Source organism: Bufo bufo, chromosome 2 (assembly GCF_905171765.1).
Source record: "Bufo bufo chromosome 2, aBufBuf1.1, whole genome shotgun sequence".
Lineage (NCBI taxonomy): Eukaryota > Metazoa > Chordata > Amphibia > Anura > Bufonidae > Bufo > Bufo bufo.
Window position 1 is genome coordinate 257,168,656 of NC_053390.1, and position 112,620 is coordinate 257,281,275.

The 112,620-nt window shown below is 44.9% G+C and overlaps 3 protein-coding genes and 1 long non-coding RNA gene across 14 annotated transcripts in view; 3 read left to right on the forward strand and 1 right to left on the reverse strand.

The window, feature by feature from the left end:
* PATZ1 (POZ/BTB and AT hook containing zinc finger 1) overlaps positions 1-14,432 on the forward strand; it is a 23,046-nt gene extending 8,614 nt beyond the window's left edge. For 2 of the 3 annotated variants that reach the window (XM_040416471.1, XM_040416470.1), the window contains exons 4-7: positions 2,738-2,909; positions 9,111-9,248; positions 13,568-14,199; positions 14,247-14,432. In XM_040416471.1, the coding sequence (XP_040272405.1) occupies positions 2,738-2,909; positions 9,111-9,248; positions 13,568-14,091 (834 nt within the window). In that variant the 3' untranslated portion in view covers positions 14,092-14,199; positions 14,247-14,432. The remainder of the gene's footprint in view (positions 1-2,737; positions 2,910-9,110; positions 9,249-13,567; positions 14,200-14,246) is intronic. The other variant, XM_040416472.1, reaches the window with a different exon arrangement.
* An 11,260-nt stretch (positions 14,433-25,692) lies between these two features.
* Positions 25,693-29,296, forward strand: PIK3IP1 (phosphoinositide-3-kinase interacting protein 1). Its single transcript, XM_040416482.1, has 4 exons — positions 25,693-25,856; positions 27,991-28,182; positions 28,271-28,349; positions 28,436-29,296. Exons 1-4 carry the CDS (start codon positions 25,799-25,801, stop codon positions 28,638-28,640), a joined length of 534 nt encoding a protein of 177 aa, XP_040272416.1. The 5' UTR covers positions 25,693-25,798; the 3' UTR covers positions 28,641-29,296.
* A 6,739-nt stretch (positions 29,297-36,035) lies between these two features.
* LIMK2 (LIM domain kinase 2) lies at positions 36,036-111,051 on the reverse strand. 9 transcript variants are annotated; one of them, XM_040416477.1, is made up of 18 exons: positions 110,972-111,051; positions 105,268-105,339; positions 94,436-94,506; positions 91,998-92,061; positions 89,624-89,720; positions 79,973-80,082; positions 79,425-79,589; positions 52,634-52,724; positions 52,335-52,498; positions 51,270-51,444; positions 51,072-51,158; positions 50,826-50,954; positions 50,619-50,675; positions 44,512-44,577; positions 44,223-44,397; positions 43,372-43,427; positions 38,460-38,617; positions 36,036-37,590 (listed from the first exon to the last, which is right to left on the reverse strand). In XM_040416477.1, exons 4-18 carry the CDS (start codon positions 92,015-92,017, stop codon positions 37,425-37,427), a joined length of 1,716 nt encoding a protein of 571 aa, XP_040272411.1. In that variant the 5' UTR covers positions 92,018-92,061; positions 94,436-94,506; positions 105,268-105,339; positions 110,972-111,051; the 3' UTR covers positions 36,036-37,424. The 9 variants fall into 9 exon arrangements, with proteins under 9 accessions (XP_040272411.1, XP_040272415.1, XP_040272414.1 ...); XM_040416481.1 differs by having other exon boundaries at positions 94,436-94,480; positions 110,972-111,030; XM_040416480.1 differs by having other exon boundaries at positions 94,436-94,480; positions 110,877-110,999.
* On the forward strand, positions 57,118-57,434 carry LOC120988777. The gene is made up of 2 exons (XR_005776178.1): positions 57,118-57,156; positions 57,321-57,434. It is a non-coding gene; the product is annotated as an uncharacterized LOC120988777 (long non-coding RNA).
* Positions 111,052-112,620: the final 1,569 nt, after the last annotated feature.

Here is a 112,620-nt window from a genome sequence, read left to right on the forward strand (position 1 = left end):
CCAGGACTGGATTCAAATAAACAGGAAAGGCCACTCCCAAGTGACAAGAACAAGCAAAAAGGGGTCTTGTGACTTTTTTTTAGGCCAAAAACTGGCATAGCGATGTTAGTAAATTACTTCTCTCTTCCAGACACAGATTTTGGCTTCAAAAACTGTATCAAAGAACCGGAATGTGTGGCAGCACCCAGACTTCCATGCATTTCATTAGAGAACAGGGAGTTTGGTGTTTTATTGGAAACCCCTTTAGCAATATACACTCACCTAAAGAATTATTAGGAACACCATACTAATACGGTGTTGGACCCCCTTTTGCCTTCTGAACTGCCTTAATTCTACGTGGCATTGATTCAACAAGTTGCTGATAGCATTCTTTAGAAATGTTGGCCCATATTGATAGGATAGCATCTTGCAGTTGATAGAGATTTGAGGGATGCACATCCAGGGCACGAAGCTCCCGTTCCACCACATCCCTCTATTGGGTTGAGATCTGGTGACTGTGGGGGCCATTTTAGTACAGTGAACTCATTGTCATGTTCAAGAAACCAATTTGAAATGATTCGAGCTTTGTGACATGGTGCATTATCCTGCTGGAAGTAGCCATCAGAGGATGGATACATGTTCTCATTCTGTTTACGCCAAATTCGGACTCTACCATTTGAATGTCTCAACAGAAATCGAGACTCATCAGACCAGGCAACATTTTTCCAGTCTTCAACAGTCCAATTTTGGTGAGCTTGTGCAAATTGTAGCCTCTTTTTCCTATTTGTAGTGGAGATGAGTGGTACCCGGTGGGGTCTTCTGCTGTTGTAGCCCATCCGCCTCAAGGTTGTGCGTGTTGTGGCTTCACAAATGCTTTGCTGCATACCTCGGTTGTAACGAGTGGTTATTTCAGTCAACGTTGCTCTTCTATCAGCTTGAATCAGTCGGCCCATTCTCCTCTGACCTCTAGCATCCACAAGGCATTTTGGCCCACAGGACTGCCGCATACTAGATGTTTTTCCCTTTTCACACCATTCTTTGTAAACCCTAGAAATGGTTGTGCATGAAAATCCCAGTAACTGAGCAGATTGTGAAATACTCAGACCGGCCTGTCTGGCACCAACAACCATGCCACGCTCAAAATTGCTTAAATCACCTTTCTTTCCCATTCTGACATTCAGTTTGGAGTTCAGGAGATTGTCTTGACTAGGAGCACCCCCTACATGCATTGAAGCAACTGCCATGTGATTGGTTGACTAGATAATTGCATTAATGAGAAATAGAACAGGTGTTCCTAATAATTCTTTAGGTGAGTGTATGTTTGCTTTCCATTTACAGACCATATAGACAGCCATCAAAAGACTCTGTGTGACAAGGAATCTATGGTCAGACTACAGCTTCCTGTATTGTAGAGCTAAGGGTAGAGATTTTGAAATGATCTGCTGCGCTACAGGTTTTTATCAAAATGTTGATGCGGCTAAAGGGAATTTGGCAATAAAAAAAAATCCTCTAAGGGTCCATTCACACGTCCGCAAAATGGGTCCGGATCCGTTCCGCAACGTTGCGGAACGGATCCGGACCCATTATTTTTCAATGGGGCCGCAAAAGATGCAGGCAGCACACAGTGTGCTGTCCGCATCCAAACTTCCGTTCCTCAAAAAATAGAACATGTCCTATTCTTGTCCGCAGACACGGACAAGAAAATGCATTTCTATTTAAAGTGCCGGCCATGTGTCTCGTTGTTTTGCGGATCTGCAACACTTGCGGACGTGTGAATAGACCCTTAGGGTATGACCACAAGGTCAGGTTTCTGCATGCAGTTTATGAAGCCAAAATCAGAAGTGGATCATAGAAGGAGAGAAAGTATAAAGGACAGGTACAACGTCTCTATTTTGAATTCACTCTTGGCTTTGGCTTCCAAAACTGCATCAAGAAACCTGACCGTGTGGTTGTACCATCTCCTAATGTATTGTTCAAATGGCTCCCTTCCAGAAGATTGGGACAGTTGCTAATCCTGTCTAATATTTAGACAGTGCAAGAGTAGACATGTTGCGTCAGATACATAACTGTGGCTACATCTTCAGATTCCCTAGTCTAACTTTATACTACCTGTTGGCCTAGGAGCCGACAACCCCTATGGTCCTAACCTGTGTCCCTTAAAAAAAAAAAAACACACACCTGTCCATGGTCCCGCTGTGCCCACACCACTGCCCTGTTTGTCTATTTCTGTACTGCTGTGAGGTGTCACAGGACCAAGCCAATTCCTGGTATTGTGGGGGCAGGAATGAGGCAGCTGCTTGGGTACAGCAGGGCAAGTAGACAAGTGAGTATGGTGGGTACAGCATGGGCAACTCAGTATGATAGATTGTCAGCTCCTAGGTAGGACAAAGCATTTAAGTTGCGGCCCTTTCCAACAAGCCACACCCATTCCCGTTAAGTCATGTCCCTTTGTTTGACAAGGCTAAAAAAGTACCTAAAACAATAAATGTGATACAAGGCACGTACGTCAATTTTGTTTTTGAACAAAATGCACAGAATTCTGGCACATTTTGATTGGTAATCTCTGCCATTGTGTTAATGCAAGAAAACTACAACATGTGAATAAACTGATATGATAACTATATAGAGTAAATACATTGGGGTCATTTTACGCTGGTCTTCGATAGCCCCCTGCGATGGCTTCTTAGTAAATAACCCCCACACTTTTTGTGAATTGCTTCTAACAGTATGGTGAACACTGATGTCGTCTCTGTTTCAGACATGTAATGCCTCCTTTGCTACACGGGACCGGCTGCGCTCACACTTGGCTTGTCATGAGGATAAAGTTCCGTGTCAGGTGTGTGGGAAATACTTAAGAGCTGCTTATATGGCTGATCATTTGAAGAAACACAGTGAAGGACCGAGCAACTTCTGCACCATCTGTAACCGAGGTAACTAGAAGGTTAGGTCCGTTGTAAGCAGTGTTATGTCAGGAAATCGCTTGGCTTCTTGTGTGGCTACCTTTTACTGAAGCAGATATCACTAAGTTTGTCTGTGTACATAAAGGAAAGTTTAAGGGTTAATACGCTGGGGGGGTTATTTTTCTAAGACCGGCTTTTTATACCAGGAGGGAGGAGGGAGATTTATCAAAACTGTTGTAAAGGATAATGGGCTTACTTGCCCATGGCAACCAATCAGATTCCTCCTTTCACTTTTCAGAGCTCCTTTGGAAAATGAAAGGTAGAATCTGATTGGTTGCTATGGGCAAGTAAGGCAGTTTTCCTTTACACCAGTTTTGATAGCCCCTGCACTGCAGGAGGAAGCTCCTAATTTATGACGATATTCCAGCCCCTGCCACTCCCAAGTGGGGAAGGTGGCGTAAAAATGTCCATGAGGCAAACTATTGTCTCATGGACGTTAAAAAATTTGCAAGGAAGGGTCTTGTGACTTTTTTTATGCCAAAAACTAGCTCAATGATGTTATTAAATGACCCCCTTTGTATCTTCTCCTGGATGGGCCCATATTAGAAATCTAAAGGGGAGATGTATCAAACTGATGTAAAGGAAAACTGTCTTAATTGCCCATAGCAACCTATCAGATTCCACCTTTCATTTTTCAGAGCTCATTTGGAAAATGAATGGTGGAATCTGATTGGTTGCTATGGGCAACTAAGCCAGTTCTACTTTACACCAGTTTGATAAATCTCTCCCTAAATGTACTCTGGCTTAAAGGGGTTTTCCGAAAGTTTTTTTACTGATGCAATATCTGATCATTGGGGTTCGACACCTGGGACCCCCACTGATCAGCTCTTTGAGAAGGCAGCAAGCACAGTGCCATGCATTGTATAGTGGCTGTGCTTGGTATTACAGCTCAGCCACATTCGCTTGGCCAGAAGAGGGAGAACTGAGCCTCTAGGAGTAGGGGCAACACCCCCATTGCTCCTAGAGACTCATTTGCATAAAATAAAAGTAAATTTTTTCACAAAAATCGAAGCAGATAGAAAGAAGGGACAAAGACTGTATGCTTTAGCTGACATTAGCACATGTCTGTAGTCAGCCAGTTTAATAACTATGTTCCTGGTGACAGAAGCCCTTTAATGACAAGGTGGGCACCTCATTATAATTTAAGCGCACCATCCTGCCGCGTAGGGGATAAATGACCACCCCATGTGTTAGTACCAAGGCACAACAAGTTGCTGTACCAGGCACGACCACAAGTACACAAGGGCCACTGTGGCTTTGAAGATCCCCAAGTTCATGTATTAATGTATTTTCCTGGAAATCTGTTTTTGGCCAATTTCAGAGAAGCATGTTCTGCTACGATTAAATTTCCGTAGTGAACTGGCCTTTGATAGGTTTCCTTGATTGATGTAAATAAATCTTAATCATTTTCTAATGACAAGCGATACTTTCTAATATAGACTTTGATGTTGTTTTATTTTTACCCTTTCAAGATCTTTGCTTGCTGTTAAAGCAGATTAAGGCCTATTGCACACGACCGTATGGCTTTTTCAGTGTTTTGCGGTCCGTTTTTCATGGATCTGTTGTTCCGTTTTTTGTTTCCGTTGTGTTTCCGTTTCTGTTCCGTTTTTCCGTTCCGTTTTTCCGTATGGCATATACAGTATACAGTAATTACATAGATAAAATTGGGCTGGGCATAACATTTTCAATAGATGGTTCAGCAAAAAACGGAATGGAAACAGAAGACATACGGATACATTTCCGTATGTGTTCCGTTTTTTTTGCGGACCCATTGACTTGAATGGAGCCACGGAAGGTGATTTGCGGGCAATAATAGGACATGTTCTATGTTAAAACGGAACGGAAAAACGGAAATACGGAAACGGAATGCATACGGAGTACATACAGTTTTTTTTGCGGAACCATTGAAATTAATGGTTCCGTATACGGAACGCAAAAAACGGCCAGTAAACGGGGAAAAAAACGGCCGTGTGCAGGAGTCCTAAAGCATTTAGACCCAATTCAGACGTCATTGTTTTGCATCATATGCTCAGGTTTTTTATGCAGTTTTTGTCAACCTAATTGCCAGTCAAGCACATCCTTGCATTTGGCTGGGGCTACACCTACACTTTTGCAGCATTTTTGATTGATTTTTAACCATCAAATGGCGGCTGCAGGCACTAGATAGCCGAGCGCTGTACTCCCAGGGCCTGAACGGCTCCCTCGCATGGCGATGGAGGAAGCCGTTCTTTCCCTATAGTAGCCTGTAGTTCTAGCTTCATTGAAACATCTAGCTTCATTGTCCCATAGGTTGCAATAGTAATACAGTGTAGTCTAAGGGACAAGCGATCTAATGATCGCATGTTAAAGTCTCCTAAGGGGACTTAATATAAGTAAAAAAAGAAAAACGTAAAAAAAAAAAATTCTAATCACCCCCTTTATACTGCTGTGTAACTGACTAGACTTGTATGTACTGAACTACACCGACAGCATTATGTCAAAACAATTCAGTAGCTTCCAGGTCTAGTAGGGGCACACAGCATTATAAATCCTTATAATGCCATGCGATCCTGTCGGAAAGGAGCAGAGTTCAGAATGAGTACTCACACTGCCACAAACAGAGAGTTTCTTGCATTCAATTCTGTTACATCTGTAACAACTAGCCTTAGGGTCCATTCACACGTCTGTAGTGTATTGCGGATCCGCAAATTGCGTATCCACAATACACCCGGCCAGTACCCCCATAGAACTCCTATTCTTGTCCGCAATTGCAGACAAGAATAAGACATGTTCTATTTTTTTCCAGAGCCGTGGACCGGAAGATCGGGGGCGCGCTCCGGAAATGCGAATGCGGAGAGCACACTGTGTGCTGTCCGCATCCATTCCTGCCCCAGAGAATGAATGGGTCTGCACCCGTACCGCAATTTGCAGAACGGATGCGGACCCATTCTACGGACATGTGAATGGACCCTTAGGCCCCTTTCACACGGGCGTTGCGGGAAAATGTGCGGGTGCGTTGCGGGAACACCCGGGATTTTTCCGCGCGAGTGCAAAACATTGTAATGCGTTTTGCACTCGCGTGAGAAAAATCACGCATGTTTGGTACCCAAACCCGAACGTAGATGTTATTATTTTCCCTTATAACATGGTTATAAGGGAAAATAATAGCATTCTGAATACAGAATGCTTAGTAGGTGATTAATTGAGGGTTAAAAAAATAAATAAAAATTAACTCACCTTCTCCTCTTGTTCGCGTAGTTCCCGGTCTCTTCTTTACTTCTTTAATGATGAGTTGTGGGCTAAAGGACCTTTGGTGACGTCAGATCACATGCTCCAATCACATGGTACATCACCGTGGTGATGGACCATCTGATTGGAGCATGTGATCTGACGTCACCACAGGTCCTAGCCGGTATTTTCATCTTTTAAGAAGTAAAGAAGAGACCGGGAACTACGCGAACAAGAGGAGAAGGTGAGTTAATTTTTTTAATTTTTTTTAACCCTCAATTGATCACCTACAAAGCAATCTGTATTCAGAAGGCTATTATTTTCCCTTATAACCATGTTATAAGGGAAAATAATACAGTGAATAGACTGTCACCTAGCAACCATGCGTGAAAATCGCACCGCATCCGCACTTGCTTGCGGATGCTTGCGATTTTCACGCAACCCCATTCACTTCTATGGGGCCTGCGTTGCGTGAAAAACGCAGAATATAGAGCATGCTGCGATTTTCACGCAACGCATAAGTGATGCGTGAAAATCACCGCTCATCTGAACAGCCCCATAGAAATGAATGGGTCGGTATTCAGTGTGGGTGCAAAGCGTTCAACTCACACATCGCATCCGCGCGGAATACTCGCCCGTGTGAAAGGGGCCTTAGGGTGCTGCCACACATTCAGATTTTTTTATACAGTTTTTGAAGCCAAAATCAGGAGTGGGTCATGCAGAGGGAGAAAGTATTAAGGACAGATACTTCTTCACCTGAGGGTTGGGGAGGGTTTGATTCACAATCACTAATGGAAATCACTGACCAAACACTGATGGGGGGGATTTATCCAAACAGATATGAAGGAAACTGGTTTAGTTGCCCATAGAAACCAATCAGAGTTAATCTTTCATTTTCCAAAGGAGCTCTGAAAAATGAAAGGTGAATCTGATTGATTTTCGGTAAGCCTGTTATCCTTAGCACATAAAACAGTTTTTTATAACCTGTCATTCACCTACCTAAGGTGCCCAAGGGGACGTCGCTTCATACAGGGTGCCCGGCTGCAGCCATCTCCGTCTGGTGCCCAGCGCCGCCTTCCCAGTTGAAATCGCCGCCTTCCTCACCTCAGCCCCGCCTCCGCAATCGTCCGGTCCCTCAGGTTATGCCTAGTGCGCACGCGCGGGATCTGGCAGAGGGACCGGACGATTGCGGAGGCGGGGCTGAGGTGAGGAAGGCAGCGATTTCAACTGGGAAGGCGGCGCTGGGCACCAGACGGAGATGGCTGCAGCCGGGCACCCTGTATGAAGCGACGTCCCCTTGGGCACCTTAGGTAGGTGAATAACAGGTTATAAAAACCAGTTTTATGTGCTAATAGAGCCACAGGCAGATTTAATAAGGACAGTTTCGGATTCAGGTTATTAGTACGGACCTGGCCATATGTTTAGGTTATAGGCCTAAAATGTCATGACAGAATCCCTTTAAATCTCCCCCTGACATGTGAATTACTCCGCTTTCCCATAGTCAGTGTTTGGTCAGTCATTGTCAGCCAAAACCAGGAGTGTAGGCTTAAAAATACTGATCAAATACTGACCATGTGAAAATGGCCATAAGGTATAATGGAAAGATTTGTACCTGTTTTGTGATTTTGACCTGCACCTGGTTTTGGCTCACAATTACTAATGGAAATCACTGACCAAACACTGACCGTGAAAGCGGCCTGGAGCCTGGTCCACACTTCAGTGAATCACAGACTTAGGCTGGTTTCACACGGGCGTTGCGGACCGTATACGGAACGCAAAAAAACGGCCAGTAAACGGGGGGGAAAAACGGTCGTGTGCGGGAGGCCTTACAAATTTTTGGTCCGGCCAAAAGCTGGCATTTATGTCGGAAAGCGGCTAGATCCCAGCATTATCTGGCTATGTTGGATACGGTGAACCCCAGCAGGCTGTTCGTTTACTGGAACAGGCTTCCGGATTTCAAAATGCAGATGTAAAAGTATCCTTGAAGGGATTGTCTCATCACAGACAATGGGGGCATATCACTAGGATATGCCCCCATTGTCTTATAGGTGTGGGTCCCACCTATATCGGTAACGGAGCCCCGCAAGATGGTGGCTGGAGGACTCCAGTCCGGCCACCACCAAGCGCGCTTCCCATAGAAGTGAATGGGAGTGTACTGCCCATGACCAGCCACTGCTCCCATTCACTTCTATGGGCCTGACGGAAATAGCCGAGCCAGAAAATAGATGGAGGGCGGCTGCACATGTGCAGTGTGCCCTCCAACACTTTTGGGACTCCATTCTCGACCCGCACCTATAAGACACTGAGGGCATATCCTAGCGATACACCCCAATTGTCTGTGATGAGACAACCCCTTTAAGGTAACAGAACTTTTTCTCATACTGAACCATGCACATAAGTCAGATGGACATGATCAGGACAGATGTTCAAGAATATTTCCATTCCCTGATAGCAAGCAGAGATCTTTGGCATGGTAAGTTGTTAAAAGAAAACCAAATTAGAAAGCTGCAAATCTTTTCATTTTGCAATGATTAAGTTTTAACTGCATAAAACTGGAAAACCCATTCAATATATTTAATAAAATTAAGAAACGCTAGGAACAGACAAAAATGAAATAAGCTAGATGATATAGCTCCGTACAGATGTTATATATGTTGTGCCAAGAATGAGACTGGATCAGAACAAAGCAGGAAGTCCTATCCCAAAGGTTTTGTCTGGAAAATGGTTCCCTGCTTTGTTCTTACAGGATCCAATCCTGGTTCTGACACCAAATATACAGTAAAAGACTGACAAACTTAAATAGTTTTGGTATTCCTTGTGTCTGGCTGTGCAGATGAAGACATATTGCCGTCTAATCCATGCAGATTGCTTTTCTGAGGTTCTTGAGTCGTCTCCATGTCTTGATGTTGTAAGCAGTCGGAGGTCTGTCAGTGGCAGCATCTTACCTGCTTTTATCTTGTCTAGGTTTCTCCTCTGCCTCATACTTAAAAGTCCATGTAAAAACACATCATGGCGCCCTCCTCAGTGCGGGCCCTCACCCGCCGGAGTCCGTCCCAAACGGTGCAGCGCTGTTCCACTGTGTCCGGACCTGTGGCGTGAAAGGCAAGCGTTGCACAGCCGGCTGTCCGTGCAGAGGGGGGCGCATCCGTGAGCTAGAATGGGTTGTTGGATATTGCATTCATTGCCAGTTGTGGTTGTACACATTGGGGGTAGATTTACTAGTACTGTCTAATAGTCAGACTAAATGTAGACTAGACAGTCTTGGACTGTTTTTAGCCTGTCTAGTCTAACTTTACACCACCTATTTGTTGGCTTAGTTTACTCCAAATTTTGGTGCATTTTTGGCATGAGATGGCACTTTTGTAAGCCACACCCTTTTCTCCGCAAATCCACAACCCTTAAAGATAAGTTACACCCCTGATCGAGGAAGAAAAACTGCCTGAAAAAGTCTAAAGTAATTAATAAATGCAGTGTAAGGCATGTACACCCTTTTTTGGTGCAAATTGCACCAGAATTCTGGCATCATTTCTATAGTAAATCTGCCCCTTAATGTTTAAAGGGACTTATTATCCACGGACCACCAAAGCATACAGATGTTACCACTATGTGCAAACTAAGGCTATGCTGACATATCGAGTATATTTCCGCAACATACGGTAAATCTAACACTGCACACTCAAATTTCTGCAGCAGAATCTCACCAGGATTGTGTAACCCTTCACATTTGCGGCCAACATACCCCTCTATCTCTGTGGCAGATTTTTCTTCTGCTCCGCTGGCAATCCATGCTGAAACTTTCCGATGCATGTAAGGGGATTGCAGAAACTGCATTCACATGCATGGCATGCAGGTTTCGGCACAAAATCTGCACCAAAATCCATGTGGAATCCAACACGTGAGCATACCCTAAGGCTCTGTTCAAACTGGTGTCAGGATTCCCCTCCGTCAGTTTTCTGCTGCCCCTAACAGACCACATCATGTAATCTCCTGTGTGGATGGACTCATTTAAAGAGGACCTGTCCCCTCTTCTGACATGTCATTTGTAGTAACTACTTGCATTCCCCATGTAATAGCAATTCTGGTGCATCTATTCTTATAACTCTATTTTGTGCCATTCCTTTATTATTCCTGCTAGAAGTTACAAATGACTTACAAGTCGTGTGCAGTAAAGGTCCAGATGGGTGTTACCATTTGGGGACATGATCAAAATCAGTGCTGCCAGTGTCAGACTGTGCAGGGACACCTCCCGATTTGTTAGGATTCATTCAAAATGAATTCCTCGTATCCAACTTGGACCCTGTATATACAGTATAAACAGAGCCTTAGACTGCACATACTTAGAATTATGGATTTAAAAGAGATGAAAATGAAGTCGTATACGTATATATAGACGACAGGTAGTAACTTTTGTTGACAGCAATGTAAACATAAAATCTTGGAGGTACTCACTTAATAAAACTGTGGCCACCTCCTAAAGAAATATGGTAGAATGCAGCTCCATCTGTGCCAACCATGGCTGTGAGAAGCAGATGGGGCCAATCTATAACAGACCAGTCTGCATGAAAAGGGTTTTCTGTAAATAAAGCTTAATCATTATATAATGAACAGCCCTGCAACTTTCCTATACACTTACCAGTGTATGACCAATCGGACATTTCATAGGAAATGATTACTACACAGCCATTGCTGATGTCAGATCACTGGGAGGTATAAGAAGGTGACAGCTACCGGTGTTCTCCTCTAAAATCCTGTGGCCATATTCTTGCATTGTAAAAAAAGCAAAAAATGGATCAGATTGGGGAAAACAGTAGCCAAAAGTGATGTGAACAGGCCCTTCTGCTACATACATTGTAAATTGCAAGTATTGTATTGGTTGTGAAGCCCCAAAATGTCAACTTGAGGTAAAAGAAAAAAAAAAAGGAGATTAAGGAAAAATAAGCAGCTAGAAATAGGTGCATGGGGGTGTATATCACTTTCTATGTAGAGGACAGGAGCTTCTTCAGGTTCCTGTACGCTACACGGTGTACTAGAAAAATACTATGGAGTTACTCCCACCTGGTGCCCAGGGGAGCAGATCATCCTGGCACAGGTAAAGAGCAGTACGAAGCCTGTAGTACCTGCACTATCCTGTAGGGAGGCGGTAGTAGACAGCCATTACAGGTGTTTTACCAGTGAAATGCCCATGCAGATTGGCTAAATCTCTGAAGTTACAATGGTCCAGGAAAGACCAATGTACGTTGAAAATATTGTACCCTGAGGCCATGGTCCTTTGAAGGAGCACTGTATATGTTTTGTTTCAATTCCTCACTATTTTCAAAATCTCCTTTTACTGTCAGTGGATGAAAACCCGTAAGACTTAGGGCTCTTTCACACTAATGCATTCTGAATGGAGAGAAATCCGTTCAGGAGGCATCAGGATGTCTTCAGTTCCGGACCGGAACGTTTTTTGACCGGAGAAAATACCGCAGCATGTTGCGCTTTTTGCTCCGGTCAAAAATCCTGAACACTTGCCGCAAGGCCGGATCCGGAATTAATGCCCATTGAAAGGCATTGATCCGGATCCGGCCTTAAGCTAAACGTTGTTTCGGCGCATTGCCGGATCCGACGTTTAGCTTTTTCAGAGTGGTTACCATAGCTGCCAGGACGCTAAAGTCCTGGCAGCCATGGTAAAGTGTAGTGGGGAGCGGTGGAGCAGTATACTTACCGTCCGTGCGGCTCCCCGGGCGCTCCAGAGTGACGTCAGGGCGCCCCACGCGCATGGATGACGTGTCGCATGGATCACGTCATCCATGCGCATGGGGCGCTCTGACGTCATTCTGGAGCGCCCCGGGAGCCGCACGGACTGTAAGTATACTGCTCCCCCGCTCCCCACTACTACTATGGCAACCAGGACTTTAATAGCGTCCTGGGTGCCATAGTAACAATGAACGCATTTTGAAGACGGATCCGTCTTCAAATGCTTTCAGTTCACTTGCATTTTTCCGGATCCGGCGTGTAATTCCGGCAAATGGAGTACACGCCGGATCCGGACAACGCAAGTGTGAAAGAGCCCTTAGGGCTCATGCACACAAACGTATTCTTTTTCCATGTCTGTTCCGTTTTTTTGTGGCCCATATGCGGAGCCATTCTCTTCAAAAAAGTAAATAGAAATTACTTTGCGTGCATTCCGTGTCCACATGGCGGTTCCACAAAATGATAAAACATGTCCTTATTGCATTACAGACAAGGATAGGACTGTTCTATTAGGGCCCAGCTGTTCCGTTCCGCAAAATGCAGAATGCACGCAACCGGTATCTGTGTTTTGTGAATCTTCAATTTGCGGACCGCAAAACATCCAATGGTCGTGTGCATGAGCGCTTAAGTCCTGCTCATGCAGTTGGATACAGCTTTGGCGGGTCTAGACAATCCTGTGTGAGCACCAGTACACATTTCTCTCCTGTATTTCTTCCATCAGTGTACAAGGGAGTGTATGCTGTACAGAGCGGGACTAGGTCTGCATGGTGCGCTGCATGTAAACAGGAATGTGTGCATTCACTGAAAGCAAACAGATCTTGAAAGTGCTACTGAGGAACACAAGGGGGGACATTTACTAAGACCGGTCTTAACCTGTCCCCTACTGGGGTCAAAAAGCACCACAATTATTAAGATTCGCATGCCTTTTAATAATTGTGCACAAGTATGGCATGTGCCAAGATTTGCAACTTTTTGGCATTGAGGATATTAAATGTCCCCCAAAGTATATTAGAAAGTTGTGTAACTCCTAATTATATAACTAGTAAGCTTTATTTACATAAAATTGGAAAACCCCTGTGATATTTATCAACTTTTAATATTTAATGAAATACTAGGAAGGACTATGAGCTGACTTGGCCCCTTGTCTAATGCAAAAGGCCAATCCAGATGATCAAAGGTTAAACATTTATGTCATATCCACTTACCTGAATAAGTCTGCTCGTGGGAACCCTCATTCTTCACATAGGTGCGGGTCTAGGGGATGAGAACGTCATTTGAAATAGACTATTGGGCTGTAGCTGCCTTAGGCCTCTTGCACACAAACGTTTCCCCCCCCCCCCCCCCCCCCCCCGTTTACGTTCTGTATACGGAACCATTCATTTCAATGGGTCCGCAAAAAAAAAGCGGAATGTACTCTGTATACATTCCGTATTTCCGTTCAAAGATAGAACATGTCCTATTATTGTCTGCATAACGGACAAGAATAGTACTGTTCTATCAGGGGCCAGCTGTTCTGTTCCGCAAAAACTGGAATGCACAGGGACGTCATCCATATTTTTTGCGGATCCGTTTTTTGCAGACTGCAAAATACTGAAAAAGCCATACGGTCGTGTGCAAGAGGCCTTAACATAGGACTTTTCAGTAAAATAAAACGTGAAGCTTTTTCACTGACTCTTCTTATTTTGCAGAGGGGGATAAATGTCAGCATGGGGAACAAGAGAGTTCTGACTCCTACGGTGACCTGTCTGATGGAAGCGATCTCAAATCACCAGAGAAACAGAATTCTAATGGATCATATGCAACGTATGACTTGGTGATTCCCAAGAAAATAGAGACCGAACCGGAGAAACGGTATCCCTGTTCAGAGTGTGGCAGCTTCTTCCGCTCCAAGGCCTATCTTAATAAACACATTCAGAAAGTACATGCCAGGCCGCTTGGAGCAACCCTGGGTGATTTAGGGTCAACTTTAGGTCCTGCACTTGGCCCCGCCCTTGGCCCTACGCTGGGTCCAGCCCTTGGGCCTTCTCTTGGTCCAACTCTTGGTGCATCACTTGGGCCAGCTTTAGGGTCAGCACTAGCATCTCCTTTCTCTCCACAACAAAACATGTCCCTATTGGAGTCATTTGGTTTCCAAATTGTACAGTCGGCTTTTGCTTCTTCTCTTGTGGAGCCTGAGGTAGAACAGCAGGGTATTGGCGGTGAAGGGAAATAAAAGTGATACTAGTGAGGAAAATGGTAGTGCCTAATTCATGTAAAAAGCATTACTGTACATGAGCCCCCAAAATAGCTCTACAAAGGACTGGAAGACCCAATGACCTTGGTATGAATGGTGTAGGCTGGTGTTCACAGTCAACGCACCATACCAAGAAAGACAAGCACTTAGCATTTCTCTAACATTATCACTGATCTCCGAACTGTACAATGCCTCATGAACTGATGGCTCAATGTGTCGCGGGGGCACCATGACTAATTTCTATGTGAATGTTTTGTACTCTCCTGGAAACTGATTATCAAAATGCACCACGCTAGACACATTGTAATAAACAGATTCACATGTGATGTCTTCCCAGCTATACTTTTGTGCCTCTACATGTACGCTCTCTGGTTATAATGAATTTCTTATAAAGATGTGCACTTGGCACTAGCCCTATGACCTGGACACCCACAGATTACACTCCTGATCCAACAGTTGGTGCCTGAATCCATGGAAAGGCAGCTGCAGAGCTACATTAGCCAGTTATTCTGGCACTTGTGCACTGTGAGACTATTATCTTGACATCTATAGTACATCGTGGGGGGCATCAATAGGGCTTGCAGAGGGTACCAACCAACTGAAGGCACACCAGAACTATACTTTTATTTTGTTGCCTTTAGGGTCCATTCACACGCCTGTAGTGTATTGCGGATTCGCAATACACCCGGCTGGCACCCCCATAGAACTGCCTATTCTCTTCTGCAATTGCGGACAAGAATAGGACATGTTCTATTTTTTCCCGGAGCTGCGGGCCGGAAGATCGGGGCCGTGCTCCGGAAATGCGGAGAGCACACTGTGAGCTCTCCGCATCCATTCCTGCCCCATTGAGAATGAATGGGTCCGCACCCGTTCCCGATGTTGCGGAACGGATGTGGACCCATTCCACGTACGTGTGAATGGACGCTTAAAGGGTTCTCCAGGCCTTTCATTAAATCCCTGAATCTTCTGTCCAGTGTACGAAAGATTGTCAGTCCTTATCCCGCCGATGCCGTCTCCACTGGGCTCAGACTGGCTGCGGGCTCTTCTGCTCGGGTCATGACCCGATGTGTTTCCAAGTCTTCCTGTTCAGCTGCATATTTAGTGGATATGGGACCCTCAGTGTTGGAACCCAAGTGGAAGAGCCTGCAGCCAGTCTGAGCACAGTGGAGACAGTGACGATGGAGGGTTAAGCACTGACAAAACTATCTTAACTACACAGGACAGAAAAAGACAGAATTTTATGAAAAGCCCGGAGAACCCCTTTAATTTGAAGTTCCCTACATGCTACTATCATGTTACTCCTACAGCTAAAGAGAATAATACTGATTTCTGATATTCAGGAATTGGATATGCCCCTTTCCTAAAATATCTCTCTATAAGATAAGCAGATCATGGGTGTTTAGCTGATAAAATGGTGACCTCATCTGCACCACAGAGGGCATCTACAGACAGCAAAGAAAAAATAGTCTAACATTTATTCTCACATATATAGGATTTTCCCCATTTTTTTAATTTATTTTTTGTAAAAGGCAGGAGGCGTTATAAATATATAAAAATAAATTATATAAAATAAAGAAAAATATAAATGCTCTGTAGCTCCCAGGCCACCTCTCCGCTCCCTCCCAGGTGTTGCAACAGTCACGTTCAGTTCTTTGTTCACGTGACCATTGCAGCCAGTCACTGTTGTCAGCAGTCAAGGTGTATGAACGGTACATGACCACCGAGTCCCGTGAATGGAATGTGATACTGCAGGTCTAGACACTTAAAAGCTGAGTTTTTTTTTCTTTATTTTTATACCACCCCCTGCTTTCCTCTAATTTAAAAAAAAATATCTTTGGAAACCCCTTTAAAAAAAATCTGCCTCATGCTGTGTAAAATCTGCAATGTATTCCATACCTACCTACCTTCACACACCCACTATATTAAACTCATCCATTATAGATCTACAGGGTGGGCCATTTATATGGATACACCTTAATAAAATGGGAATGGTTGGTGATTTTAACTTCCTGTTTGTGGCACATTAGTATATGTGAGGGGGGAAACTTTTCAAGATGGGTGGTGACCATGGCGGCCATTTTGAATCCAACTTTTGTTTTTTCAATAGAAAGAGGGTCATGTGACACATCAAACTTATTGGGAATTTCACAAGAAAAACAATGGTGTGCTTGGTTTTAACGTAACTTTATTCTTTCATGAGTTATTTACAAGTTTCTGACCACTTATAAAATGTGTTCAATGTGCTGCCCATTGTGTTTGATTGTCAATGCAACCCTCTTCTCCCACTCTTCACACACTGATAGCAACACCGCAGGAGAAATGCTAGCACAGACTTCCAGTATCTTTAGTTTCAGGTGCTGCACATCTCGTATCTTCACAGCATAGACAATTGTCTTCAGATAACCCCAAAGATAAAAGTCTAAGCGGGTCAGTTTGGGAGACCTTGGGGGCCATTCAACTGGCCCACGACGACCAATCCACTTTCCAGGAAACTGTTCATCTAGGAATGCTCGGACCTGACACCCATAATGTGGTGGTGCACCATCTTGCTGGAAATACTCAGGGAACGTGCCAGCTTCAGTGCATAAAGAGGGAAACACATCATCATGTAGCAATTTCACATATCCAGTGGCCTTGAGTTTTCTATTGATGAAGAATGGCCCCACTATCTTTGTACCCCATATACCACACCATACCATCAATTTTTTTGTTCCAACAGTCTTGGAGGGATCTATCCAATGTGGGTTAGTGTCAGACCAATAGCGGTGGTTTTGTTTGTTAACTTCACCATTCACATAAAAGTTTGCCTCATCACTGAACAAAATCTTCTGCGTAAACTGAGGGTCCTGTTCCAATTTTTGTTTTGCCCATTCTGCAAATTCAGTGCGCCGATCTGGGTCATCCTCGTTGAGATGCTGCAGTAGCTGGAGTTTGTAAGGGTGCCATTTGTGAGTAGCTAATATCCGCCGAAGGGATGTTTGACTAATGCCACTCTCCAGTGACATGCGGCGAGTGCTACGCTGTGGGCTCTTGCTGAATGAAGCTAGGACAGCCACTGATTTTTCTTCATTAGAGACAGATTTCATGCGTCCACATTTTGGAAAATCCAACACTGAACCAGTTTTACGAAACTTAGCAAGCAGTTTGCTAACTGTAGCATGGGAGATGAAATCTGCTGCAATGACCCGGTTACTGCGTTCACCAGACATCAACACAATTTCTATCCGCTCCTCACGTGTTAACCTCGGCGACATGTCAATGGCTGTAAACAAAGAGAAACTTGTAAATAACTCATGAAAGAATAAAGTTACGTTTAAACCAAGCACACCATTGTTTTTCGTGTAAAATTCCCAATAAGTTTGATGTGCCACATGACCCTCTTCCTATTGAAAAAATAAAAGTTGGATTCAAAATGGCCAACTTCAAAATGGCCGCCATGGTCACCACCCATCTTGAAAAGTTTCCCCCCTCACATATACTAATGTGCCACAAACAGGAAGATAATATCACCAACCATTCCCATTTTATTAAGGTGTATCCATATAAATGGCCCACCCTGTATACAGGGAGTGCAGAATTATTAGGCAAGTTGTATTTTTGAGGATTAATTTTATTATTGAACAACAACCATGTTCTCAATGAACCCAAAAAACTCATTAATATCAAAGCTGAATATTTTTGGAAGTAGTTTTTAGTTTGTTTTTAGTTTTAGCTATTTTAGGGGGATATCTGTGTGTGCAGGTGACTATTACTGTGCATAATTATTAGGCAACTTAACAAAAAACAAATATATACCTATTTCAATTATTTATTTTTACCAGTGAAACCAATATAACATCTCAACATTCACAAATATACATTTCTGACATTCAAAAACAAATCAGTGACCAATATAGCCACCTTTCTTTGCAAGGACACTCAAAAGCCTGCCATCCATGGATTCTGTCAGTGTTTTGATCTGTTCACCATCAACATTGCGTGCAGCAGCAACCACAGCCTCCCAGACACTGTTCAGAGAGGTGTACTGTTTTCCCTCCTTGTAAATCTCACATTTGATGATAGACCACAGGTTCTCAATGGGGTTCAGATCAGGTGAACAAGGAGGCCATGTCATTAGATTTTCTTCTTTTATACCCTTTCTTGCCAGCCACGCTGTGGAGTACTTGGACGCGTGTGATGGAGCATTGTCCTGCATGAAAATCATGTTTTTCTTGAAGGATGCAGACTTCTTCCTGTACCACTGCTTGAAGAAGGTGTCTTCCAGAAACTGGCAGTAGGACTGGGAGTTGAGCTTGACTCCATCCTCAACCCGAAAAGGCCCCACAAGCTCATCTTTGATGATACCAGCCCAAACCAGTACTCCACCTCCACCTTGCTGGCGTCTGAGTCGGACTGGAGCTCTCTGCCCTTTACCAATCCAGCCACGGGCCCATCCATCTGGCCCATCAAGACTCACTCTCATTTCATCAGTCCATAAAACCTTAGAAAAATCAGTCTTGAGATATTTCTTGGCCCAGTCTTGACGTTTCAGCTTGTGTGTCTTGTTCAGTGGTGGTCGTCTTTCCGCCTTTCTTACCTTGGCCATGTCTCTGAGTATTGCACACCTTGTGCTTTTGGGCACTCCAGTGATGTTGCAGCTCTGAAATATGGCCAAACTGGTGGCAAGTGGCATCTTGGCAGCTGCACGCTTGACTTTTCTCAGTTCATGGGCAGTTATTTTGCGCCTTGGTTTTTCCACACGCTTCTTGCGACCCTGTTGACTATTTTGAATGAAACGCTTGATTGTTCGATGATCACGCTTCAGAAGCTTTGCAATTTTAAGAGTGCTGCATCCCTCTGCAAGATATCTCACTATTTTTGACTTTTCTGAGCCTGTCAAGTCCTTCTTTTGACCCTTTTTGCCAAAGGAAAGGAAGTTGCCTAATAATTATGCACACCTAATATAGGGTGTTGATGTCATTAGACCACACCCCTTCTCATTACAGAGATGCACATCACCTAATATGCTTAATTGGTAGTAGGCTTTCGAGCCTATACAGCTTGGAGTAAGACAACATGCATAAAGAGGATGATGTGGTCAAAATACTCATTTGCCTAATAATTCTGCACGCAGTGTATGTACACATTTAGCACCGCAGGCCTGCATGTACAGTACATTAAAGTGTCCACTGGAAGGAGGAGAGTTGAGAAAAAAGTTTCAAGATGAAACAAGTTCAGTTCGAAATTGCTGAACCAATATCCAGCACAGTAGGGAAATATGGTACCATAAACAATCACAGAACCAAGCATGTTACATAAATGCAGTACCAGTACTAAGGATAGAACAGAAATACTGTATCAGAACCAAGCTCAGTAGATATCTACAGTACCAGAACCAAGCACAGTGCCAGAAGTAAACTCAGTATATACGGTACTAAAACAAGTACAGTACATAAATACTGTATTAGAACCAAGTATAGTACATGAATACAATACCTAAATATAGTACCATAAGCGCATATTACAATTTACTCCCAGCATATCGTTAGAGCTATGAGAAAGGGCCAAGTCAGAAACACATCACCTCGGATCACGGTCTGTCTATGCCATATGTTGGGCTATAATGGTGTGTCTTCTGCCATATTTTAAAGCAGGCATCCTCAAACTGCGGCCCTCCAGCTGTTGTAAAACTACAACTCCCACAATGCCATGCTGTAGGCTGATACCTGTAGGCTGTTCGGGCATGCTGAGAGTTGTAGTTTTGCAACAGCTGGAGGGCCGCAGTTTGAGGATGCCTGTTTTAAAGGATGAAATAAAGGAGAGGTGGCTAACCTATGGCACGGGTGCCAGAGGCGGCACTCAGAGCCCTCAATGTAGGCACCCGCACCCTTGAAAAAGTCTATGGTGTACCAATATGCCTTAGACTCTAAGGCTGGGTTCACACCTGAGCGTTTTACAGCGCATTCCTACGCGCTGTAAAACGCTCAACAGGCAAGAACCAATTATTCCCTATAGGCATGGTTCTCACCTGAGCGTTTTACAGCGATATAAAACACCCTACTCCCAAAGAAGTACAGGAGCTTCTTTGGGGCGTATTGTCGCGCGTTCCCGCCCATAGACTTCAGCGGGAACGCGCCTAAATGGGCGTTTCTTGTTTGCTCATTTAAAAATGCGCGTACGTACGCGCGATTATATATGAAGGGGCCCCGCGCACATAACTGGCTTTGTGTGTACTTTACTACTGTCTGAAACAAGCTCTCTCCTATTGATAAAATGGCCAGCCTCTGTACTCACTTTCACTATGAATGCGCTGCAGCGAGCGGGCCGGCCGGCGCGTGACTGACGTCACTTAGTAACGCTCCTGCTTCCTGAATTAAGTGGGAGGAGCGTTACTAAGTGACGTCAGTCACGCGCCGGGCGGCCAGCTCACTGCAGTGCATTCATAGTGAAAGTGAGTACAGAGGCTGGCCATTTTATCAATAGGAGAGAGCTTGTTTCAGACAGTAGTAAAATACTTTACACACAAAGCCAGTTATGTGCGCAGTTTAGGACACATGAGGGGACACATAGGGCCATGAGGGGGACCAGTATAAGATGCTATATGTGTCTCTTATGCTGGCCCCCCTCATGGCCCTATGTGTCATAGCACACATGCCCTATAACAGTGCCATCCACAGATCCACCCCATAACAGCGTCATCCACAGGTCCCCCATAAGTGTCCTCCACAGATCCCCCATAACTGTCCTCCACAGATCCCCCATAACAGTGTCCTCCATAGATCCCCCACATAACAGCAGTTTTTCATTGGATGTTGTCAATCACACAAACGCGCGTATTACTAGCGTTTCCTAAATACAAAAACGCCTGTAAAATGCGCATACCCAATACGCTCAGGTGTGAACCAAGCCTAAGGCATATTGGTACACCATAGACTTTTTCCAGAGTGCGGGTGCCTACATTGAGGGCTCTGAGTGCCGCCTCTGGCACCCGTGCCATAGGTTAGCCACCACTCCTTTATTTCATCCTATGAACAGCACATTGAATGTAGGCAGGCTATTATAGCTAAAGGATAAAGTACATGGAAGATATACTATATTGGTATTCAGGTTGAATTGCCGATTTGGCACTTTGCAATATTTATGTGGATTTTGGGTTACAGTTTGGGCACTCAGTCTCTAAAAGGTTTCCCATCACTGAATAAAAGATTTAAGTTTTAAACTTGCTTAACACTGGTATCCAAACTGAAACTATGGACTTCAAATTGATTGGGAGACACCTGGGATCTTGTGTGCTGAGAAGGTAAGCTGATCTCTTCCTCTTTTTTTTCATATACAGGTGAAACTGGAAAAATTAGAATATCGTGCAAAAGTCCATTTATTTCAGTAATGCAAATTAAAAGGAATTGCATTAATGCAGCTTAAAATTAGAATTTTGTGAAAAGGTTCAATATTCTAGGCTCAAAGTGTCACACTCTAGTCAGCTAATTAATCCATACCCCCTGAGCAAAGGGGACCTCAAAATTGAGAGTTTGGGGTTCCATAAGCTGTAAGCCATAATCATCCAAATTATACCAAATAAAGGCTTGAAATATCTCGCTTTGCATGTAATGAGTCTCTCATATGTTAGTTTCACCGTTTAAGTTGCATTACTGAAATAAATGAACTTTGCACGATATTCTCATTTTTCAAGTTTCACCTGTAATGTCTGGTAGGGTTCATCCTGCTGAGCATACCCTTGTTATGTAAATCTGTTGCACTGTTCATCATGAGGAATTATTTTCTTGTGCAATGCCCCATTCCACCATTGAGCAAGGCAAGACACTAGTGCAAGGTGGTAAAGTTGACAAGGCCACCGCCATGGGAAGGGGACTGCAGACAGGGTGTCACTAAAAAATACCATAAAACCCTATGAGCTTTAGAACAGCAAAGTAGTGCTGCATGTAAGCTGCACTGACCACACATTGCATGAAATGCCCAACGTCCTGTGGCGCCAGAGAGCAGGAGCAGAAGCCTTTCGTTCAGGTAACAGAGCTGACGCCCATGCTGCCTTTATGTGCTATTGCTGCACTCGCACCTGTTGTCCCCTCCTCTGCCATCACAGCCTAGGACATGCCGTGCAGCGACACATCCTGGGTGGGTTTATTCTTTAATGTGTGTGAACTAATCAGAGCAGGGAGTACTGCTGGTCAGGACCACGAACATTGCTGCTGGAATGGTGACTATAAATAGGTCTGATATATTGGCTCCTTCTGTACTAAGGCCCCATTCACACGGGTGAGTTTTCCGCGCGGGTGCAATGTGTGAGGTGAACGCATTGCACCTGCACTGAATCCGGACCCATTCACTTCAATGGGGCTGTGCAGATGAGCGGTGATTTTCACGCATCACTTGTGCGTTGGGTGAAAATCGCAGCATGTTCTATATTCTGCATTTTTCACGCAACGCAGGCCCCATAGAAATGAATGGGGCTGCTTGAAAATCACAAGCAAGTGTTCATGCGGTGCGATTTTCACGCATGGTTGCTAGGAGATGATAGGGATAGGCAACCCAGGACCCCATTAAAGTAAATTCACTGTATTATTTTCCTTTATAACATGGTTATAAGGAAAAATAATAGCATTTTTAATACAGAATGCTTAGTAAAATGTGGATTGAGAGGTTAAAAAATATAAATAAAATTACCTCATCCACTTGATCGCGCAGCCGGAATAGTCTTCTCTCTTCTTCTTTCAGGACCTTTAAAAGGACCTTTGATGACTTAATTGCGCTCACCACGTGGTTAGCCTGGTGATGTCAGCGCAGGTCCTGCTGAATGAAAATAAAAGGATCTTTTATCTTCATTCAGAAGGACCTGCGCTGACGTCACTACGCTCACCACGTGGTGAGCGCAATTACGTCATCAAAAGTCCTTTTGCAGGTCCTGAAAGAAAGAAGACGATGCCGGCTGCGCGATCAAGTGGATGAGGTGAGTTAATTTTTTCTATTTTTTAAATCGCTCAAATTGACATTTTAGTAAGCATTCTGTATTCAGAATGATATTATTTTCCCTTATAACATGAAAATAATAAAAATCTACAGAACACCTAACCCAAACCCGAACTCAGTGAAGAAGTCCGAGTTCGGGCCTGGGTACCACATTCAGTTTTTATCACGCGCGTGCAAAACGCATTGCACCCGCGCGATAACAACTGAACAATCGCAGTCAAAACTGACTGAAATTGCGTGCGCACTCGAGCAGGTTTCCCGCGATGCATCCGGAGTAAATCCGGGACGCCCGTGTGAAAGTGGCCTAAGGGTTATTTCAGATGAGCGTGTCCAGTGCAGAAAACACTTTCTGTGTGGGGGTGTGATTTCCCATTATGGACACTGCTCCTTTCACAGGACTAGACTGCATTATAATGATTTATAATGCTGTGTGTCTCTGCCCAACCTTGCATCTATTGAATTGTACTGACATACTGCTGTCAGTACAAATCATTATAGCGAGGTCAGACAGAGACACACAGCATTATAAATAATTATAATGCAGTCTGGTCCTGTGAAAGGAGCAGTGTCCATAATGGGAAATCACACCCCCACACGGAGAGTGTTTTCTGTACTGTGTAGGCTCATCTGAAATTACCCTAAGGGCTCATGCACAAGACTGTATGTATTTTGCGGTCTGCAAAAAAAACAGATCCACAAAAAATACGGATGGCGTCCATTCCGTAATTTGCGGAATGGAACAGCTGGCCCCTAATAGAACAGTACTATCCTTGTCCGTAAACTAGACAATAATAGGACATGTTCTATTTATTTATTTTTCGGAATGGACATACGGAAACGGAATGCACACGGAATAACTTCCGTTGTTTTTGCGGACCTATTGAAATTAATGGATCCGCATATTGTCCGCAAAAAAAACAACTAACGGACACGGAAAGAAAATAAGTTTGTGTGCATGAGCCTTAAGGGTGCTGGCACACATTTAAGAATTTTTTTCATGCAGTTTTTGAAGCTAAAATCAGGAGTGGATCATGAAAAGAGAGAAAGTATTAAGGACAGATACTACCGTACTTTTCATTTTTTTAATCCACTCCTCACTCCTAGTTTCTGTCTAACGTGTTTTCCAGGATTTTTTATTGATGACCTGTCCTTAGGATTGGTCATCAATATCAGAATGGCAGAAATTCGACTCCCGTCAACCCCCCCCCCCTTTGCCGATCAGCTGTTCTGCGATAGCTCTGTGTGGTGGACAGAGCTGGTAACGGCAGCGCTGCTCTCATGCACTTGAATGGGAGCAGTGCTGCAGTAAATCAGATCAGTCCACTACACTGGAGCTGTGCATTTTTAGGCCAGAGGTCAGCAACTTTCAGCACTTCAGTTGCTGTGAAACTACAAATCCCAGCATGATCCATTCATTTCGGTTAAGACCAGAGCAAGTATGCATGCTGGGAGTTGTAGTTTGACAACAGCTGTGCCTACCCCTTGTTCTAGGGCCTATTTCTGGAGCCAGAGCTAATTCAGAACAGCTAACTGGTCGGGATGCATTGTATCGGACCCCCCAATGATGTGATATTGATGACTAATCCTAAGGAAAGGCCATCAATATAAGAATCTTGGGAAACTCCTTTAAGGCAAAATTCAAGTTGAGCGATGGAGGCCGATTTAAAAAAAAAAGCGGCTTAATTGTTATATGCATAAATATATTGCCATTTTGCGGTACTGAGTATGAATAAACACCAGAGCCTTTTAACCAGTCGAGCGTGGATTGCACTATTTCCGGTGGCACATTTAAGGGTACAGCTGCACTGCGACATTGTTTGTAATGATAGTCTATGGTGTTGCACTGCGACATGACACATAAAACCTAACTTGGATGGATTTTTTTGCGACTGTCGCAACATGCCCCAGTGCAACACTGTATAGACTATCATTACAAAAAATGTCCTGCAACATGTCGTTGTCTAGCCCTAGCCTTATAGTTTTCCATAGCAAAACTAGTGCTGTCTGCAGTGCCATAAAAAATATAGAAACCTACATGAAACCATGACTGGACCCCATTATAAGTCAAAGGGATACTTTGAGATGATATACATATATACACACACACACACAGAGTAATATAAGACTCTATACTCTCCTCAGAACTAACTCTGTGTGTGTATGTATAATATGTGTGTGTAGACATTTCACAATGACTGCAGTTTCCTGGAGCAGCGGTACACTGAGCATGCGCAGCAATCCAGTCCAGATCGGTTCAGGCCGGTTGCTGTGCCAATGCGCTGCCTTCACCCCAGTTCACTGGAACAGGACACCTTGTGCTACCAAGGCCAGAAGTGACGACAGACTCCGCGGGCGCCGTGCGGGCTTGTCCTGTCGTTTTACCGTGTTTATAACAAAGTGAAGACGTTTGTGTATGACACGTTATGAGACACGGCAGCAGGGTATAATACAACGCCCACATAGCAGCTCGGGTCAGGAAGGAGACGAATAGTGTAACTACACGGCATTATCCCAGGGCAGGCATACATAGTACATATAACACATGTGTCACATGTTCTAGGACTGAGCCTCCCGGCCGCAGTGCAGGCGTTTCCGGCTCTCAGTCTCAGGGCCGCCCTCTGACGTCAGGAGGGGGAGGAGCGGGAGCTGCTGAGAAAAACAACTCCAAACAACAGCACTGACAGACTAGAGAGCACCGAGCCGGAGACACCGCGCCGACACCATGTTCCTCCAGCTCCTGAGCCTGCTGCTGGGCTGCCAGCTGATCTGCGGGACGCCAGGTACCGTGCCATTCCCCTCAGAGTGCAGGGCACCTCAGCTGTGCCCATTATATATAGCCAAGTATGAATGGTGACACCAGCCGCACTGCAGCCCTGCTGTATGCCAGGACGTGCCCCCCACTGGCACAAGTTTTAGTCATTGCACACGCGCCCCATTTATTATGCGCACCCCCCTTTAACCCTCTCAACCCCGCATGGCTACCTGGTCACATGACCTTGTTTTTCTGTAAGCTTGCGAGGGTGAGGAGAGGACTTGAGGCCCCGCCCCGTGAGTAGCTGCTCTTGTCGCTGAGCTCATTCTATACTTTCTATTGGTGGAAGAGTTAAAAGTAACCGAATAAACAGACTTGTGACTGTGTGGCCCCGGGCAGGCGTTTCCTGCCACAGCCGCACAGCTTGGTTTCCTGTCTGGGGGCTAACTCTCTCATCTACATCCTTCCGTGAAACCGTCTGGGGGAGTCTGTCTATGGGGGGCACACACTTTAACAGCCCCTTCCTTTCATAAAATAGACTACAGTGCAATCTGCAGGCAGCCTGTTATAGAGCAGGAGGAGCGGAGCTGATTGATATAGAGTTTTATGGGAAAAGATTCCGTTAAACCTGTCATTTATAACTTTTACATCTCTGCTCTTTGAGTTCAGTAGCCAAGTGGGCGGCCTTATCAGTGACTGACCGCTGTGTATACGAAGGCCCAGTCAGTGATAGCACCGCCCACTTGGCGATTGAGCTCAAAGAGCAGAGATTTAAAATGTATAACTTACAGGTTTTACTGAATCTTTTCCTGTAAAACTATATATGAATCTGCTCAGCTTCTCCTGCTCTATAACCTGCTGCAGATTTCAGTTTCCCCTTAAAGGGGTTGACCCAAATAATTAAAAACTCAAGCAGTAGCAGTAACACCCTGTACACGCCACTGTGTGGCCAGTCACTGACCTCGGCAGTATATGTGACCTCACCGTCAGTGCCAAGATAACAAAAACAGGCTGGGAGGACGGGAGAAAAGTATGACAGTTCTTGTTATTTCATGACATTTACTGCAGTTGGCAGTGGACAATCCCTTTAATTAGAAATCCAGTATTATGCCACCTGCATCCTCAGATTGTGGACATTTCAATCAGTGGGGGCTGTCAGGCTCGGTTGGTTTTCATCATGTGAGTGATCCAGCACCTTCATTATCCTCATTGTTATACCCCTATAACTGAGACAGCAGAAATAAGAATGCCAGTGTATCACGGCCTAAGGGCTCATGTGGCCGGGCCCGTCCTGCAGACCGCAAATTGCGGTCCGCAATGCACAAGCACCGACCGTGGGGCCTCCGCATGCAGATCGTGGACCCATTCACTTGAATGGGGTCTGCGATCCACATCCGATGGTCCGCACCGCAAAAAAAGTAGTGCATGCTACTTCGTAGGGCTTCCAATCCATGCCTCTGTTCTGCACCGCATCTCCTGGATTGCGGACCCATTCAAGTGAATGGGTCCGCATCCATGATGTGGGGTGCACACGGCCAGTGCCCGTGTATTGCGAACCACGGCTGGGCAACGGCCATGTGCATGAGCCCTAAGACAGAGGATTTTGACTGCACTGCAGCTTTCATGTGGACCCGCTCTAGATTTAGTTCAGTTAAATGGTGGTACATTGCGGTAACCGCACCAAGAACGGACCTGTAGATTCTTAGCGCTTTGAAAACGGCACGGCATGAACTGCAGCAAACAATGGGAGGCGGGGACGACACAGATTCAGCACCCAAAATCCTGTCTGAACATACCCTTACTCTGCAGGTATTAAACTGGTCATGCACATCAGATCAGTGTCAGCCTTAACCCACCGAATTCCAACATGCCCGATTAGGTCTCTGGCAGCCGCTTACTCCCCTTTCCCAATTGAAAACGCATGCATGTTCAGGCGAGCGTGAATGTGTATGGGTAGAAATACCTCTGACATGAGGTTTACATTTCCTAATTCCACTCGGCTCTCTAATTGATTTTGAGAAACTGACCATCACTAAATGCTGGCAAATTTCTTTTTTTAAAGGGGTATTATGCATAATACCCCTTTAGTGTCTGCCATTACCCCTTATTATTTGGGGCATCAGCCTTCTCTGTCTCTAAACCACGTCTCTACTTGCTTACAGCTCCGACACATGAGCATAATCTTGCCGAACAATCCACAACTCCCCAGCCTTCAGACATCCGCGAGGAATCCCCAACTCCCCAGCAAGACAGGTTCCAGCCTCCAGATCAAGTCAATGTGGCACAGCCTGTAATCAGCATCAGCGAGAGAGTCCAAGTCAAAGGCCGGGACAAGAAGGACCTGGGGACATTAGGTGAAGTAACGCAGTCTGGACAGTAGGGGGCACTGGAACGCCATAAAGAATCAGTTGTTGACCAGTTCTCTTGCCATCCATGTTGCAGGTTACGTCCTGGGAATTCTCATGGTCGTGATCATCATAGCCATTGGCAGTGGCATCGTTGTTGGATACATGTACAAAAGGTCAGCGACCAACACATTACTCTAGAGTTTCTCATCTCTTTGATACGTCCCAGCACTACGTTTCTAACCATATTATTTTCTTCTAGGGGCAGAGATCTAAAGAAAAAGCATGACCAGGAAATTGAGGACAGCCGGCTTCAGAGGATAAATCTTCCATTATCTGCCTTTTCAAATCCCACTTGTGACATAATAGACGAGAACACAATTGAGGTGTCCATCAGTCACACCCCTAACGCAGTTCAGGAAGGTACTGTCCCTCTAATGGACAGTGCGGGAACCCCAGGCGCATGAAGAGCCATACAGTCCCTTGTGATATTGGATGTAAACTGATGATTCGGTTCAGATGGCAGTGTCAAATGTGTCATGCATATCATCGTGCTGTGTCACTGGGCCGGTGGACTGTGGCAGGAGAATTGTATTCATAAACCGCTATGAGGACTAGGAGGGGTACATATCTGCCAGACAGCTGCAGCCACCATACGGTTAATGGTTTCTCCCTAAACCGACTGGCCACACGTTGTCATGAATTTGTGGGGGTTGTCAGTACAATTCTACTCTGTCAATTTGGCTGCCTGTGGCAGCTTTTCCTTCATTTATGCATTTAAGTCTCATAGACTCCAAAGATAAAGAGATCCAGGGAGAATAAGCTACTTTACGTCGTGAAAGCGGACGACAAATCTGCACAGATCTGAAGAACATGCGAGCTTGCACCACACCATTCTACATTTAATGCCAAGCCCTGGCTGGTAACTCTTTCAGTACCAATAGCTTCCAGTAAAGTTACCATTGAGAGCTTGCTTATTGGTTGACATGACTATCCTTCCTATGTTAATGTGCTGCTGAGCTGTAAAAAAGGACAGAAATGGATGTACAAACTGTAAGAAATTTCTTTATTAACTTTTTTTTGTACGAGTGTTTTCTTTCTATAAATAAAAGAAAATTAATTCAAATCGGTCTGATATAATAAATCCGTGGTTGCCCACCGGCTGAAAACACATCAACCTCCGCTAGCTCATAAATAAAAGGTGCGTACTTTGACCTGCAATTTCCAGCTCACCAGCTGCTATGAAACTACAACTCCCTGCATGCCATAGTATCCACAGACCTCTGCTATATAAAATAAAATTGGAGTCCTTTTACTAGTGGTGTATATATAAATCTAACCCTTTTAGCCCCAGAGGATTTTCTGTTATTGCGTAAACATTATTTTTTTTTTTTACTCCTTACCTTCCTGGATCCATAACTTTATTTCTCGCCCATTTCCTTGGGGGACACAGGAGACCTTGGTATAGCTCAGCTCCCTAGGAGGCGTGACACTAAGTGAAAACGGTTAAGCCCCTCCTCCGCAACTATACCCTCAGCCTGGAGAGAGAGACTGCCAGTTTTTGCTTAGTGTCCAAGGAGGCAAGACACTCCCTGCGCTGCAGGGCTGTTTTCTCCTGGTTTAAATTTTGATTTTTACTTTTTCTTTCAGACCATCAGGGACAACAGAGACGCAATAGACCTCTCTGTTTCACCCGGGGTTAAGCTGCGCCAGTGCCTGTCACCCGCACTGCTGCCTCCCCCACAGAAGGCAAGGTGGACCAGGGCAGCCAAGCTCCCCTGCATCACGCCAGCGCAAGGGTCGCCCGCACGCCAAGTCCCTCTTCAGCGTCCTGCCACTACGGTGCCAGTAGCTGAAGGGGCAACCCTGCTGGAACGGACAGAGGGTGAAGACGGCTGATGGTGACAAAGTGGCTTCTCCAGCCCTACGTCCCCCCCCTCCCACCACCACCACCCCGGTCTCCTGCGTGCCTGATCCCCATACTGGTGCCTCTGGACCCTTCTGTCCCTGCCGGACCTAGGCTGGGCCCTGGGCTGCCGCACTGCCTCCCTTCTCCCTGCGAGAGGAATGCTGCTACAGGTCCCGGAGACCCACACCTAGCTGCCCCTGACGGAGGGGTTATGCGGCGTCTATCCTCACGGGCACCCGGTCAGGGTCCCCCCCTCCTCAGGTCATACATAGAATACTGCACTCTCTTACCAGTGCAATGTTCAGGGACAGGGACCCACTCCTGACGCAGGGCCCTCTCTTCCGGCCCACGGGGTGGGCACCCGCGGCCGGCATATACTTGAGCGCGATGCTCCATCAGGCCCCCGTCGGCCAGGCGCAGCAAATTTTGGCCCAGGCTTCGCGGCCTGCTGGGCCGCAATTCCAGCCCGCGGGGTGGGCACCCGTGGCCGGTATGTACATACGCCACTCCGGCTCCCTCCAGGTCCCGGGCAACCGCCGGTACCCCCCAGTCGGCCGGGCGCCGCAAAAATTTAGGCCCCGGCTCCCATCTAGAGGAGATCCTCTAAGATATGGGCTTCATTATGGGCCTGTATGGCTGGCCCCTTTCCTGCCTCTCAGAGAGGCTTTGCATCTGTATGGTGGCCCCCTTCATGCCTCAGTGAAGCTGTGTTTAAATAAAATAAAAAAATATAACGGAAATTCTTGTTGGCTGCGCAGGACGCTGCAGCCTCTCAGTAGTGCTGGCCGTATGCATGCCCCCCTCCCATAGGCAGCATGTCGCGCTCCCCGGCTGCGGCACTGGCCAGGTGCGTGTTCCCCTTCTAGGCGGACCCTTGCCCTCTCCCGGGATACGGCACTGGCCAGGTGCATGCCCCCCTTTTCTATAGGCAGAATTAGTCACCCTCTCCAGTTAAGGTGCTGGCCATGTGCATGACCCCTTTCCTAGGAGGAATACTGCACTCTCCCTGGCTGCGGGTTGGCCTTGTGCATGACCCCCTTCTTAGGCGGAATACTGCAGTCTCACCGGATATGGTGCTGGCCACGTACACGACCCCCTTCCATAGGCGGAACACTGCACTCTCGCTGGATTCGCTGCCAGCCATATGCATGACCCCCTTCCATAGGCGGAGTGCTGCACTCTCACTGGATTCACTGCCGGCCATGGGCACGACCCCCTTCCATAGGCGGTATGCTGCGCTCTCATTGGATTCGCTGCCGGCGATGGGCAGGTCTCCTTCCCTCAGGTGGCATACATACACCCTCACTGACTGGGGTTGTTCTCTCGCCGGTAAGTTTCTGGCCATGTGCATGACCCCCATACATGGCGGGGTGCTTGCACTCTCACTGGATGCGATGCTGGCCATGTACATGACCCCCCTTTCTGGGCGGAATACTGCACTCTCACCGGATACGTTGCTCGCCATGAGCATGTCCACCCCTCATTCCATGGGCAGAATTTTGCATGCTCACGTGAGTCAAGGCTGTCCTTGTATATGCTGTGTTGGACTCGTACATGTCTCCCTTCATTGGTGGAGTAGTTGCACTCTCACAAAATTCGGTGTTGGGTGAATTATTGCACAATCACTTGATGCTAGGATAACCCTGTGCATGTCCCCCTTTCACTAGGCGGACCTCCTGCGTTCTTACTGGATACTGTGCGGCCATGTGCATGGCCCCCTTCTGGGCGGAATATGGTATGTCCTACTTCTCTGAAGTTGGTACTGGCCTTGGGCATCACCCTCTTTTGGGGCAGGCCTTTGCACTCTTGCTGACTGCAGTGTTTGCCAGGTACATTTCCCCCCTTTCTGGGCGGACTGCTTGCGTTCTGTCGCATGCCGTACTAGTCTTGTGCATAACTCCCTTCCAGGCTGCACTTTCGTAGATACTGTGGGACTCTGTGGCTGATCCCCTTCGCTGAGTGACTATTTTGCAGTGAGCGGACGTTCTTGTGCGCTCTGTGCGTTGTTTGCCTTCTCCTCCCATAGGTGGGTTGGCCTTCTCACTGCTTACGGGGCTGCTTGTATGTATGGCTCCCTTCCTCCTGCGACATACTTGTTTCTCTTTGGGTACGATGCTTGCTGCAAGCCTTGCACTCTTCTCTGAAGAGATCATTCTCTTCCACCTAACCCGGACGGGCTCTACTTGCTCTCTACTGCGCCGAGCTAGGCGGTACTCATTCTCGGGTTTGGATTGTATATTGCGGTTCCGTTGTCACGGTATCCACCATGCGTACCCATTCCTCCTCCCACTGCATTGCTTCCCTGTGCAAGCTGTCACATGGACGATAGTGCTGTCTGCAGCGCCCCTCAAATTCTACGTTAGCTCTGGCGGGACTACGGTTCCCTCGCCTACTACCATTTCCTCCTCTTCGGATGCAGTGTGGTACGAGTCCTTCCTATTGGCGCCCTCTGCGCTTCAGTTCTGCTACCAGGTTCGGGCCGCTCTCCTCGGGAAGGTCACCCAAATTCTCTTGGGTGCTTGATAATCCAGGTCCGGGGACCTCCACTTTGGGTTTTTCAGGGTATTCGCCTTCTGCGAGGCGGTGAACCGGGCATCTCACAGAGTAGCAGGTGTTCTGATTTTGAGCTGTCCTACTATGACTACCCTGTTACCCACTCCTCCTGTCGGTATGCCGGCCTCTGTCTCGATTATCTTTTTCTCGCCGGCTCTGTTTTGGCTCCCGCTTGGGGCATATCACTCCGATGTGGCTTCTGCCCTGGCCAGGCTTCAGAGGCTGTTCCTTCACTGCCCTCCCCTCTGGGGAGAACATGGTTGTTCACTTGGATGGTTTCGGTGTTCCTTGTGGCCTCGTACCGTCTCCCTCGTTCACACTGGCTGTACTAGCTGTGCGCCCATTTACTGGGTCTACCGCGTTCTGTCTCCCGCTTGGGTGCAGATTGCGTTTTCCATTCTAGGCGATGGTCCTGCTGTAGATGGTCTTAACTTCGCGGTAACTTGGGAGGACCACACTTCGGTCAGGATTGTCCTTAGATCTCCCGCACCAGGAAGGTAGAACCCCTTCCTCTGGTGGCAACATCGACATGGACTTTAGCCTGTCTTGTCCTGGAATCTGTCGGATGCTGGGCGGACCCTTTCGGTTCCTTCAGTCTGCCCTTCTGCTCCCCCACTCCGGGTGGATACGAGACGACGGGACCAGTTTTGCCGTACTCTTCTGCCCGTGTTACTGGTCCGCGCCTGAGCACATTGGGTTTTTTATTTTCCCAGGCGATTCCAGCGGGCACGCTAGTGTTCACTCCCGGCCGTGCTTCGTCCAGGATCTATTATCGGACTTGGAGTTCTTACCTGGGGTTCTGTGGGAAGCTGGGCGTTCCCCCACTCTGCCTTTCTCTCCCCATGGTTCTGTCCTTCTCCAGTCTGGCCTGAACCTAGGAATCTGTTCCTTGAAGGGTCAAGTTTCGGCGCTGTCCATCCTCTTCCAGCGTTACCTGGCCCCTCTTGGGCCTGTCAAGACCTTCTTCCAAGGAGTGGCTCTTTGGTTCCTCTGTACCGTCCCCCGGTACCGCCCTTGGAACTACATGCTGAGCTCTCGGCGCACCAAGCTTTTCATTGGAAGCTGTTACAGAAGTTCTCTCTACTCTTTCTGTCCTGTACGGTTGTGTTTCTGTAGCCATCGTATCTCTCAAACGGGTGTCTGAATGGCAGCCCTTCTTGTTCCGAGCCTTCTGTCCTTCCCCAGGACAGGACTGTTCACCGTCCCGTCCCTTCCTTATGAAGGTGGTATATGCCTTTTACTCAACGACGCCATCATCCTCCCCTTCCCACCACCGGGAACGGACAATTCACCGATTGGACGTTGTTCGGGCCTTGCAGTTTTACTTGGAGGTCACCGGCTCTTGTCGACGCTCGGTCTCTTGTGGTTCCAGGAGGTCCGCGCAAAGGTTTGACGGCCTCCAGGGTGGCTTTCCCTCGCTTCATCAGAATGGCTATAGCTGCGGTTACCGCACCAAGGGCAGAGTTTTGCCTTCAGGGTCACCGTTCATTCCATCAGTGCGGTCGGTGCCTCCTGGGCCGGAGACATTGAGATTCGGCCGCACAATTGTGCAAGGCAGCCACCGGTCTTCCTTGCACGCCTTACCAAGTTCTACAGGGTGCATACTCAGACAATGTAGCGAGATGCAAAAAAAAACGATTCCAAATGGGGTGGAGAAACACAACTCAGCCACAGTTTTATGGGTTTTGATTTTTACCGCATTCCCTGTACTGTATAACTGACCTGTTCCCTTCATTCTCCGGGTCAGTATTATTACAATGATACCACGTTTATATAGTTTTTATTGTGCTTTAATACTGAAAAAAATATAAACTTAGCAAATTTGTATTTTTCTTTTCATCAATCATATTCTGACCCCCATAAGTCTTTTATTGTTACACATACAGAGCTGAGTGAGGGCTCATTTTTTAGAGAGAAAGTTTTTATTGATGCCATATGGAATTTTTTATTTTTTTATTTCCATTACAGCATTCACCATACAGGAATAGATGTATATTTTAATAATGCAGGGATGTTGGGATGTGGTAGTGCATATGATTTTTTTTTTTTATATTTTCGTTTTTTTCTACTTTTAAAACATTTTTATTTATTTAAGTAGTCCTAGGTCAGGGATGGGCAAACTGCGGCTCTCCAGCTGTTGTAAAACTACAAAATCCCATCATGCCCATGACTGGGCATACTGGGCGTTGTAGTTTTACAACAGCTGGAGAGCCGCAGTTTGCCCATCCCTGTCCTAGGTGGTTATAACAATCATTAGATTGCTTCTCCAATACATTGCAGATTCCGCTTTGTTCTTCTAGAGCCCGGCCACCTGCAGGGCTCCACAGGAACTACAGCTAAAAACAAACTTCCCCAACCGCCGCATGGGGAAGCTATTGAAGCCCCTGCGCAAAGCCGCTTCAGATGCTGTGGTATGACTATGGCATTTGAAGAGTTAAATGTCTCTGATCGGTGTTAAAAACAGCAGAAAACCAGCTGCTACGGCGGCCAGGAGTGGGCTCCATCTTTAAAGACCTGACTTCTTCTGTACATGTACAGCAGCGGTTGGGAAGGGGTTAAATATCCAAGCATTAAATACAAGATCCAGTTATTGATTGTGCCGGGGGGGGGGGGAGAAATCACTTTAATAGCACTGTATTCTAACCCTCATTTTTCTTACCGACAGCCCAAAGAGCAGGTGAACAGTTGCACTTTTGACCATTCTTTGTTCGCTCCCGACCACTGACCTGTGATTAGCCAACACGCGAGCAAAAAGCTTGTTTGTCACTGAGCAATTCTTTAGGCTGGTGTAAACCAGAAAGTGCTGCTAACAATAATGACACTGCATGGGGACGAACAATCGCACTGACTGTCCATCCGCCATACAGAACCAATGATTGCTCCATGCTACTGTATATCGTTGCCGGCGGAAAATCTGCAAATGTAAACGGGCCTCGAGTCATTTAGAGTTGAAAAACTGTGGAAGATACTCTGATCAGCTGCCAGTGAAAGGTGGAAGCAAGTCAGGATAGACAAGAGACGTATAAATTTCCATGCTGCCATATACAAGTTATAACAGTAAACACACATTGAGAAAAGGAAATATGCAAATCTACATTGTAAAAAACATTGAAATTCCAGTTTTCATGTAAAAAATATGCAGCAGTTATACCAAGTGCTATCCAAAAAAGTGGTTTTAATCACATTAGCTTTCAAACTGGATTAAAGGGGTTGTCCAGCTTTTACCACTTGATGGCTTCTCCTCGGGATCTGCTGCAGTCTGACACCACGCACCTCCAACCAATGAACTCTTCAGGTGTATTTCCTGCATGGCCTCATCAACTTAGTGGACAGAGCTCATCTACTTCAATGGGAGCAGTGCTGTAGTGACTTCCTCTACGACACAGTTGATGGTGCGGTGTAGTTCTGGCACCCAAACAGCTGATTGGCACAAGTGCAGGGTGTCGGACCCTTGCTGATAAGCATATGATGGCCAATCCAGAGGACAGGCCATCACTTAATAAAAGCTTTACAACCCCTTTGACATCCAGTTTAATAAATATATAACAATCTTCCAGCTACTATAAATCTGATGCAGGAAGGGGAAGACCTATTCAAGTTTTTATGTATGTATGTGCCCTTAGAGAGGAGCTATCACCTCCCCTGACATGTCCATTTAGTAAATACGTGTATTCCCCATAACAGAACAATTCTAGAGTATCTTAGAGCTCTGCATTGTTCCATTCCTCTGTCATTCCTTCTAGAAATGTATGTATCACATTGACAACTCAGTATTATCAGTTGGGGGTTGTGTCTCTGCATCGTATCGTATAGGGACACACCCTTTTGTAACTATCCCCCTCCTCAACCATTGTCACTGTATTCATAAATTTCTAGCAGGAATAACAGAGGGACACCACAATGCACAGTTATAAGAAAGGATGCTCCAGAATTATAATTGCATGGGAAATGCAAGTATTTCCTAATGTCAGGCGAGATGACTCTCTGAATGTTAGGAGCAGTAATAGCCATTAGGTGATCTACCTATCCTAACGCGTGTTGTGGTTATATGTATGTAAGTGCTAGCGTCTTTGAAAACCCCCTGAGATATGCTTAGTTTGAAGGCATGGTGTATATGGCCTTTTCACATAGTCATGTGGTATTAGGCCATTACATAGTACCCATATAATCATATAGGCACTCCGTATATTGTCTTCACTTATTCCCTATTAATCTGTGAGAAACAAAGTGTTATCCTCCATCGCATGCCATATCCCAGAGAAGACATCGGGGAGAATACAGTGCCTCACAGAGGCACCATACTGTGGCACAGATTCTGAAATTTGTGTGTAGCCACAACGTCCATGCAGGTAGCAGTGCTTTGTGCATGGACCATTAAGAACTCATGGCATTGGTTATGCCACACATGCCTGATCGGTACAGGTCCCAGAGGTAGCTCATGTCCCCTGATCACCAATTCCCAGCCTCCGCACTCTAAATACAGCTAAATGCTCTAACATTAAAGTCAATGAAAGTCACGGGAAGAGCTTCTTACTGTATGCAGAGTGCAGTGACCTGACCACAATAGGCGAGGGTCCTAAAGTGGATCCCTGTTTTAGTGATAGATGCGGACCCTCTGGGAGGTGCATCTATCAGTCATATATGGATAGGCCACAAACATCTAAGTTCAAGGATTTTAGAAATGTGCTTATGACCTGTCTAAAGATTTAGTTATCGGCATATACAGTAACAACCACCAAAAGAAAAGTTAGAGAATGTAAGAAAGTTTTCACAAAGTGATCATCTGAGATCAGTGGCTTATGCTATCCACTGGAGAAGGCTGTTCTCGTGTCAGACCATACTGCAACCTCAAGTTGTGCTCCATAAACTCTAGTTCAGAGGGTAAAGGGATTGCCAGCTCCCCCAAGAACAGAGATATAGCTGTAAGCGTATCATGTAGATATGGAAAGTCTGGCCTACGGGACAAAAAAAAGAGAAGTTTGTTTTCGCTGAGAAGAAAGGCAAAGAAAAATGCTTATAGAGGGGGATCCCTTAAAGGATAACTGTCGTATTATATATTTTTTTGGAGTATTGGATTGTGGTGATTAATATCTCCTTGGTGGCCCTATTTCAACTTTTCACTGTGTATTCAATTACCCCTTAATTCCACATTTTTGTTCCCTGTACTGCCTAATTTTACCTGTGCTTAAAATAGGGTTGCTAGGCATGGTCCTATCTGTTGAAGGACGGAGGACGCAGAAGCAGGCTGCGTGCAAGGTCAGATTACTGACAGCCAGGGACTGTAAGTAAATGATTAAAGCCAGGTCCTCCCCAGCAGCTGATAACAGTGCCTGGGCTGTGTGCACTTCTCCCTGTCCCTGCGCTTGGCAGACGCTCCCTCACTCAGCAGAGCTGGAGAATGCAGAGTGGAAGCAGCGCACACCAGGGAAGGGAGATCTGCCATCTGCTCAGTGTATAAATGAAAGCAACATGTGGTAAGAGGACTCCTTTGTGCTGCAGGAGATTAACCCTTTAGGGGGAGGGCTCTGGTTACTGACACTTTTGGGGGGCTATTGTTACTGGCTAGTGAGGGCAGGCGGGATTAGCCTCAGGGTGAGGGCAGTGGTGGCCATCTTAACTGAATAGTGAGATTGCAGTTTTATGCAGACTGCTTGCTAAGGGCTGAATCTTATTAAATATGGGGTAAGTCAGTCTAATAGTAACGGATTCTGGAATATCATGTTATTAGTAACTACATATATGAAAATTGAAATTAGGGTCTAAGTGTGACAGTTATCCTTTAAGGAAAGAAGTAATAACTGAAGACAGTAGAGGGATTTATTACCTTAGGTCAGACTCAAGTTGACAGCAGGACGTTGCAATGGGGTAAAATCCTGAGGGACAGTCGTCTGAAACAAATTTCTCCCAGAATAGGCGGACATTCAGGCCATAGTCAATGGTGCGTGGTAGGCAATCTGGATCAGCATAAACTTGTCCAATAATCTGGAAAATCAAGCAGGCCGTTTGTCCTCTCCAAGGTCTAGCTACGTATACATACATCCCAGTCATAGCACCCTGTGGTACGGAAGCTTGTAGTAGGACAATTTTAAGCCACTTAAAAGGGGTCATTTCCCAAAACATATTCTAGATTTTTCAAACCAGCACCTGGATCTGAGAAATTTTGTATAGCCAGTGAGATATTCAATAAAAATCTATCTGTATAGCGCCATCTGCTGTTTGTTCTTATCCTTATTTCTCTGTATCAATCATTGCATAACCCCTCTAAAAGGTAACTTCCACCCGTTACCAGTTCTTTCTACCTCTAAGGCCTCTTTCACACGAGCGTGTCCGGATAACGTCCTGATGCGTTGCGGCAAACCCGCGCGAGTAGGTACGCAATTGCAGTCAGTTTTGACTGCGATTGCGTTCCATTGTTCAGTTTTTATCGCGCGGGTGCAATGCATTTTGGACGCGCGTGATAAAAAACTGAATGTGGTACCCAGACCCGAACTTCTTCACAAAAGTTCAGGTTTGGGTTCAAGGTTGTGTAGATTGTATTATTTCCCCTTATAACATGGTTATAAGGGAAAATAATAGCATTCTGAATACAGAATGCATAGTACAATAGGGCTGGAGGGGTTAAAAAAAAAAATAATAATAATAATAATTTAACTCACCTTAATCCACTTGTTCGCGCAGCCGGCATCTCTTCTGTCTTCATCTGTGAGGAATAGGACCTTTGATGAAGTCATTACGCTCGTCACATGGTCCATCACATGATCTTTTTTTACCATGGTGATGGATCATGTGACGGACCATGTGATGAGCGCAGTGACGTCACCACAGGTCCTTTTCCTGTGCACAGCAAAGATGAAGACAGAAGAGAAGCCGGGCTGCGCGAACAAGTGAATTAAGGTGAGTTAAATTATTTTATTTTTTTTAACCCCTCCAGCCCTATTGTACTATGCATTCTGTATTCAGAATGCTATTAATTTTCCCTTATAACCATGTTATAAGGGAAAATAATAAAGATTGCGTCCCCATCCCGATTGTCTCCTATCAACCATGCGTGAAAATCGCACCGCATCCGCACTTGCTTGTGATTTTCACGCAGCCCCATTCACTTCTATGGGGCCTGCATTGTGTGAAAAACGCAGAATATACAGTTGTGGCCAAAAGTTTTGAGAATGACATAAATATTGGAAATTGGAAAAGTTGCTGCTTAAGTTTTTATAATAGCAATTTGCATATACTCCAGAATGTTATGAAGAGTGATCAGATGAATTGCATAGTCCTTCTTTGCCATGAAAATTAACTTAATCCTAAAAAAAACTTTCCACTGCATTTCATTGCTGTCATTAAAGGACCTGCTGAGATCATTTCAGTAATCGTCTTGTTAACTCAGGTGAGAATGTTGACGAGCACAAGGCTGGAGATCATTATGTCAGGCTGATTGGGTTAAAATGGCAGACTTGACATGTTAAAAAGGAGGGTGATGCTTGAAATCATTGTTCTTCCATTGTTAACCATGGTGACCTGCAAAGAAACGCGTGCAGCCATCATTGCGTTGCATAAAAATGGCTTCACAGGCAAGGATATTGTGGCTACTAAGATTGCACCTCAATCAACAATTTATAGGATCATCAAGAACTTCAAGGAAAGAGGTTCAATTCTTGTTAAGAAGGCTTCAGGGCGTCCAAGAAAGTCTAGCAAGCGCCAGGATCGTCTCCTAAAGAGGATTCAGCTGCGGGATCGGAGTGCCACCAGTGCAGAGCTTGCTCAGGAATGGCAGCAGGCAGGTGTGAGCGCATCTGCACGCACAGTGAGGCGAAGACTTTTGGAAGATGGCCTGGTGTCAAGAAGGGCAGCAAAGAAGCCACTTCTCTCCAAAAAAAAACATCAGGGACAGATTGATCTTCTGCAGAAAGTATGGTGAATGGACTGCTGAGGACTGGGGCAAAGTCTTATTCTCTGATGAAGCCTCTTTCCGATTGTTTGGGGCATCTGGAAAAAGGCTTGTCCGGAGAAGAAAAGGTGAGCGCTACCATCAGTCCTTTGTCATGCCAACAGTAAAGCATCCTGAGACCATTCATGTGTGGGGTTGCTTCTCATCCAAGGGAGTGGGCTCACTCACAATTTTGCCCAAAAACACAGCCATGAATAAAGAATTGTACCAAAACACCCTCCAACAGCAACTTCTTCCAACAATCCAACAATAGTTTGGTGAAGAACAATGCATTTTCCAGCACGATGGAGCACCGTGCCATAAGGCAAAAGTGATAACTAAGTGGCTCGGGGACCAAAACGTTGACATTTTGGGTCCATGGTCTGGAAACTCCCCAGATCTTAATCCCATTGAGAACTTGTGGTCAATCCTCAAGAGGCGGGTGGACAAACAAAAACCCACTAATTCTGACAAACTCCAAGAAGTGATTATGAAAGAATGGGTTGCTATGAGTCAGAAATTGGCCCAGAAGTTGATTGAGAGCATGCCCAGTCAAATTGCAGAGGTCCTGAAAAAGAAGGGCCAACACTGCAAATACTGACATTTTGCATAAATGTCATGCAATTGTCGATAAAAGCCTTTGAAACGTATGAAGTGCGTGTAATTATATTTCACTACATTACAGAAACAACTGAAACAAAGATCTAAAAGCAGTTTAGCAGCAAACTTTGTGAAAACTAATATTTGTGTCATTCTCAAAACTTTTGGCCACGACTGTAGAACATGCAGCGATTTTCACGCAACGCACAAGTGATGCGTTGTGCACAGCCCCATAGAAATGAATGGGTCCGGATACAGTGCGGGTGCAATGCGTTCACGTCACGCATTGCACCCGCGCGGAATACTCGCTCGTGTGAAAGAGGCCTAAGGCAAAGACTGCGGGTGAAAAGGCACCTGCCGCTGTTACATTTCATACATGGCAATGTCATGTGACAGGGCATGGACATTGCATCATGAAGAGGGCCAGAAACCAAAAGGGACTGGATGGTGCCAGCGTGGTTACTTCCTGCATCTGTATTGAAGGAGATCAGACTCAGAGTGATCTGGCTGAGTGTGATCTACATTGAAGACTACATTACCCAGGTCCTTCCGATCTCACTGGCAGTGATGCACAGAATGGAGTCTTCACACTGCCTGACTTTTAGAAATGTGAGATCACGCTCAGCCTGGTTGCTCTGATTCTGTCCAAAAGGACTGAATATAGAGTCAGAGCGAACATGAAGACTCCACCTCTAGAAAAAAAGATGTGGTTGCCTTCCCACTAGCAAACCACAATCTATTAGCATATAGGGCACCAATATAAATGGGAAACACATCTTAGGAACTAGGGTCCGGACCAGAGGGAAAAAAAAAAAAAAAAAAAGAAGGAATGCTCAGGGGGCCGTTAGGAGTTATGCCAGGTATGCAGAATACATTCTTAAACTCATGAAGGTCCTTTTTAAGTAAACATCACTTTGCTTAGGGCTCTTTCACACCTGCGTTCTTTTCTTCCGGCATAGGAGTTCCGTCGTCGGGGCTCTATGCCGGAAGAATCCTGATCAGGATTATCCTAATGCATTCTGAATGGAGAGAAATCCGTTCAGGATGCATCAGGATGTCTTCAGTTCCGGAACGGAACGTTTTTTGGCCGGAGAAAATACCGCAGCATGCTGCGCTTTTTGCTCCGGCCAAAAATCCGGAACACTTGCCGCAAGGCCGGATCCGGAATTAATGCCCATTGAAAGGCATTGATCCGGACTTAAGCTAAACGTCGTTTTGGCACATTGCCGGAGCCGACATTTAGCTTTTTCTGAATGGTTACCATGGCTGCTTGGACGCTAAAGTCCTGGCAGCCATGGTAAAGTGTAGCGGGGGAGCAGCATACTTACCGTCCGTGCGGCTCCCGGGGCGCTCCAGAGTGACGTCAGGGCGCCCCAAGCGCATGGATCACGTGATCGTATGGATCACGTCATCCATGCGCATGGGGCGCTCTGACGTCATTCTGGAGCGCCCGGGAGCCGCACGGACTGTAAGTATACCGCTCCCCCGCTCCCCGCTCCTACTATGGCAACCAGGACTTTAATAGCGTCCTGGGTGCCATAGTAACACTGAACGCATTTGGAAGACGGTTCCGTCTTCAAATGCTTTCAGTACACTTGCGTTTTTCCGGATCCGGAGTGTAATTCCGGCAAGTGGAGTACACGCCGGATCCGGACAACGCAAGTGTGAAAGAGGCCTTAGAAAGTTCAGTCATATTTTTAGTGACTGAAATCTAAGCTCGGATATACATACTTCACCAATGTGATATTCTCACAAGCATTACAGGGTGTTGATGAGTGACCCAACAAAGGCTTAGTTATACGTTCTGCAAAACTGTGCCAATGAAATGAAAAACAAGCCCTCATACAGCTACGTTGATGGAAAAATGTGGAGCGAGTCCAGTGAAATCCACGTGACGGCTTCAGCCAATCACTGGCCTCAGTGGTCACACCACTGCATAGGTCATGTGTATTGACGTGACATCAGTCCCACTACATGGTAAACATAGACCAGTGGTGCACCAAGAGTTGATGCTGGAATAGCAGGGGATCTAACATGGTAAGTAATGTTTCTTTTATTATTTTAAGGAATTTACAACCATTGACTAATGGTTGATCCCAGAATACCCCTTTAACAGATAGTAGTGTATACTTTTATAATGTTACTTTCATGGTTTGTATAATGAAGATGCCAAGGTTAGGGTTTTGTATTTATTGAACTGTATCCTTCTTACCTCACACAGGACAATTCCAAACGAAAACACGTCCACCTTCTCGTCATACTGTTTGCCTAGTATTGAACAATACAGAGTAAGATTCACATTCTAAAAATACTGTTTCCTTTGTTCTGAAGCAAATTTAAAAGAATTATATATATATTTATTATTAACAATAATGTAAATGTGTAGAAGGCTGGTTCTCACTCCCCTTCCCTTAAAGAGGTTGTCTGGTTTACGATATTGATGAAATATCCTTAGGATAGGACCTCAGTGATGGCTAACCTCCAACTCTCCAGCTGTAGTGAAACTACGACTCCCAGCATGCTCCACTCATTTCTATGGAGTTCTGAGAACAGCCAAGAAAGTACATCTTGGGAGTCGTAGTTTTACCACAGCTGGAGCTCTGGAGGTTAGCCATCACAGGGATAGGCCATCAAATGTCAGATCTATGGGGGTCTGATTTCCGGCACCGCCCCCGGCCATCAGCTGTTTGAAGAGATTGTTAAAGTGCTCTCTTCACCGTTTACCTGCTTGCTGTAGACACTGCAGCGGTGAGCAGTGGTGATTATAGCTCTTCCTTCCCATTCACTTGAATGGCACAGAAGAGCTCTAGTTACAACTGCTCGCTGCTATGCAATGTCGATGGCGAGCAGGAAAACAGTGAAGAGATCTGATATTGATGACCAATCCTGAGGATAGGTCATTAATATCGGTAACCGGACAACCCCTTTAAGTCCCATCCCCACCTGTCCCTTGGTTGAACTTGAAGGACTTATGTCTTTTTACAACCGTACTACGAACCTATGTAATACACAAAACTCTACAAATATGATACAAAATCTAAGATGCATTTCATCTATCGTTACCATTTAACATTTCTGGTGCCATCCAATATGGGTTGCCCACCACAGTATAACGTTTCCGGCGGTTAGTCTTCTGTAGTGTCCGTTTTTTTGTGGGTGGCTTTTCTGGTGGGGGTCTGGGTTTCTCTTCCACAATAAGCCTGGACAGCCCAAAGTCTGCAACCACCACAGTGCCATCCTCCAAGAGAAGATACAAAAAACCAGCTCAGCAACAAAGATTTTATACATATAGAAGCTAAAAGTACAAAAAATAAAAATGAAAAGGGAAACACAATCAGAAACTGTACATTACCAGTTTGATGAGACAGTTGTGTGAGTTAAGGTCTCTATGGATGATGCTCATGGAGTGAAGATAAGCCTGAAAATAAAAAAAATATCAATTTATAAGGTTAGTGTAATGAGGTATTCGCATCTTATAAAGTGATAAGAAAAATAGGTATGCACTCCTCCTAGTTCTGCATGCATTATATAAAACAGATAAAAACAATATTAAATATATATACACTTCCAAAAAAATATATAAAAATAAAAGAAAATTATAGATGTACGATTCCACTATAGATTGTAATACATGATTGTATGAATAATTGCTTTGTTCTGTAAAAATTTGGTACTATAATTAATTGATTCTATAAAATAAAATATCACACAGCTTATAATCACTTCATTCATACAAATCATCCAGAACAATGCTCTAAACGTCACCTGTATGGTATACTGACATACAATAACTCACAATATCCAGTGTATATTGAATCAAATCATTGTACAGTCCCATAATTCATATTTAGTTTATATCCTTAATTTCAATCCACATATCATAAAAATAATAAAATGTTGATGATCAGATCGCTGTTAATTGATAAGGAGCATGTATATATGGAGATATATTTCAATATCACACGTATTCTCCAAAGAATATATAAATCGCAATTAGTCCATCATTAGTTAGTTCAAAAATATGTGGATATAGTTAGTCCATAATTACTACTTCACAGTTTTTAGAAGTCAAGGTAATAACTCTGCAATATTCAATCAGAGAGTGATTGGCTTTCGTCAGTAATCAGGTGTTTGTGTCTTGCCTGGTTCAAAACTCTCCGCAATACTTAGTGAGAAGTTAGCCGATTATTGCCATCAAACCAAACTAAGTGCTGGTATTTTACCTCGTTCGGCAAGAGTTCATATCACCGTCATTATTTAAAATATTGTTCACTTACTTGGGGTGAACTCGCAGTCCTGAGGTGTGTGGGGTTGTGCACTTACCCCTCCTCCTTTTGTTTAAGCGCTGGGTGATTTTCTCTTTGCGGAGGTTCCTATTGCAGTGAACTTATATGTTGCGAATCTCCTCCTGTTTCTCTCCAACAGTTAGTTTGTATCTGGCTATAGCACACCACCTCCTCCTTCAACTCAGAGAAACCAGCAGCGGCGAGTTTGCTTCAACATTGACACTAACCTATATAACTCAGGTCCAGACCATATAAAAAGGAGTATAGATATATATTGTGTAATCAGCAGACGCGTTTCGGAGCACTAGCTCCTTCAGTGGCTTATCTAACAAATATAGCGATACCATCCTTTTATAGTCTTCATTGTTTTGTGAAGTAATTAAAAAGCTGGACTGGATTAGCCCGCAATTGGGTTGTGGATAAAACCTGTGTATAGATCAATTTCATAGGCTTTTGTTTATATTATATTATTTTTTTCACTGCAATATTTTATATCTCCTTCTTACATATATACAGCTTCGTTATTCATCTATATATTCAAATATTATTTTGCCCTAAACATAATTATCAGTTTTTTCAAGTCCTGCAGTTCCTGTGTGGCTTCTATGCATTTTTTTTTGTTTTAATGCATTTTATTTAGAAATATTTGCATTATAGTTTATTACAGGTATTTGAAAATAATGTTATAATGAGAATACACTTGAACGTAGATCTATGACAGAAGTATTCCAGAATTTTGAATCACTACTACAAAAGCAGCTGAAACAGAGGTGGGAAATTAGATCATTGAATCAATACATTTCAAATGAAATATTACCCAAAGGGCTCTCTATAATCAAATATCCAGCACAAGATTTGTGCGGTGAGGAATTTGATAGAGAGTGGGATTCCCTTCTTAAAAAGCAATCGTTGGCATTAATGCAGATGATAGTAAGACGAAGAACAAATTAGAACAATTAACATTACGAATTAATTCAATGAAAGAAACAATTGATAATCTCCCACATGATGAGGAACATAATAAGTGGCAAACACTTTAGAACAGATCATTAACAAAAAACTAATACATTTAAGTAAAGTAGAAATGAAGAACCACATCACATTATTGATGAGGATATTCAAAGAGATGAAAACCATCAAAGAAAATCACAAAAGATAGATTATTACCCAAAAAACAAGCAAGATAATACGAGAAAGGCACAGGTGGAAAACACAAAGGAATCCAAAGTGATATACAATATACCGATCACAAATCGTTATGAGGCATTAACCGAACACAGTATCATGCACGATATCAATCACAGGTACAATTTGAGATACAATGATAAGAGTCCCAGACCACATGTAATGCAAAACGTACGAATGGCACAATCACAAGCGACACCTCATCATCATCACTTACAGACCCATTTAGGACCTTATTCAGAACAACCACAAAAAAAAACAACCCGGAGAATACCTAGAAAATGTATCCAACAAAGACAGCAGCAGGAATACAACCAGATAGAAGACACTATCCTTAACTTGAGTAAATGTGTATTAACTGAAGCTCAGATCAGTTTGCTAAATAAAGGTTTAAAATTTGCCCCTACAACATATTTAAATAAATTTGATACATATATAGGTATTGAGAAATTCATAAGAAAATTATGTTTTAAAAAATATTTTGAAAAAAACCCTTGTGAGAGGGACAGATCAGTGCCTTCGATTTTTCAACACACAGGATTAAGACAAAGATCTAAAAATATATCCGAAACAGGAAATTGGACATGAGATTGCCACATTTAGGAAAAATGTAGAAGTGGATATAAGAAAAATAAAAAATTCTCCATATAGATATAATTATTTAATAGAACAAAAAATAGCACTAAAAAGGTTTCAAAAGATGGAGGATATTACCATACGCCCAGCGGATAAGGGCGGAGCAGTGGTAATACAAGACACTGAAAAATATAATAATGAATGTAGAAAACAACTTATGTCTCACATATATTCAATTAAAGAAAGACCTGACTAGGGATTATAAGTAAAGTTTTAGTTGATCTATGTAAGAAAGGAGTTGAAAAAGGTGTGCTATATGAGCGAGAGTTTAAGTATATTACTGAGACAGAACAGAGGATTCCCATGTTCTACTGTCTCCCTAAAATCCACAAAGATGCTAAAAACCCTCCGGGCCGTCGCATCATGTCAGGCATAGGTTTAATCTCTTCAAATCTCTCACAATATCTTGACCAAATTCTACAACCATATGTAAAAAAAAGATACCATCGTATAATAAGGACACAACTGAGATTATTACAGTAATGGAAAACCTACAATATCAACCACATTGGATTTTGGGAACTTTAGATGTAAGATATATATATATATATACACACACGGTGATTAATCATGAACAAGGGTTGGAGGCTTTAAAAAAATATATAAAAAAGATAAGGTACATCAAAGGAGGATCAGATTGAGTTTACAATAGAGGGTGTACAACATATCCTCACCCATAATTATTGCTGGTATTGTTTTTTTCTTCAAGCACGGGGCACCGCCATGGGTACCAGGTTAACCCCCAGTTATGCAAAAAATTTTATGGCACAGTGGGAATATGAACCCATCCAACCACAACTGGGGGAGTGTCTGGTACTATGGCATCGCTATGTCGATGATATTTTGTTTATCTGGGATAGAAGACCTTTTGGAATTTTAAATATTATTACAAACAATAAAAATCTGAGGTTTACTCCCAAAATTAGTACTGAACAAGTTGAATTTTTGGATTTACTAATTTCAGTGCAAGAAAATAAGCTGATATGTAGCACATACCAGAAATCAGTTGCTAAAAATAGCTATATATTTTATACACTAGCTGCCACCTACACTTGTGGCTAATGAACATCCCCGTAATCCAATTTCGCCGGTTAAAACTAAACTGCACCCTAGAAACTGATTTTGAAGAGGAAGCTAAACATGTTGAAGGAATTTACAACCAAGGAATATCCACAGAGTATATTACAATCCTCTTTAGATTAAGTCAGAACAATGAAAAGAGATTTTTTTTTAAGCAGAAAAAGGTTAGTGATAAACAAAGGAAGAAATAAGGAGGATCCTTCCTTTTAACTCTCAATATAAAAAGATGGAGGATAATAAAAACACACTGGCATCATCTACTTAGAGACAAAATTGTGGGTCCTCTTTTACCCACTTATCCCAAAATTACATATACTAGAATACCACCAATAGGATTAAAAGTAGCTCCAACAACTTAACGTGTAGAAAGAACTAACACGTTAACAAAATGGGTAGATTTGAAAGGCTTTATTAGATGCGACAAATGTGAAAACTGTAAAATCACCACGGACTGTAAAAAACCAAATGGGTATATTCCACACAAGATACAATGTCCATGTAGGAAACAATACATAAGGAGAACAAAATGCTCTTTAAAAAATAGGATTTCAGAACACAGCCAATATTCGGAATGGTTTTGAAAAACACACAGTATCCAAACATTTTAAGGAGTGTCATAATAAAGACCCTAGTGTGCTAACATATGTAGCAATAGAGAGAATCAAGCCACATTGGAGGGTTGGAAATCATGTCTCGTGCTGAATCAAGAAGAATTTTTTATTTTAATACATTACCACCCTCTGGCCTAAATTCCGATATGGAACTATTTGGGTTCCTTTGAGGCAGGGTATGGGCCCGGGGCCAATGGGATGGGACATTGAGGTCCGGCTGTTTTATACTAGCATCTCGATCTCCCCCTGGCGCTGGGCCCTCGGGTCATCTGATGAAATACATGAAGAGTTGTCGAGCTCACTTTAAGAAATATATAACCTTCTCTGAGATTTAAAGAGGACCTTTCACCAGTTTGTACTTTAGAAAAGCGATAACTTACACTGTAGCCCATGTTCAGTAGATGTGATATCGCAATTTTTTTTCTTGTTCTGTTTAGGCGCCCTGTATGCTAATTAATATCATTGGAACACCGGAGGAGGAGACATCAGCTTTTCTCCGTGGCCGTTTCTTCTGTCCGGCTGTGGCTCTGTCCAATCATAGCGGAGCGCATCACAGCCACTGAGAAAAAACAGCTCACATTCTCCCTGGCTGTGACGCACTCCGCTGTGATTGGACAGCGCCACAGCCAGATAGAAGAAATGTTAGTTGAAGAAACGTTGGTTAATTGAAGAAATGTTGGTTAGTTGAAGAAACGTTGGTTAGTTGAAGAAATGTTTGTTAGTTGCGTTCCCATACCGGAGAGCAAACCGCAACAGGTTGTTGGAGTTCACGACGGATCCGTCTTGGCTATGTTAAAGATAATACAACTGGATCCGTTAATAACGGATGCAGATGGTTGTATTATCAGTAACGGAAGCGTTTTTGCTGAACCCTGCCGGATCCAGTAAAAACGCTAGTGTGAAAGTAGCCTAACTAATGATGGACTAATTGCGATTATATATTCTTTGGAGAATATGTGTGATATTGAAATATATCTCCATATATACATGCTCCTTATCAATTAACAGCGATCTCAACATCAACATTTATTATTTATTCGATATGTGGATTGAAATTAAAGGATATAAACTGAATATGAATTATGGTACTGTACAATGATTTGATTCAATATACACTGGATTTATTGTATGTCAGTATACCAAACAGGTGACGTTTAGAGCATTGTTCTGGATATTTTTAATATTGTTTTTATCTGTTTTATATAATTTTCCTGCGTGCAGAACGAGGAGTGCATACCTATTTTTCATATCTCTTTATAATTTTTTTCTACTGCGACTGGTAAGGCAGTCACCCCCATTATCCATCACGTCCTAGTATGAGCCCCTGTACTTTATTACATTTTGCATCTTATAAAGTGATGGCATAATAGCTAGTATATGAAATCACTAAGATTACACCTGCATCTCCTTCACTTTTTTCCCTGAATGGTGGCGCCGTGGCACCTAGCTCTGCAGCTCCCTGTGGCTAGGAGTGCTGTTGTGTAGGGAAGCTTTACATCAGCGCTGCACCTCCTAATTTTCAGCATTGATGGGGATCACAGAGGTAGGACCTTCACCGATCATAAAGGAATAGCATATCCTTGCCATATGCCATCAATTTACAAGACGAAAATACCTCTTTAAACACACCATATCACTACAGCAAAAGAATAAAAACTTACCATGCCACATGCAATGTCCTTAGCAAATGAGACCTTCTGCTGCCAAGGACATGTGTCCTAATAAAAATTTAAAAAAAAGCAGATACCATGTAAAATGATCCATTAGCTTTGAACATACAATATTCATATCCTAATATAACCTTTATTTACTGCATGAAAAAAAATCTAACTAGAAAGGCCTTCCGCTACTACATCTCTATGGCTCACCCCTCTTAGGAAATCCTTTAGGGTCCCACATTCTATATATTCAGTCAGCAGATTCAGCCTTCGATCCTTATAGAGAACCCCAATAAATCGCAGCACATTGGGATGATCCAGGGACCGCATAACCTTTACCTGAGAGACAGAAAAGATGACATAACTGGTTAAAGGGCAGATCATCAGTAATATACAGTAGATTCATAAAAAAGATGATCTGTGAAGAGATCCGCTTCTAAGCATTATTCTTCCTACCTCTGTAAGGAATGTTTTTTGTGTCTCTTCATCGAACTGTATTAACTCTTTCATAACCATCACTTTCCCAGTGGCTCTGTGTGTGACCTGTAGACACAACAATTACACATCGTTGTATGGCAGCTATATCTGCACAACGTGAAATATGCTCTAAAAGAACAACTTCTGTAAAAAAATAAAATAAAAAAAAAAACAGACCATTATGGCTCGACCAAAGAAACCTTTTCCTAGTTCTTCACCGTGAAGAAGTTCACATGGTCGAAAGATCTGCTGAGGTCCACCTACAGCACAGCGAAGTGACTCTGACCGAGAAACACAGCGAGTGTCTTTGGGAGAACAGGGTCCAGGGGAGCGAGTGTTACTGCTACTGCGCCTAAAAAAAGCAGCAGAACCGAAAGATAAATCATTTCTAGTGAACACATCGGACCTGGATAGACAATATAAAGCCCATTGAAATGAATGAGCTGCAACAATATCCTCTTTTTCATACTACTTTCTTTTCTAAAAACAGGAAGAAGCCATGTCCACATATGTACTTGTATTTTGTCCTCCAGAATGTATTCATGCCAGAAATCTGGGGGATCCCATTACAATGAAAGAGACAAGTTGGGCATTGGCCTGTCTGGCATATGCCGGAAAAGAATACTGGAATTAAAAGCCCATGTGTGGACATAGCCTAAGAAATGTATAAGAAAAAGGCAAGTGATCACATATCAGTGAACGAACCATAGAGAATGATGGTGTACAAACAGCACAGAAAAAGAAGGTGCTACTCAATGGATATTGCAGTAGACTGCACACTAGTCTATGGTGATGTGTAGTCCCGTAGGCATTTCTCCACTGATTCCAACCCAATATTACCGCAGGTTCGAAAGTGTTGGGAGACACATAAAAGCAGCATAAAGCATAGTCCATCAGCCTGCAGCTTCCATCCAAAGAGATGAGGCATCTGTTTCACATTACGTGAAAATTTCATTTCTTCACCGATTTCCACAGTAGACTACATGCTACAAAGTACATGTCCTGATAGACCACATGATATATTTGCACCAAAGATAATATTCAGGAGACATGGTGGTCCAAAGTAGAGGGAAAAAAAATGGACAGAACTGGAGAAACAAACATTAGTAGAAGACAGTAATATAATTAGGGGATTAAGTAGTCGGATTAAAGGTTTCTAAACTAAACAAAGCAACATTAAAAGCTAGTAATCTGAACAGTGCTAAGATACTGCAATAAGGCAATTAAAGAGAGCAAACTAACCGGATGGAGCCACGCTTGGCATTACTTTCTGAGATGCTTTTTCCCTCACGTTGGTGCAATGAGGGAGATTTTGGAAGAACTCTAATCACTGGGGAGATTGGTGGAGGGTTGTGCTCTACCAGAAGCTGCAGGGTCCGGTCTGTGCAGTTAAGCAAATTATCAGCCTGGGGAAAGTGTGAAGGAAGGAGATAACAATAAGCAAATTATCTAACCCACTATTGGTTGATACATTATTTTTAGAAGCCCCATATAAAACACATTAGCCTTTATCTTCACAACAGGACCTGGAAAATGCCTACCTCTTTCTGTGGCATTGTACTGACAGGAGAGCCATTAATTTCCAAGACGCGATCTCCTAGGTACAGCAGGTTACGAGCTTCAAGTGTCACCCTGTAAAAAGAATGAAAAGCTATCATGTTTTTAAAATAAAATAAAAATAAATGATAGAGATTATATATATATATATATATATAAAAACGTACAATATCCTCGAGGGAGGACAGAAATGAAAATAAAAGTACAAAACCATAACCTATAAAATGAGGTTGTATAGGTAGAAAAATACATCAGTTTTTACAGTTGTATGAGTATTATAGCAAACGTCTATCATCATCAGCTATCATAAGTTCTTGGTAGCAAATAATAAGACAAGACATGCGATCATCTAGGAGATACATTAAAAGATGGAAATAGTCACTATTAGGTCATGAAACCTTTGAACATTAAAGAGGGTTTAAGGAGAGGTGCCCCACACCCGCTGGGATTTATCGACACGTTCAAGAGTTTTATAACCTGTTATTTCATATGGAAGTATGCAATTTACAAGATTCCTCCATTGTTATAAGGAGTGGTGTGATGTGGTAATTGTGGAACCGATTTACCCAGTATCTCCATTAATAACCGTAACAGTTCTGTTCAAAATGAGGAAACAAAAGGGCATAGCAAGCATTATTGGGAACCCTGCCCATATGAAATAGACACACTGGGATTAAATAACACTGATGGATAACACAAAGTTAAATCATTTTATTATTTGCGGCAGGAGAGACTCCTAGGTGAGAATGTTGCACCGTTACGCAGTCCTCCGAGGAGAGAATCTGCGTTTTCATTTAGATTTAGCTATACTAGGTTCATATAGCAATTTGGCAGAAAGCAGGTGGGTGTATATGAAAGACACCAAGGCTACATGCACATGACAGTGAAAAATGGCCGCGTGACGTCCGTTTAAGTAACGGCCATTTCTATCACCAATGAAAGTCTATGGGGCTATTCACATGGCTGTTTTTTTTAAACGGCAGTGAAAAAAATAGGATGTTCTCCGAACCAGACAGACCCCATTAAGATCAATGGGACTGTTTTTAATGGCCGCTTAGACAGGAGTGAACCAGTCTAACGGCCGTTAAAAACTGGTACACTAGGACAATGTGTAGGAAAATACTCAGCTCTTCCTCTGCCACGCACAGAGGTAGTTGCTCCACTCTTCATTGAAAAGCACCTGCTGAAGGACCTGCTCTCAGCATGAGGACGTCACAAGACGCTCATGCTGGGAGTGCACAGAGAAATCATCATGCTGAGCGCAGGTCCTTCAGCAGGTGCTTTTTAATGAAGAGAGGACCGACTGCCTCTGTGTGTGCAAGTGGATTTTTTATTTTTTTGCTAAAACAAAACATTACAGATGAGGGCCACTATGGGGGACATCATTACAGATGAGGGCCACTATGGGGGACATCATTACAGATGAGGGCCACTATGGGGGACATCATTACAGATGAGGGCCACTATGGGGGACATCATTACAGATGAGGGCCACTATGGGGAACATTATGTGTACTGAGGGCACTGCAGGGGTTGGGATCTTTATCCAAAAAAAAAGCCAATGAAATTCATCCATTTTTGAAAACTGGATGCAAAACAGCCAGACGGCTAGAAAATGGATGCACAAATAGCTGAAAAATGGCAATGAAAAACTGACCGGGTGTCAGTTTTTTTTTTTTACGGTTGTGTGCATGCAGCCTAAACCTCAGACCGTGTGAGAGGCGTATCCCAATCAAAGGATAAGAGGAAATTTACTTAAATGGAATACATCTGAACATTTTATCAGGGATCAAAATGAAAATGAATCCTTAAAGGTGTTTTCCGGGATTTTAATATAGAAGAAGATCTATCATCAGGATAGGTCATCAATAATCAGATAGGTTGTTGTGCCGGGTGTCGGACTTTCGGCAATCAGCTGGTTGAAGAAAAACCTGCGATCCGTGCTCGTTGTCGACATCACTGTGGTGAGCAGGTGTAATTACAAGCCGTCCCATACATGGCCGTTCAAGTGTATAGGAATGAGCTGTCCCATAGAAGTGTCGGACTTCCGTCCATCTGATATTGATGACCTATCCTAAAGATAGGTCTCAATATTAAAATCCCGAAAAACCCCTTTAAGTTCCATAATTGTTTTGTGAGTAGCAGTAAAGTTCCTAAAGATCCCCAAAAACAGAATCCCCAAAGATCTAAAAAAATGAATAGCTGATATCCCAAGTTAAATGAGAGGCCAGAATTACACCATAAAGGAGTTTGAGCTATATATGCAATGAAGTGAGATACCAGTTTAGAATGTGACCAAACTTGTCTAGTTAATCTAAGGATGGGTAGGAGGGGCCTAGGTCTACAGTCCTCGGTTCTAATATAGGCCACAGAGCCTGCAGCGGCAAAAAATGAGCTTAGTGATATTGAGAATTAGGAAATGGAAAGTCAGATATCCATTTTTATATAAAAAGAAGCTGTCTTGCTAAAAAATACAGAAATTAAATCAGGCACCTAGTGCCTACTAACTCTTTAGGTCTTTGGAGCGTTGCAAATTTTTGTTTAGGTCTACCCAAACCGCACTGAAATGTCAAGAACAAAGAGTTAACCTGAGTAAAGAATCGTCTAGTGCTCATCATCACATAAGGCTGAAAAAAGACATCCGTCCATCCAGTTTAGCCTGTTATCCTTCAAGTTGATCCAGAGGAAGCAAAAAAAAATAACTGAGGTAGAAGCCAATTTTCCTCACTTTAGGGGAAAAAAAATCCTTCACGACTCCATTCCATTCATTTTCAGAAAGTTATTCCTTCCAGTTACAGAAAGAGGAAGTAACTTCCATATTGTACATTTAGCTCTGAGGTAGTGTAATGAGGGAAGAACTTTTTAAATCATAAGATAACGAGCTATCCGGTGAAATAATAATCCCAAAGTATTTAAAGTGAAAGTGCACGCGCGTGATAAAAAACTGAATGTGGTACCCAGACCCGAACTTCTTCATAGAAGTTCAGGTTTGGGTTCAAGGTTGTGTAGATTGTATTATTTCCCCTTATAACATGGCTATAAGGGAAAATAACGAGATTTTTGTATAACTTACCAGTAAAATCTCTTTCTCGCTCTTTCCTTGGGGGACACAGAAGACCTTGGGTATAGCTCATCTCCATAGGAGGCGTGACACTAAGTGAAAACTGTTAAGCCCCTCCTCCTCAGCTATACCCTCAGCCTGGAGAGAGAGACTGCCAGTTGCGTGTCCAAGTAGTGAGAAAAGGCAAAGTCCAAAAGTGGAACCAACAAGCCAACTACCCAACGGGTAAAACAACTCGGAAACCGTGTAAAGAAAAAACAAAAGAATGGGTGGGTGCTGTGTCCCCCAAGGAAAGAGCGAGAAAGAGATTTTACTGGTAAGTTATACAAAAATCTCGTTTTCTCGCCCAGTTTCCTTGGGGGACACAGAAGACCTTGGGACGTTCAATAGCAGTCCAAGAGGGGAGGGACCACAGCACCAAGGCGAAGCACCCGAAGGCATCAAGAAACCGCCGCCTGCAGACCAGGCGGCCCAAGGCAGCATACGCCGAAGCCCGAGTATGCACCCTGTAGAACTCGGTAAGGTGTGCAAGGAAGACAGTGACCGCCTTGCACAAATGCATGGCCGAAGCCTAATGCCTCCGGCCCAGGAGGCACCGACCACTCTGGTGAAATGAACGGTGACACCAAAAGCAGAACCCTGCCCTTGGTGCGGTAACCATAGCAATAGACACTCTGAGAAAGCGGAGGAAGCCACCCTGGAGGTCATCAACCCTTTGCGCGGACCTCCTGGAAACACAAGAGACCGAACGCCGACAGAGTCAGAGATCTCCAAGTAAAAACTGCAAGGCCCAACAACCTCCAAACGGTAAAGCGTCCGTTCCCGGGGATGGGAGGGAAAGGATGAAAGCCTCGTTGATAAGAAGGCAGATACCACCTTCAGAAGGAAGGAAGGGACAGGATGGAGAACAGCCCTGTCCTGGAAAAGGACAGAAAGCACAGAACACGAAGGGCCGCCAATCAGGCACCCGTCAGACATGATGGCAACAGAAACACAACTGTACAGGACAGAAGGAGTAGGGAGAATTTCTGCAACGGCTCCAAGGGAAAGATTGGAGCGCCGAGAGCTCAGTATGTAGTTCCCAGGGCGGAACCAGGGAACGGTACAGAGGAACCAAAGAGCCACTCCGTGGAAGAAGGTCATGACAGGCCCAGGAGGGCCAGGAAACGCTGGAAGGGGAAGGACAGCGCCGACACTTGACACTTCAAGTAACAGAGTCCCAGTCCCTGGGTCAGGCCGGACTAGAGAAAGACAGAACCAAGGGAAAGAAAGGCAGAGTGGGGGAATGCCCCGCTTCCCACAAAACCCCAGGCAAGAACCCTAAGTCCGACAACCAAACCTGGACGAAGCACGGTCGGGAGCGAACACAGCGTGCTCGCAGGAATCACCTGGCAAGCGGGAGAAAACCCAATGTGATCAGGCGCAGACCAGTAACACGGCAGAAGGGTCGGAAAAAAAACGGTCCTGTCGGCCCCCGAACAACATAGTCCCGTATCCAACCGGAGTGGGGGAGCAGAAGGACAGACGGAAGAAATCGGAAGGGTCCGCCCAGCATACGACAGATGCCCGGACAAGACAGGCCAAAGTCCAAGTCAATTTAGCTACCACAGAAAGGAGTTCTACAGTCCCGATGTGGGAGATCCAAGGACAATCTTGACCGAAGGGTAGTCCTCCCAAGTTACCGAGAAAGTAAGTCCAGCAGGACCATATGCCCAGAATGGAAAGGCAATCTGCACCCAGCGGGAGGACAGAACGCGGTGGGCCCGGCAAACAGCTAGTACTGCCAGTGAGAACGAGGGAGATGGTACGAGACCACAAGTAACACCGGAACCATCCAAGTGAACAACCATGGGGGGGGGCAATGACGGAACAGCCTCTGAGGCCTGGCCGGGGCAGAAGCCACATTGGAGTGACAAACCCAGAGCGGAAGCCAAAAAACCGAGCCGGCAAGGAAAAGCAGAACCGAATCCCCGCTACTCTGTGAGACGACCTGCACACCGCCTCGCAGCAGGCGAATACCCTGAAGAAACCAAAAGTGGAGGTCCCCCGGACCTGGATAATCGAGCACCCAAGAGGAGTTGAGTGACCTACCCGAGAGGAGCGGTCTGAACCTGGTAGCAGCAGACTGAAGCGCAGAGGGCGCCAATAGGAAGGACCCATACCACACTGCATCTGAGAGGAGGAAATGGTAGTAGGCTAGGGAACCGTAGTCCCGCCAGAGCCAACGTAGAAGTCGAGCGGCACTCCAGACAACACTCTCGACCCCGACCGGTTGCGCGGGGAAGCAATGTCACGGGATGACGAATGGGTACGCGTCAAGGGACCCCGAACACTCCCCAGGTGGAAGGGCCAACGAACATGGTGGGTGCCGACACAACGGGACCACACCAGAGAATGAGTACCACCCAGCTCGGTGCAGTAGCGAGCCAGCAGAGCCCGTCTACGTATATACAAGATATACAGCTGTGAATACATTGAGCATTCATTGTTGTATGTTGGACAACACCACCTTAGGCTCATACAGGTGGACAGAATGATCTCTTCAGAGAAGAGTGCAAAGCTTGCGACAAGCAACCTCACACCAAGAGAAAAAAGTATGTCGCAGGAGGAAGGGAGGCATTCGTACTAGCAACCCTGCAGGCAGTGAGAAGGCCAACCCACCCACGGGAGGAGAAGGCATACACGGCCCAAACAACGCACAGAGCGCACAGCCACAGCGTCCCACAGTATCCACGGAAGTGTAAAGTGCAACCTGAAAGGGAGTTATGCACAAGACCAGTACAGGCATGCAATGGAACGCAAGCAGTCCGCCCAGAAAAGGGGGGAGAAAGGTACCTGGCAAACTCTGCAGATGGCAAGAGTGCAAAGGCCCGCACCAAAAGGACCTAGTGAAAGGGGGGCATGCACCGAATTATCCTAGCATTAAATGATTGTGCAATAATCCACCCAACACCGAATTTCGTGAGAGTGCAACTACTCCGCCAATGAAAGGGGAACGTCCAGTACAGCATATACAAGGACAGCCGTGAATCTCGTGAGCGTGCAAAATTCCACCCATGGATGAGAAGTGGTCATGCACAAGGCCAGCATGCACAAGGGAGTGCAAGCAACGTATTCGGTGAAAGTGCAATGATCCTCCCAGAAGGGGGGGGGAGGGGTGCACATGGCCAGCATCGCATCCCAGGAGAGCACGAGCATCCCGCCATGGATGGGGGTCATGCACCTGGCCGACAACGTACTGGCGCAAGAACAAACTCAGTCAGTGAAAGTGCATGAATGTCGCCTGAGGAGAGGAGGCATGCCCACGCCGGCAGCAATCCAGCGAGAGTGCGGTACACCGCCCACGGAAGGGGGGGCCATGCCTATGGCCGGCAGCGGATCCGGTGAGAGTGCAAGCACCCAACCATGGAAGGGGGTCAGGCACGTGGCCAGCAACCTAACGCGAGAGAACAACCCCAGCCAGTAAGAGTGTATGTATGCCGCCTGAGAGAAGGAGGCATGCTCAAGGCCGGCAGCAAAACCAATGAGAGTGCAGCATACCGCTTATGAAAGGGAGTCATGCACATGGCCGGCAGTGAATCAAGTAAGAGTGCAGTGTTCCGGTTATGGAAGGGGGACGTGCACATGGCCGACAGCGAACCCAGTGAAAGTGCAGCGTACCGCCTAAGAAGGGGGTAACACACATGGCCGGCAGGGAATCCAGTGAGAGTGCCGCTTTCCCCTAAGGAGGGGGGTCGTGCACATGGCCAGCACTGTATCTGGTGAGAGTGCAATTATTCCGCCCCAGAAGGGGGTCATGCACCTGTCCAGCATTAAATCCAGTGAGTGCAGCGTTTCCCTAAGGAAGAGGGGTCGTGCACATGGTCAGCACCGATCCGGTGAATGTAGTATTCCGCCTATAGAAGGGGGGTCATGCACATGGCCAGCCTGCGGCCAGAGAGAGCGCAGAATTCCACTTAGGAAGGGGGTCATGCCCATGGCCAGCACCATAACTAGAGGGGTGACGTTCTGCCTATAGAACGGGCGGAAGAGGGGCGCCTAAACTTGGCCAGCGCCGTATACCGGGAGATGGCAAGGGTCCGCCTAAAAGGGGGACATGCAGCTGGCCAGTACCGCAGCCGGGGAGCGCGATATGCCGCCTACGGAAGGGGGGCATAGCGTGCGGCCAGCACTACCGTATCAGGCTGCTGGGTCCTGCGCAGCCATTCCGTTATTTATTAACTCCGCAATGGAAGCCCCCTTTTTTTTTTTTTAAAACACAGCCACTCAGACAAGAAAAGGGGCCACCATACAGGGGCACAGCCTCGTACAGGCCTATAAGGAAGCCCAGAACATAGAGGGTGTCCTCTAGATGGGAGCCGGCCCCTGGAGATGGCCGGTACCCAACAGGTTAACAAAGATCCGGCCTGGGGGGCGGCGCTGCGATCCCCTGGGGGCGGGGGACCTCCAGGCGGGAAGAATTCGCGCCGCGAGAAGTTCCCGCCCCCTCCAACCGAGGCCGGAATTTTGCGGCCTAGTAGGTCGCGAAGCCAGGGCCTAGAGGTACCGACGGTTGGCCGGGACCTGGAGGGAGCCGGGCTGACGCATGTACTAACGGTCGCGGGTGCCCACCCAGCAGCCGGCAGAGACAGAGGGCCGGATTGCGGTCGAGCAGGCCAAAGCCTGAGTCAAAGTTTGCGGCACCCGGCCGACCGGAAGCATCAACAGTCGGCCGGGGCCTGTTGGAGCATCGCGGTCAGTAAATGCAGGCCGCGAGGGCCTTGCGTCCGGCAGCTTCTGGAGCGGGCCCTTGGCCCTAGCGCACCAGTAATGAGGGGGACCCTGAAGTCCAGCACTGCACCCCCTGCCCTAATGGACAGGCGCCCGTAGAGGAGGGACAGGGGCAGCTAGTGCGGGCCCCCTGTACTGAATCTGCGACCGGTAAGGGGAAGGGCCGGCATAACCCCTGTGTCAGGGGCAGCTAGGAGCGGGTCTCCGGCCCTATAGCAGAATTCCTCCACAGCAATCCCATGCTCACCCCCGTGCAATGCCCTATGGAGGGGCAGTGTATTGTCGCCCTGCGGTCACCAGTATGGTGGTGGTGTGGGGCTATATGATTATTGGGCAACAGCTGGATATGAGAGACAGCCCTGGAGCCAGAAACATGGCCGTTCACCTACGGCACCCCAGGGGCCAGCCTAGGTCCAGCAGGGACCAGCATGGGGGTCCAGCACGCAGGAGACCAGGGAGGGGAACGTAGGGCTGGAGAAGCCTCTCTCTTACCACAGCCGTCTTCACCCTCGGTCCGTTCCAGCAGGGTCACCCCTTCAGCTACTGGCACCGTAGTGGCAGGACGCTGGAAGAGGGACTTGGCGTGCGGGCGACCCTTGCGCTGGTGGGATGCAGGGGAGCTGGGCTGCCCTGGTCCACCTTGCCTTCTGTGGGGGAGGCAGCAGTGCGGATGACCGGCACTGGCGCAGCTCAACCCCGGGAGAAGCAGAGAGGTCTAGTGCGTCTCTGTTGTCCCTGATGATCTGAAGAAAAATAAAAGAAAAAAGTAAAAATCTAAATTAAAAACCAAAACAGGAGAAAAACAGCCCTGCAGAGCAGGGAGTGTCTTGCCTCCTTGGACACTAAGCAAAAAACTGGCAGTCTCTCTCTCCAGGCTGAGGGTATAGCTGAGGAGGAGGGGCTTAACAGTTTTCACTTAGTGCCACGCCTCCTGTGGAGATGAGCTATACCCAAGGTCTTCTGTGTCCCCCAAGGAAACTGGGCGAGAAAATAGCATTCTGAATACAGAATGCATAGTACAATAGGGCTGGAGGGGTTAAAAAATGTTTTAACTCACCTTAATCCACTTGTTTGCGCAGCCGGCATCTCTTCTGTCTTTATCTGTGAGGAAAAGGACCTTTGATGATGTAACTGCGTTCATCACATGGTCCATCACATGATCCATTACCATGGTAATGGATCATGTGATGAGCGTAGTGACATCATCAAAGGTCCTTTTCCTCGGAGATGAAGACAGAAGAGATGCCGACTGCGCGAACAAGTGGATTAAGGTGAGTTAAAACCCCCTCCAGCCCATTGTACTATGCATTCTGTATTCAGAATGCTATTATTTTCCCTTATAACCATGTTATAAGGGAAAATAATAATGATCGGGTCCCCATCACGATAGTCTCCTAGCAACAGTGCATGAAAATCGCACCGCATCCGCACTTGCTTGCGGATGCTTGCGATTTTCACGCAACCCCATTCATTTCTATGGGGCCTGCGTTACGTGAAAAACGCACAAAGAGGAGCATGCTGCGATTTTCACACAACGCACAAGTGATGAGTGAAAATCACCGCTCATGTGAACAGCCCCATAGAAATGAATGGGTCCGGATTCAGTGCGGGTGCAATGCGTTCACCTCACGCATTGCACGCGCGCAGAAATCTCGCCCGTGTGAAAGGGCCCTAAGGACATTCAGTATGGTTTTTGCTAATTAACCAGGAGGCCTCAAAACTATTAATAAGGGACACAGCTCTAGAAAAGTGTAGCATTCGGGTTCCCCATAAAAAAGGCCATATCATTGGAATATAGTCCTATATGGTCTTCGAGAGCCGATCACAATACTCAAATATGCAGAATTTTGTCTAATCCTTATCACTAAGGATTTAATTACTATCGCACGAAAGAAGAGTAAAAGGGGACAAACCCTTTCTAGTGTTTCTGTATAGCCCAAAGGTGGAGGATGGCAGACCAATCACCACCACCTGGGCACATGGAGATTTATACAGAATCAAAATCCATTTCCTAAATCGGTCATCATAACCAAAGCATTATATGACCGATATAAAGTAAGGCCTTTCAATGGAGTCAAAGGGGTTGGCCGCAACAAGTGAGGCCAAGATCCAATCTTGGCTTTTCCACCATCCAACCTGCAAGGTGACCTGTGCCCTACAAATGTTATCTATGGTGGATTTATTCAGAAAGAACCCTCATTAATCAGAGTGAATTATATCATGGATGACTAAACACAACCTATTGGCCAGTATTTTGGTTATGATTTTATTATCTACATTCATCAATTAAAAGGGGTATTCCCATCTTAGACAATTGGGGCATATCACTAGGATATGCCCCCATTGTTGTCTGATAGGTGCAGGTCCCATCGCTGGGACCCGCACCTATATCGAGAACGGAGCGGGAAGCGCTGTGGCTGGAGGACCCCAGATTTCCAGGGGTCCGTCCACCACCAAGCGCTAATCCCCGCCTCTCCCATAGAAGTGAACGGGAGCGTGCCGTGCATGCGCGGCTTATGCTCCCATTCATTTCTATGGGGCAGACAGCAATAGCCGAGCCAGCGCTCGACTATTTTTGGCGGCCCCATAGAAATGAATGGAGGGCGGCTGCACATGCGCAGAGTGCTCTCCTTCACTTTCGGAGCTCCATTATCAATATAGGTGCAGGTCCCAGCAGTGGGACCCGCACCTATAAGACAATGGGTGCATATCCTAGCGATATGCCCCCATTGTCTGAGATGAGTAAACCCCTTGCAGTGGGCATATAGGAGCCACACTGCTCAGGGTTCTTCTTTGGTTTTAGCAAATCTCTACGTCTGCCTGGATGTAGTTAAAGGGGTTCTGCAGTTTTTTTTAAACTGATGATCTATCCTCTGGATAGATCATCAGCATCTGATCGGCAGGGGTCCGACACCCGGGACCCCTGCCGATCAGCTGTTTGAGAAGGCAGCGGCTTCTCGCCGTTTACCGCAGGCCCAGTGACGTCACGACTAGCATCAATGGCCTGGGCGGGGCTAAGCTCTGTTCACTTGAATGGAGCTTAGCTCCGCCCAGGCCATTGGATACTAGTCGTGACGTCACTTGGCCTGTGGTAAACAGCGAGAAGGCCGCATCGCTACTGCCAGCGCCGCTGCCTTCCCAAACAGCTGATCGGCAGGAGTCCCGAGTGTCAGACCCCCGCCAATCAGATGCTGATGATCTATCCAGAGGATAGATCATCAGTTTAAAAAAACTGCAGAATCCCTTTAACCTTAGATGTGTAAGGGTCTTTTTAAAATCCAGAAAATTGAGCAAGAATAAACTGCGCAGTTGTAATGTTAGGTATTGTGTCAATTCTGGTTTGAAGTACCTCCTATATCAAATTTCTTTGAATTAGTAAGGACACCCCTCTAGAATACGATGAGTGAAAGGAATGAAAAGAACTCTGTAACCAGGGTTTGTGAAGGAGTCAAATCAAGTCTGCATCTCTTGAAGACACATTAAAGGAGGATGGTGGTGTCTTAAAACAGAGTATCAGATTTCTCTTTCTAGGTGGGTCTAAGCCTCTCACATTCCAGGACAACAGAAGGAATGTATATAGGGATTATCTTCCCAAAATTAGCATCTGTCCTTCCATTAAGATAGATGAATCCATAGCAGATTGTACCTTTAGAATGTTGTAGGGGCCTCAGAAAGACAGATCAGTACGCCATATTAGAACATGTGCAACAGAACAACAATATCTCTACAATAACTGGCAAAAACAGAACAACCGTGGCTAGCGGTAAGCAGAAGAGTTCACAACTCTAGAAATATGTGGACGGAAACTGTAGAAAGGGAGAAAAAGGTAAGAGAATACCGTTTATAGATGTATGGAAAGCAAGTAGAAAAAGAAAAAAAAATTGTGGAGAAGAAGAAGGAAGATCACATTTACTCTGCCCCCTGCCATGGCCCAATGAGATTGTAGTGTAACTTAAACTAAAAATAAAAGGAATTGTAGCGCCACCTTGTGGAGATGAACAGAATATGAGGACTTTTTCCCTTTCATCCTCCAAAACATTAGCATAGGTAATGCCACTAGGCCCATCAGTTAAAGTGGACGATCTTGACAAGAACTCAGCTTTAAATATTGTCTCAAGTAAGAAATCAAGGCATAATACAAAGAGAAAATGTACAGATATTATGGAAACAGTAACAAACAAGTATTACTGAAAGAAGTTCACGAACCCTCATAACGCAGAATAGAATTGGCATGCAAATTTAATTGGTATATTAGTGGTGAAACCTTAAGGCTGGGTTCACACGGGCGAGATTTCCGCGTCGGTGCAATGCGGGAGATGAACGCATTGCACCCGCAATGAATCCGGACCCATTCACTTCTATGGGGCTGTGCACATGAGCGGTGATTTTCACGCATCACTTCTGCGTTGCGTGAAAATCGCAGCATGCTCTATATTGTGCATTTTTCACGCAACGCAGGCCCCATAGAAGTGAATGGGGCTGCGTGAAAATCGGAAGCATCGACAAGCAAGTGCCGATGCGGTGCGATTTTCACGCATGGTTGCCAAGATGACAGTCTATTCATTGTATTATTTTCCCTTATAACATGGTTATAAGGGAAAATAATAACATTCTGAATACAGAATGCTTAGTAGAAGTTAAATTGAGGGTTAAAAAAAATAAATAAAATTACCTCACCTCCTCCTCTTGATCGCGTAGTTGCCGATCTCTAAGCTGCCGGCTAAAGGACCTGTGGTGACGTCATATCACATGGTCCAATTACATGATCCATCACTGTGGTGATGGACCATGTGATGAGCTCAGTAACGTCACCACAGGTCCTTTGACAGGTCCTGAGGAAAGAACAGGAGACCGGCAGCTACGCGATCAATTGGAGGAGGTGAGTTAATTTATATACACTGCTCAAAAAAATAAAGGGAACACTTAAACAACACAATTCAACTCCAAGTCAATCACACTTCTGTGAAATCAAACTGTCCACTTAGGAAGCAACACTGAGTGACAATCAATTTCACATGCTGTTGTGCAAATGGGATAGACAACAGGTGGAAATTATAGGCAATTAGCAAGACACCCCCAATAAAGGAGTGGTTCTGCAGGTGGTTACAACAGACCACTTCTCAGTTCCTATGCTTCCTGGCTGATGTTTTGGTCACTTTTGAATGCTGGTGGTGCTTTCACTCTAGTGGTAGCATGAGACGGAGTCTACAACCCACACAAGTGGCTCAGGTAGTGCAGCTTATCCAGGATGGCACATCAATGCGAGCTGTGGCAAGAAGGTTTGCTGTGTCTGTCAGCGTAGTGTCCAGAGCATGGAGGCGCTACCAGGAGACAGGCCAGTACATCAGGAGACGTGGAGGAGGCCAACAACCCAGCAGCAGGACCGCTACCTCCGCCTTTGTGCAAGGAGGAACAGGAGGAGCACTGCCAGAGCCCTGCAAAATGACCTCCAGCAGGCCACAAATGTGCATGTGTCTGCTCAAACGGTCAGAAACAGACTCCATGAGGGTGATATGAGGGCCCGACGTCCACAGGTGGGGGTTGTGCTTACAGCCCAACACCGTGCAGGACGTTTGGCATTTGCCAGAGAACACCAAGATTGACAAATTCGCCATTGGCGCCCTGTGCTCTTCACAGATGAAAGCAGGTTCACACTGAGCACATGTGACAGACGTGACAGAGTCTGGAGACGCCATGGAGAACGTTCTGCTGCCTGCAACATCCTCCAGCATGACCGGTTTGGCATTGGGTCAGTAATGGTGTGGGGTGGCATTTCTTTGGAGGGCCGCACAGCCCTCCATGTGCTCGCCAGAGGTAGCCTGACTGCCATTAGGTACCGAGATGAGATCCTCAGACCCCTTGTGAGACCATATGCTGGTGCGGTTGGCCCTGGGTTCCTCCTAATGCAAGACAATGCTAGACCTCATGTGGCTGGAGTGTGTCAGCAGTTCCTGCAAGACAAAGGCATTGATGCTATGGACTGGCATGCCCGTTCCCCAGACCTGAATCCAATTGAGCACATCTGAGACATCATGTCTCGCTCTATCCACCAACGTCACGTTGCACCACAGACTGTCCAGGAGTTAGCAGATGCTTTAGTCCAGGTCTGGGAGGAGATCCCTCAGGAGACCGTCCGCCACCTCATCAGGAGCATGCACAGGCGTTGTAGGGAGGTCATACAGGCACGTGGAGGCCACACACACTACCGAGCCTCATTTTGACTTGTTTTAAGGACATTACATCAAAGTTGGATCAGCCTGTAGTGTGTTTTTCCACTTTAATTTTGAGTGCGACTCCAAATCCAGACCTCCATGGGTTAAAATTTGATTTCCATTTTTTTATTTTTGTGTGATTTTGTTGTCAGCACATTCAACTATGTAAAGAACAAAGTATTTCAGAAGAATATTTAATTAATTCAGATCTAGGATGTGTTATTTTTGTGTTCCCTTTATTTTTTTGAGCAGTATATTTTTTTAACCCTCAATTGAACTTCTACTAAGCATTCTGTATAAAAAGAATACTAATATTTTCCCTTATAACCATGTTATAAAGGGAAAATAATAAAATCTACACTACAACTAACCCAAACTTCACTAAAGAAGTCCGGGTTCGGGTCTGGGTACCACATTCAGTTTTTTCTCACACGCGTGCAAAACGCTTTGCACTCGCGCGGAATAAACGGAACGCAAAACTGACTGCAATTGCGTACCTACTCGCGCGTGTTTGCCGCAATGCACCCGGGACGCATCCTGAGCCAAAAAAATAGAACATGCAATAGCGGACAAGAATAGGCATATTCTCTTAGTGCCGGCAACGTGCGGTCCACAAAACACACACGGATGTGTGAATGGACCCTAATGAAGAGGAAGTAGCACTCGCATGGAGTGCCGCCTCCACTTCAAACAGCTGATTGGTGGGAGTGCAGGTGTCAGACCCCCGCTGATCAGATACTGATGACCTATCCTGACGATAGATCATTGTTACAAAATCCATGCACAACCCCTTCTATTAGCTTCTAAACAGTGCCAAGATATGCGGATATCAGAGGTTAGAAGGATAAGAAGATAAAAAGATTAGCATAGAGATGCAATTATCATCCAGGGTATTATAGTCCATGATCATCACTCCCGATCTTGATAAGTCCTCATTGCGGTGGAGAACACTCTATAGCAGTGATTCCCAACCCGCGGCCCGCGAAGCAACAGGACAGTAACAGGACTTTATCAGCGCAGGGCGCGCTGAGAATGGCACAGGCAGCAAAGCGATGCTGCCTGTGCCTGCAATCTCCCCGCCCAGCGCCGCCTCCTAGCAAATATTTTTTTTTTTTAATCTGATTTTTTTTATTAAAGATTTTTCATTTTAACAACAGACAGAACACTGTCCCCCCAATTTTCCCCCCTCCCTCCCTTTTCCCAACATACCCATGAGACATTTGTGAGTATAAGACATTACATCATTATATCTGACATATCATTGCCTTAGTTTTGCATTATCTCAGTACCTTAATTCAGAACCAAGCAGTTGTGTGCAATGTGATATGCTTTACATAAATAATCAGAAATGTATAGATGTACCAGATATCCCCCTATTTCCGAAACCCTTAAAGCTATCTATTCTACTTATACTCTCCGCCCCCCCCCCTTCTATTCATTCCTGTACCACATTCATTCAGTCGCACACTCTCTCATTCCTTTATAATTGCAGATTATAGTGTTGAATCCATAATGACCATATTTTTTCAAATTTTTTTACACAGTTCCTTTTTTGATATACAAAATTTTCAAGATTAATCAACCCGTGTATTTTTTTTACCCATTCATCTACTAATGGTGGTTGCCTATCTATCCAATGAAAAGCAATTACTTTCCTGGCTTGATATAAAACTCTGATGACAGCTAATCTTTTTTCAGACATTGAGTTCGGCATACTCACCCCTCCTAACATACACACAGATACAGTCATACTGAGCTCAACATCAAAAACAGTTTTTATCAGTTCAATCACCCCTTCCCAGTATCTTCTTAATCTAGGACAATTCCACATCAAGTGAATGAGATCCGCATTCGCAACATCACACCTCGGGCAACAATCATCACTTCTATATCCCATTTTTTTCATCATAACTGGGGTTTTATATACTCTATGTAGTAACAAGAGCTGAGATACTCTTTGAGCCTCACTCACTGCAACCTGAGTGAAGTCTTCTAGGACAGTGTCCCATTGTTCCTCCGTTAAGTCAGGGGCATCTCTCTTCCACTTATCATATAATTGAAATTGCTGTTTCTTAAGTTGTGCTTCCATAATACATGTGTAATTTAGGGATATCACTCCTTTTGTCCCTCCACTGGATTTCACCAGATCTAATACTGAATTCTTCTTAGCAGTACTTACTACTACTATCTGGTCCTGGGCGCGTAACGCGTGTCTAAGTTGCAGATATAGATAAAATTGAGACTTTTGCAGCCCAAAGTCTCTCTGCAGACTTGAGAATTCCTTAAGTGTATTATTATCAAATAATTGGCCCATATATTTCAATCCTGAGGTTTTCCATACTTTTACCCCCCTAATCTTGTTTACTTCAGCATACATATAATTCGGCCAAATAGGAGTAATATCTGAGTATCCTTGAATACCTATTATTTCTCTGGCCTTCCACCATACATTATGAATAGCATTAAGTGTTCGATATATCTTACCCTTCTCTTGAAAAGTACCCTCCTCCAGAGCAGATCTCAGGTTTTGACATCCCACCATTGACTGAATGATTTTGCTGGCCGTATCCAAGCCATCCGCCGACTCCCATCCCCTCATATGCTGCAATTGTGCCGCCAGATAATACGCCCTTGGGTCAGGGACCCCTAGACCTCCCCCATTCTTTGGTCTGCATAGAGTTTCTAATTTAATACGAGGCGAACCTTTCTTCCAAATAAGTTCCCTGAATATTGTATTGACTACATAAAAGATCCTGAGAGGGAGCCATACAGGAGAATTATGCAGCACGTAGAGTAGTTGTGGCATTAGTATCATTTTTATCAGATTCGTTCTGCCTATAAATCGATAGTGTTAGTTTCGTCTAAGCATTTACTTTCTGTCTAAACTTTTGAAGCAATGGGGTAATGTTCAATCTCTCAAAATCCAGCTCATTATGTGAAACCTGTATACCTAAATATTTGAAAGATTGGACAACTTGTAAGCCTTCCACGCATAAATTGATGTTATTGACAGATCCCTTCAATGGCATCAGTACAGATTTAGCCCAATTAATGCATAAGCCTGACATTTTCCCAAACCTATTGATTACTTCCATTGCCACCGGGAGAGATTCCCTCCAATTATCCATAAATAATAGCAGATCATCAGCGTACAACGCTACTTTCTCCTCTAGTGAACCATATATGAAGCCATTTATCCCTACCGAAGACCTAATTGCTTCCGCTAGTGGCTCTATTGCTATCGCAAATAGTAGAGGTGACAGAGGGCATCCTTGTCTTGTTCCCCTCTGAAGTGTGAAACTGTCAGACAAATCTCCGTTCACCCTAATCCTAGCTGACGGCTTGTTATATAAAAGCTGGATCCATCCTATAAATGACTGTCCAAACCCTAACTTCGTTAATACCTTCCACAGATATCTCCACTCTACGCTATCAAAGGCTTTGGCCGCATCCAGGGATGCGACCGCCGCCTCCGAAGCTTGTCTCTGGCTTCGAATATTTAGATACAGGCGCCTGATGTTGACCGCCGTAGACATATTGGGCATAAACCCAGCCTGGTCAGAGTGAATAATATTAGTTATAATCAAGTTCAAGCGATTCGCTAGAACCTTAGCTAGTATTTTAATGTCTACCTGAAGCAATGATATTGGTCTATATGATTCTGCCTCCAAAATATCTTTTCCTGGCTTCGGTAGGACCACAATCGTTGCCTCAGTCATACTAGAAGGTAATTTTTTCTGTGTCATCGCTTCCTTAAAAACTTCCAACAACTGTGGTAGCATAACTGATGCAAAACGCTTGTAAATCTCCACCGGCAGGCCATCTCCTCCTGGGGCTTTAGACATACTTGCTAGTGCTATTTCCATCTCAGTGATAGTTATAGGGGAATCCATTTTGGCACATTGTTCTGATGTGAGTGTAGGCATATGCAATCCCTCTAGGAAGGAGTCTATTTCTTCGTTAGAAGCGGATAAGCGAGATACATACAGCCCAGAGTAAAATCCTTTCATAATTTCTAGAATTTGCTCCTGTCTATTGCATATATCTCCAGCAGAATCTCTGAGAGCTGCAATATAATTGGATGGACGTTGAGCTCTTGAAATGAGAGCCAACATCCTCCCTGTCTTCTCTCCTTCCTCATAATACCTTTGTTTTTGGAAGAACTGTTTGTTTCTGGCATTAGTTAATAATCTATCATCCAACTCTTTCTGTGCCCCCTTCCATAATTCTCTATGTCTATCAATTGGTTCTTTTATGCAAGTAGCTTCAGCCACCTCTAGTGCTCGTGTTAAGGACTGTACCTTAGCTCTAGTTTCACTTTTCTTTTTACTAACTTGTGCTATAAGTAGCCCACGTAGGAAGGCTTTCATTGTGTCCCATACTATTAATCTTGTGGTTGTAGGCAAATTGATCCTAAAAAACTCTTCCAACTGTCCCTTGATGTTACCGATCTCTGGCAGGATAGGCAACCAAAAGGGGTTAAATGACCATGTCACACCTTTACCCATTCTAGCTGGCCTAAGGGCAACAGAGACTAGAAGGGGGGAGTGATCTGTCAGCCTCCGAGGTAAGTACTTAATTTCCTGTATTACTTTTCCCATTTCTGTATTTACTAATGCTAGGTCAATTCTAGACAACGAGTTAAATGTACTGGAGCAACATGAGTATTGTCTTACCTGTGGATTCCTCTCCCTCCAAATATCCACTAATGATATTTCCCGTAAGTCTCCCAAATGCAGTATAATCTCCCAATTCTCTCGCCTGTGTCCCTATTCTATCAATTTCAGGACAAACCACATTATTAAAGTCTCCCAGTACAATTGATGGTACCCCTGGGAAGTCTGACATAAAAGCTAGAACTTTCCTAATCACCAGCGGGGAATATGGGGGCGGAACATAGACTCCACACATCACACAAGGCTGATTATATAGAGTACCATATAGGCACAACCTAGCAAATTTATTCACTGCACTTGCCTCTGTGAAATTGAAGAGAAGCGTCGTAATCTCGCACAGGCGCACTGGCAGAGGCATCGAAGTGCGCATGCACAGTCTTCCTGGCCTCTGCCAGTGCGCCTGTGCGAGAAAACGGCGCTTCTCTTCAATTTCACAGAGGCAAGTGCAGTGAATAAATTAGCTAGGAAGCGCTTACGGGGGGGGGGGGATATCTGTGGATGGCGCTTACGGGGGAGGTATCTGTGGATGGCGCTTACGGGGGATGTATCTGTGGATGGCGCTTACGGGGGATGTATCTGTGGATGGCGCTTACGGGGGATCTAAGGAGGGGTGTGGGAGCTCTGGAAGGGGTGGGAGATCCGATAGGTATGTGGGGGTGGGAGATATGGGAAGGGGGGGGCCCATAAAATGTTTTTCTATGGGGCCCAGTCATTACTAGCTACGCCCCTGATTGGTAAGATTGGGCGGGCACTGGAGCGATAGAGCGCCCTGCTGTAGGAGAAGCCGGCAGGAGATGAAAGGAGGAGGGGCCAGCCCCTGGTGGTGTCGGGCACACGGCGCAAGCATGGTGGTGGAGGATCTGAAGTCTTGCTGGAACCCAGTGGCCTATATTCAACAGCAAGCAAGGGAAAATGGCACCTTCAGGAGAAGTTCCTTTAACAATTTCTCATTGAACTCTTCAGGTAAGCTTACGATTCAGACCTTATTGCACCCAGACCTATATACTTGGTCATAGGCTTTCTGTCACCATAAGTCCACTTTCTTCTCCAGTTCTCACAGTTGTGATGAAACATGGGCCTAGCCATCCTCCAGTGTGGAGGTACAACTCCCAGTATCAGGGACCGGGTCTTTAAGGTTTTGCAGACCATGAAGGAAAAGGAGGAACACATCCACATTCACTTCTTAAGGCTACTTTCACATTAGCGTTTTTAATTCCGCTATTGAAATCTGTCATTCCGTTCCATTTGGTTGCGTCCCCATCGCGGACAAAAAAAACGCTGCAAGCAGCATTTTTCTGTCCGCGATGTGGTGCGGAGCAAGACAGATCCGTCCTGACACACAATGTAAGTAAATAGGGACGGATCGGTTTTGTCTGACACAATCTTGCACAATAGAAAACGGATCCGTCACCGATTGACTTTCAATGGTGTTCAAGACATATCCGTCATGGCTATAGAAGACATAATACAACCGGATCCGTTCATGATGGATGCATGCGGTTGTATTATTGTAATGGAAGCGTTTTTGCAGATCCATGACGGATCCGCAAAAAACGCTGATGTGAAAGTAGCCTTAGTGGTAAAGGAGGTGTAGCATCCACTATAGTTTTCAGTGGTTAAGCCGAAGCCTGCTTGCATTTCATCTTGTTTTTTCTAGCGGGCAAATTATTTTAGTTTCTTCACAGCAGTGGCAGTTTTGGAGGAGCCCATGTCAATTCCAGAGGGTCTTCTCTGCAGTTTAAGTTTGAGTTGAATCTGGGCTGCAAGATAACTCTGCAGTATAGGTACAAAAGGATGCCGGGTCGGAGCAAGAGCATGCATCTGATCACATCTGTTGCCGGTGTCTCATGGTTACTGGGCAGAGTACCAAAAGTGTGGTAGGACTGCGCTGCAATACATAGTCATTTTCAGATGCCCTTCGAAGCCTCAGTCAATACTGAGTGCAACATCTGAGGTGTTTCACAGAGGGTGGGATCTCCCTTTGTCAACTTACATCTGATATCAGTATCTCCCTTTTAGGTCAAGCCTCTAATGGCGGTCATACAAATTCAATACCTGTTGGTGATTGTTAAGCCGACAGCTTTCCCTTCTGGCTCCCCGATACACATACATGTTCAACTCAGAACTTGTATGTGTATTCAATGCTGAGCGTGAAGAAAGCTGCTGTCAGACACTTTTGGCCAGGGCTGTGGGGTCGGTACCCTTCACATTTTTGTCATACGTTTAACATACACAAAACAAAACAAAAAAAAAACACGCACATGTTAACGGATGCCTCCATTCTATTGTATAAAAAAAAAAGTATATGTTAACGTATTTTTTTTTTACAGTGAATGTTTGACAAAAAAAAAAAAAAAAAAAGGGACGTGAACCCACCCTAAGCCAAAGTTCGGACTCTTACACCTGCATTATCACATTCCAGTTCCGACTCCTGATTTTCTGTCACCACTAGAACACCCTGCTTATTACTAATATAAGGAACAGGAGAGGTTAAAATTGATTTTCTATCATCACTACAGCACCCTGTTTATAGTACAAGGACAGGGGAGAACACAGGAGAAGTGAGAACTGATTATCACCACTAGAACATCCTGCTTATAACTAGTATTAGGGACAGGAGAGAACACAGGAGAGATGGAACTGATTATCTATCGCCACTAGAACACCCTGCTTATCACTAATATAAGGAAAAGGTGAGAACACAGAAGAGGTGAAAACTGATTATCTATTACCACTAGAACATCCTGATTATCACTAGTATAAGGGACAGAAAATAACTGATTATCTATCACCACTAGAACACCCTGCTTATCACTGTTTATAGTATAAGGACAGGGGAGAACACAGAAGAGGTGAGAATTGATTATCTATTACCACTAGAACACCCTGCTTATCACTAATATAAGGAACAGGAGAGAACAAAGGAGAGGTGAAAACTGATGATTTATTACCACTAGAACACCCTGCTTATCGCTGTTTATAGTATAAGGACAGGGGTGAGAACGGATTATCTGTTAGCACTAGAACACCTTGCTTATCACTAGTATAAGAGACAGAAGAGAACAAAGGAGAGATGAGTTATGATTTTCTATCACCACTAGAATACCCTGCTTATCACTGTTTATATTATAAGGAAAGGAGAGGGGGGCGTGGCCAACTGCCGGCATGAGCGCACGCATCTGAGTGCAGCTCTGAGTCCCACTAACAATCCTGATCAAACCTGACTTACCAACAACCGCAAACAGAGTGGCAGGTGCAGAAGAGAAGGGGATCAACCCGCAGGAGGAAAATGAGCTCCAGCAAGTCGCAAGCGGCGGTGGATTCACTAGAGAGTTCGCTAGAGCTGAGAGCCAACATGGCGCCGCAGCCCCATCTACCCCGCGTGCCCCAGCGACTCGTGGCAACGCGACCTCGCAGCAAGATTCTCCCAATGATGAAGGGCCCGAGCTCTCCCTCAAGGCGGCCCATGAACAACTTATGGCTGCCATCACCATGTGCCAGACCTCCCTTACGAGCAAGATCGATGAAGTGAAGGTGGATCTTGGTCTCCTTAGACATGGCGTGCAGCAGCTGAGAGAGAGGGCAAGACAGACGGAGAGCAGAGTCTCCGAATTGGAGGATGTCACCCGACCCATGCAGGTCAAACTGACGGATCTGGAGAAAACGGTGCAATTATGGCAGCAGAAATGTGATGATCTGGAGAATAGATCCAGACGGAATAATGGCTTTCCGGAAAGGGCGGAAAGATCGAATCCAGCGGCCTTTATACACTCACCTAAAGAATTATTAGGAACACCTGTTCTATTTCTCATTAATGCAATTATCTAGTCAACCAATCACATGGCAGTTGCTTCAATGCATTTAGGGGTGTGGTCCTGGTCAAGACAATCTCCTGAACTCCAAACTGAATGTCAGAATGGGAAAGAAAGGTGATTTAAGCAATTTTGAGCGTGGCATGGTTGTTAGTGCCAGACGGGCCGGTCTGAGTATTTCACAATCTGCTCAGTTACTGGGATTTTCACGCATACCATTTCTAGAGTTTACAAAGAATGGTGTGAAAAGGGAAAAACATCCAGTATGCGGCAGTCCTGTGGGCAAAAATGCCTTGTGGATGCTAGAGGTCAGAGGAGAATGGGCCAACTGATTCAAGCTGATAGAAGAGCAAAGTTGACTGAAATAACCCCTCGTTACAACAGAGGTATGCAGCAAAGCATTTGTGAAGCCACAACACGCACAACCTTGAGGCGGATGGGCTACAACAGCAGAAGACCCCACCGGGTACCACTCGTCTCCACTACAAATAGGAAAAAGAGGCTACAATTTGCACAAGCTCACCAAAATTGGACTGTTGAAGACTGGAAAAATGTTGCCTGGTCTGATGAGTCTCGATTTCTGTTGAGACATTCAAATGGTAGAGTCCGAATTTGGCGTAAACAGAATGAGAACATGTATCCATCCTCTGATGGCTACTTCCAGCAGGATAATGCACCATGTCACAAAGCTCGAATCATTTCAAATTGGTTTCTTGAACATGACAATGAGTTCACTGTACTAAAATGGCCCCCACAGTCACCAGATCTCAACCCAATAGAGCATCTTTGGGATGTGGTGGAACGGGAGCTTCGTGCCCTGGATGTGCATCCCTCAAATCTCCATCAACTGCAAGATGCTATCCTATCAATATGGGCTAACATTTCTAAAGAATGCTATCAGCACCTTGTTGAATCAATGCCACGTAGAATTGGGTAGTTCTGAAGGCAAAACGGGGTCCAACACCGTATTAGTATGGTGTTCCTAATAATTCTTTAGGTGAGTGTAGAAAGATGGTTCAAGACCACGTTCCCAGAGGACACGTTTTCGGCGACATATGCCGTGGAAAGGGCACACAGGGTCCCGGCTAGACCTTCACCTCCAGGTGCCCCTCCTAGACCTCTGCTAGTCAGACTTCTAAACTGGAAAGATAGGGATCTGCACCAGACATATCCTACAACAACTCCAGGATCTCACTGTTCCCCGATTTCTCAGGGGAACTTCAGAAAAAGTGATCTACTTTTGTCTCAGTCAAGAGAAAGCTTTGAGAGCGGAATATCCAATACTCACTCCATGGCGTATCCTGCTCGACTCTGGATCGTGGACGGCGGGAAATCCATATTCTTCACTGACCCGAGGGAGGCTGACGAGTGGCTAGCTAGCAGACCGGGACGTTGACCCACCTTTTCTCATTCTGTTTGGGACTCCTGAATTTGTCCTCGCTTCTTTGATCCCGACCGACCTGAGGACAGTACTTACCTGTTAAAGCCGGACGCCGTTTCCAGATGAGGACCCTGGGTATCATATGTGACCCAGGAACACTTATCCGTGACATGCGGTGCCGTTAGTTATATATGTTTACTCACTGCACCTTTTCTGGAAGTTATATGGTAGTTATACAACACATGGCACTGGGACCCACCCGACAGACACCTGCACTGGGATAACACCTAAATACACCGTGCAGGTCCCCGAAAATACGGCCATGTTTGCCGCAGACTGTCAGTCTATCCAGTGTTTTTATGCATTGTTTCTACTGGTGGTTGTTTTCTGGGATGCATGCATTTCATGGTGGCACTTTAATATTCCTTTGAGGGGGATGTGGCAAATCTGCAGAGCGGGTGGTAGGGAAGAGTGCTCTGATGTACCATTCAAGGGGATAATGCTTATGCAACTTCTTGTATTTAAATTCAGATGGTGGGATTAACAGTCATGTTGTGGAATGTGCGTGGGCTGGGCGGACCTAGAAAGAGGATTGCTACGTTTTCCCATGTGCGCCGGCATTCTCCCCATATCCAGGGATTGCAAGAAACCCATTTGACACCGGAGACGGGCAACAGAATTAAGAAACCTTGGGTTCAGTGGAGCACCAACACATATGGGAACTCATACTCTAAAGGTGTTGCAATATTGGTGCATCGTTGCTTGCGGTGGGAGACACAGACACTTGTTGTCGATCCGGACGGACGCTACATATTTGTGTTTGCGTATATTAATTGCACTACATATGTCGTGATTAATGTAAATAACCCACCACCGGCCAGTGTATCAGTCCTGCAGGCTATGGTTAGTTTTGTAGTACAGTACCCAAATGTAAGATTGCTTTGTATAGGTGACTTTAATATGCTAATGAACCCTGACCTGGACCGCTTCCAGAGCGCGTCGGAGGATGGAGTGGTAGTTTCCTCAGCCTCCATGCTCTTCAGGGTGACCTCAGAGATGGGATGGCTGGACTTGTGGCGGGAAAGGAATCCCCTGACGGTGCAATACTCTTGTTTCACCCCTTCTAGGGGAGCCTTATCTAGGATAAATTACCTTCTGGGTAATGCATTAACTCTGACAGAACTGGAGAGTATTGAGTATTGCCCGCAGGGGCCCTCTGATCACACACCAATGGTGGCGAGGTTCTCATTGCCGGGAGATGTAGTGAGAGGGAACAAGATGCGCATACATCCGTTCTGGCTTACCCTCATGGACTCCAATGATAGGACCCCGGATCAACTCCGCTTGTTTTTTTGAGGTCCAGGGAGGCACTACAGACGAGCTGTTAATATGGAAGACGTTAAAATCTTATTTGAGGGGATGCATTAAATCATCTATAGCATTCATTAAAAGAGAGGCCCATCGTAGGAAGGAGGAGCTTCAGAACTCCTGTAGTGAGGCTGAGAGAAACTTTACTAATGATCCTACTGAACCCAACAGGTTGGAGTGGCTGCTCAGGGGTAGAGAGTTTATGCAGCACTTGCAAGAGAAAAGCGGTCGTAGGCTGTTTTTCCTTAAGCAGCAGTCCTTTGAGCTAGGCGGTCAAGCGGGTAAGGTACTTGCTCACAAGGACATCAGAGAACACAGGAAATTATCTATTAGCACGAGAACACCATGCTTATCACTAGTATACGGGCATGAGATAACACAGGAAAGATGAGATCTGATTATCTATCACCACTAGAAGACCCTGCTTATCACTGTTTATAGTATAAAGACAGGGGAGAAGACAGGAGAGGTGAGAACTGACTTACCACTAGAACACCCTGCTTATCACTAATATAAGGAACAGGTGAGAACACAGGGGAGGTGAAAACTGATGATCTATTACCACTAGAACATTCTGCTTATCACTAATATAAGGAACAGGTGAGAACACAGGGGAGGTGAAAACTGATGATCTATTACCACTAGAACATCCTGCTTATCACTAATATAAGGAACAGGTGAGAACACAGGGGAGGTGAAAACTGATGATCTATTACCACTAGAACATCCTGCTTATCACTAATATAAGGAACAGGTGAGAACACAGGGGAGGTGAAAACTGATGATCTATTACCACTAGAACATCCTGCTTATCACTAATATAAGGAACAGGTGAGAACACAGGGGAGGTGAAAACTGATGATCTATTACCACTAGAACATCCTGCTTATCACTAATATAAGGAACAGGTAAGAACACAGGGGAGGTGAAAACTGATGATCTATTACCACTAGAACATCCTGCTTATCACTAATATAAGGAACAGGTGAGAACACAGGGGAGGTGAAAGCTGATGATCTATTACCACTAGAACATCCTGCTCATCACTGTTTAAAGTATAAGGACAGGAGAGAACACAGGAGAGATAAGAAAGGATTTTCTATCACCACTAGGACACCCTGATATTACTGTGTTTGATAAATATATTGATACAACATAAGATATATTTAGGATTACCATCTCTCAACTTTCCTAAATTTACATAAAAATTAATTACACAAAATTAATAACTTTTTTAAGCTGGTGTCACAGTTGATACAATTCTACTGACTCCACAGCCCTACTTTTGGCGACGGCTTATCTCCCTGGAGAACAAAAGGATCGGGTTAATATATTCATTTTGGCCAATCCTTCTATCCTCCATCATCCCGTCAGCCAAATACGCTGTTCACACTAATGTTTATGCGAGCCTTAATAATTTGCCTGTCAGTGCAACACAGATGGCCAATAATGTTTTAGAATATTAACTTTTCAAAGATGTGTGATCTAAACTCACTGTGTGACCTTCATCTCCTCCACTGATACAGAGAAGCCTCTACTGCCTCCTGCATGAGGAGGTAGCCGTAAGAGGGTTAGTGTGTGAGGATGCTGTTCTTTAGCCGATTCATTGCAAAGCCCCTCAAACTGTGGTCGTAGAAGCAGCAGCTTGTGGCAAGGCCCGCTAGAATGGTAAGAAATAATATGGAAGAAAATTATTACACCAATAAAATAAGTATAACAGATATAATCACAAGCTGTGACAAACTATATCACTTTATATTCGTGATCAAGGGGGTTATCCAGGAGCTGGTCACATGACTTTCAGACACTAATTGGATTGTTTTATTGCTATATGCTGTACAAGGACCCATGCGAACAAAAAAAAATTAAAAATCATTAACAAGACAATTTACAGTAAAGCAAGCAAATTACCTAAACAGAAAATTGTAGACACTAGGGTACAAAACACATTGGTCAAGATAGCATACATTTCATTTCTTCATTTTTAGTTCCAATGCTTTCATTAAAGAGAGGTCTGTGAATATTTTATTAGATGGTTCTCACCAAAATAGAGTTGTGCTCTCCACCAAGCTGAATGACTCCCCATCCTCAATCACATGGTGGCATCCAGAGCATGAGAAGCATTCAGGGTGAAACTTGTACTGGGAGACCACCTAAAGGACAGTGGAAGGATCACAAAGTTAATAATACAGCCAGAGGCGGATTGGAAACTTAAAGAGGCCCTGGGGAAAAAAACTTGAAGTGGCTACAAGTTGTAAGTGAAGGCAGGGAAACACAAGTAGGCAGGGCCTACACAAGCCGCAAGTAGTCGGGGCCAGCAATACCGTAGTGCAGCACAAACTACCACCCGTCCCCAGCAAAACCAAATACCACAGTGCAGCATAAAATACCGTACTTTCCGCTTTATAAGAAGCACTTTTTCCCCCCAAAAGTTGGAGGAAAATAGCAGTGCATCTTATAAAGCAAATACTAGTGAGCGCTTCCATTATGGAAACGCTCCCGATTATGCAAGTGTCGCAAGGAGCGAAGCGCTGTCAACACTCAACTCACCCTGCTTGATCTTCTCCGGGCACCGCACTGCACTGTCCCGACTGCGTACAGCGGCAGGACATACTGTGGGCACTATGAACTGACGCTGCACGCAGTCAAGTGACTGTGAAGGGCCCAGAGAATATCAGGGAACGCGACTGCAGAAGAGACCGCTGGACCTGGAGAGTAGTGGTGGAGCAGGAAAAGTAAGTGAATTTATATATTTTCTCTCTGAGCCAGACATGAGGGGGGGGGGGGGTGTAGAGAATCTGATCTGAGCTCTAATGTAGGGGTCTGATTTAAGGTCCGATGAAGTAATTTCCCAGTACGGTATACGGCCAGTCTTCCCTTGAATACAACTTATGATACATGAACAGGGTTGATAGCACATGGTCTGTTGTGGACATCTGCAGCCCGTTGCAATACTCTGTAGATACCATATACACCTCAAAAAATCAAATATGGTCAGTATGAACTGACTGGTGGCTACAGAAACATTTTTTCTGCAAGTTTTTATAGACAGATTTTTGTTCAAAATGAAATAATGGAGTCAGTCACAAACATGACAGAAAATTTAGGATTACTTACCGGTAATCGTTTTTCCATGAGCCCATGACAGTTCCCTTAAAGAAGACTAGAATAGAAACTAGCTTAGGGGGGGGGGGGGGGGGGGGGGCCCGACTACCGCTTGTAACACTTTCCTCCCAAAGGATAAACGATCATTGGAGTCTAAATCTAATTTATAGTATTGAAAAAAGGTACATTGAGATTTCCATGTAGCTGCCCTACAGATTTGCTCTAAGGATGCATTGTCCCTTTCTGCCCATGAAGTAGAAACGGATATCTGGTTGAGTGAGCACAGAAACCAAAAGGTGGAGTTTCCCCCGCCGAGGAATAGGCCAAAAGGATAGCCTTTACTATCCATCTGGCTAGGGTTCTAGAAGACACCTTATTACCCTTGTTTTTTTTTCTCCAAACTGCACAAACAGTCTAGAGGATTTCCTCCACTGATTTGTGATAATCAGATATTGAGACAGGCTTTTAACATCTAGACAACGGAGCCTCCTTTCCTTCTCATTCTTAGGGGACTGACACAAAGATTGGAGAACAATATCTTGGGACCTATGAAAAAGAGAGACCACTTTGGGCAAAAAAGATGGGTCCTGTTAAATGAACACACTATCCTCCATGATGTTAGTATAAGAAGAAGCTGAAAAGGCAGAAATCTAACCCACTCTCCTAGCTGAGGTGATGGCCACCAGAAAGGCAGTTTTAAAAGATAATGTTTTAATAGATAAATTGTGCAGCGGTTCTAAAGGAGGCTCCATCATTCTAGACAAAACTAGATTCAGATCCCATGGGGGAACAGACGACCTGACCACAGGCTTAATTTTACTGACTGCTTTAAAAAAAAAAAAATCCTAATCCAAGGATGATTGGCAATGGTGAAATCAAAAAAGGCACTCAGAGCAGACACCTGTACTTTAAGAGTGCCAAGTCTCAGGTTCTTATTAAGACCTTCTTGAAGGAAATCCAAAATCTTAGGCATAGGAGGAGGACTTAAAGGATCAACCGGGGCGCTAGTGAACTTTAAGAAAGTTAAATAGTGGAGGTTACTTCCTTCCGACAAGACAAAAAGGTAGAAATAACCCTTACACTCTAAGATTTCCCCTTCAAATACCAGGCTGCCAGATGAAGGTTCTTTAGTTCCGGATGAAAGACAGGACCCTGGAATAACAGATCCCGCCTGTCTGGAAGAATCTATGAATCTGACAGGGACAGCTTCCTCAGCCAAGTGAACCAGGTTCTTCTCAGCCAGAAAGGCGCAATTAGAATGAGCCTCGTCTGTTCCCGCCTCAGCTTCTGCAATACCCTCGGAAGAAGTCTTAGAGGAGGAAAGGCATGCAGAAGCTGATCCGGCCAAGGAAAGGAGAAGGCGTCTACCCCTAGAAGAGACTGTACTTTTTGTTTTGTCTGGTTGCGAAAAGGCCTACTTGAGGACGACCCCAAAGCTGAACTATCTGATTGAAGACCTCTTGATTCAAACACCATTCTCCCTGATCCAAATGGTTTCTGCTTAGGTAATCCGCCACCTTGTTTTCTGTACCTTTTAAATGTACTGCCTTAATAAAAAGGAATAAAAGGAACGATTAGTGAGAAAATATCTGCAGTTAAGGACATAAGACATTCTGATCTTGTCCCTCCTTGTCTGTTTAGGTAAGATACTACTGTAGCGTTGTCTGAGAATATTTTTAGTCCTTTTCCCTGCAATCTGGGCAGGAAAACTCATAAGGCTAGCAGAACCACTCTTAATTAACGCACATTTTGGGAGTCCTGGCTTTCTGTTGGACTCCACACCCCCTGCAGAACCCCCGACTGAAAAAATGCCCCCCACCCAGTCGGACTGACATCCGTGGTGATGGTTACTTGTTCCTGGACAATCCGTGGGAAGCCCCGAGTCGGATTTGAAGGCTCTAGCCACCAGGTAAGGACTGTATCACCTGAGAGGTGAGAGACAGAGGGGCCTCGAGCAGGGACAATGATCCCTGACATTCTGATCTGCCACTGAAGCGTGCTGGAGCGAGACAGGGACCAATTTACAGCTGGTATTGTGGAGGTCATTCTGCCTAGTACTGCCATCCTTTGTCTGATAGTTTTTTTAGGCTATTAGGACTTGCATGTCTTTCATTATCCTGGTTATCTTGTGCTGAGAGAGGATGCACCGTAGATTCACAAAATCCAGGATCAGCCCTAGAAAAACACATTCTTGTTAGGGGGTCAAGTTTTATTATTCCCAGTTTATCTGCCACCCAAGATTTACTAGAATGTCTACTATTTCTAGAAGATGAGAGGTTAGAAGATCGTCCAAGTAAGGAATAACCAGAATGTCTTTTTCTCTTATGTGGGCCATAACCCCTGCCATTAACTTTGTAAAAAGCCTCGGGGGCCTGGGATGTTCCAAATGGAAGGGCTCTGTATTGTAAATGATGAACCTGTCCTTCCATAGACACAGCCACTCTGAGGTATTTTTGAAAGTCAACATGAATGAATTGGGATGTGATAATAGGCATCCTTTATATCTATGGTAGCCATGACACAGTCTTTGAAAAGATGTTTTATTGCAGACTGTATGGATTCCATTCTAAACTTCTTGTATTTTAGGTACTGATTTAAGTCTCTCAGGTTTATAATCATTCTGAAAGATACATCTGGCTTAGGTACGAGAAACAGGGACGAATAAAACCCCCTCCCTTTTCCTTAGTCTGGGACGGGAATTAGTACATGTTTCTTTAAAAGAGAAAAAAAAAAACTTATTCTTTGTCATTTTTAGCCTTTCTAGTGGGGGAGAGAGAAACTCTAGAAGAAAACCGTCTTTTATAATACCATTTATCCAGGGGCTTGCCTAGATTTTTTTCCCCAAGCCCGAGGAAAAAAAAAACCCATCATTTCTGACCATACTTGGGGCCTGAAGTGGACTGGGTACTAAATAGGGAACCCCTTATCCCTTCTACCTCTGTTTTGTCTCCAATTATTTTGCTTTTTATCTCTTTTGTTGAAGACTCTCCTGTTTCTGTGAAAAAATTGATGCCCCCTAGGTGGTTTGGAAACGGGAAACCCTTTCTTATTGTCAAAGGCCTTTTCTAAAAGGTCTTCCAAAACGGAACCAAAAAGTAAGTCTCCCTGGCACGGTATAGAGCCAAGCTTATTTTTGAACCCATGTCAGCAGACCACCCCTTAAGCCAAATTGCTCTCCTATCTGAATTGGAAAGAGCTGCGGATCTGGCATTTAATCTTAATGTGTCAGCCATGCGTCCAAAATAAAGTCCACTGCTTTAAAGATGGTCGGAAATACCGCTAGGAGCTGGTCTCTAGAGATTTTATTTTGGATATGGATTCTAGTTCCTGTAACCATAATTTTAAAGGATCTGGCAGTAGAGGTAATGGCTATATTAGGCTTAAAGGCCTGAGTAGGAGGCCTCCCATTATTTATTTTTTTGAGTACAGCTCTGCCCGTCTATCCATCGGGTCTTTCAAAGTGCCGAGGTCTTCAAAAGGCAAAGCAGATCTTTTTGACATTTTTTGCAATAGGGGCATCCAACTTAGGAGGCCTATCGCAACATCATGACTCTCCCTCAAAGGGATATTTTCTTTTAACATTTCTTGGGATAAAAAAAACTTCGTCAGGTTTTTTCCACTCTTTCTGAATTAAATATTTTATATTTTCGTTTAACGGTTTTGTGAACCAGATCACAAACATATCTTGAATGGATTTCTGTTCCCTGGATTCATCCACCTTCATACAGACTCTAATAGTCTTGAGTAGGGAATACGTATCCTCAGGGGAAAATAAAGGTCTACCCGTGGATTCTTCATCTGAGGAAGAGCTTGAATTATCTAGGATTTCTCCTTGCTCATTATTGTTGGAAGATTCGGTATCGGATATGACATTAGAGTGACCTTGCTTGTCCGCAGCTGAGGAAGGGAGGCACTTTTTAAACATTTTGATTGAATAGGAAACTTCAGATTTGACAATATCTTTGATACTCTGAAGTAGTGAGGGGGATTTCTCCTCTACCACCTTGTTAACGCAATGCTGACATAACAACTTAGACCAGGAAGGAGCAATTTTCTTCTTGCATACAGCACACTTTCTTTTAATTTTAGCGGTGGCTTTCCTAAGGCCCTCTTTGATATTCTAAAATAAAATAAGAGAATAAGCCCCATTAGATACTGAAGGGAGGAATAAAAGGTGGGGATTGACTCCCTTACCCCACCAGGAATACCTGTCTGCCATCATGACCCTCCTGGACATCAGCGCGCTGACTGCTCTCTTCCTCCATACATCCAAATAAGGATAGGATGTTATCCATAGGTACATCCACGGATGCCTGCAGGCTGGCTGGGATCCTCCTGACCGCATGCTGATAAGGATTAAATATCCTAGTTTGGGTCCCTGCCAGCGTCCCCACGCGGCCCTTTATGGAAGAGGATGTTCCTATCCTCATTTCCGGAACTCTGGCAATCTGGAACCACATGCGTTACAAATACCGGAAGTTGAAGATATCTTTTGTTTGCGCACGGAGCGCGCTCAGAAAATACTCAGCCCTCCCCCGCCTCTGTAAGCTTGCTGGAGGTCAGGAGGAAGAAAGAGACCAGACCCCGGACCTCCTAAACACAGCCAGGAGGGTCCGGCGTTCCCACATTACCTCCCAGTAACACCGGGTCTGCCCAGGAACGCCGGCACGACATAGTCCGAGACCCAGAAGGATGGGCCCAGACTTGGCAGGCGGCTCCCCCCTATCTCTGATGCACATGCGGGGCTCCTGCAGCCTAATCTTCTAGTTCTCCACTATAGGTCCTATCCCTAGGACAGGAAACAGGAACTGGTGCTACAGTGGCAGAGCCCCTCCTTAAGAACTCGCCACGAAAGTTCTTGTTTCCTGTCCTGGATGGAGGCAGTCTCTCAAGGGTGCTGTCATGGGCGTAAAAGAAAATAATATCTCACTGAAACTGCCCAAAATGCTCAAGTAATAAACCTCTCAATATACTTCTCTTTAAATTTTGTCATTGTCCCTGGACGGCCTATGTTCAGGTCCTCAGAGAATCTCTTTACAGTCCTGCATGACGACGTCAACTGAGGGCTAGACAACCACAGTCACTCTGTCAACCAGGGTGAAGTCATTAAGGTAATCTGTGACTGGCAAGACCACTGATGTGTTGTCCTAATGGACAATGCATCTTAATCCAGAAGTGCAAAGACAGCAACAGAAAAAATGGCAGCAATGGTGAAGAATTTTAACGATAAGCAGACACTTTTTTTTATTTTTTAATATTTTTATATTATGGACAGACATTTTATCTTTGGAAAACCCCTTTAGGTTGTGCACAAAGAGGCCTTATTTTTCTACAATTGTCAAATGCCTAAAGTTATCAATGAAGTAGGACAGCAATGAGGAAACAGGGTACCTTTTACTCCCAGCTTATGAATTCAATGTTACTTTGTGCCTTCCTGTCATTAAAGGGGCACTTCAACAGAAAGAGGTATTTTTGTTTAACCTCAATATTCATAGTAAACAAATTTTAAAATAATTTTTGGCAGGTTTCCTTTTTAATTTCGGCAGTACTATACCACTAAAAAACCAAATATAAAATATTGTCTTTTAGCAGTCACCAAAGAGAGACAGAACTATAAATAGGGATCCGGTTGTTAGTTTACTGCTGCCGTAAGGGAAATATGTTGTTATCTGTTAGTATAATAGTAGACAAGTAGAATCAGGATAACAGTATGACAGCTCTATTGATCTCTTGATTGGCCTAGATAAAGATGCTCACAGAAGAGCAGTGCACTTATCAGTGTAAGGTGTGATACTCTAATTGAATCACTTATCCCCTTCCCTGTTTGGTCAGAGTGAATGGTCTGACTGAGAAAGTCAGAAGAAGCTGTTTGCCGTGCTGAATGTCCAAACAAAGGAGGAAGTTGAAGGGCCAAGGCAAGTAATAGAAAAATTTTTGAAGTCACAAAAATATGATCTCCAGAAAACCATCTAAATCAATTAATAAAAAAATTAAAAAATACATAGAATATTCACATATAGGCCTAATGTCCACAACCATATTTTTAATCCATGTGCTATCTGCATTTTTTGTGGCTAGCACACTAACTCATTAATTTAGATGGGGCCATGCACATATCAGTATTTTTTGCAGCTCCGCGTGGCCACTCCGTAAATAATAGACTAATGTCCTATTTTTGTCCATACTGCAGACGAGAATATCCCTTTCTATTGATGGGAGTGAGAAAAACACAGAATGCACAAGGAAAGTATCTGTATTTTGTGAATCCGAGGAAACCCATGCAAACACAGGGGAAACATGCAAATGTTGTCCTTGGTTGGATTCGAACCTAGGATCCTAGTGCTGCAAGGCACAAATACTAACCACTGAGCAACTGTGCACTGGTGCCTTGCAGCACTAGGGACCTAGGTTCAAATCCAAACAAGGATCATATCTGCATGGAGTTTGTAAACCTGTGGTATTGCGGATTTGAAATCTAAAGCATGTCAATTTATACCGCGGATTTCACGCTTTACAATGGTGAAGGTCAAATCTGCGGGCTTTTCCATAGCAAAAAATGCACTGTAATACGTGCAGCTTTGTTGTTGTTTTTCGCTGAGTAAACGCAGCCAAAACCTCAGCGGATTTTTCCTCTGGATTTTCAGTCACATGTGAACCCAGGCCTTGGGCTGGCTTTCCACATTCAGGTTTTTGGTGTTGTTTTTAAGGCCAAAGCCAGGAATGGATTCACAAAGAGGAGAAATCTCAGCATTTCCTTTATAGGTGTTCTTCGTTTAGGTCATGGCTTTGGCTTTAAAAACTGCAACAAAAAATCCAAAAATATTGAAACGCAGCATTGCAAATTTTCCATTAAAAAAAATAATAGCAGGCTATTACACTGCTCAAAAAAATAAAGGGAACACTTAAACAACACAATGTAACTCCAAGTCAATCACACTTCTGTGAAATCAAACTGTCCACTTAGGAAGCAACACTGAGTGACAATCAATTTCACATGCTGTTGTGCAAATGGGATAGACAACAGGTGGAAATTATAGGCAATTAGCAAGACACCCCCAATAAAGGAGTGGTTCTGCAGGTGGTAACCACAGACCACTTCTCAGTTCCTATGCTTCCTGGCTGATGTTTTGGTCACTTTTGAATGCTGGCGGTGCTTTCACTCTAGTGGTAGCATGAGACGGAGTCTACAACCCACACTAGTGGCTCAGGTAGTGCAGCTTATCCAGGATGGCACATCAATGCGAGCTGTGGCAAGAAGGTTTGCTGTGTCTGTCAGCGTAGTGTCCAGAGCATGGAGGCGCTACCAGGAGACAGGTCAATACATCAGAAGATGTGGAGGAGGCCATAGGAGGGCAACAACCCAGCAGCAGGACCGCTACCTCCGCCTTTGTGCAAGGAGGAACAGGAGGAGCACTGCCAGAGCCCAGCAAAATGACCTCCAGCAGGCCACAAATGTTCATGTGTCTGCTCAAACGGTCAGAAACAGACTCCATGAGGGTGATATGAGGGCCCGACGTCCACAGGAGGGGGTTGTGCTTACAGCCCAACACCGTGCAGGACGTTTGGCATTTGCCAGAGAACACCAAGATTGGCAAATTCGCCACTGGCGCCCTGTGCTCTTCACAGATAAAAGAAGCTTCACACTGAGCACATGTGACAGAGTCTGGAGACGCCGTGGAGAACGTTCTGCTGCCTGCAACATCCTCCAGCATGACCGGTTTGGCATTGGGTCAGTAATAGTGTGGGGTGGCATTTCTTTGGAGGGCCACACAGCCCTCCATGTGCTCGCCAGAGGTAGCCTGACTGCCATTAGGTACCGAGATGAGATCCTCAGACCCCTTGTGAGACCATATGCTGGTGCGGTTGGCCCTGGGTTCCTCCTAATGCAAGACAATGCTAGACCTCATGTGGCTGGAGTGTGTCAGCAGTTCCTGCAAGACGAAGGCATTGATGCTATGGACTGGCACGCCCGTTCCCCAGACCTGAATCCAATTGAGCACATCTGGGACATCATGTCTCGCTCTATCCATTAACGTCACGTTGCACCACAGACTGTCCAGGAGTTGGCAGATGCTTTAGTCCAGGTCTGGGAGGAGATCCCTCAGGAGACCGTCCACCACCTCATCAGGAGCATGCACAGGCGTTGTAGGGAGGTCATACAGGTACGTGGAGGCCACACACACTACTGAGCCTCACTTTGACTTGTTTTAAGGACATTACTTTAAAGTTGGATCAGCCTGTAGTGTGTTTTTCCACTTTAATTTTGAGTGTGACTCCAAATCCAGACCTCCATGAGTTAAAAAATTTGATTTCCATTTTTTTATTATTGTGTGATTTTGTTGTCAGCACATTCAATATTTAAGTAATTCAGATCTAGGATGTCTTATTTTTGTGTTCCCTTTATTTTTTTGAGCAGTGTATATTTTTTTTTTAAGTTGTCCAGAAAAAGGAAATAATCAGCCCTTCCCTCTAGAGGGATACTGTGCTGAACATGTTCTGGTTTTGGATGGATGTACAACAGAAGACATCTTCAAGGGCATATCCCTATGTGCAGGAGAAAAATTGTGTAGAAATGGGAGCAGCGTTTACCATGGCTGGTCCTGTCAGACGCAGTTTGCAGCTCACACACTGTTCGGGCTGTAACGTCCAGGGCTCCACAGGGGAGAGTCCAGTTGAGTCAGATTTCCTGTAACATAAAAGAAAAACATGCACTGAATAAAGACTCCTTGCCAGCTATTGTTCCGCCATTCCGTCTAAGATTTTCACGTGTGCAATTATTTGGCATGAGTTACGCACCCCGGAGAGTCTCTACTTGAAAGATATTAAAACAAATATCTTCACATGTTATGAACAAGAAGAAAGTGAAGTCAATTCTCATCTATTTACATTGATCCAATTGAAGCAATGCAATATTCATTCACGTTCAGAAAGTGAGAGAGAGAACACATGCAGATCACAACAGGACCTTCCTGGCCTTAGGGTCAAGAACATTTGTGATGAAATCCTTTGTGACGTACAGGATTTCCTTTTGCTTACTCTTTGGCACATTAAAGGATAATATTTTTTTATTCCTCATTAAATTATTCATCTGATGCTCCCAAGACCTCAGCGCTGGCAGACTACTGGCTTTTCAGTATCATTTAACATTAGCATTTTTCCATTAATCGGTGTCTATGCAAAAACTCCTCACGTTCTAGAAGCCTATAGTCACCCTGTTCTTCTGCTCAGAAAAGTAGTCATACCTAAGACAGGGATGAGGAGGGAGGAGGCTGCAGTGAGACAGAGAAGAAGTGACTAGACATTTGATTGCCTTTACAAGAAGTAGGCATAGGGAAGATCCCACAACATACAGGCAAGGCTATACCACAAATTCATGGTCAGACACTCAACGGTCCTTTAAATAACTGCACGTCTACTCAAAAAATATGTTCCTATATGTTCAGCCATATGACGGGCATTCATTGAATGGCATCTGTCAGCAGATTTGTACCTATTAAATTGGCTGATGCGAGTGCTATAGATAGCCCACGGCTAGTGTCTCTGATTGGCGATGCCAATTGTGAACATGTAACCCCTCAGATGCTAGAAACCCGGAAAGCGTGTGCTTCACAGGCAGGAATGCCTCCCCTGGGCGGAGATCGGGGAAGGCGTTCCTTGTAAGTAATGAGCCTGATCTTCTACTAGGCTTCCAGGCTCATTACTTGTATACTACAATAGAGGCCAGCAGCTGGCAGCACTGAATTGTAGTATAGTGATCTATGTATAGGGTAATGGGGATAATTCCATTTCTCTATACAAATTGCAATGTGATGATTGTGCTTGTTGTTGTCCACTTGGATACATAATAATAATAATAATAATAATAATAATAATAATAAATTCAAATCACCCCACGTCCCCAAAAATCAAAATAACACTACTTAAAAGGCTATGTACACCTTCGGAGGCAATTTTTGTTTACGGTTGCATTTTTACTCATTTTTGGCTAAAATCATATTCAATTGGTCTTTATGAAAAATTTTGAGGCCATTCTGTCACAAAGGGTTAACTGTTTTTCTAACAGTTGACTGGTACTTTTTACTTTCACTTTGTGCCGTCATCTAATAACCCTCTTCTGTTAATTACTAAGAGGTCATAAACACTTATTTAAGCCACATTCTTGAGCTATGAGTGGTTATAATGTCAGAGAGCAGAGATAAGGAGTCCGTCAGCTCCCCAGATGACGGAAAAGACAGAAAATCCACAGGCTGCTACTACAACATCTCAGTTCTGTACAGAAAAAAGGATTCCATATTTTTAATAGTGACCAATTGTAAAAAATGATTTTTAGTTCAAAATGAGTACAATGCAATAATAAAAAAATGCCTAGTTGTCAAAAAGTCATACACACTCAACACACAAATTTTTTTCTGTATTAAAATGCAAGAAAAACTATACATATGTGGTATCACCATAATCGTACTGACCTGGAGAATGAAGAGCACAAGTCAGTTTTACCGCATAGTGAACGTCGTAAAAACAAAACACGTAAAACTGTGGCAAAATTGAATTTTTTTCCAATTCCACCCAGTTTTGATTTTTTTATACATATGCAAATTAACCTGATATGAGTCCTGTCCCAGAGATGTATCAAATCGGGTTTTTTACACACTAAAAGCACACAGAGCTATGGGGACTGGGTATTGCGGATGTCCTAGCAGCCATTTAGCAACCCATGTCCTCAGCTCTATACACAAAATCCCGGTGACAGGTTCCCTTTAAATGGTGCCATTAAAAAGTACAATTTGTTACACAAAAAACAAGTCCTCCTATGGCTATGGAGAAATTAAAAAAGTTATTCCTCCGCAAAAATGCACTGTACGCAATAGGTGGACATTCTGGGAGTGTATCAAAAGACAATCTATAACCTAAGGCTTCAAAAGATCTTTTAATTTAATGACTTGTCTGCAAAATTAAAACTCACCGTGATGCACTTTCCTCCATTTGGGCATCCTGGGGGATTGCACCGTTCTAGCCAAATGTTGCTCCTGTAAGTAAAAGCACAAGTCTATTCAGCTGTCTGAGTAGCGCAGAAATATGAAGAAAAACAAAGGAAATGAATCTGAAAAAAAAACACATTTTTATCCTAAATTATTTATGTGCTTCTATGAAGCAGAAGGGCTGGTGTTTAGAAATCCTTGAATCCCATGACAAATAGTTATCACCTATCCTGCAGACTGGGGATAACTGTAGGATCACTGGATTGGGATCCCCAGTACAAATTACTACTGGGGTACTGATCCCCCTCCCCCAAACCTCATTTCAGAGGGCTCGGTACCCCAGGCATTTAAATGAATGAGTAGCTGGCCGGGGTCCTGGCAGTGATCATACATTTGTTACCTATCCTGTGGATACGGTAAGTAATAAATGTTTGTTGTGGGATAACCCCCTTAAAGAGCAACTATCAGTTTTAGTTAAAGCAGTTGTCCCACCTTAAACATTGGTGGCCTAGGATCAGAAAGGTACGGGACCTACTCCTGTCTCTAGAATGGAGCTCCCAAAGTCAACAAAAGCGCACCACCCATAATTCATTTTGATAGGAGTGGCTGTGGCTCAGCTATATGCGTCAGTTCCATAGAAGTGAACGGAGCAGTGGCTGCGATTGTGCAGAGTGCTCTCAATTCATTTCTATGGAACTTCCAAAAATAGTAGAGCCCACTCCCTCGGCTATTTTCGGGCATCCCATAAAAAATGGAGGGCAGCCGTATATATGCTCTTGTTTACTTTGGGAGCTCCGATCTAGAGATAGGTACGGGCCCCAGAGGTGAGACCCACACATATCTGACATTGGTGGCATATCCTTGAGATATGCGACCAAGGTTTGAGGTTAGACAACCCCTTTAATACTTGCTCGCTGTGCTATGCCATTGCCATAACTTCCATACAGGTGAACCGAAGTTTCGGTTACAGGGACCTATGCCGTTTCCATACTCCTGAACATCCCTGGCCCCCACATACAGGTGGAACGGTGTCTGGGCCTCCACGGGGCTCACACCTATCAGAAATTTAAGGTGGATATGGCATAAATGTCTGAGGTAGGAATGACCCTTTTAGAAAGCGGTGCTTTTTTTTTTAGTTCTGTCTGGGTTGTCACCCAGCAGTGATATACATCCTTGCTCTTGTACTAAAGCAGAACAAGGCTAAGGGACATTTATGGGCCTGGAGAAACAAACGGGTGACACCTCATTCTAGCAGCCATACAGATTGTCACTCAGTTTTTTCAGGGTCAGCTAAAATACATTTTACTGGTGATTGGAAGTCTTTATATTTGGGTATCAGTGACGTACTAGAAAGGCTGCTTCATATACAGTATCATACCCATGAGTAGACTAAACTGCATTCAACTTTGAACTCCATTTACATAACAAGATGAGCAACCGTACAAAAGTGTGGAACCACAAAACGCAGATACCGGCAGTCTGCACGCCGCATCACCGCGCAGAGCAGTTAACGTCAAGAGATAAACGTCCTATACATCGCCTCAATATGTGGACCATGGACCCATTGAAGTCATTGGCAACTGATGCGGATTGCCCCTTTAAAAAAGGGAAGAATGTACCAGATACAGTCCCATAAATCATGCGACCACAATGTACAGTTAAAACCATGCCACCATATGCTGTACATTACTACACATAGTGCAATAAGTATAGCTTCCACTAAAATGGTGCCAGACAAACACTGCTCTTCAAAATGGTGCCAGACAAACACTGCTCTTCAAAATGGTGCCAGACAAACACTGCTCTTCAAAATGGTGCCAGTTTCCTAAAATTGGCACTCTCATCTGTTCCAGTTCATGTCAGCATTCAGTGATGGAGCTGACTGTATATGGGGACAAGAGAAGCCTGGTAGGCCCAAAGCTAAAATTAGCCTGCAGTTTAGAAAGTGAATGGCAGCATGGCAGGTAGACCACTGGTGATCCCATGCTGGTTATAATTGATGACGGCCTGACTATGACACATTATTCATGTCCAAAGATGCACGTACAGCTGAATGGATGGCGTCAGACTGCACAAGGACACCCCCCAACTGGTAACAACCATCGGGACCTTCAAAGCAGACTGCTAGTAATTCATTCAAAACTTCTAGCAGGACGTACATTGCAAATAGCTAGTTAGTAGTAATTAATTCAGAACTTCTAGCAGGAATAATAAAGGAATGGCACAACACAGTCATAAGAATAGATGTTCCAGAATCATTATTACATTAAGGGCATGCAAGTAGGTACTATAACAGACAGGAGAGGTGAGAGGTCCTCCTTGAAGAGGACAACCACTAATGGCAGCTATGAGTGATAGAAAGCTTTTCAACCTGTACTGAGCTACAGAATGACACAGGCTGGAGAGCAGAAGGTCTACATACCAGCTGAGGTCGAGGGCTCCTCTATTCTTCAGGGACGGATCCAAGCTATATAATCCGAGAACAAGGTGAACCTCACATAACAAAAGAGGAAACCAGATCTGTTTTTTCTGTGGTAAAGCAAATAACAACCCTATTCCTCTATTCTATATCTTGCACGTAGGGGCCCCACGATAACAGCCTGTAACTAAATCAAAGGTAACGCCCACAGGTGGTAACCCCTCAAGGCAAACTGGACACCCCCACAATGTGAAGTATAATAAATGACCTTCCCAAACAAAGATTAGCAGCATTCCTTTTTGCTTTTTACTATTAGGTCATGAGGAAGGACCTTGAATACATGATGGTCTGAAACGCGTGGACTTAAGCATCCTGTACTGAAGATTTTAATTACCGCAAAATAAAGATACAGATTTTTCTACCACCATTTTTGGAGCTGGATATCTCTTCGTTTCTTGCTTTTTACCATCATGTATTGAATTATTTCAATAGAATAACGAGTCTATGACAGAGGCTCTGATCAGAGGTCGCTCATATCAATGAGGTCAGAGCAGGCTGGGAATGTAACGCTAAGTACACACGTCAAACAAATGTACATGTGATTTTTATTTTATTTTTGTTTACACATGTGCGTTTTATATATAACATTTCATAATGAAACAAAGACTGCTGTGCGTTAAAAAACATTAGCAGAATAATGAAAAAGCCAAAAACGTGTGCTTTTGTACTTCTGGTGCTGCGTTAGCAGATGTTTCATTGCAGTAAATTAGATTTTATGAAACCCCACTCACATGGTCAAAAACTGCTGCGAATTTTTTTTAAATTTTTTTTAGGAAAATTGCAGCATGTCCCAAAAATAATTAGCGGCTCTAAGGTCTTATTCAGACGTCAGTGAATCCCGGATGTGTGCCGTGTTCTCCATGGACAGCGCACAGATCTACTGATTTGACTGCATCAAATCCACAGATGATCGAGAGACCTCCTTTTCAAGGTAGCAGTATATGTGAAAAAAGGGAGGAGAAAAAACACACATCTTCATGGATGAAACAGACTGTTTTATAACTGAGCTCTATACGGACATGGTTGTGTGAATAAGGCTTTACGAGTTTTTTGTGGTTTTGCTGCAGGTTTCCCACTGACCACAATCCTAAAGACCTTCCTAGGAATGTTTATCTAGAAATGTCCCTAAAATAACCCGACACTACGAAAACTACAAGTGCTGCTGCTATGCAGGTACCTGAATACAATTGGTCTATAGGCTTATGTAAATTAGATATAGCATAATGAAACGTTCTGCAACTTTCTAATATAGTCTGTGTTTCAATATTTCTTCTTGATACCCAAGAAAAGGACCTATACACATCCAGGTTTAACCTCCTCCGGACCACCTAACGCAGGATCGCGTTCCGGAGGCAGCTCACCCAGGCAGAGTCACGCATATACTCGTTCTCGCGAGACGCGAGATTTCCTGTGAACGCGCGCACACAGGCGCGCGCGTTCACAGGAACTGCAGGTAAGCGAGTGGATCTACAGCCTGCCAGCGGCGATCGTTCACTGGCAGGCTGTAGATGCGATTTTTTTAACCCCTAACAGCGTCTAATATACCTGCTACCTGGTCCTCTGGTGGTCCCTTTTGCTTGGATCGACCACCAGAGGACACAGGCAGCTCTGTAATAAGTAGCACCAAGCACCACACTACACTACACCCCCCCCCCTGTCACTTATTAACCCCTAATTAACCCCTGATCACCCCATATAGACTCCCTGATCATCCCCCCGTCATTGATCACCCCCGTCATTGATCACCCCCGTCATTGATCACCCCCGTCATTGATCACCCCCCCAGTAAGCCTCCATTCAGACGTCCGTATGTGTTTTACAGATCCATGGATCGGATCCGCAAAACACATACGGACGTCTGAATGGAGCCTTACAGGGGGGTGATCAATGACAGGGGGGTGATCACCCCACATAGACTCCCTGATCACCCCCCTGTCATTGATCACCCCCCTGTAAGGCTCCATTCAGACGTCCGTATGTGTTTTGCGGATCCGATCCATGAATCCGTGGATCCGCAAAACACATACGGACCTCTGAATGGAGCCTTACAGGGGGGTGATCAGGGAGTCTATAAGCGGTGATCTCCCCCCCCCCTCCCCCCGTCATTGATCACCCCCCTGTAAGGCTCCATTCAGACGTCCGTATGTGTTTTGCAAATCCGCAAAACACATGACAGGGTGGTGATCACCCCATATAGACTCCCTGATCACCCCCCTGTAAGGCTCCATTCAGACATTTTTTGGGCACAAGTTAGCAGAAATAGATTTTTTTTGTTTTTGTTTTTTCTTACAAAGTCTCATATTCCACTAACTTGTGACAAAAAATAAAATCTCACATGAACTCACCATACCCCTCACGGAATCCAAATGCGTAAAATTTTTTAGACATTTATAATCCAGACTTCTTCTCACGCTTTAGGGCCCCTAAAATGCCAGGGCAGTATAAATACCCCACATGTGACCCCATTTCGGAATCCAAATGTCTAAAAATGCCCTCCTAAAAGGAATTTGGGCCCCTTTGCGCATCTAGGCTGCAAAAAAGTGTCACACATGTGGTATCGCCGTACTCAGGAGAAGTTGGGCAATGTGTTTTGGGGTGTCTTTTTACATATACCCATGCTGGGTGAGATAAATAACTCGGTCAAATGCCAACTTTGTATAAAAAATAAAAAAAAATGGGAAAAGTTGTCTTTTAGAGAGATATTTCTCTCACCCAGCATAGGTATATGTAAAAAGACACCCCAAAACACATTGCCCAACTTCTCCCGAGTACGGCGATACCACATGTGTGACACTTTTTTGCAGCCTAGGTGGGCAAAGGGGCCCACATTCCAAAGAGCACCTTTAGGATCACAGGTCATTTTTTTACACATTTTGATTTCAAACTACTTCTCACGCATTAGGGCCCCTAAAATGCCAGGGCAGTATAACTACCCCACAAGTGACCCCATTTTGGAAAGAAGACTCCCCAAGGTATTCCGTGAGGGGCATGGCGAGTTCCTAGAATTTTTTATTTTTTGTCACAAGTTAGCGGAAAATGATGATTTTATTTATTTTTATTTTTTCTTACAAAGTCTCATATTCCACTAACTTGTGACAAAAAATAAAAACTTCCATGAACTCACTATGCCCATCACGAAATACCTTGGGGTGTTTTCTTTCCAAAATGGGGTCACTTGTGGGGTAGTTATACTGCCCTGGCATTTTAGGGGCCCTAATGTGTGAGAAGTAGTTTGAAATCAAAATGTGTAAAAAATGCCCTGTGAAATCCTAAAGGTGCTCTTTGGAATGTGGGCCCCTTTGCCCACCTAGGCTGCAAAAAAGTGTCACACATGTGGTATCGCCGTACTCAGGAGAAGTTGGGCAATGTGTTTTGGGGTGTCTTTTTACATATACCCATGCTGGGTGAGAGAAATATCTCTAAAAGACAACTTTTCCCATTTTTTTATACAAAGTTGGCATTTGACCGAGATATTTATCTCACCCAGCATGGGTATATGTAAAAAGACACCCCAAAACACATTGCCCAACTTCTCCTGAGTACGGCGATACCACATGTGTGACACTTTTTTGCAGCCTAGATGCGCAAAGTGACCCCATTTTGGAAAGAAGACACCCCAAGGTATTTCGTGATGGGCATAGAGAGTTCATGGAAGTTTTAATTTTTTGTCACAAGTTAGTTGAATATGAGACTTTGTAAGGAAAAAAAAAAAAAATCATAATTTTCCGCTAACTTGTGACAAAAAATAAAACGTTCTATGAACTCACTATGCCCATCAGCGAATACCTTAGGGTGTCTACTTTCCGAAATGGGGTTATTTGTGGGGTTTTTCTACTGTCTGGGCATTGTAGAACCTCAGGAAACATGACAGGTGCTCAGAAAGTCAGAGCTGCTTCAAAAAGCGGAAATTCACATTTTTGTACCATAGTTTGTAAACGCTATAACTTTTACCCAAACCATTTTTTTTACCCAAACATTTTTTTTTTATCAAAGACATGTAGAACAATAAATTTAGAGAAAAATGTATATATAGATGTAGTTTTTTTTAAAAAAAATTACAACTGAAAGTGAAAAATGTCATTTTTTTGCAAAAATGTTGGTAAATTTCGATTAACAACAAAAAATGTAAAAATGTCAGCAGCAATGAAATACCAGCAAATGAAAGCTCTATTAGTGAGAAGAAAAGGAGGTAAAATTAATTTGGGTGGTAAGTTGCATGACCGAGCAATAAACGGTGAAAGTAGTGTAGTGCAGAAGTGTAAAAAGTGGTCTGGTCATTAAGGGTGTTTAAGCTAGGGGAGCTGAGGTGGTTAATACTTCTCACAGCCGAAGGTTTGCTACAGTGTATTCACTTTTAGCAACCCTGAACTGCAGACTGCTTGCTATATGTATCAGTGTATTAGGCCTTATGCACACAGTCAGTGTTCAGTCAGTGATTTTGAGCCAAAACCAGGTGCGGCTCTGAACACAGAACAGGAGCAGATATTTCCTTTATACCTTATGGCCCCTTTCACACGGATGCGTGAGGTGAACGCATTGCACCCGCACTGAATACCGACCCATTCATTTCTATGGGGCTGTTCAGATGAGCAGTGATTTTCACGCATCACTTACGCGTTGCGTGAAAATCGCAGCATCCTCTATATTCTGCGTTTTTCACGCAACGCAGGCCCCATAGAAGTGAATGGGGTTGCGTGAAAATCGCAAGCATCCGCAAGCAAGTGCGGATGAGGTGCGATTTTCACTAGGGATCGACCGATTATCGGTTTGGCCGATATTATCGGCCGATATTGAGGATTTTGAACGTTATCGGTATCGGCATCAATTTTGCCGATATACCGATAACGTATTGGGAACACAGAACGCGCTGCTGACAGCGCTCTCTGTGTTCCCTCCGCAGCACAGGGGAGAAGGAAGCAGTGTCTCCTCCCCCTGTGCTGCTGCTGCCGCCAATGAGGGGATAGAACATAAGAGGAGGGGAGGGGCTGTGGCCGCTGCGCCACCAATGAAGATAAGCCTTTCATTCATTCATATATACAGGAGGCGGGAGCTGGCTGCAGAATCACATAGCCGGCTCCCGACCTCTATGAGCAATAGCTGCGGTCCGCGGTAGTTAACTCCTCAGGTGCCGCGGATCGCAGCTACCGCTGATAGAGGTCGGGAGCCGGCTATGTGATTCTGCAGCCAGCTCCCGCCTCCTGTATATGAATGATCGATAGACTTATCTTCATTGGTGGCGCAGTGCGCCCCCCAGTATTAATCATTGGTGGCGCAGTGCGCCCCCACCCCAATCCCGGCCAATAGTAAAAACATCAGGGTGAATAGGACAAAGGTTCTAGTCCCTAAGGGGGTTAAACGTTAGTAATAAAAAAAAAACACAAAAATATTAAGTATAAATGAAAAAGATTTATAAAAAAAAAAAAATACACATTAACAATAAACAAAAAAAATACACATTAACAATAAACATATTAATTTTCAGCAGATTTGTGTAGGAATTTTTTTTTTTTCTCAAAAATGAAAATTCCCATTATATCGGTATAAATTATCGGCTATCGGCCTGAAAGTTCACAAATTATCGGTATCGGCCCTAAAAAATCAATATCGGTCGATCCCTAATTTTCACGCATGGTTGCTAGGTGACAGTCTAATCACTGTATTATTTTCCCTTATAACATGGTTATAAGGGAAAATAATAGCATTCTGGATACAGAATGCTTAGTAGGTGATCAATTGAGGGTTAAAAAAAAAATAAAAAAAATTAACTCACCTTCTCCTCTTGTTCGCGTAGTTCCCGGTCTCTTCTTTACTTCTTAAAAGATGAAAATACCGGCTAGGACCTGTGGTGACGTCAGATCACATGCTCCATCACCACGGTGATGTACCATGTGATTGGAGCATGTGATCTGACGTCACCAAAGGTCCTTTAGCCCACAGCTCATCATTAAAGAAGTAAAGAAGAGACCGGGAACTACGTGAAGAGGAGAAGGCGAGTTAATTTTTTTATTTTTTTTTTAACCCTCAATTGATCACCTACTAAGCATTCTGTATTCAGAATGCTATTATTTTCCCTTATAACCATGTTATAAGGGAAAATAAGAACATCTACACAACACCTAGCCCAAGCCCGAACTTCTGTGAAGAAGTTTGGGTTTGGGTACCAAACATGCGTGATTTTTCTCACGCGAGTGCAAAACGCATTACAATGTTTTGCACTCGCGCAGAAAAATCGCGGGTGTTCCTGCAACGCACCCGCACATTTTCCCGCAACGCCCGTGTGAAAGAGGCCTATGTCTGTGTAGGCGCCAATCCTGGTTTTGGCTCCCAATCACTGATGGAAATCACTGACCAAACACGGACGTGTGAATGCTTTAGGCTAACCATCAGGACAGGGCAGAGTTTTGTTCTACTGATGTTTATAGCCTACAGTAAATTATTAGCTGCGAGAGATGTCCCTCTCAAGTGTCTGCAGGCTGTATTAGACAATTGTCAGGAGGGATGTGTTTCTTTCTGGCAATCGCATGCTAGCTAGCAGAGGAGACCTCTGCTATTACATGCAGCGATCTCCTCCACAGCATGGGGAGGAGTGATCGCTCGTTCTCATGCTGTCTAGTTGTTTGCATGCAACAGATCGTGATTAAACAGCACGATCTGCCGCAGGCAAACAATGAATTTTAATCGCCAACAGTATTATGGTATATCCTGCGAACGTTCATTAACGATAATCTGGCCAGTCTAGTACACCCTTAGGGCTTGTTCACACGACCGTGTGAAGCCCGTGCCCGTGCTGTGGACCGCAAATTGCAGTCCGCTAAGCACGGGCACCTGCTGTGTGGCAGCCGCATAGGGATCGCGGCCCCATTCACTTGAATGGGTCCGCAATCCCTCCATTCCGCAATAAGATAGAGCAAGCTCTATCTTTTTGCGGTGCGGAAGCACGGAACGGAACCTCAGAAAGCACTCCGTAGTGTTCCGTTCCGCACCTCAGGATTTGCGGACCCATTGTAATGAATGGGCCCGCATCCGTGATGCAGAATGGCCACGGAACAGGACCCGTGTATTGCGGATCCGCAATACGGGCACGGGCTTCACAAAGTCGTGTGAACGAGCCCTTAAAGGCCAGTTTCAGATGAGCAAGTTCACTGCAACAAAACAACCTCCGTGTGGGAGCGTGATTTCCCATCTTGACCTCTGTTCTTGTAACTGGAACTAACAGCATCATAATGATTTATAATGCTGTGTGTCCCTGGCCGACCTCTGTTGTAATGAACTGTACCGAGATAAAGCTGTCAGTACAAATCATTACAGTAGTGGTCATGCAGGGACACACAGCATTATAAATCATTATGATACTGTTAGTTCCCGTTACGAGAACAGAGGTCAAGATGGGAAATCACGCTCCCACACAGAGGTTGTTTTGTTGCAGTGAACTTGCTCATCTGAAAGTGGCCTAAGGCTAGGTCTACACGACGACATTTGTCGCGCGACATTTTGTTGCACTAATGTCACGCGACAATTTTTATAATGGCAGTCTATGGTGTCGCACTGCAACATGCTGCGACTGCGACGCAACAGTCACAGAAAATCCATTCGAGATGGATTTTTCTGCGACTGTTGCGTCGCAGCATGTTGCATGTTGCAGTGCGACACCATAGACTGCCATTATAAAAATTGTTGCGTGACATTGCTGCAACAAAATGTTGCGCTACAAATGTTGCAGTGTAGCAGTGCCCTATCTGTCGCGCGACAAATGTCGTCGTGTAGACCTAGCCTCAGGCTACCTGCTAGGGATCGACCGATTATCGGCCGATATTCAGGATTTTGAACGTTAGCGGTATCGGCATCTATTTTGCTTTCAGCACTCTGTGTTCCCTCCGCAGCACAGCGGAGAAGGAAGCAGTGTCTCCCTCCCCCCTGTGCTGCTGCTGCCGCCAATGAAAGGAGAGAAGATAAGAAAAGGGGAGGGGCTGTGGCCACCGCTCCACCAATGAAGATAAGCCTTTCATTAATTCATATACAGGAGGCGGGAGCTGGCTGCAGAATCACATAGCCGGCTCCCGACCTCTATGAGCAATAGCTGCTGTCCGCGGTAGTTAACCCCTCAGGTGCCGCGGATCGCAGCTACCGCTCATAGAGGTCGGGAGCCGGCTATGTGATTCTGCAGCCAGCTCCTGCCTCCTGTATATGAATGATTGAGAGACTTCTCTTCATTGGTGGCGCAGTGCGCCCCCCCCTGTCCCAATAGCAAAAACATTGGTGGTGCAGTGCGCCCCCCCCCCCCCAAGCCCCCCAGTATTAATCATTGGTGGCGCAGTGCACCCCCCACCCCCATCCCAATAGTAAAAACATTGGTGGCGCAGTGCGCCCCCCCCCCCCCCCCAATATTAATCATTGGTGGCAGTGGCCACAGGGTCCCCTCCTCCTCCGATCGGAGCCCCAGCTGTGTAATCCTGGGGCTCCGATCGGTTACCATGGCAGCCAGGACGCTATTGAAGCCCTGTCTGCTATGGTAAGCTCCATGCTGCTGTGTGCACAAAGCACAGAGCAGCAGGGACAGTGCGAGCTCCTATTCACCCTGATAGAGATCTATCAGGGTGAATGGGACAAGGGTTCTAGTCCCTAAGGGGGCTAAAAGTTAGTAAAAAAAAAACACAAATATTAAGTATAAATTAAAAAGATTTACAAAAAAATAAATAAATACACATTAACAAACATTAATTTTCAGCAGATTTGTGTAGGAAATTTTATTTTTTCTCAAAAATGAAAATTCTCAGAATATCGGTATAGATTATCGGCTATCGGCCTGAAAGTTCACAAATGATCAGTATCGGCCCTAAAAAATCAATATCGGTCGATCCCTACTACCTGCACAAACTAATGTAACTGATGCAGATTCACAAGTGGATTTCCATGCATTATATACTGATTTGGTTGCGTATTTGCCCCAGGATTCATACTTTGCTTGCAAATGATGAAATTCGCAATGAAAATCTGCACAAACAATCACTATGTATTTCAAAATGCACACCACAGGTCAATCTAAGAGTGGAAAATATAACAGGGCAACATATAGATTTTAAAGGCTATGCACACCTTTGGGGACAGCCTTTAACATCTCCTAACGCTACTTTCACATTAGAGTTTTTACCTGGATCCGGCTGTATTTAACATTGCCAAGACGGATCCGTCATGAACACCATTGAAAGTCAATAGGGGACGGATCCGTTTTCTATTGTGGCAGAGAAAACCGATCCGTCCCCATTGACTTGCATTAGGGGTCATGCCGGATCAGTCTTGCTCCGCATCCCAGGACGGAAAGCAAACTACAACATGTTGCGGTTTGCTCTCCGGTATGGGAACGCAACTAAACGGAACGGAATGCATTTTAGAGCATTCGCTGGGCGGCTACTAGTGTCCCCGGCTATCTTCAGCGCATGCGGCCAGTGAGGGTGCCGGGCGCATGCGCTGAAGATAGCCGGGGGCACTAGTAGCCGCCCAGCGAAGTGAATATTGATGAGCTGGGCGGCGCTTCAAACGGCAGTTGTGGCGAGGCTGGCTGGGCGCAAGCTGAGGTGAAACACCGCCCCTTGGGCAGATTGAACCCGATTCCAACAGGTTATAAAACTTCACATTACTGTAGTTATATGGTGGACAGGGGGGATACTTACATGATTCTTATACACTTTATAAGACCTGTACGGTCATATATATACCTTAATATGCTTTTTGGCCCTGTCAGTGTCCCTTTAAGGTACCCTTTTCTCACAGGGTAGGGATTAGGGTACTTTCACACTAGTGTTTTTCTTTTCCGACACAAGGGCTCAATGCCGGAAAAGAGCTGATCAGGTATATCCCCATGCATTCTGAATGGAGAGCAATCCGTTCAGGATGCATCCGGATGTCTTCAGTTCAGTATTTTTGACGGATCAGACAAAAGAGAAAACCGTAGCATGATTCGGCATTTTTTTCCATAGGAATGTATTAGTGCCGGATGCGGCATTCAAAATACCGGAATGCCAGATTCATCCATGCGCAGACCGAAAAAAAGGTGAAAAAATTAAATGCCGGATCCGTTTTGCCGGATGACACCGGAAAGACGGATCCAGCATTTCAATGCATTTTTATGACTGATCAGGCATTTTTAAGACTGATCAAGATCCCGTTTTGCTGGATCCGGCAGGCAGTTCCAGCGACGGAACTGCTTGCCGGATCACTCTGCCACAAGTGTGAAAGTAGCCTTAATTAGCTGACTAGAGTGTGACACTTTGAGCCTAGAATATTGAACCTTTTTACAAAATTCTAATTTCAAGCTGCATTAATGCAATTCCTTTTAATTTGCATTACTGAAATAAATGGACTTTTGCACGATATTCTAATTTTTCAAGTTTCACCTGTATTATTCTGTAGTTTTGCAGCACAAAAATCCAAGCTGCAAATCCGTTCATAATATTTTTTTTCATGCTCTGTTGACCTCTATAGATAAATTACAGAATGAATGCAAGTCCGTTCTGCCATCATCTTTATATTCATATACGGTATGCAGACATGAGCGGTATAAGACACAGATGATTATGTAATGCTGAGCTGCAATGGCATGTACTGACATGTCCTAAATACCCCCAAGTATCTGACATACCAGCTTATAATTGCCCCCTAAGGCACTTTTCACAGTCATCCCTGGAACACTGCCCGGTTAGGCTACTTGTCCTGGCTTCATTTTACAAGACCATGTGGTTTCCATGTACAGACTGGTTATGAAAAACAGCTTCACATACCTGCAGGATCTGTCAGGACGGATATCTGTACCAGATGTCACTGCTCAGGACAAGATGAAGACCAGGCATCAACTGAAAGGAAATACAGTTTATGTGACTGAAGGGCTCACCAATACGGAGAGGACCAGAGGGGTAGGAATGAGCCTGGCACAGGGATACCGCCTGGTTCACACTTGCGTTGTGGCTTTCTGGTTTTTAGATCCAGCAGAGGATCTCAAAACCAGGCCAAAACGGATCAGTTTTGTCCCCATTCATTGTCAATGGGGACACAACTGATCAGGATGCATTCCGTTCAGTTTGGCTGCGTTTTTTGACCAGACACAAAACCGCTGAAAGCTGCGGTTTTGTGTCTGGTCTGCGGAACAAACCGGATCTGGCATGAAAATCAATGTAAGTCAATGTTGCCAGATCCATTTTTTTTTTTATTAGCGAAAAAAACTGATGTGACGCCCATTGACTTGGGGCTCGTTTACACGAACGTGTGCTGCCCGTTGCCGTATTGCGGACCGCATTTGCGGATCCGCAAGACACGGGCACCGTTCTGTGTGCATTCCGGATCACGGATGCGGACCCATTCACTTCAATGGGTCCGCAAATCCAGAGATGCAGAATGATACGGAACACTACAGAAAAACTACGGAGTGCTTTCTAGGGTTCCGTTCCTCCACACCACAAAAAGATAGAACATGCTCTATCTTTTTGCAGAACGGAGGGATCACGGACCCATTCAAGTGAATGGGTCCACGATCCCCATGCAACTGGGCCACGGCCGGTGCCCGTGCATTGCGGACCGCAATTTGCGGTCCACAGCACGGGCTTCACACGGTCGTGTGAACGAGCCCTTACGTTAATTTTTATATTGGAGCAATGATTTTTATACCAGTTTGTTCAGTTTACATTTAATACAACCAGATCCAGACGAAACAGATGCACCCGGATGTATTAAGTGGCAAGGATCCGTTTAAATTAGTGGCGTTGCTACAGGGGGGCGAGGGGGGCAATTGCCCACCCTATGTTATTCTTTGCCCCCTTCCCCCCCTGATTCCCCCCAAAGCAGGCCGGTGAATACTAATGCGCTCATTAGTACCGAAGGACCAGGAAGTGGTGAACGCTCTGTACTTACCACTTCCTGGTCCTCGGCTGTCGCCTGTGCAGGGCTGCGCACAGCGTGAGGGCGCTCTGTGACCTCACGCTCTGCGTGCCAGTTCAGAGCACAGTCGATTGAGGAGAGAGAAAATTGCAGGCGGCGTCTAGGAGCAGGAGAGGTAAGTGGTTTTTTATTTTATAAAAAATGTGGCTGCTGGGGGCATAATAAGGGCTAATCATGAGAGGCATAATGGGGGCTACTAATTGAGAGGCATAATGGGGGCTACTAATTGAGAGGCATAATGGGGGCTACTAATTGAGAGGCATAATGGGGGCTACTAATTGAGAGGCATAATGGGGGCTACTAATTGAGAGGCATATGGGGGCTACTAATTGAGAGGCATATGGGGGCTACTAATTGAGAGGCATATGGGGGCTACTAATTGAGAGGCATATGGGGGCTACTAATTGAGAGGCATATGGGGGCTACTAATTGAGAGGCATATGGGGGCTACTAATTGAGAGGCATATGGGGGCTGCTATTTGAGAGGCATATGGGGGCTATTTGAGAGGCATATGGGGGCTATTTGAGAGGCATATGGGGGCTAATGAGGCATAATGTGGGCTAATGAGGCATAATGTGGGCTAATGAGGCATAATGTGGGCTAATGAGGCATAATGTGGGCTAATGAGGCATAATGTGGGCTAATGAGGCATAATGGCTTATAATGGGGGCTAATGAGGCATATGGGGGCTAATAAGAGGCATAATATGGGCTACTGAGGCATAGAGTTGTTGCGATACCAAATTTTTGATTCGGTTTCGATACCATGAAAAAGTATTGCGATACTCGATACCATTCGATACCACGCGAAAAAAATAAACAAAAAAAGCCACGTGCATTCCTCATTTTTAAAAATGGCGAATCGCGCAGTTTTTATTTTATTTTTTCTGTTCCGGCATTCACCACCTAGATTTTTTTTTAATATTTTAATAGTTTGGACTTTTCTGACGTGGCGATGTAATATGTTTATTTATATATTTTATATGTGAAATTGGGAAAAGGGGGGTGATTTATACTTCATATTTTAGTGTTTTTTTTTTTTTCACTTTTTATTTAATAACTATTTCCCCCCTTAGGGGCTAGAACCTGGGATCTTTCATCCCTTTTCCTATTCACCCTGATAGATCTCTATCAGGGTGAATAGGACTCCACACTGTCCCTGCTGCTCTGTGCTTTGTGCACACAGCATCAGGGATGTTACCATGGCAACCAGGGCTTCCTGGCTGCCATGGTAACCGATCGGAGCCCCAGGCTTACACAGCTGGGGCTCCGATCAGAAGCTGCCACTGCACCACCAATGAGGGGGAGTGGAGAGGTCCCTGTGGCCACTGCCACCAATGATTTTAATACTGGAGGGCTGAGAGGGGCCGGCGCACTGTGCCACCAATGATTTTAATGGGATGGGGGGATTGAGGGGGGGGGCACACTGCACCACCAATGATTTTACCCCTTTATACAGGAGGCGGGTACTAGCAGATCAGCGGCAGTTAACTGCCGCTGATCGCAGCTCCCTGTCAGGGGCAGGGTGCCGGCAATGCGATTCTGCTGCCGGCACCCGCCTCCTGTATGTGTTAAAGACTACTGTATATGAGTCCAGACTTTCACTATTAGGCCACACAGAGCGGCGCCCAGCGATGTCTCAGCACTCACCATTTAGTCCTGGGCGCCGCTCCGTTCGCCTGCAGTGCCCCATTACTGTCTCCTCTCCTGCTCCACATGCTGCTGATTACTATCGGAGCGATGGGAGGAGACATCAGCTTCACTAGTGGGCGTTCCTTCTCCCTGGCTGTAGCGCTGTCCAATCGCAGCGCAGGAAGAAGGAACGCCCACTAGTGAAGCTGATGTCTCCTCCCATCGCTCCGATAGTAATCCTATCATTGGTGGCGCAGTGCGCCCGCCCCTCCTCCGCCCCTCTCTTCTCATTGCCGCCCCTCCTCCACCCCCTCTCTTCTCATTGCCGCCCCTCCTCCGCCCCTCTCTTCTCATTGCCGCCCCTCCTCCGCCCCTCTCTTCTCATTGGTGGCAGCGGCAGCAGCACAGGGGGAGGGAGGACAGCTTCCTTCTCCCCGTGCTGCTGAGAGAGAACATGAGCGCGCCGATAGCAGCGCGCTCATGTTCAGAGATACTAGACTGCGCAGAAGCGCAGCCCAGTATCGAAAAAACGGAAATCCCGGTATCGTATCGATACCGGGACAAAAGTATCGATTGGGTATCGAAATTTCGATACCCGCAACAACCCTACTGAGGCATAGTCGCTTATAATGGGGGCTAATGAGGCATAAGGGCTGATATGGATGCTAATGAGAGGCATAATAAGTGTCATCCACAGATGCCCCCTTAACAGTGTGTCTTCCACAGATCCACCATAACACTGCGCCTGCGCACTGACGAGAGACAGAAAGAAGGGGAAAGAATCCGCGGAAGCAAGCAGAGGACGGCACAGCAGACGAGAGTAGCCTAAGCCATCGTTTATGCAGCTCATGAAATCATCCTTTGTGGGCCGGGGATCTTATCCAGGGGGGGGAACAAACAGTTTGTTCCCCATCATTGCCCTGTGCGTTAGCGCATAAACCCTAAGAGATCATGCACAAGGCCACATTATCGCTTCATATTATACGAAAGCATAAAAGGGCTTCCACAGAGGCGCACGAGCCCCCATACGACTCTGATTTCATATGGAGGTTTTTGCATGGTTTCCAAAAGCCTGTAACAAAGTTTAGTGTAGTAGAACTATGGAAGGTCGGGGTGTAGCCACCCAATAAACACTAAAGCTAGGTACACTTTTTTTGTACATTGATGCCAATGGTAGACATAAGGCAACTGTATACCGTAGCATACATCTGGTAACATGGTGTTCACTAGAGATGAGCGAATTTCATATTTTGAAATTCGTTCGCACTTCGTTTGTTGGTAAAGGGTGAACTGCGTTATGGATTCCGTTACTACGGACCATAACGCAATTCTACGACGGAATGCATAACGGAAGGCTTTAGAGGCATTCCGTCATTATAGAAGTCTATGGGCTGCAAAACAGATCCGCCCCGTTTCCTGTTATGCAGGGGAGTCCTCTCATGCATAACAGAAATCGGACGGATCCGTTATGCAGCCCATAGACTTTTTATTATGACGGAATGAATAACGGAATGCCTCTAAAGGCATTCCGTCATAGAATTGCGTTATGGTCCGTGGTAACGGAATCCATAACGCAGTTCACCTTTTACCACCAAACGAAGTGTGAACAAATTTCATAAGTGGAAATTCGCTCATCTCTAGTGTTCACCTTCCCTAACACTCAATCCAAACTGACCATAATGAATACTACTGCTGATAGAGAGAATGGAAATTGGGTTGGGGGGGGGGGTTTATCCCACAAATGTATAACTGTTTTTACTCTGGAGAACTTTCTTCCCTTTCTGTGGGTGGGCAGCAGCTCCCAGGATTCACTGCAATAGTCCCTCATATGTAGCCCCAGAGATACCTACAGTACGCAATGCCTTCACAATTTGCTTCTCCAGTGACAGTCTACACCAGGGATCAGCAACCTCCAGCACACCAGCTCTTTTGAAACTACAACTCCCAGAATCCTCCCTTTACTTCTATGGGAGTTGCAATAAACAGCCAAGTAAGTGTGCATGCTGGGAGTTGTAGTTTCACAGCAGCTGGAGTGCTGAAGGTTGCTGATCCCTGGAGTAGACGGATATTGCTGTAAGTTTCTATGAATTTAGAAGTGGGGGTGAATGAATGAAAGGTGTCTGACGCTTCTCTATGCTAACACTGAGAGGATGTGTAAAGTAGAGCTGGCTTCATTGCCCATAGCAACCAATCAGATTCCACCTTTCAATCACAGCTCCTTTGGAAAATGAAAGGTGGAATCTGATTGGTTGCTATGGGCAATGAAGCCAGCTCTACTTTACACCAGTTTAATAAATCCCCCCAATATTGTATTGTTTAGACCTGATGCGCTTATGGAATGTACCAGCAGGTGGCGCTACAACAACATCAGGATTTTCACTTTGTTCCTTAAAAAATAGGATGTGTAATAACAAAGTTGAGGCGATAGTGAAGATGAAATACTGCGCCATCACACGCCCCTCACCGAAATACCCCCCTAAACTGCCCCTGTGCAACCAAGTGTACACAGACTGCGCAGAGGAAATACAAGGAGCGCGCAGTCACCCCGAATTACGAGAAGACCACAGGAGCCCTAGACTAACATGGCTGCTAATGTTCCTGGAAATAGGGGGAGAAAGAAGTGATGGCGGGTCCCAGACCATCTCTTAACTCCCCGTCAGCAATCCCATCCTCAGTGGCTGACGGAGCAGTAGTTTGCGCTGAGCCATCAGTGTTTAGGAGTAAGATAAGTGAACAGCTGCAACGTCGTGCCTAGCAGATAAGAGAAGCACAAGCAGCAGCCATAGCAGGGTATGTGACAAGTTCCTGTCAGCCCGCTGTCACCTACCGAGCACTCACCGTCCCCTCCTCCGGCCGCTCCCGCCTCACACACACACCGACAATGACATCACTGGACGGGTGCCGGTAAGGCTCAATCCCTACCTGTTTCCCCAGGCACCTCCTGTTCGTCTCCTGCCTAAGCCCCGCCCCTTACCAACTCCTCACCAGTTCCTGCCCATTAGGACAGGGCGTCTCTGGCCGCTCAGCGCTAGTCCTTCCTGTGGCGGCACCTGTGTGGACGGTGGCCACAATGAGCTCACCGGTCTACAGCTTGAAGCATACAGGAATAGCAGCATAATTGCCAGAAGACTCTATTCGTCAGTTTCTTATTCACATTATTTCTATTTTTTTCCCTAAATTTTGAGGAAACTTTATCTCTTCTGATAAAAAAAAAAATGCAGTGAGCTATCCTAAAGGCATTGCAGTGGAAATGAGGCTAATGTCTGTAAAGAGATGCGGAATATGTCAGCAATATATAAGTGCATAAGATAAATAAAAGTGAAGGGCATAAAAGTAGGCACAAAAAAAGTGTGATTTAAGGGGTTAAATTAATTTGGGCCCGTGATCTCGCACTGCCAACACACAGAAGGTTGTGCCCCACAGGGTGTGCAGTTGAGATCAGCCTGGCCCAAACAGGCTCTGGGCACAAGAACTGGCATCCAAGTGGGTAGATGGACACTTTTCACTGATTTGAATAATGCGTTCCGGCCACTGATCTTGCGCTACCAACATACAGAGGGCGATGCCCTGCATCAGATATAGTTGAGACCATCTCGAACAGGTTCTTGGTACAAGGACTGGCATCAAAGTGGGCAGATTCCGGTAGACATATTTCACTGATTTGAATAAGTAACTGCTGTTTTTAAAGGGTTAAATTAATTTGGACCACTGATCTCGCACTGCCAACACACAGAGGCTGATTCCCCGCATCAGATACAGTTGAGTTCAGCCTGGCACAAGAACTGGCATCAAAATGGGAAAAGTACTCTTTTCACGGATTTGAATAAGTAGCTGGTTTATATAAAGGGTTAAATGCATTCCGGCCACTGATCTCACACTGCCAACATACAGAGGGTGATATCCCACATCAGATTCCCTTGAGATCAGCCAGGCCCGAACAGGTTCTTGACACAAGAACTGGCATCAAAGTGGGCAAATGGACACATTTCACTGATTTCAATAAGTGCTGTTTTAAGGGTACTTTTATACTTGCGGCATCCGGTGCCGGATAGACGCAAACGGATGGCATTTGTCAGACGGGTCCGGATGCGGATACGTCTGACAAATGCATTGAAATACCGGATCCGTCTCTCCGGTGTCATCTGGAAAAACTGATCCAGATGACACCGGCACTAATACACTTCAATGGAAATTAATACCGGATCCGGCATTGCAGCAAGTGTTCAGTATTTTTGTCCGGAGAGAAAACTGCAGCATGCTGCAGTATTTTCTCCGGCCAAAAAACGTAAGAGGGACTGAACTGATGCATCCTGAACGGATTGTTCTCTATTCAGAATGCATTAGGATAAAACTGATCAGTTCTTTTCCGGTATTGAGTCCCTGTGACGGAACTCAATACCGGAAAACAAAAACGCTAGTGTGAAAGTACCCTTAAAGAGTTAAATGCACTTGCGCCACTGATCTCACACTGCCAACATACAGAGGGTGATGTTCTGCATCTCTGGCCTGAACTGGCATCAAAGTGGGCAGACGGACACTTTTTACTGATGTGAAAAGGTATGGCCGCGTTC

Coding starts and splice junctions, on each gene's coding strand:
- PIK3IP1 (XM_040416482.1), top strand. CDS start 25,799: ATGTTCCTCCAGCTCCTGAGCCTGCTGCTGGGCTGCCAGCTGATCTGC. Junction 25,857..27,990: donor GCTGATCTGCGGGACGCCAG/GTACCGTGCCAT, acceptor ACTTGCTTACAG/CTCCGACACATGAGCATAAT. Junction 28,183..28,270: donor GAAGGACCTGGGGACATTAG/GTGAAGTAACGC, acceptor TCCATGTTGCAG/GTTACGTCCTGGGAATTCTC.
- LIMK2 (XM_040416477.1), bottom strand. CDS start 92,017: ATGGAGGAAAGTGCATCACG. Junction 80,083..89,623: donor GTCTGACAGGACCAGCCATG/GTAAACGCTGCT, acceptor ACTGTCCTTTAG/GTGGTCTCCCAGTACAAGTT. Junction 51,159..51,269: donor TCTTTGGTCGAGCCATAATG/GTCTGTTTTTTT, acceptor TTGTGTCTACAG/GTCACACACAGAGCCACTGG.